Source organism: Stenella coeruleoalba (assembly GCF_951394435.1).
Source record: "Stenella coeruleoalba genome assembly, chromosome: 8".
NCBI lineage: Eukaryota > Metazoa > Chordata > Mammalia > Artiodactyla > Delphinidae > Stenella > Stenella coeruleoalba.
In genome coordinates, this window is record NC_137154.1 from 41,081,574 (window position 1) to 41,225,752 (window position 144,179).

General features: G+C 39.5%; 2 protein-coding genes across 3 annotated transcripts; both read left to right on the forward strand.

Moving 5' to 3' along the window:
- The first annotated feature begins 53,401 nt into the window (after window positions 1-53,401).
- Window positions 53,402-65,510, forward strand: PSMA1 (proteasome 20S subunit alpha 1). Its single transcript, XM_079929650.1, has 10 exons — window positions 53,402-53,532; window positions 54,840-54,884; window positions 55,334-55,435; window positions 55,556-55,659; window positions 57,529-57,617; window positions 58,239-58,309; window positions 58,428-58,557; window positions 59,772-59,851; window positions 63,892-64,002; window positions 65,303-65,510. Exons 1-10 carry the CDS (start codon window positions 53,530-53,532, stop codon window positions 65,357-65,359), a joined length of 792 nt encoding a protein of 263 aa, XP_079785776.1. The 5' UTR covers window positions 53,402-53,529; the 3' UTR covers window positions 65,360-65,510.
- Window positions 65,511-69,826: 4,316 nt separating this feature from the next.
- COPB1 (COPI coat complex subunit beta 1) lies at window positions 69,827-102,030 on the forward strand. Of its 2 annotated transcripts, none has more exons than XM_079930561.1 (22): window positions 69,827-70,009; window positions 70,708-70,859; window positions 73,813-74,042; window positions 74,465-74,634; window positions 76,020-76,134; window positions 77,321-77,413; window positions 79,425-79,562; window positions 81,894-82,013; window positions 83,636-83,743; window positions 83,827-83,973; window positions 84,692-84,837; window positions 86,238-86,334; window positions 87,446-87,606; window positions 88,473-88,593; window positions 92,457-92,684; window positions 92,849-93,028; window positions 95,199-95,343; window positions 96,352-96,471; window positions 99,255-99,400; window positions 100,013-100,102; window positions 101,062-101,217; window positions 101,691-102,030. In XM_079930561.1, the coding sequence occupies exons 2-22, from the start codon at window positions 70,769-70,771 to the stop codon at window positions 101,748-101,750; spliced, it is 2,862 nt and encodes a 953-aa protein (XP_079786687.1). In that variant the 5' UTR covers window positions 69,827-70,009; window positions 70,708-70,768; the 3' UTR covers window positions 101,751-102,030. The 2 variants fall into 2 exon arrangements, with proteins under 2 accessions (XP_079786687.1, XP_079786688.1); XM_079930562.1 differs by lacking the exon at window positions 69,827-70,009 and adding an exon at window positions 70,036-70,308.
- Window positions 102,031-144,179: the final 42,149 nt, after the last annotated feature.

Sequence of the window (144,179 nt, forward strand, 5' to 3'; positions counted from 1 at the left end):
TGGACAATATGGTCTAGACTAGCACTGTTCACTAGAACGTTAGGCAGTAATGGAAATGTTCTGTATCTGCACTGTCCGATATGGTAGGCACACGTGGCTATTGAGCCCTTGAAATGAGGCCAGTGTAATCAGTGTTATTAAACAATCACTGAGGAATTTTGTTAAGATGCAGAATCCCAGACCCTACCTTCATCTACTGAATTAGAATCTCTGCAGTTTGGTCCAGGACTATCTCCCAGAGATCCCCAGGTGACAGATTTAGGCCAGGTATACAGCCAGGTTTAGGCCATGCTGCATGATCTAAGGAGGCTGGAGAAAGTGGGTATCCATGTGGTTTAAATACAGGAAAAGCTATCATATAGGGTCTGTTTGGGAAGTTTTAAACTTATTTTATTCTGAGTGACTCTGATAGTTTTTATTTTGAAAGTGTTTGGCTTGGTTGCTCTAAGAAAATTTAAAACTTAAAGAATGTAAGAGTAGAGAAAATCGTATTATGTTAAAGGTTAATACTAGTGTTCCTATTACGGGAGAATTAACTGCTTGAGAAGAAATATTTTGATAAATGCTAGAATCCAAAAGTGAGAGTGGGACTTCCCTGGTGGTCCAGTGGCTAAGACTCTGTGCTCCCAATGCAGGGGCCCTGGGTCTGATCCCTGGTTAGGGAACTAAATCCCACAACTAAGAGTTCCTAATCCTGCAACTAAGAGTTCGCATGCCGCAACTAAAGATTCTGCATGTGGCAACGAAGATCCCGTTGTGCCGCAACTAAGACCCAGCGCAGCCAAATAAATAAATTAAATAAATAGTAAAAAAAAGAAAAGAAAAAAAGGGAGAGTGAAAATCCTTTCTGTGTAAAAGGGAAGATGAATCTGAGATTTGGATGGGCCTCTGGGATGGAAAAAGGGAAGAGAAAGGAAAGGGGAAAGAAGTTCTGCAAGATGGTGGTGGGCTGAGTATGTACAATGTAACAGCACCCACCCCCCCACCAAAAAATGTCAAATACAGTTCACCAAATTACAAATATTCATTGAGCAAGTTATTTAACCTCTCTGTGCCTCAATTTCCTCCTTTGTAAAACAGTGGTAATGTTACTTACCACTAAGTAAGACCTACAGGCTTTTTGGTTGGGGGGAACTGGTGAAAGAGCTGAGTTTTCTAGCTCTTGGGAAAACTTGGGCTGTCCTGGGGTAAATTAGAGCCAGTATGATTGAACACAGATGCCTGGAGGCAGAGAGAGTCAGGAGAGCATCAACTGCTGAAAATGCCCAAAACTCTGAGGAAAGTTTTGTGTTACATTGTGGAATCAAGTAGTTGAGGCAGTTTCATTGGGCTCTCACTGGTTAGGGAGACCTCAGCTTTCATCTGGGTTACAGCAAGAAAGAAAGCAAAACATAAAATGGCCTGTGGGTCCTGCTACTTGAATTCACTGACCCTTAGACTGGCTGCATGAGCCGCCGTCCACTCACGGGCCTCTCTGCTAGCCTATCTGGTCTCTTGGGGCTGGTCTGTTTATGTCCTGTCCTCTCATCCCCAGAGTGGCCTGGTCAGCTCTGGTCTCAGCTCTTATCATCCCTCCCAAGTGGTGTCACAAGGATGTGTGTGGATGATAAGTGCTCTAGTCCTAGAGTCTAAGGGTTTAGGGAAGGGGGACAGCAGCGGGGCCCTGGGTGATTGGGTATCTGATTTGCCCTTGAGGGAGGCCAGATTAGGCCAGGCAGGGCCTTAGGCAAAAGTGGGGTGCAGGAGGGAGGAATAGCTTTGGGGAGCAGGGGTACAGGGTTGCCTAGAGCAGTTGGAATATAATTGAGACAGAAGGAAAACGCAAATGTATTCCAGGAATATATGTCAGCAATTGAACCTTAGAAGCCAAATCCACATTAAGACTAAGAGAAAAGGAATGGTCAAAAATGGAAGAAGGGACCCAATTTCAGAAGCAACTAAATACAGGAACATAGCAGAAAACAGGGTGAAGGGAGGAATGGCCAAAAGGTACTGGATTTCTAGCCACAGTGCTAGGTTACACGTGGCTAAGTTATCCTCTCCTCAGTGAGAGGTAGAGGTTGTCCTGCACATGGAAACATACCTTTTTTATGTGTGTGTAGTAAGATGTACATAAGATTTACTATTTTTTAGTGTATAGTTCAGTGGCATTAAACTCATTCACATTGTAGTGCAACATCACCACTCTCCATCCCCAGAGCTTTTTCATCATCTCAATCTGAAACTCCAAACCCATTAAACAATTCCCCATTTCCCCCTCCCACCTGCCCCTCATAGCCACTGTTCTGCTTTCTGTTTCTACAAATTTGACTAATCTAGGTACCTCAAATAAGCGGAATGATGAAATAATTTTCCTTTTATGCCTGGTTAATGAAACATACCTTTTTAATATCCCCTCGAAGTTCCTAAGGAACATGTCAGATGTGCCCCAGGTCATGTCTCGACTAGTCCTGCAAGTAAACCAACGACTTGCTGCTTATCCATCACGGGTTCTGATTCTTCCCTTGAGGGAGATGAATGCAGGCAAGAGGAAGGGGTGCACCTTCTCCCTTTGCATTACTTTTGCTGCCAATTTGCCTCCTCTGTTCCCCAGTCTTTTTTTTTTAAACATTTTTATTGGAGTATAATTGCTTTACAATGGTGTGTTAGTTTCTGCTTTATAACGAAGTGAATCAGCTATACATATACATATATCTGTTCCCCAGCCTTGATCACCACTACCAATGTTAGCTCTACTTGATCACACCACAGCCCTCTTTAACCCCAAAATGGAATGAAATTGCTGCTCTAAAGAGTGAAACTGAGACTTCCCCGGTGGCACAGTGGTTAAGAATCCTCCTGCCAATGCAGGGGACACAGGTTCGAGCCCTGGTCCAGGAAGACCCCACATGCCGCGGAGCAACTAAGCCCGTGCGCCACAACTACTGAGCCTGTGCTCTAGAGCCCGCGATCCACAACTACTGAGCCCGCGTGCCACAACTACTGAAGCCCACACACTGAGAACCTGTGCTCTGCAACAAGAGAAGCCACTGCAATGAGAAGCCTGCGCACCTCAATGAAGAGCAGCCCCTGCTTGCCACAACTAGAAAAATCCCGCGCACAGCAACGAAGACCCAACGCAGCCAAAAATAAATAAATAAATATATATATATATATATATATATATATATATATATATATATTTTAAAAAAAGAGTGAAACCTTTTTCAACAAGCCTTAGGTAGTCTGGCATCTGAACAAGTGTGTTTGGATTCATACAGATGGCCATGAACCTCTTTTAATTAACTAACATTTGGACTGGGACTCATTCTGTGATACCGCTTACCTCAGCCTCCCTCACCTATCTGGTCTGTGCCCATGGTGAGATGGATATGTCCTTCCACTGCCCACCATCACCCCACTCTCACCCATATAGTCCTCTGCTTTTCCAGCACCAGGCTTCTGCCCTCCCCCTGGGATTAGGGCCTATTTCATCATTCCCTCTCTATTCAAAGGTATCATCCATCTGTCTAGGGCCCCAACCATTAGTTTCCATGGTCCTTTTTACCATTTCTCTTAGAAGGCCTAAGAGTCTTCATGCAAATCGACCCCTGGTGGTGGCTGTGATCTCCCAGAACTCTCAAGGTGACATGCAGTTGAGCCTCACCATGACCCATGTGACTCATGAATTTTATTTTTGAAAGAGAGGAAGGAGGGGCAAGTTGAAGACTATAGTTCCATGACCAGACACTGTCAGGGGGCTTTGCTGAAAGGCTCTTGCCTATCATAGAGGGTCAAGAGTCTCTCATCCTCAGGGTCTGAAAGTGAACACTGAAAAGGAGGAAAACACATTTTTGCTTTGGCAAAAATCAGGATTCAGATCCTGACTCCTTCATCTACTAGGTGGGTGACCTTGGAAAATGATTTAATCTGGCTAGCCCACAGTTTTCTTATTTGCAAAACTGGAATAATATAGTACATAGCATATAGGGTACATCGATTTGGAATCGTAGTGGCTGTAAGAAACAGAACTACAATATAAGGGGTTTCAAAATATTTTAAAAATTTTTCTCTCACCTCAAAGTCCTGAAGTAGAGGGCTTCCCTGGTGGCACAGTGGTAGAGGGTCTGCCTGCCGATGCAGGGGACATGGGTTAGTGCCCCGGTCTGGGAGGATCCCACATGCTGCAGAGCGGCTGGGCCCGTGAGCCATGGCCGCTGAGCCTGTGCGTCTGGAGCCTGGGCTCCGGAACGGGAGAGGCCACAACAGTGAGAGGCCCGCGTATCGCAAAAAAAAAAGAAAAGAAAAAAAAAAGTCCTGAAGTAGAAAATACAGAGCTGTTCCACAATGTCCTCAGGGACGCAGGGTCATCTCACTGCTCTCCATTCCTTCTGTGTGGCCCTCACCCTCATGGCCCAAGATGGTGACTAGATTGCATCTGTGTTCCAGATAGCAGGATGGACAAAGGGATGAAGAACAGGTAAAGGGCATGTACCAATTTTGAGGAAAATTGCCAGAAGCTGCCATACCACACTTTTGCTTACATCCCATAGACACAATCACACCTAGCTGCAAGAGAGACTGGGAAATTCCAGGCAGCCTTGTGCACAGCTAAAAATTGGGAATCCTGCTACTGCGAAAGGGATAAGGAATAATGGGGGGACATTTTGAGGCTCTGTTACATAAGTTACTTATTGTAAAGATTAAGATACTCCATCAATAAATGTTGGCTATTTTTTTTTTTTCTTTTTTCTGGTACGCGGGCCTCTCACTGTTGTGGCCTCTCCCGTTGTGGCGCATAGGCTCCGGATGCGCAGGCTCAGCGGCCATGGCTCACGGGCCCAGCCGCTCCGCGGCTTGTGGGATCTTCCCGCACCGGGGCACGAATCCGTGTCCCCTGCATCGGCAGGCGGACTCTCAACCACTGCGCCACCAGGGGAGCCCAATGTTGGCTATTTTTAATATTCTCCCTTGAGGGATTACTAAGGAGTAACTCAAGGAAGCAGAAATAAGAGTGTCCCCCAAATGAAGAGAAGATGTGGCTTTCATTTTATCCTTTGTTAAGATAATGACTCACCCAGACATTGTAGCCTATGAGGTGCTGACTTAAAATTATCCAAGTTATTATCTCCTTTACTTTCTAGGGCTCGGCTCACTTTGAAAGTATCTTATTGACTCACTCTGAGCCAATCAGTGTCCTGTCTAGGCAGACTCTCAGAAGGGAGCATACCAGCAACCTAACCAGATATAGTCCCTCAAAGGGAGGACTTTCAAAGATCTGTGTACCTCCTCATACCCACATCACCGCTGTGAGTGTTTCCTTTTCTGTAGAAACTTCCACTGTCTAGTGCCCAGTTAGCACCATCTCCAACATGAATCTGACTTCCCCTCTGCCAGCAGCTTACAGTCTGTCTGTGGTGCAGATAAGTTCCTGAAGATTCTTGCTTCTTCTCTGTCGCAATATTCTTGCATCACTCACTAACTGAGATGGTCTCTTTCATTCTAGAGAACACCATCCCTCCCAAAGCCCATGATCACATTGAGTGGATAACCAAGGCACTAGAAGAATTGATCAGTTAACTGAGCACAACTAGAGCAGACTTCCAGAACTGCAAGGACATGGAGGTCAGATTCCAGTCTAGTAGCCTTCAAGAGCAGAACCACTTCCCATTTTTTCCTATTGAAATATTACATTGTATCTCAATGTGTAAAACTGATAACAGCAGAGTTGATCTGATTGAATGTGGGGAGAGCCCAAAGCCCAGCCTACCCATCTTGCCTCTTACCAAGCACCTTCGCTCCTACATGAGAAGTCCCTGGGTATCTCCAAGGAACTCCAGGGCTCACTCTACTAACCTCAGTTTGAACATCCTTATTCTGGTAATTCTCTTGCTTTAAGAGCTGGTCGTGTGAAAAAAAAAAAAAAAAAAAAAAAGAGCTGGTCGTGTGAAGGGGAAAGAAAAAAGTTTTACAATCAGACAGTCCACGTGTCACATGTTGAGATCTTACTAGCTGTGTGACTCTTGGGCCTCAATTTTCCCATTTGTAAAATGGAGTTGATGAATGCTGCTTTCCTGCATTGTAATAAGACTTAAAGTGAGCTTATGAATATAAAGTTCCCAACACAGAGTATGTTCTCAATAAATGCTAGCTCCCTTTCTTCTTTTCTTTCCCCTTAAGGTAAGATGACATCTAGCACATCTTTAATGGATGTTTAACATCTTTTGCCCACCACACTGACCACTGTGTGTGTAGATGAGTGTGCCTTTATGCACGTGTCTAAAAAAGTACAGGCTACTGTTGGGTAGTTTTAGGTCCTGGAAGCTAATGATTACTGTAGTTTGTGAAAACTGTCCTCAGGCATTAACAGAGCTAATGAAAGTACTAACAGATAAGGCCGTGACATAGATTGAATGGATTGGCTTCTTACGTTTGTTTTTTTTTTTTCTTTTTTTTTGGTGGTGGCACGCAGCATGCAGGATCTTAGTTCCCCAACAAGGGATTGAACCCATCCCTCCTGCAGTGGAAGTGCAGTCTTAACCACTGGACCACCAGGGAAGTCCCTGTTTGAAAATATGAATCAAAGAAAAATTGAATCTATTAGCCTGGCTATCACAATAAAGAATAAAGAAGAAATAAAGAATAGTTTCTTGAATGTTGCTGAAGAAATAAAGAATAGTTTCTCCTACCCACCAGTAGGTGAGCAGGGGCTACTCTTTGTTATGTTGTGTAGGCTTCTCATTGTGGTGGCTTATCATTGTGGAGCACAGGCTCTAGGTACGTGGGCTTCAGTAGTTGCAGCACAAGGGCTCAGTAGTTGTGGCTCGCGGACTCTAGAGCACAGGCTCAGTAGCTGTGGCGCACAGGCTTAGTTGCTCCACGGCATGTGGGATCTTCCTGGATCAGGGCTCGAACCCGTGTCCCCTGCATTGGCAGGCGGGTTCTTAACCGCTGCGCCACCAGGGAAGTCTGTTTGGGCAGAGCAGCCAGAGTACCCTCATGCTCAGTATAAGGCACTTTGGGTCACTTTATATAAAGGTCAAGTGAGGGGGAGGGAGCCAGTCAGGCCAGAGACCAGCTCCTCAGCATGGGATTCATGAATCCCATCACTAAAAGGATGGCTCAGGCCTGGTATCTGAAGGAGTTTACTAGTTTCAGTCCTAATTCTAGAATCAGAGAGCAGGGCACAATGAATAATGGTTGTTGAAGAAGGCAGAACAATGGCCCCCAAAGACATCCACATCCTATCTCTGGAACCTATGAATATGTTATATTACATGGCAAGGGGGAATTCTGGAATTAAGGCAAGGTTGCAAATGGAATTAAGGTTGCTAATTGGCTGACCTTAAAATAAGGAGATTATTCTGCATTACTCAGGTGGGCCCAATGTAATCATAAGGGTCCTTAAATGTGGAACAGGGAAGCAGAAGAGTCAGAAGGACATGTGATGATGGAAGTAGAGGTTGGAATGTTTCAGTGTGAGGGCTCAACCTCCCATTGCTGGCTTTGAAGATAGAAGGGGGCCAGGAGCCAAAAACTGCAGGTGGCCTTTGGAAGCTGGAAGAGGTAAGGAAACACTGTCCCCTCCAGGGCCTCTAGAAAGGAACACAGCTCTGCTGATACCTTGATTTTAGCCGAAACCCATTTTGGTTTTCTGACCTACAGAACTCTAAGGTAATAAATTTGTGTTGTTTAAGCCACCAAGGTTGTAATAATTTGATACAGAACATTAGAAAACTAATACAATGGGTTATGGGCAAACACTGGGAGATTATACAAGGCAATGGGGAGGGGCATCCATGAGCCCAGCTGTGGGAAACTAAATAGCACAGAAGCTGGGGAGGTAAAGTCCAATGTGTCAAGGCTAACAATAGTGATCTCTCTGGCTCATTGGCTCACTTCCTGGGTAAGTTGGAGACGGCCACTCCTTACCCCTTCAAGCCTGCAGAAGGAGGGCAAAAGGCATTGTGGGCACACTTTCCCAAAGTAAGACTTTCGTGCTTTTCCTAATCAGTCACCAAATGATCCTGGGAACAAATGGCCTCCAGAGCCCCCACTATAGTCCCTGTTGGGGAATCCTGCAGGCCTCCTGACACTTACACTATCAGGATTGCTTCTCAGGCACAGACTCACATGTTCCTGTGAGTACCTGTCTTCCTCTTACAGATTCTTGGAAACTCAGTGTATTTTGCTTTCATCCTCAGAGCTGAGAATAAAAGGAAATATTTCACCAGGTGCAAGAAAATACCACAAGATGATAGCATTATTAATGATAACAATAGATAGCATTTGAGTTTCCTAAGCACACTTCACAAAAATGTTACAGACCTCACTTTTTTTAATCATCATGATCATCATAATCCCATAAGGTGCATACTGTTGTTATCTGCATCTTACATATAAAAGAACTAAAATCCAGAGAGATTAAGGAGTGTGCCCTAAACCACAGCCCTAGCAGGTGGTAACTCAGCTCAGTCTTACTCCAAAGCCATGCACTTAGGTATTTTATCACTGCCTTCCCGGGCCTTGAGTACCACACTGCTCCAGAACTAGCTGCAGAATGGGAAGCTCCACCTTCCTGTAGTTCTCCCAACACCAGGGCAGAGATTTTTGACTGAAAATCACTTCCAATAATAAAATAACAAACATGGTTCAGAAATCTAACAACATTCTTTCAACTCTAACTCTCACGCCACATTGGTGCACTAAGCGACATTCCCTTCTTAGGCTCCCAGTCAAATATATCCATCTCTTCCTGGTCTAACTTCCCATCCCCTCTTCCCTATTTCCTCTCAAACCCCATTTGCCATGACTAGCAGAGGAGAGAAAGAAAAAGGAGATAGGGTAGAGGAAGAGGAATTGGACTGAGCAGGTAGAAAGGTAAGAATCCTGAGCCCTATGTGAGGATGGACAGCACTGGTGCCCACAGGTCTAGCAGCTGAAGGCTGGGGTCCTTAGTTCAGAGTCAAGACTAGTTCCCAGCTTAAGCAGCATACCCCATGCCTTCTCTTCCTGTATGCCTCGACCCTATTCCTGCTTGGGTTTCCCGGATCTATCTTACCAGAGGTAAAGAGGTAAGCCATAGGAGAGAACATGAAGAAAAATGAAGAAAAGAGGCAGAGAGATTCGAGAGAATGCTGCTCCAGTTCAAATTTCTTGACTGCTTCCTCCAAAAATCTCCTCCTCTGCTGAAAAGCTCCATCCCTGCCATACTGGCCCCTGCTTTGTGCCCTTAAGGATTCCATTCTGTCACTGGCCTACATCAGAGCTCTTCTTTCTGGGAAAAAATAGATGTCAATCTAGGAGTCCAGGCATTCATTCAACAAAATCATTGAGCACCACTGAGTAGACAGTGTTCTAGGCACAGGCGGTAGAGAGATGAACAAGAAGGATGTTCTCACCAAAATGAATCTTTCAGGAGGAAAGTCTTATGTAAAGGAATCCAGAAAGCCTTTCTAAAGCAGAAACAGCTAGATACTCAGGCTAGGCTTTGAAACACTCACATAAACACTAAACACTCACATAAACTCTAAAGTTCCTTAAGCCTGGCAACCCAGATCCTCCAAGTGTATGCTTGATCTTATAAGGACCCAGGGCATCATGCAAGGAAGATATAGGTTTCATCTTAGATGCCAGCTCTGATTGACTGGTAGTGATTGCCCAGGGTCCTGTGTTAAGAAAGATCAGGAAACTCCATTTGGGCTCAAGCAGGAAAAGGCGCTATGATAGAGTAACCACGTCTGCCACATATATTTAAGGAATGAGTGATGGCAAATGTGCTACAATTACTATCCCAGCCTAAGGTGGATAATCGTACATTTTTCACAGTTGTTGCATACCTGTTCATTTCCCAGCTAGGCAACAAGCTCTAGGGAAGGCAGCATCATACCGTGGAAGGAGCACTGGAAGCTGAGCAGAAGAGCTTTTCTTTCTCTTCTGAAAGGTAGCTGATGGGATGGAATGAGGTGTCCAGAATCAGAGAGGCAAGGCTTCGGAGCCAGGCATTCCACTCCTCCACGAGTTGTCTGATCCTGCACCTGGCACAGTTGATTCTTGTTTTTCTTGGTAGTTATGTTCTATAAATCTCTGTAAACACTGAATTAGCAAATACTGAACTATTACTCATAGGGGAAATACAGGGTTAGGTTCCTGCAAGCCTCAGTCACAACATTTTTGCAACCAATCAATATATAACTACATAACTTTGTTTTATGTATGCTTCTGCTTAAAGATGCCTTATTTAATATATGTTGACTCATTAACATTGAACCCATAGCCAATAGCACTATAGCTGTTCACACCTGAACATAGCTCATCTAACACATGTTTTTCTCTGTAAGGCACATCACAGCTGCTTGCACTTAGGAAACACTAGGTAGCCCTTCAACATTATGATTCAAGGCCATTTTAAACAGCAAAATCACCATTAAACAGCACAAAAAGGTGACAAACGTGGCACTAAGTAAACTACAAAAGGGAAACTTGTTGCAAGAGGGAAAACATATGGGAACATATGTTTATGTATGACTGATTCACTTTGTTATAAAGCAGAAACTAACACACCATTGTAAAGCAATTATACCCCAATAAAGATGTTAAAAAAAAAAAGGGAAACTTGTTTACAGCGTCAGAGCTGAAACAAGAAGGGGGAGCGTTGCCTTGCTTGCCTCAGCTGGGAACAAGCACATTGGACAAATCAATTTTTTCACTGCTCTGCACTGTCTGTGAATGACTTAAGTGCCAAAAGCATAAATTTGGGGTTACAAATAAATTTTAGTGAGTAGGCAAATTTGCAAATACAGAACCCACAAATAATGAGGATGGACTGTACTTACCCTCTGTGAACCTCAGTGATGGTACCTCCCTCACACTACAGATTAAATGAGAGAAGGTGTGTAAAATGCTTCACATGATTCCAGTTAGTTCTTCTTTATTCAAAATATTTGCATTTTCACCTTCTGTACCTTGTCGGCCGTGCTCAATCCACAGAGATAAGTAGATACCAAGAGATTTCCTGTTGAATGTGCCATCCTTATCCCTGGAGCATAAATCAAAAACTACTCACACAAGCTCAAGTAGAAAGGGAGGTATTTTGATGGAAGCAACCTAAGTGCCCATCAACAAATGAATGATAAATCCAGTCAAATCTGTTTAGCCTCTTTATGCCTCATTTTGTTTCCTCAAAATGTTTACCAGTCTGTTTCCTCCTTTTGAAAATGGAGACCATAATAATACCTACCTCAACATTGTTTTGAAGGTTAAATGAAATGACTTCCCTGGTGGCGCAGTGGTTAAGAATCCACCTGCCAATGTAGGGGACACAGGTTCGAGCCCTTGTCCAGGAAGATCCCACATGCCGCAGAGCAACTAAGCCCGTGCGCCACAACTACTGAAGCCCATGCGCCTAGAGTCCATGTACCACAAGAAACAGTAGCCCTCACTCCCCGCTACTAGAGAAAGCCCACGATCAGCAAAGAAGACCCAATGAAGCCAAAAATAAATTAATTAATTAAATAAAAATTTTTAAAAATTGCTCAGGACAGTGCCTGGCACAGAGAAAGTTCTCAAAGCATGGTAGCTATCCTATTAATATGATCTTAGAAGAATCTTCTCAAGAGTGTCTGGAGATTCAGATAGATCAGAAGAATGACATTGGAAAAGGCTGGAAAACATCCACTGGACTGTGATTCAAGGATGTCTTTGGGAATCTTGATGAGTTTCAATGGTGCAGTGGAGGCAGAAGCCAGAATGGGTGCAGGGGAGGACTAGAGGGGATAAATTGGTTGTGAAGAGGTAGATGATGATGGGCATACAGGAGTTCATTGTACTGTTCCTCTACTTTTCTGGATATTTGAAGATCTCATAATAAAGATTTTTTAAAAGACAAAAAAAACACAAAACAAATGAAAGATAAAGAAGATGTGGTATATATATACAATGGAATATTAGTCATTAAAAAGAATGAAAAACTGCCATTTGCAATGATGTAGATGGACCTAGAGGGTATTATGCTTAGTGAAACAAGTCAGACAGATAAAGACACATACTCTATGTTGTCACTTATATGTGGAATCTAAAAAAATAAAACGAATGAATATAACAAAACAGAAAGACTCACAGATATAGAAAACAAACTAGTGGTTACAGGTGGGGACAGGGTGGTAGGGGATTAAGAGATACAAACTACTATGTATAAAATAGGTAAGCAATAAGGATATATTGTACAGCACAGGGAAATATAGCCATTATTTTCCAATAACTTTAAATGGAGTACAATGTATAAAAATACTGAATTGCTAAGCTGTACACATGAAACTAATATAATGTCGTAAATCAACTATATTCCAATTTTTAAAAAAGCAAAAAGAAAAGGAGGTATTTTGAACAAAAGGCACTCTCTGGGGGCACTAACGTGCAGGGGTCAGCACAGCCACAACACCCTGGGATGGGACTGAAACAGGAAGGTTAGATGTAGTCCCAGCTCTCACATGGTTGCGTCATCTGCCATCCCTGCTTCTCTCTCCGTGTCTGCTGTACTTCCCTGCTTCTCTCAGCAGACAGGTTTCCTCTCCTTTTTCTGGCTTCCTTACACCCTCATAATTTTAGCTCATGTGTGGTTCTGGCTTCCACAGAGCTGATTCCTGCCTGACTCCACATGGCTGGTGCATACCTGTAGTCTTTGCCTGTCTAGCACCATCCTCCCACTTCTGTTAACAGAGGAGCTCACTGTACACCAAGTTCCAGGATTGGCCTGTGACCCAGGCCTGGCCATTGACTCTCTCTCCTGAGAATTTGATGCTTTCTTAGGTATCTTCTATCACTTTTGTCATTACTCTGTATATCTTTTTGCTGCCTCGTGGTTTTTGTTTGCTCAGAGCTCTTGTTTATTCATGGTTTCCGCTTACCCATGAAGTCGGGATACTGCCTACTCTCCATGTCTTTCAGCTTCTGCTCTCACTGATGATGATGATGATGGTTTTTTCTCTCCAATTCTGATTCCTGAAAGGAAAAAAAAACATTGGAAGAGTTAATTGCCATTTATTCAGGCAAAACTTTCATGCCAGGATACTCTAAAGGCTAATGTCCAGCCTATTGATCAGCTGCTCCCAGGTAAGTGCCTGCCATTGTCCAACAAGCTGGGCAGAGTTGTAGGGGTAAGAGGGGAGCATATGGTATTAAATGTGGTCACCTATGTTTAAAAATTTATGTCAAGCTTGTTATCCAGATGCCTATCTTTTTCTGTCACCCCAAATCCAATCTATGAAGAAATCCTATTAGCTGTACTTTCAAAATATGTTTAGAATGTAATCACTTCTTACCATTCCCACTACTACCACTTTGCTCCAAACCACTCTGCCTCTCACTCGCATTACTTCAGTAGCCATTTGCTTCTATGCATAACCCATTCCCAACATAGTAGCCAGAGTGATTCTTTTTTTTTCTTTTTTACATCTTTATTGGAGTATAATTGCTTTACAATGGTGTGTTAGTTTCTGCTGTATAACAAAGTGAATCAACTATATATATAGCTATATCCCCATATTCCCTCTCTCTTGCGTCTCCCTCCCACCCTCCCTATCCCACCACTGTAGGTGGTCACAAAGCACAGAGCTGATCTCCCCGTGTGATGCAGCTTCTTCCCACTAACTATCTATTCTACATTTGGTAGTGTATATATGTTAACGCTACAGAGTGATTCTTTTAATACCTAAATCAGTTCATATCATTCCTTTGCTTCACACCCTGCAATGGCTCCCCATTTCACTCAGAGGAAGAGCTAAAGACCTAGCCTCCATTATACTTTGACCTCATCTCTCCCACTTTCCCCCTTGCTCACTCCACTTCAGCCACACCTGCCTTCTTGCTTTTCCTCTAATATTCCAGGCACGCTCCCACCATAGGGCCTTTGCTCCAGCTGCGCCATCTGTCTGAAGCACACTTCCTACAGTTACTCGCTTAACTAACTCCTTTAGATCTTTACTCAAATCTCACTTTCTCCACAAGCCCTGCCTGACCAATCTGTTCAATACAACTGTAGTACTAAATACATTACAGTAAGTTCTGCAGTAGTAAATACTACACTTCCCCACATATCCATTCCCTCTTACACTGCTGTACTTTTTGTTCCTGCACTTATCACTTTCTAACATACTATATAAATTACACTTATTTATTGCCTGTCTCCTCCTGCTAGAATGTAAGCTCCACAAAGACAGAGATCTTTGTCTATTTTGTCCCCTGATGTATATTAAGGATTTAGAATAGTGCCTGGCCCAAGCACTCCATAAATATTTGCTGAATTGAACTGAATTCCTCGATAGGGAGCTATAAACATGGTAGGTACACTAAAGCTTTTCTATGCAACATAAAATATCTCTTTCAGTGAAATTTATACATGTAAGTATACATATTAGAAAAGAGAAAAAGTCTGTGATCAATAATCTAAGCTCCCATTCAAGAATCTAGAAAAAGAGTAAAATAAACCCAAAGGCAAAGGAAGGAAATAACAAACGTAAGAGCAGAAATCAATGAATTTGAAAGGAATACTATGAACAGCTCTATATACATAAATTTGACAACGTAGATGAAATCGACCAATTTCTTGAAAAACACAAACTAACGCAACTCACCCAATATGAAATAGATCGTTTGAATAGCACTATTCAAGAAAATAGAACTATTAATGAAATTCACTACTTACCTATCAGAAGGGGTAAAATAAAAAGTAAGGACGAAACTAGAGAAACCAGACCACTCATACAATGTGGGTAGGACTACAAAATGGAACAGCCACTTTGGAAAACAGTTTGATAGCTTCTTTTAAAACTAAACATGCAATCACCATTTAACCCAGCAATTGCACTCCTGGGTGTATATACCAGAGAAATTTTATGTTCACACAAAAATCTGTACATTAATGTTTATAGCCGCTTTACCTGCAATAGCCAAAAGCTGGAAACCCAGGTGTACTTCAAGGGGTGAATAGGTAAACAGAGTATATCCATTCATGGAATATTCAATAACAACAACAAAAGAACACATTATTGATACATGCAAAATCTGGATCAATCTCCAGAGAATTATGCTGAGTGAGAAAAGCCAAAAATACATATCACCTGATTCCATTTGTAGAACATTCTTGAAATGATAAAATTACAGAAATGGAGGACAAATTGATGGCTGCCAGAGGTAGTAGCCTGGGCTGGGGTGAGGAGAATGACAGGAAGGTGAATATGGTTATAAAAGGGCAACATAGACCTCCTTGTAGTGAAGAAAATGGTCTGTATCAATACCAATATCCTAGTTGTGATACTGTACTATAGTTTTGCATGATGTTAACAGTAGGGGAAACTGGGTGTATTAGTCAGGGTTCCCTGAAAAACAGAACCAATAGGATATATAGATATTAGATTACAGATACAGATATAGATATAGACACAGACATAGAAATAGACATAGACACAGACAAAGATATATAGATATATAAGAAAAGATTTATTATAGGAACTGGCTCACACGGTTATGGAAACTGAAAGTCCCATGATCTGCTGTCTGCAAGCTAGAGAACCAGGAAACCCAGTGGTGTAATTCAATCCAAGTACTAAGGCCTGAGAACCAGGAAGGTCAGTAGGGTGAGTCCAAGTCCAACGGCCTGAGAATGAGGGGGCCAGTGGTTTAAGCCTCAGTGTTAGTCCAAAGGCCCGAGAGCCAGGAGCACCAAGGTCCAAGGGCAGGAGAAGATGGATGTCCCAGCTCAAGCAAAGTAAACAAATTCACCCTTCCTCTACCTTCTTGTTCTACTCAGGCTCTCAATGGATTAGATGATGCCCACCTGCATTGGTGAGGATGATCTTCTTTACTCAGTCAACTGATTCAAATGTTAATCTCTTCTGGAAACATCCTCACAGATGCACCCAGAAATAATATTTTACCAGCTATCTGGCATCCCTTAGCCCAGTCAAGTTGATACATAAAATTAACCACCACACTGGGTAAAAGGTACCAGGGATCTTTCTGTATTATTTCTTACAACTACATGCTAATTTATAATTATCTGAAAATAAAAGATTTAATTTAAAAATACCTTTCTATTTTAAGATACCATGGGCTACATTTAGTAATAGCTATTTGGGGGGTAGGGGGAGAAGAGAAATACTTTATTAAATTTAATCGATTGTAAAACTGCATCTCGTTTTAGAAATGTTAAAATGTGGAAAAAGTTATATCTTAGAAACTAACTCAGAAATATTAAGTGTGCATGTTTATTTGTATAATTATAAACATCAGACATAGGAAACCACATGAAAGTAAAGATACCAAAATAGTATCCTCTAAATGGTAGGATTTTAGGCATTCTCTCTCTTTTTGTTTTTAGCTTATCTGCATTTTCTCATTCTTCTGCAATGAACATGTATTACTTGTGTAATTTTCAAAGCACAGCATATTTTTAAGACATTATTTAGATCAACCCTTAATCCATTGCTCAAAATCCTGCAACCAATCCCCAAACGACTAGTTATTTCAGTCTATTCACATCATAGAAATCAATACCTCCCAAAGCAGCCCAGACAACTGTAATTATTGGAAATGAGAGTTATTGAAAGCAAGCCTGTGCCTTCAGAGGGCTTAAGGACATGGATTTTGTCCCAGTACAGATCAATTAACTTGGCTTATTCATAGAGGAAAATCGTAAATGTACACCACCCCCATGGTTCCCAAGGGCCAGGCACTACTCAAACATTATCCACAAGAGACACAAACATGTGAAAGCAAACAGCCGATGCAAATCTATCTCTGCTAAGCACGCCTTCTCACACTGGGCAATTCCTCATTTCCTCAAATGGTCAGAAGGAAACATAAACAGATTTTAAAATAGTTGTTACAATCAATAGCCAGATTGAAACTAAGGTGTGAAAAAGCAATCTCATTTGCAACCAAGACCCCAAATCCCCATTAAATACTTTAGTGTCAACCTTCCAAGAACTGTAAAGAAAACTACAAAACCTAATAACACATTGAAAGGAAATCAGACTATATGGAGAGCTATCCCTGCTCGTGACTGGAAAGACTAAACAAATGATACAGTAACACTTCCTATTTACAGATTTAATGCAATGCTAATTAATGGGGCATAAAGAATTTTACAAAAGAACTTGACAAAATAATTATAAAATGCACCTGAAGAGAAGCACACAAAAAGGTTAGTGCTCTGGGAGGAGACAAGATAATGCTGCAGAACATCACTTTCCTGGATTTAAAAACATTATGATATCGTACAGAAGCGACGATCAAAATTCTTGGGCAGTTCAACTCCCAACTGAAGGGGCTATTCTGAGTTAGCATGGTGAAGAGGTGAGGGAAGAGGCCAGCTCTAAAGACCAGTCAGAGGCAATAGGTGTCTTGGGAGGGCTTTTTTGTTTCTAGGACACAGGGACCTCCTTCAAGGTAGCTCAAGTAAAAGAGGGCTTATTTTAAGGCTGCAACAAGCAATTTCACCACATCTAGGATGGAAACAGAACAGCTGGACCTCACTGCACTAAAATTATGAACCAAGGCAACTCTCTCCATATCTCAAGAACCCTCCCTGAAGCCCCCCTAGTACTCACTAGGTCTGAGCAGTAGTTGGGTGACACCTCACCCCACCTCCTGTCTGCCCTGAGGTCTCATCTCCCCAAAGCAGTGGCAGCCCTGGAGGATGTTCAAAACACCTCTTCAATTTTATTCTCCCAGTCTTATACGTAGTAGCTGCTTCCTGAAATACAAATCTCTGGTTTTCCTAGCTTCCCCTTATTTGTATTTACAGCTTTCCAACAGCTGCCTAACAAACTCCCTGAATTTAATCCCTTCTGTTTGACATGTCCACAGTGGTTTCTATTTTCCTGACTAGACCCCAATTGCTACATTGCCAATTCCAAGGCTGACCTTAGTTTGGTGTTTTTTGTTTTTTGTTTTTTGCTTTTTTTGGAGTCAGGTGTGCAAATCACAAGCTGTTTCTCTTGTGAGCAGGTATCCACCTCTGGTCCAAAAAATCATGTCCAGGGCATGGCTATTTTCAGCAAATGGTCTGTCATCCCAAACTTTCTGGTGCAGCTGAGAATAGGACAACCCAGAAGCTGGTGGACCTGGGTGTGAGTGGGCAGTTTGGGGGTGGAGACGACTGACAATTGAGGAAGGACTACAAAGAGACTTGAGCAGAGTTAACCAAACACAGGAAGAGCAAAGTCTGAAATCAGAAATCCAGAAAGAAATCAGTGACAGGTAGTCACTGTGGGAAACGAATGGGGTTGAAAGCCAAAGGTAGGTACAGGTACAGTTGCAGTCACAGGGAGTAGATTCCAGGAACAGGACTTAGACAGACTGGAACAAAAGTGGGCATTTCAGAAATGTCAGGGACAGATATGCAGAGACGTGCTTGCACAGAGGGCCGAACAGTGTTAAATATAGTCACATAAAGGGATTTGAGAGCAATCGCCATTTATCTGAGTTTGCCCCTAAGGTGACATATTCCCTAACCTGCCCCTTCTTCTTCTTTATATTTTCTTAATAATTGCCTTTTATTTTACTATTAATATTTCTTCTTCATTCTATCTGCAGAGTTTTTCCTTTTTTAAGCATCGAAGTGGTATGTGTCCGTTGTAACATAACATATATTAAAATTTATAGATAAATGGCAAGAAAAATATAAAGTTCATCTGTAATTCAACCATCCAAGGTTAACCTTCCAGACCTCTTTTTATGCCTCTGTATTCATATGCATATACCTATGTTCATATACACATAGTTTAAAACCAAAATTACTTCACTTCTTTTTTTTTTTTTTTTTTACTTCACTTCTTAAGGGGATGTAAGAGGGAAGAATCTTATAATACTAGGTGTTTTTTTTTAAAGTAGACCTATTGACCAAATCAGAAATAAATTCAAAACTCACAATAAGTTAATACATGAAAAATTTGGTGAAATAAGCAACAAATAAATGAATCTCTGTTAAACAATATTGGAGAAACTAGATATCATTTAAAAGAATCTAAATACATGACCATATTTTATACTTGATCCTAGCCAAAAGGCCAAGAAGCAATATACATGACCATACTTTATAGTATATGCCACAATAGATTTGGAGGTATTAAAAACAGAAATCTATTGTCATTGGAAGATAAAAATTTCAAAGATTTATCATAAAATATATAATACAATATAATAACATATCTTTCCTAACAGAAAACAACATATCAATTTTGGAATATTGAAGAATTTAAAGAAATCATTAATGTCAAGGTCAGTGGGTTTTATGCTATAAAACACAAAGACAACTATTTAATTAAAAAGTGAATTCAAGATAAAAAGCAATGGAATGAGAAACCACTGAAAATAAATGTCAAAGTTTGTTCTCTATAATATATAAGGGACTGATAAAAATATGAAAGATCAGTTCCCCTTTCCAGAGAGATAAATAGCCAAAAGATGTAAATAACAAAAAATACAAAAAGTAAATAAACACTTGGGAAAATTCCTTGCCTCACTAATAATTAAGAAAAATGAATTTAAAACAATGATGAGGGGGCTTCCCTGGTGGCGCAGTGGTTGAGAGTCCGCCTGCCAATGCAGGGGACACGGGTTCGTGCCCCAGTCCGGGAAGATCCCACATGCCGTGAAGCGGCTGGGCCCGTGAGCCGTGGCCGCTGAGCCTGCGCATCCGGAGCCTGTGCTCCGCAACGGGAGAGGTCACAACAGTGAGAGGCCCGCGTACGGCAAAAAAAACCAAACCAAACCAAAACAAAACAAAACAAAACAATGATGAGGTAAAAATTCTCCCTACTATCAAAAGTAAAGTGAGAAAAATCCAAAAAATTGGTAAATAGACACTTGAACATTGCTATAGTACTGCAAATTAGGAAAATCTTTCTAAAAAGCAACCTGGGAATAGAGTTTTTAATCCCACTTTGGGGAAGAAAAAAGAGATCTTTTTAAACTATTTTTTATATCTGTACTACTTATTATTGTGAAAAAAACAGATACAAGTCAAATGTCCCAAAAAGAGAGATTAAGTCATCTTGGTAACATTAATACATTAATATGGTAGAATATTGAATTGCTTATAAAAATAATAAATCTATGAACAATGTGTGTTAATGGAAATCAAAAAAATAGAAATTTAAATGGTATGAAAATAACTTCTTGATATGAATATGTAAACATTATATCTGTACAATAATAAAGATTTTTAAAAGAAAGCAAGCAGAATCTTGTAAATGGTGGATATTTTACGATAAAGGCATTCTTTGTGCTTTTTGTTGACCTGTTTAGAAACTTTTTGCTTGGATTAACACACATAAAATTTGGTTTGGTTAAATACACATAAAACCACAATATATACAGTTTTCAATGAATTTTCCTGGATAATCAACTATGAAATTTGGCAGATGACATATCTCACAATTCTCTACCCTCCTCCAACCCATCCCCATTCTAGAACTCCTAGGAGCAGCTGAAATTTAGAATGGAAATTCCTACCATTTCGTTATTGTAGTGGATTCTGTAGTACACTGCCTACCTAGATCTCCCCTCCAGGACTGAGGCACTCATTCCCCTACCTGCTTTGAGAGTTGGTTGACAGCTCTCAAATGAATGTCTCTCCAAGAATTGCTCTTCCTCAACTGAAGAAAGCTGCCTTGCCCAAGGTCATGCTCCTTTCCATGGGGGCAGCAACTCCTAATGGCTGGCCAGTGATGGAGGGGAGGATAATACAGGCCAGACTTCCTTGCCTCAAGGATGGGTGCCCTATGGGAGCCTTTGTTGCAACTGCATCACTGTTTACTCCTCCCTCTGTTCAACCTACCACCAAGAGAGACCAACACTGAGCCCTCAATATGGCACCATTCTTCCAGGAGACCATCCAGCAACTTGTTGGCAAGTTGATTATACTGGAAGGGGCAGCGATTAATTTTGACTGGAATAAATATATATTTGGGGTATGGGTTTGCCTTTCCTGCCCTTAGGGCCTCAGCCAGCACGACTATCTGAGGGTATATGGAGTGTTTGATCCACCAACACAGAATCCTATAATATTTTTATTGGACCCAGGAACCCAATTCAAACAGAGAAGGTGCAACATGACACATGATCAAGGGATCCAAACTTTCTATTTTATATCATACTACACAGAAGCTGTCAACTTGACAGAGTGATAAAATAGCCTTTTAAAAGTGCAACTGTGGTACTGCTTTGGAGGTAATACCCTGCAAAGATGGAGTGACATCTTCCAAGATGCAGCATATACCATAAATCAACAATTATTATACGTGACTGTGTTCTCAGTCAGTATAATACATGATTCTGGAATCCAAGGGAAGGAAATAGGAGAGGCTCTGGGCTCTGCTTACCATCACTCACAGTGACCAATTGTAGTATTTACACTTCCTGTCCCAGCAACCCTGGACTCTGTGTTTAGAGGCCCTGGTGATTGAGTGGGTAATTCTTTGCCCAATTTTGATGGTAAATGGAGCAGCCTGAGAAGGGCATGGTAACCAGAGGCCCACCAGGTAAGACACATACACAACAGCACCAAGGGTGAGGGAAATAAAAATGGATTGTAGAGCAGGGAGACAATGAGTATCAACTGCAACCTTCAAAGCAGAAATAGTACCAGGGGCTGTAGTTTGTTCCACTAACCTTCCTCTTGTAGGTTTCCCCACAAAAATAGACCAAGCAGAATCCTGGAGGAGCTGTTGCCAGAACTTATTATAGTGAAACTGAGTGTATCCAGTGCAAATGGTTGGCTGTAATGGATGCTATGGTATGTCACTCAGCTCTTCCTTTCTGAATTGAGGCAATCATTCCCTCAGCTGCTAGGAATATCGTCAGCTGATGGCTCTCAGACAGGTCTCTCCTCTGATATTGTCCTCAGCTGAAGAGAGTCACCTCGCCCAAGCTCATAGGCAGCCCACATCTAATGACTGGTCCCTCCCCAAGTATGAAGGCCCAGTCCTCTTTGATACAAGGCAGGACAGAGTTCCCCACAGGATTGGCAGGCAGACCTTTGTTGTGACCACTCTGCAATTCAACTCATCCTTCTATGAAATCCTACTTCCTTCACTTCTTTGCTGGTATTGAATCCCTGGGCACTCTCCAGAAAACTTCCTGCATGCAAATATCCATCTCAGAGTCGGTTTCTGGGGGACTCAATACGCAACAGTTAGTTGTTTGGTTGTTTGTTTTTTAACAGAAAAGACTATGTCTATATAGACATTAAGAATCCCTGGGTGATCTATGTCTGGAAAGTACATTTACCTCCCCAGCAACACTGACACTATTTCCTCGCCTTTGGAGACTTTGTTTTCCTGGGGCTCCATTGCATGTGCAGAATACTAGAAGCAATCAAGAAATCTTTCAGTTCCACTTCTGTCTAAAGGTCATTTCCTTTCTTCTTCAGCTCTCTGTTTGTGTCAGACTCTGAGCTTCTCTATCCCATCCTTCCAGGAAGCCACTGGTCCCATTAGCTGGCATTTGTCTCCCTCCACCCACAGTCAAATAAGTTCTAGATGCTGACATAGTTGTGGGAATCTCTACAGTGTCACCAGGAGGAGGTGAATTTAAGTTCCTCTGGCTGGCAGTCATCATCTTGTTTCTCTGTTTCTTTCCTTTGCCCCCATGGCTTTTCTCTCTTGATCAGAGAGTTAAGTCACTTACTTACTCCACGTTATCTTCAAGTCCCTCTGCCTACTGTGATTCAACACCTTTTTATAGTAAATCTCCACATTATACTTTCCAATTTTATTATTATTATTGTATTATTACACTTTAAAAGTTCTGAATGACAAAGCTACAAATGAAAACTAAGCCTTTTCCTTCCTTCCTCCCTTCCTTCCTTCCTTCCTCCCTCCCTCCTTTCAGTAAATTTCTTGGGTACCAACAGTGAGTCATCTCTTAAGTGAAGCTAGGCTATACTTAACCTTATTTAAGGTTATAAATGTGATATTAGGGACACAACCATTCCTTCTTGAGATGGCCCTAGGGGCCAAACTTAGCAGTAGATTGCAGGTCTGTCTGAATCTTGCAGCACATCCCACTGGGACAACAACCCAGAGCTCATGACCTTGGATGGAAAGTATATTAACAGCATTCTCTTTGTGTAGGAAGACCTCCAAGTTTTGTAAAGGCCCACTATTTTTAGTTTAGTAAAGTGAAATGTCCCTAACCAGTAGATTTCTATTAACCAGCCAGTCCTCAAAGGCCAACTGGAGAGGGAGCCTGGAAATCATAACCCAGCCCCCTTCCAAGTGACTGCTTTAAGACATGAGGCCCTCCTGTATACTTTTAAATCAAGAGCCACATAAAATTGGACCTTCTCCATCCTCACATTGCTGTTGACCTTAGTCCTGAAGTCTGGACACACTTCTCAACTTTTCTACAACGTCCAGGTTTCTGACCTTGCAATCATTCTTCATATGTAGCCTTGACTCTCCCTCAGGGCAGAGTGTGGGGTCAGCAGAGGGAACTACTGCTCCTCTTCATCACATTATCTCAAAGTACTGTCTTTTCAAATGGAGAAATATATAGAAGGTAGCCAAAAATTGTGACTTTTGATATGCTTACTCCTCTGGTTACAGAATCTTTCTTGTTTTTTGTTCATCTTTGGCACCATTTCTTTGACTTTGACTTCACACTTTTGTTTTGCTCGTGAGTCAGGATTCAGGCTCCCTCGTACTGGGACAAATCAAAGAAAGCTGAAAGAAGGAAGGTAAATTGCACCATAGAACCCTGGAAATTTCTGAAATTAAAGGCACCAAGTGCCTCTGAAGATGGGAATATGGGGTGTTGGTGGAAAGAAAAGATTGCTTGAAAGTCTTTATAACTATCAGATCCCCAGATTCATCCCAAAGGCACAGCCAAGCGACTACCTAGAAGAAGGTAGGTGGTTTATTCTCTTGAGAGGCTGGGTCAAAGGCTCTTGGCTTGGTGCACTAGATGTAGTGAAAGATGGGGGATTAAACAGAAGTCTCTGTAAGGAATGATGACCTCCCCTTACCCCCACCCTCCAGTCTTTTTCCCCGATACTTTCCCAGAAGGCTAGAAGCCAGGTTCATAAACTCTCCTGCAAAAGGATTTCTTTGACTAACTGACTAGCCAGCTAAGAGAAAGTAACTACAAATAATGCCATTTGGAGGTCCTTCCCACTGTCCCACCTCCAAATGTGACACTACTGTGAAGGTCAACAGTCCAGTACGCTCTCCCATCCACAGAGGGGGCATTTAAGTGCCTCACTCTTAAATACGAATAGACAACCATTTATGAAAAATCAAAAATGTAAATACAAACAAAAAGAGTTCAGAGGGACATGATGATGCAGGAAATAAAAGAAAACATCAAGCACTAAAATGAATGCCCTTAGAGAAGTAAGAGAAAATGCTGCATCTATGAAATAAGAACAGGATGCCATTTAAAAACTAAGCAGAACAAAAACAGAGACAGGAGGGAAGGGACAATCAGGGAACCAGAAAGAGCTCTAGAAAATAAAAATATGATAGCAGATTTAAAAGTTCAATAGAAGAGTTAGAAGACAAAAAAAATTTCCCAGAAAAAAAAAGAAAGATAAGAAGAAAATTAAATCAGTTCAAGTGATCCAACAACTGAACCAAGGGTTCTAGAGTGAGCAGAGAAAATGGAGGGGAGGGAATTACTAAAATAAAAATATACATGATAATTTCTCAAAACTGAAGGAAATGTGTTTTCAGATTGAAAAGTCCCATGGTGTTGAGGTTCATTTTGCACAGTGGATGAGAAAAGACCCTAATCTAAGGTGCATCATCATGAAATTTCAGAATGTTAGGAAGAAAAGGAAGATCTCAAAACCCTCCAGAGAGGAGAAAAAAACCCTCAAGCCCCACAGGACATACCTAGTGTCAAAATTCTCAATAGCAATATGGAAAGCGAGAAGACAAAGAAGCAAAGTTTTTAAAATTCTGAGGGAAAATTATTTTCAACCTAGAATTCTATACCCAGACTATCATTTAATTTGCTGCTAAAATAAAGGCATTTCAAACATGCCAGTCCTAAAAAAAATTTACCTTTCATGAACTTTTTCTCAGGAAGCTATTGCAGGATGAGTTCCACCAAACCAAGTGAGCAAACCAAGAGGAAAATATGAGTTCTAGGAAACAGGAGACCGAACAAAAGAGAGATGTAGAAGGAATTCCCAAAATGATGAAAAAGGGAAGTGGCAGGATGACGGCTGGGCAGCTGGCCTAGAGAGCGACCAGTCCAGACCGGAGCTGGACAATGAAAAGCTCCAGGATGACATCCAGAAGAGACGTCTGTGAGAAAACAAACAGAACTGATAGAGTGAGAGATTTATAATTCTGTCAGAGGGCTTGGGCAGAAATTAGTGATTGCTCTATGGAAACAGAAGTTTAAAAAAGACAATTATTAACCTAAGGGAAAACAAAATGATTATATAAGATACAGAGTGAACAGCAAGCAGCTCACCTGTGAACAATATTTCCATAAGCATAATAATGTAAACACTGAAAATGGGTCGAAGCAAAATTGTGATATAATTACAATGGGAGGAGAGTTATAGGTGAAGTGTGTGTGGTAGAGGGTACTACAAGAAAACAAAATTCTACCGTCCATAATAGGGAAGCAGGAGATAATACGTAAACTGAAAAAGTATTATCTCCTGATTTCCTATTATGGAGGGTAGAAAAAGTCAAGGGGAAACAATTACAAATAAACACCAGAAGAAATAGCTAGAAGATGTGACTGTAGTTGGCCCCATAGAGTGGAAATCAGAGGTGGGGAGGAGTGAGCAAAAGGACTGTCATTTTGTTTTGCTGCTTTTGGTAAAAGCCTTGTGTTTGACTTCCTATACTCTGTGCTCATATATCTGATTTTTAAAAAGACTAAAGCAAAAAGAAGTGAGTTAGGGAGGAAATAAGAGAGAAGAGAAAATTATTGTAGAAAAATAAGATGAAGTCAGAAGTAATATTAGATCCAGTATACACCATTGCTAAAGATAGGCTGAAAATTGGGTTCTGAGCTTTTTAGCAGCCAACACAAAGTGGAGATGTAATCATTTATACAGTTTCACAATGTCCAAGAGATAAAAACAAACTACTTAGTCAGGAGAAATATATCTATTCCTGGTACTGAGATCTGAGAGACAATTTTCCCATCTGTCCTCCTAAAGAGGACACCATGTGACGTAGTGAACCACATCCTCATCAACTTGCCTAAAGCAGATGCAATAAGATTATAGAGCTCTCTCTTATCATATCTCTCAACATGGTTCGATGGCAAAATGCCAATGCAAAGTTCAGTAAAAGCAACTCTGCAAGAAGATAAAAATCTCTTCACTTCAGAGAGACAATAAAGCATAGTGGCTAGTGTGTGGGCCTGGCTTCTAAATCTGTTCTTAAAATACTAAACTACTCTGCACTCAGTTTTCTCATCTATAAAATGGGCCTAAATATGATCATCTCCTAGGATTTTGTGAGGATTAAATAAGTGTATGCATGTGAAGTACTTAAAGCAATGCCTGGCATATATAAGCACTCAAAAAAAAAGATAGCTATTATTCAGAGAGGTATTTTCTTTTTTTCATGGATCTTAAATGTTAAGACCACAGTAAACAAAGCAGTGTGGTATTGGTGAATAGATAGATAGATAGATCAATGGAGATGTACAGGGAAATAGATCCACACAAGCGTGGCCAACTGATCTTCGACAAAGCTGCAAAATAATTCAGTGGAGGAAAGAAAGTCTTTCCAACAAATGGTACTAGGGCAATTGGACGTCCACAGGCAAAGAAATGAACTTTAACTGAAACCTCACACCTTTTACAAAAATAGCTCAAAATGGATCATAGATTTAAATGTAAAATGTCAAACTATACAACTTTTAGATGAAAACAAAGGAGAAGATCTCTGGAATTTAGGGCTAGGTGAAGAGCTCTTAGATGTGACACTCAAAGCATAATCCATAAGAGAAAGTTTGATAAATTGGACTCATCAAACTTTAAAAGCTTCTGTTCTGCAAAACATCCTCGTAAGAGAATGAAAAAAAAGACACAAACTGGGAGAAAGTGTTTGCAAACCAAAAAGTACTACAAAAAGTATTGCAAACCAAACACCTGCAAAGGACCATAATGAACTCTCAAAAATCAGCAGTAAAAAACAAACAATCCAATTAGAAAATGGGCAAAAGACATGAAGAGACATTTCTGTAAAGATGATATACAGATGGCAAATAGAAATATGTTCAACATTATTAGCCATTATGTAAATGTAAATTAAGACCACAATTAGACATCATTATACATCTATAAGAATGGCTAAAATAAAAATAGTGACAAAACCAAATGCTGAGAGAGCAGTTGGTTCTATTATGTATTGCTGGTAGCAATATTAAATGGTACAGCTACTCTGCAAAATAGTTTGGCAATTTCTTAAAAAACTAAACATACACTTACCACTTGACCCAGTAATCACACCCCTAGGCATTTATCCAGAGGAATGAAAATTTAAGTCCACACAAAAACATATACAGGAATGTTTATTGTAGTTTTATTTGTAGTAGGCCAAAATTGGAAACAACACAAATATCCTTCAATGGGTGAATAGTTAAGCTATAATATGTCTATATCATGGAAAATTACTCAGCAATAAAAAGAAACAAACTACTGATACATGCAACAACTTGGATGGATCTCAAAAGAATTATGCTGAGTGAAAAGAAGCCAATCTCAAAAGGTTGCATACTGTATGATTCCATTTCCATAACATTCTCAAAATGGTAATATTACAGAGATGGAGGACAGATTAGTGGTTCTAGGGATTCGGGTTTGGGGATGGGAGGAGCATAGAGGGTGACAGTAAAGGGGTAGGACGAGGGATCTTTGTGGTGATAGAATAGTTCTATATCTTCATTGTGATTGTGGTTACATTAATCTACACATATGATGAAATTGCATAGAACTATACACAAACAAACACACACACTCTCTCTCTCTCACACACACACACATACAAGGGCATGTAGAACTGGTGAACTCTGAATCTGAATAAAGTCTATTGATTGTACCCAGGTCAGTTTCCTGGATTTGATATTATACTATAGTTATGTAAGATGTTACCACTGAGGGAAACTGGGTGAAGGGTACAATAGACCTCACTGTACTATGTTTGCAATTTCCTCTGCACTTATAATTATTTCAAAACAAAGTTTAAAAAAATAGATACTATGAAAATATTAGGTAAATCCTACTTCAAAATCTTTCTAATTTGAGGATTAAAGTTACCTTTATTCAGCAAAATCTTTCTTTATAGATTGTATAAAATGATAATTTAAACATCTGAAGAGTTGGTAGAAATTGTAGAAATTCATCTGAGTATAGGGCTTCTTTCAAAAAATAGTGGGGCTTCCCTGGTGGCGCAGTGGTTGAGAATCTGCCTGCCAATGCAGGGGACACGGGTTCGAGCCCTGGTCTGGGAAGATCCCACATGCCGCGGAGCAACTAGGCCTGTGAGCCACAACTACTGAGCCTGCGCATCTGGCGCCTGTGCTCCGCAACAAGAGAGGCCGCGATAGTGAGAGGCCCACGCACCGCGATGAAGAGTGGCCCCCGCTTGCTGCAACTAGAGAAAGTCCTCGCACAGAAACGAAGACCCAACACAGCCAAAAATAAAAATAAATAAATAAATAAATAAAATAGTGAAGGCAAGGAGCCGGGTGTGTGTGTGTGTGTGTGTGTAGAAAGAGAGGTGCTGAAGGCAAGTAGCACATTTCCAAATGTCCTTACAGAATGGCACTTATTTCATAGACCAGTGTCTAGCCTTCAGCTTTTTAGTTCAAAAACCAGATTTTCTTGCCCGACTGAGCATGGATTCTCATTAACTGAGCTCATAAGACTGGTATGCCATACATGACCATCTGAGCCACATGCAGATAAACAAGAAAAGCCAGGTTTCTTTCTGTTTTTTAAATAACTTACTTTGAACTCCAAACCCACATCCTACAACCTGGAGGAATACCAGCCTAACCAATTCTTTGCAAAGGCATCACTGGTCCGATTACTGTCCAGATACCAACTTCCATAGTCTGAAGGATACTCCTAGGAATAGTGACTGCAAGGTTTTTATGATGCTTGGCATTCAGAGAGTCTTTAGGGCCTAGGATCCAGCCTCCCAGGCACTCCATACAACTTTGTCTTCTGTCTTACATCTTCTCAGGCTCTGATATATCCTCCTTCCCAACCTCTGGGAAACTCCTAGAGAAGCCTCTTACTTCCCTAAGATCCCTTCTCCCCCTGTCCTCCAGATACCCAGCATCAAATGACCCATCAGCTTTGCTTTCCCAGAAGGTGGGAAAACCCACTAACTTGAAGCTGCTTCTACTTTTGGTCTTACCAAAATCCCTATGGTAAAGAATTATAAAGGCTTACTACCTTCAAAATGTGGGGGGAAATACAGGGAGAACAGAATAAAATTAATACTTCAACAAATCATTCTACTAAAACTACATCGAACTGGAAAAGCCACTTTATTAATTTGCAGTGAGCAATGAATGTCACAACAGGTCACATCCATGTGGCTAGCCATTTCTTCCCTCTTTAAAGTAGATATTCAAGATTCTAATTAGACTGTTTTTTGGTGAGCCTGGAAGCAGAACTAGAGGTATTAGAATAATTCAACATTTAAAGGGGACAGCCTGTCTTAGCCTGATGTATCAATCCCACAACAGGGATACTCAAGTCATACTAAGGGAGCTGGAAACACTGGAAGTTCGTTGACTATAATCCCCTGGATCCATGTTCACTTTGAGAATGTTCTTGCCAATGGAGTTGCAATAGTCAGAGGCATTTGGCTGGGACTTTGTCTCCCAGGAGAGCACTTGGATGAACACTACCAACATTTGTCCTAGAGACTGTCCTTTTTCTATGCTTCCACAACCTCTTCCATCAAATAACAGCCCAGTCCTTCTGGCCTATGACGCATGTCTCTTCTGGATGATTTTGCATAGATCTGTTCCAATCAATTGCATAGGAACTTCAAACTGAATTCTCAAAGAGCCATGTAATTTCTTTGTTCTTGGGTTAGCCTTCCTATACCCACCACATGCTGATACTGGTATATATAAAACTAATTATATTAGAAGATCTTCAATGTGGGATTCTAAATATCAGATGCACCTAAACAAAAGTATTATCTTAAATAATGTAAAAGTAATTATGCATTTAAAATGACATCATTGCTGTGCCCGACACAGCATGGTGGCCACGCACATCCAGTCTGCTGGCAAGGGCAGTGGAGAGCCGGGGGAAGTCATGGCCTTGGGAATGTCCTCTGATGAAAAAGAACCTGCAGGCTTATCAAATAATTTTCGTGTGGAACATTGGTGTGTTGAAAAGCAGTTCTGTGTGCTTTTCCCCCTCGGTGTGGATCAGCAGTGCTGAGGCAGCAGGCGTGGTACAGAAGTATGAGCAGAGACCGTTGGGAATCCCCAAACTCCAGGGAAACTAAAGGTGACAGCAAGCCTAGTGAAGAGGACAGGAGTTGGGGGCCTGTGGCGGTGGCGGCAGGAAGGCGCCCGAAGGCAGCAGCGTCCCATCTGCAGTGGCGGCAGCCCAGCAGGTGCCCCTCATCTCTCTAATTCTGGCTCCAGCTGAGTGGTCAGGGGAGCTGCAAGGTCTTCTGGGCGAGCAGAGCCCACATTCCTGAGCTGTTCTTTGCTGTATTTGGGTCATCTCCCCCCATCCAAGGGGAGAAATCTAGATGAGGTTTAAGAATTAGGGCTTTAAGAACGTGTATCTCATAGTTGAAACCTTGGAACACGTGTTTTCAGCACAAGGTGTTCAAGTGGATTTAACGCCTTTTCAAGGAGGATGTCTCCATGTGGGCAGAACTAGAGAATAAATGGATCTTGAATACACTAGAAAAAAAATGACATCATTCCAACCATTGAAGAATAGTTAATTGTTTCATACAGCAAGAATGATGATGGGTGAAATCTGCTGGATGCAAATGATCCAATAATAATGGATCACTGAAGTCAGATTTTTAAGGTTGAGTGTACACTGTTAAGTATGGAGTGGACTCACTGTAAAAGATCCTGAGTATTTACGTTTGGGTGGGTAATAATACCCTTCTGGATTATTGTATGTGTGCTATGTTGAGATATCTAATCCTCAGACATATCATAATCTAGTACAGTACAGGCAAGTCCATGGCATTTTCTCCCACTCTTTGCAGAGAAATAATGTCTTAGTGAAAGTATCGTACTCTGAATTCGCAAAGTGCTTAAAGGCAATCTTTTTGGTAATTCCTCACCTATATATCTATGTGTACCTCAAGAATTATTATCCTATTTTTTATTTTATAGGAGAATAAGAAAATATGGTTAATAATAATAGTAATAATAATAATAGATTTCACAGTCATTTTTCCTATAAAAAGTTTAACAAGTTACATCACCCATGGCAGCAAGAATAAAACTCAGACTGAGCCTGCTCCCTCAAACTCTGTTTAGTTACTTTGTATTCTCTAGTATCCTCTGCTTGTCTTATTTCTCTTTTCAATCATTTTTTTCTTCTCTAGTTTTCTTAAAATGGCACAAGCAGGGTACTCATCGTTACTAATAAGATCTTCCCAATCTTAATTCATTATGTCCAGTAAAGCCAGAGAAAACACTAGCCAAGTAGCCTCATGAATGATTTTGTAATAGCTTTCTCTATCAAGATAAAAGGATAGGGACTTCCCTGGTGGCGGAGTGGTTAAGAATCTGCCTGCTGGGCTTCCCTGGTGGCGCAGTGGTTAAGAATCTGTCTGCCAATGCAGGGTACACGGGTTCGAGCCCTGGTCTGGGAGGATACCACGTGCCGCGGAGCAACTAGGCCCGTGAGCCACAATTACTGAGCCTGCGCTTCTGGAGCCTGTGCTCCGCAACAAGAGAGGCTGCGATAGTGAGAGGCCCGCGCACCGCGATGAAGAGTGGCCCCCACTCGTCACAACTAGAGAAAGCCCTCACACAGAAACGAAGACCCAACACAGCCAAAACTAAATAAATAAATAAATTTAAAAAAAAGAATCTGCCTGCCAATGCAGGGGACACGGGTTTGAGCCCTGCTCCGGGAAGATCCCACATGCCGCGGAGCAACTAAGCCCGTGCACCACAACTACTGAGCCTGCGCTCTGGAGCCCGTGAGCCACAACTACTGAGCCCATGCACCTAGAGCCCATGCTCCACAAGAGAAGCCACCGCAATGTGAAGCCCACACACCACAACGAAGAGTAGCCCCCACTCGCCCCAACTAGAGAAAGCCCGCTGACAGCAAGGAAGACCCAACGCAGCCATAAATAAATAAATAAATTTATTATTTTTTTTTAAAAAAAGATAAATGGATATGCTATAGCATCTTAGGACTTCTGAAGTAATTCCAGTATAATTTTAGGATTCCAAAGCAGTATATGAGAAAACAAAGGTTTTTAAAGTTCATGTCAACTGGTTTGGGAGTAAAACTTAGCATAATGTTTCTATCAAGTTGTGTTGTTTTATTTTTATTTGATTCCTTGACTATTTATGAAGCACATGAATGTTTATGAAATACATGAATATATTTACTTTGAGATTTGCTTTCCTCCAGCTCATGCATAACAACGCTTTTTGTATTTATGTAAACTTGAAATAATAATAATAAGCTAGTTGTGTTCAGTTCTGTCCTTTGAGATGAAGAGATGCAGTCATAGCCCCAGAGGGCAGTCATATGGTGTCCACTGCCTCTCAGCATGATAACAAGTAAAGACTGTGCTCAGAATCTGTTCAGATGACCATTTCACCCAAGACACATTTTTGTTAAAGACAGAACACCAGGCATTAGAGGAACATGAGGCTTAGAATTAACATGTTTTGTTCTGCTAAGACAAAAAAAAAAAAAAAAAAAGACCCAGTCCCATGTCACCTACTGACTCCATCCTACTGCAATTGGAGCATCAGGACAGAACCTGTTCTCGTCCTCATGGCCAAACCTCCAGCATTGCACACACTCTGTGAAACTCATCTGGCAAGAAGGATCCAAGGGCGCAGGAGAGTGTGCCCTTGGATCCTGTTGCCTACGTGTTGTATGAGGTGGCAAGAACATCTCTTTTGGTTTGGTTTTCACTGCCTGAAATTATAAAATCAGATTACTGCACATAATGGGGCTTATTCCAAGAGGCTAGAGTGAGATTTAGAAGCCTTTCAGTCCACTTATCAAAATGCTTACGGTTCCCATTTCATTGTGGATGAAACAATAATAAATACTGAGCAAAAGAAGTTAATCCCCATCTGAAGGATGTTATCCAGTTAAACAACAAAAGTTATTCAGATCCCAGGCAATGAATTTCATATTAAAATTCACAGCAACCCATAGGCACATTTCATTAAAAGCCATAGACATTGTAATGTATCTTTTTCAGTACTGATTCTGTCATGAGTCTAATTGAAAAACAGTAATCACGAACATCAGGGTTGGGTTTTTTTTAAATCAGTATTTTTCTTTTAGCAACATAGCGGATCTAGGACTGACAGGGACCTATCACGTAACGTTGTCTACATAGTAGTACCAAAGCATTTTTCTATTCCAAAATTTAACATTGTATAGCAAGTATCTTCTTTTTTAAAACATTTTTTAAATTTATTTTTTGGCTGTGTTGGGTCTTCGTTGCAGTGAGCGGGCTTCTCATTGCGGTGGCTTCTCTTGTTGCGGAGCATGGGCTCTAGACACGTGGGCTTCAGTGTTGCAGCACACGGGTTTCAGTAGCTGTGGCTGGCAGGCTCTAGAGCACAGGCTCAGTAGTTGTGGAGCACAGGCTTAGTTGTTCTGCGGCATGCGGGCTCTTCCTGAACCAGGGATCAAACCCACGTCCCCTGCATTGGCAGGTGGAGTCTTAACCACTGTGCCACCAGGGCAGTCCTATAGCAAGTATCTTCTAAAGAAATCTTTTTATTTGATCTTTTAATCAATATAGGCTGGGTGTGAGGGAAAGTAAAGTTATTACACAGTCTTATACTTAGTATTTTTATACTTTGCTTGACATTTGACTATTTTTAACATATTTGTGGCTTATAATAGGAATTTATTTATGTTTTTGGTTACATATGTTATATATGCCTATCAATATGATATGGGTGTATCTATGTGATATGTATACCCTGTGATATGGTGGTAAGTCAGCCCTTCAAATAAATCCTGATTTATTGCCTTTGTGAATTTCCTTGCTGTACATACTCCTACCATGGCCAATTTCAAGCTACCAATATGATGATAATGAACGTGGAGTTTGGAAGAGGTGTGAACATTTGGCTCCAGCACACCACTGTATCTATACGTGTGCATGTGTGTGTGCATGTAAATATACACATAATGTGTACACACACACACACCTGTGTGTATAGGTATGTATACTCCACACAAACACATATACATCTACACACACAACTGAGAGGGCCATGGAGTAGTGAGGAAGACCGAAACCAGTGCAATTCCACTTCTACCACTCACTAGTTATTTGAACTTGGAGGAATCACTTAACTCTTCTGTGTCTGTTTTCTCTTTTGCATAAAGAACATAATAATAGTACTATTAGGGAACCATTTACTGAAATCACCCGCCTTGGCCAGGCACGATAATAACCGCTTGCATGAGTTGTCTCACAACAGGAGGTCCTGATAAGGAACATGGTGCTGCCACCAAAAACTAACCAGGATAATTTGGGAGGGGCCAAAAGGAGGGAGGAGACGCCAGCCCACAATATATCCTGCCAACGTTTTTGAAACACTCACACTGGAAACCATCCTGACTGAGGAAGGGCCTTGAACTCGAGCAAATATGGGCACAGGCAAGATGATTGGCCAGAGACAACCCAGAAAGCTAACCCCATTACCATAAAACCTGAGACTGTGAGCCCCATGGCAGAGCAGTTCTCCTGGGTTCCCTTACCCTGCTGCTCTCTGACTGCCCGGGTGCCCCTTCCCAGTAAAGTCTTTTGCTCTGTCAGCACGTGTCTCCTCAGACAATTCATTTCCAAGTGTTAGACGAGAGCCCACTCTCGGGCCCTGGAACAGGTCCCCCTTCCAGGAAGAGTACCACTTAATAGACATGTTGTAAAGGTTAAATAAATTAACATATGTCAAGTGCTAACAACAGTAACACTTAAGAGCTATATATCAGCTATAATAATTGTTGCTGCTATTAACATTATTATTTATAAATAACCATGTGTATATTTAGTAATTTGCCAAGATCTTGCCCACCAAAAGCAGCTGATGCTCCACCTTCCTCTCCTCTACTCCCCAACCTCTGCCCCATCTCTCCCCTCCTTCCATTTGCAGGTTCAGGTTAGCCTTGTAGGGACTAAGTTCTTTCCCAGTCAGAATCAGCAAATCTTTAGACCTGAGGCAGGAGCTGTTCTGTTACCACGTCTCAGGTTGTCTGTCTTACCTACTTATCCCTCTCTATCAGTGCCTGGAGAGCTCCCCTTACTGGGTCATTACCCTGGATACTTAGCTACCTACCTTCATTCCCCAGTCTTTGAGTTCAGCAGTTGCCTCTCTTCTATTGGCTTCTGACCAGTGGCTTGCCTGATCCTTGCTCTGAATGAGAACCTGGATCTCTGGACCTTGACTGCTGGGTTCTAATCTCATGACTTTGCTATGGTTTGGAATCCTGACTGATGATCTTGTTCTGGACCGTCCCCAATTCCTATCCATTTTGCACTTACAATTCACTTGATCTGGGATATCTGTAACTATGATGGCCATTCAACCTGGGTTTTCCAGATAGTGTCAATTTTAAATATTTTGTCCTTTAGACACTAGTGTTTTGGTATATGAAGTATATTTCCCAGAGAATTTTTGACACCAGAGAGAACTATAAAATCCCATAGGCAAAATATGTCCTTTTTATTTTTTTAATTCAGAAAATATAATCAGGGTTTATCTAACCTTTTAATAAGTTCCCATACTCAAGTGACCACCAGTCTTAATGCCCAGTTGCAAACCATGGTCCAGGTTCTATATATTACTCTATCAGGCAGTACTATATTACATGGTGGAGGTGATTTGGAAAGAAGGCACAGTTAAAAGGAGGACCCAAAAACCTCCTTGCCCCAGGTTTCAAATAATGGCCGGAATGTCACACATTCTATTCTCATTTTAAAAAATGATTTACTCCATCTGTGTGTACATATTGTAATCATCTGATATTTACAGTCATTTGAATAGAATGAAGACAAACAACTTGATTGTGTCTGTTTTCTTCCATTCCACTTCTTAGTGACCACGTGTGTATCAGCAGCTATCTCTTAAGATGGTCTGCCCTGGTAAGCTCCTCCCTAAATTGAAAAGTGAATAAATTTCTGCAAAATCTAAAATCAGTGATTTGAGCTCAGTTACCCCACTCTATTTCCAACAGATTCAATCTCTGTTGGCAGATTTTCTGCCTCACCAGGCATTCAAAAGTGAATTCTTAAAAATATTCCCTCTGAGAAAATGTCAAATTCCACTAGAGCTCTAAACAACAATTACTTTTCTAAATCGACGTCTACTATTGAAATATAGTAATTATATTATCATTTTGTAGTTGTGGTGTATATGGGTTGCATGGGTGGTGGTGGTTGTGTGTGGGGGGGCAGGAATGGAGTAGGAAGGGGAGGGTCAGAGTTCAAAACCTTTTTATTCTTTAGAAACTTCCACACAAGCAACACTTGGGTCCCTCTCGTTTTAGAACTGACTCACTCTAGCAGTTTAAATAAAATTCATTCTTTTCCACCTAATCCCCTTTATTAAGAGAGAGAAAAAAAAAGAGTAGGATTAGATAGAGAACTTAGCTAAGTCAGGAGGCATGGATTTTAAACCAGCTTTCTCACTAACTCTCTTGATGGATCCCCAGGAGGTCCATTCTGTCCATAGACAGAATTCAGGATGTCTGTGAATTTAAAAGGGGAAAAAAATTACATCATTATTTTCATCGATGTCTAATTGAAATTTAGCATTTCCTTCAAGAGCTCTCCCAATTCTGCCCTATCTTTCACTTCCTCCCATTTGTAGGCTTAAATTGCCCATGTAGTCCTTTGATTATTAATGTAGACAAGAAACCACAGAGAGTTAGCAGTACTTATGATTTTCCACCACGAGAAGTCAGACATTTTCTTATTGCTTTCACATTTGTTGCAGATATCTCAAGATATAATATCTATTCATCACTATTTCAAAATTATGGTACTTAATAGACTTGCTGCTACGTCTTATAATTTAACACGTTAAAAAAGAAGCACATATATTACTATATCATATATTTGTTTTTTAATATTCTGATAACTATATTTTGATGGAATTGGTTTCCTTTGGATTCGTATGTATTTTTAAAACATCTTTATTGAGATATAATACATATAACATAAAATTCACCCATTTAAAGTGCACATTTCAAAGGTTTTAATATAATCACAGAATTATGCAACCATCACTATAATCTAAGTTTAGAATATTTTCATCACCACAAGAAGAAACTTGTACTCAACAACAGTCACTGCTTACTCTTTTCCTCTCTATCCCTCAGCCCTTGGCAACCACTAATGTACTTTCTGTCTTTATAAATTTGCCTATTCTGGACCTTTCATATAAATGGGATCATACAATATGAGTCTTTTGTGACTGGTTTCTCTCACTTAGCATGTTTTTAAGGTTCACCCAAGTTGTATCATGTACCAGGACTTCATTTCTTTTTATTGCCATATAATATTTCATTGCATGGCTATACCATATTTTGTTTATTCATATTGATGGACATTTAGGTTGTTTCCACTTTTTAGCTATCATGAATAATAGCTGAAATGCTATGAGCATTCATGTGCAAATGTTTGTGTAGATATATGCTATGTTTTCATTTCTAATGGGTTTATACCTAGGAGTGGAATTGCTAGGTCATATGGTAACTCTGTGTTTAACCTTTTGAAGAATTGCCAGACTGTTTTCTAAAGTGGTTGCACCATTTTATATCATCTCCAGCAGTGTTTGAGGGTTCCGATTTCTCAATATCCTCTCCAACTCGTTATTGCATGGCTTTCTGATTACAGCCATCCTAGCGGGTATGAAGTGGTATCTCATTGTGGTTTTGCTTTGCATTTCCCTAATGGTTAATGATGCTGAGCACTTTTTCACATGGTTATGGGCCATGGGTCATGGTATGTCTTCTTTGGAGAAATGCCTATTCAAATCTTTTGCCCATTCTTTAATTGGATCGTTTGTCTTTAATTATTGAGCTGCAAGAGTTCTTTATTCTGGATACAAGTCCCTTATCAGATCTAATTTTTCTTCAGAAAAAAAAATGGCAGAAGAAAAGAACAGACATGCTTAGAAAAATCCAAACCTTGGTGTCATTGTTTGATTATCCCTGTACATGAACCAATAAATCCTCCTTATTGTTTAAAAAAAAAAGTTAGATTCTAAAATTAGATCATGGTGATGGTTGTACAACTCTGTAAATGTACTAAAACTGTACATACCTTAAATAGATGAATTTTATGGCATATGAATTATATTTCAATAAAGATGTTTTTAAAAAGACAAAAGAGGGGCTTCCCTGGTGGCACAGTGGTTAAGAATCCACCTGCCAATGCAGAGCACACGGGTTTGAGCCCTGGTCCAGGAAGATCCCACATGTTGCGGAGCAACTAAGCCCATATGCCACAACTACTGAGCCTACACTCTAGAGCCCACAAGCCACAACTACTGAGCCCGCGTGCCACAACTGCTGAAGCCCGTGCGCCTAGAGCCTGTGCTCTGCAACAAGAGAAGCCACCGCAATGAGAAGCCCGCACACTGCAACAAAGAGTAGCCCCCACTCACCGCAACTAGAGAAAGCCTGCACGCAGCAATGAAGACCCAACATAGCCAAAAATAAATATAAATAAAATAAATAAATTTAAAATAAAATAAAAAGATAAAAGAATCCATTGCCTAATCTACAGTCATAAGGTTTACTTTTATGTCTTCTTCTAAGAATTGTATTGTTTTGGCTCTTACGTTTAGGATTTTGATCCATTTTGAGTTTATTTTTGTACATGATATAAGGAAGGGGTCCATCTTCATGTACTGTACGTTATTTTATGTTGTTAAAAACATTATTCTGAGAGGGAATCCACAGGCTTCACCAGTTTGACAAGGTGATCCATGTTACAGAAAAAGGGAGGAATCTTTGATCTAGAAATTGGACTATACCCTTACTTCCCTGGGTCTCAGTTTCCTCCCCTGTAAAATTCATGGGTGGGATTGAATTGGGAAGCCCCTTCCAGTTCTGTGGTGCTCTTTACTATGTACACATTATGGGCGGAAGTCAATGATTCTTTTCTTAAGAAAATACCTACGTATGACACCAGCTGCTTTATTTAAAAGGAAACCATTGTTTGGCAATCCAGGGAGGGCTCAGCCAGAGCTCTGGAAAGTGTTTTAAGGGGTAGAGGTGACACGATAGGGGAAGGAAATGTTTTCTATTGAAAAGCAGTCAATTGCCTTCAACAAGTTGCCAACAAACTGGGAAAAGACTTTTTTTTTCCTCTGGTTTCAGCTGAATGCCAGCTTTTGGAAGGTAAATAGAGTGGGCTAGATGAAAGGGTTACAAACATCCCCAAATGAGGGAGGGAATTTTTTTGTACAAAGTCAGCAGGAGGAGAGATGCCATACATGCAGCTGAGGCATCAACAGTGAAGTCATCAAAGGGGAAGAAAAAAGGAACTTGCACAATTTTATGATTGTTCCTCTATATTCTTTACCTTTAAAAAAATTTTTAAACAGGTCTTCGTTGCTGCATGCAGGCTTTCTCTAGTTGCGACAAGCGGGGTCTACTCTTCATTATGGTGCATGGGCTTCTCATTGCAGTGGCTTCTCTTGTTGCGGAGCACAGGCTCTAGGCACGCTGGCTTCAGTAGTTGTGACACACAGGCTCAGTAGTTGTGGCTGGTGGGCTCTAGAGTGCAGGCTCAGTAGTTGTGGCACATGGGCTTAGTTGCTCTGTGGCATGTGGGATCTTCCCAGACCAAGGCTTGAACCCGTGTCCCCTGCATTGGCAGGTGGATTCTTAACTACTGCGCCACCAGGGAAGCCCCAGCATCAAATTCTTTAAGCTATTTGACCATTGTCTATATGCATTGTAATTTTTCCTGGAATCTATTTCTACACAGTGGAACTACAGATCATAATAATTATAAAAGGAAAGCAAAATGTTTGCAAAAAGTTGCATTAAATATGCCATTTTTAAAAGACTACAGGATGCTCAAGCTGTACAAGTTTGATAATATTAAATATTTAGCAGGGTGTATATTTATGTGCCTTATAGTAAGTCTGGGATTTTATCACCTGTGTATATAATAAAGTGTCTATTTAAAAAAAAAAGATCAAAATTTGCCTGTTGGTGAGTTTGTAATTAGATAACAGAGTGAAACCACCTAGCTTATGACCAGAAAGCATGTGGAATTGTATCTTTGCCACTGTATTAAGTAATATTATGGACTGAATTGTGTTCCAACAAAGTCCATGTGTTGCTTTGCTGTATACTTGAAACTAACACAACACTGTAAATCAACTATACTTCAATTTAAAAGAATCCATGTGTTGAAAAAAATAAATAAAATACTATGGGATATTTGCAGAAGGGCTAACATAGTCTCCTGAAATATGTAAGCTATCTACCCTGATGCATAGAACATGCTAAATTCTCTGTTTCTGCAAATTTTGCAATTTTTTTTAATTAATTTTTTTGGGGGGTATAGTTTTTTTTTAATTTTTTAAAAAAAATTTTAATTAATTTTTTATTGGGGTATAGTTGTTTTACAATGTTGTGTTAATTTTTGCTGTATGGCAAAGTGAATCAGCTATATGTACACATATATCCCCTCTTTTCTGGATTTCCTTCCAAATTTTGCAAGTCTTGTGTTGATATCCATTTAAATGAACAGTAAACCTTAATCAAGGAAGGGAAAATAATCCTTAGGGGCTTGAATGTCAGGACTTCCAATTTTCCTCTTCCCAGCACCTTTTCCTCAGGTTCTTCCCCCTTCCAAGAAGGACCGACTGACAATGTGGGGAAAAAGAGTGTGGGCAGAGAGGAAGCAGAGTCAGAGCTCAAGAGCCCTGCCAGTTAGTCAAAGGTCAGCACGGAAGGGACTGCCTGTGAGAGGACGAGGAAGCTGACTTCTCTTGAGCCAGCTGAACTAGATGGTGGCCAGTCTCTATCTCCTCGCTGGGCTGGAGTCGAGTCCCCACGGTTTTATGGGGCCCCATAAAGACAAAAATGCTCTGTAGAACAGGGTCTAGCTTCACCTTTTTAGGTGAACAGGCCAGGTTTCAGCCGGGGGTCAAGGGAGAGAGGACAGAGAGGACCAAACTGGCATGTGCTGCTTCAGAAACTTACAGGCTTATTTGGAAAGACTGAAACTAAATAAAGACTTCTTATTAGCATAGAACTAGAGTTGTGAAATCTAGTCAAAGGGTTGTATGCAAGGATGCTGGGTTTTTATACATATACTCTCTCGGTGATGGGGAAAAACAGTGAAAAACAACATTCTAATTAGGGGAGAAAACTATTGTTTTTCATAAATTCGTAACATTTCTCATGCCAACAATTTTCTTTTGACACTACAACACAGGAATGATGCTCCCAAGTTTTTGCCCCCCTCCTCAAATTGAAAAGGGAAGTAAAATTCTTTTCTCAGAAATAAAATGCACATTTTAAAAAAAAAGAGCATTAAACTAACATTAGATGACTTATTCTAAATGATGTTCCCCTTTAACTGGACTTTTCTTCAGATTTTCTAAGAAGAAAAGTTGACATCTAACTCCATGTGTCAGTTTCTTTTTTTCCTTTGTAAAAATTTTTCTCACATTTACTTTCTGGTGGGAGTAGTATTTTATTGTTCTGTGAAAATCCAATTCCAATCCATCAGTTATTATTATCAGTTATTAGACATTTATGGTCAGAACTGATGGACCTTTTTGCTCTTTCTGCATTTAGATGATCTCAGCTTATATTCTGGAAATGTGCATTGAACCAGAAGTGATATCCTATCACCCCTGAGGACAAATCTTTCCAAAATGCCTGTCTAGCTCACTGTGTTCTTCACAGAAGGGAGAATCCTGAGGACTGGGTCCAACGGGGAGGAATATTGCCCAAGATGGCCGGAGACAACATAGCTGGATGGCGAGTCCCAATTTTCATCATCTTAGTTGAAGAGAGACAAGGTCGTGGCACAGAAGACAACCTTCTGCATTTGAGAGCCAGGCAAATGCACAGAAGCAAGTAGTAAAGCTGAAACCAGGGGAGTGAAGGTCTGAACAGAGCTAGGCGGATGGAGAGGGTCAAGGGAAGGATTTTGGTTCTGAAGCAACAAACCGGAAGCAGGTGCCAGAGTGCCCTTTTTTTTTTTTCCCCCCCGGTACGCGGGCCTCTCACTGCTGTGGCCTCTCCCCCCGTGGAGCGCAGGCTCAGCGGCCATGGCTCAAGGGCGCAGCCGCTCCGCAGCATGCGGGATCCCCCCAGACCGGGGCACGAACCCGCGCCCCCTGAATCGGCAGGCGGGCTCCCAACCACTGCGCCACCAGGGAAGCCCCAGGGTGCCCTTTTATGTCAGCTGTCGAGGGCAGTTCTGCTGCTCGGAGGAGCCACCCAGCACTCCAGGCTAAACGCTGCAAAGCAACAGATATATCAGATCTATTTTTATTCTCTCTTTTATATACTTTATTTTCATCTCAGTACTCCATGGTTTTTTTATCCTTTCATTCTTCCTTCTGTGGGTTCCTGTTTTGTTTTTGTTTTTTTTTTAATTTTACAATTTTATTTATTTTTTTATACTGCAGGTTCTTATTAGTCATCAGTTTTATACACATCAGTGTATACATGTCAATCCCAATCTCCCAGTTCATCACACCCCACCCACACCCCTCCCGCCACTTCCCCCGCTTGGTGTCCATACGTTTGTTCTCTACATCTGTGTCTCTATTTCTGCCCTGCAAACCGGTTTGCGGGTTCCTGTTTTTAAACTCCATTCTCTACAGCTCTAGGCTCCTTTTCGGACTTTTTAATTTTGTTTTCTTTAAGAGTGTTGTAAAAACTAGCACTTTTGCTGTTTTTGTTTTTGTTTTTCTTTGTTCATGTAGTCTGATCTGGAAACCAGGACTTTATGTTGGCCTGGATTTCTCAGGTCTCTAATCAACTCTGTGGAAAGTGGAATAGCTTGGCAACAGACATAATAATAATAATTAAAAATAACAGTAAGCACAGAACTAAGAAATGAGATTCAAAAATAAGAAGGAAAGTGACATAGGCTTTCATCTGAAAATATCTATTCTGGCCAAGGGAGAAGCACCCTTACAAATCAGTTAATTACATCTCTCCATGTAGAGAAAAGCAAAACCATAGGGAAATTCTACCTTCAAGTGTAAAGTTTGCTTTGTGTATTACCTTCTGGTGAAATTCCCAAACCTTTGAAAACCCAAGATGAAAACAATGGCTGCCTCTAGAAAGACTTCCAAGGATACTTTTAAAACAGAGTAGGTTTGTTTTTCTGGTACAACGACTTCAGAGAAGTTCTCACTTAAATCCATGCATGGTCATTTTATATCTCCCATTTATGCACACTTGTTTGCTGAACTTAAGTCTAGTGAACGAGTTATTTTAAAAAATACTTTTTGAAATTACCCCCACCCTAAACAGCAGGACTGCTGTGTGTATACTAATGCTCTGGAAAGGCACAAGTCAGGTATTGGGTGTAGGCACAGGACAAACCGCATGGTCTGCCTTGGCAGCCCTGTCCTCACCTGCAGGCTGCCCACACACACACTGTCTTCCAAACGGTGCTCCTCTGATGCCAGATGGCTGACTGAGCTACTGTGGCAGGGAGCCTATGGGAGGGGAGGGAGGAGGGGATGTGGATAAAAATTTTATAAACTAAACTTCAAGCTGAAAACTTGATTTACCCTTTCAGCCCAATTCACATTGGAAGTCCCATCTTTTCTTAAAAATCTTGGACACTGAAGAGTTAAAAGGGTATGGAAGCTGGTGTAGCCTGGGGCTGTCATCCAAGGCCAGCAGCAGGAAGGGTTTGGCTCTGGCTAGGCTACAGACAGGCCATCTGGATGCAGGGAAGGCCTAGAATGCCAGAAGCAGCTTTTCTTTTTTGGTGTTCGGCTTCATTAAGTTCAGCCTGGGGAGAGTCTCTTTGGTTTAAGACCCAAACTGAGAGTCTTCTTTGAACAGGGATTTGATATTTTGAATTTTATATAAAACAAACACCCACTACATATACTCTTCCAGCAAAGAAGGTCATGAAAAGCAACGTCCTCGATTAAACATATTTTAAAAAGGATGTAGACCAGATTCACTAGACTTATAAATACATAGAAGCTATGTGTAGTCTTTAAATAACTTTGCTAGGAATAGATAAATCTGGGTAGGTTATCTGAGGAAAAAAAAATTCTATTTTTTATATAGTACCGCTCTGTGACTCTCATGAAGAATTCTTTCATTGTTTTTCCTATAGTTCACTTGGAAAAGCAGTTTCACCACACTGAAATTGCTTTTAGGTCTTTAAAATTATCTTCTTTCTTCATTTTTATTTTCTATTTAATTATATAACATTTGGCATAACGTTAACGTGGGCCAATTGTAATTCCTTTCACAGGAAATTTTTCTTTATTAAAATTGAGAAAAACAAAACTCTGCAGGGAAATTATAGCAACTTCCTACTCTATATCACTCATGAACATACACTCTGTTTGGAAACCACCCTCTTTAAGAGATATGATCTATTCTTCCCTAGCTATAGCAGTCTGTGGTGGATTTGTATGTGTTACTCTTAACAATGAAAGGAAAAGGTGAATGTAAATTCACTTGGACAAAACAAAGCAGGAAAGAGAATATTATCCTTAAGAGAATTCTTACCTTAAGGAAAAGAAAATGCACGTATCTTTCTGGGTGGGGAAGGTGAAGGGGGGAAGGGATGGGTGGGGATTTTTTCTCTCCAAGGCATTAATTGCCACCTAGCAGCAGAGGAGGGAATTGCGCACATAACTTTGGACTTCAACTCTAGAAAATATTGGTGTTAAAGGGCACATTACTTTTATTATGATCTAAGGAATTACTAGCCTACTGGTAGACTAGGGATTGACTTTTTTTCTCTCTTGTAGCGAGGAAAGAAAAAGAACTATAACAAGTGAAAAATTTTGCCTTATTTATAAGAATGCTCTTTCCACCCTAAAATGTCTCTATTCTTTTGTTTCTCAATGGTTACCCTTGCCACCTCAGCAACAGGCCAAAGGAAAAGAAATTCTGAAGCCACTCTGACACCAAAAAAAGGCTGGCTTTGGCCCATTAAAGGAAGAAATGCCTGTTTTTAATATAGAAAGTAGTTTTCCAAACAATCTCAGAGTTATTTCTATGAAAATGAGATCAGAATATATTTTATTTTGTTAGGGCAATAAGACGCCATCTATTTTGAAAATTAAAAGACTTTTTTAAATAAAGGATGAAATAATTTCCAGATCAAATGATTATTCAAATGTGTTAAAGAAGGGCGTCCTTATTTCAAACTTCACCAACCATGTTTTTATTTTTGTAGCAGTCAGCCATACTAAATGCCAAAACTTTAAAGGAGAGTCTCTATAATTGTGTTTCATAGATCTTGGCAGCTAAATAAAAGTACCTAAAAATTTTCAAAAAAGATTAATGCAAAATTAAACAGTTAAGAGGACTTCAAAAGCTAACAAGTTGAAAAACCTCTCGGCTTTACTCTTGGCTAAAAGTGTATCTTATTTAAGGTATTAGATATGGGGGGAGGGAGTGGTTCACTGTATACTTCCAATTTGTCACTTTTTATCCAAATAAATAGCAGGCATTGCCACTATATTGATTATATGAGCATATTATCACTAAGGAAGTCAGCAACATTTTGGAAGACAAATGCTGGTTTTAAAAGTAATAATAATAGTAGGTAATATTTACTGACTATTTACCATGTGCCAGGCAGTGTGCTAAGCACTTTAAATGAGAAATTCACTTATCACAATAATCATAAAAGATACTGGTCAATATGATCTCTATTTTACATGTTTAAGCAACGAGAACAAGAACAACAACAAAACAAAAGTTCAGAAAGGTGAAATAAGTCATTGAAAGTCTCAGAGCTTGTAAGTAGCTAGGCTTAAATACAAACCCAGTTCTGTCTTAAAAGTGGAATGCCCCAGCTTTCAGTTCTTGGAATTCTCTCCTATCTATTCTCACTCCAATCTCATGGCTCTGAATAAATCTTCTACGATGATGACCCCCAATTTTGGATCTCCATCCTGGACCTCTCCACTAAACTCCAACTCATATGCCAACTTACTACTCCGTATCTCCATTAGAATGTCTTAGAGACATCCCAAACTTGAAACATACAAAACCATATCCATCATCTTTTCCCCCAAACCTACTCCTCCCATCTCTCCTTTGTCACATTTCATTGCAACTTTTTTCTTCCATTTGCTCAGGCCAAAAACGTTAGCCATTTTGAAACTTCTCTTTCTCTTACATGTCACATCCAATCCATTAGCAAAGCACTGTTGGCTCTGTCTTCAAAATATACCCAGAATCCAACTACTTCCTACAATCTCACCATTACAACTCTGGTCCAAGCCATTGTCATCTCTCACTTAGATTACTGTAGGCTTGATCTTGTTAACCTTCTTGGCCCCCTATAGTTTGTTCTCAACACAGTGTCAGGATGATCTTTTATAAAGTCAGTCCTGAAATGTCTCTGTTCAAAACCCTCTAGTAGCTTTCTATCTCACTCAGAGTCAAAGCCCTTATTGTGGCCTAAAGGCCCTATATTGTCTGCAGCCCCCAAACCACTTCCTCTCTGATTTCATCCCATACCACTCTTCCTCAGGGATTTTTGTCTGTTTTGTTTACTGAGGTATTCTCAGCATCTTAGTAATAATGCTTGGCATATAGTAAGGTAATCGACAAATATTTGTTGAATTAAAGAGAAATATCTGACTCGAAAACCTTTCCTTTTCATCATTCCCTTCTATGAGTATATTGGTGGCTTTGTGAGTTGAAGGTGATTGGTTGGATTATTCACAGTGGCTCTTGTATCAGAGCCCCACTTGTAGACAAATAGAAGAAACATTTTGATCTCTTGGGGTTTTAATGGCTTTAGGCTCCTTTAAGCATGATTTAAAGATTTGGTTCAGGGTACATCCTGATTTTTAACCAGCAGTTGCAAAATTGATCAGTAAGGGTATTTTGCAGAAAGAATAGGCCAGAAAAGTGGCACTACTCTGTTTAAAGACCATTGTTAGTCACTTCAGGATTTTTTAGAATTAAATAAAAATAAATTCGAATAAGAGCCAAGTTGAAACTTTCCTATGCACATGTAACATTTATTGTTACTCAACTATCTAGATGACATTCTGTAATAATTTCTTAATTTCTGGAAAAAAAAAAGCATTTCTCAACAACTCAAGTATGCCAATGGCTTTTGTACAGGCCTGTCTTTTGGTCACACACACTGAGGAGGAAAATTATCTTATATACTTTAGATAGAATTCTAAAGTGTTAATCTTCCAAGTTATGTCTATTAATTTCAATTTGCTCTATCCCAAGCTTTAGCTCTTACCCAAAGAGAATCTTAGCTTCTATCTATTTTTTAAAAAAAAAAAAAGGTTGTAGTGGATACAGATAAGGCTACCTTTAGAGTGAGCTATCTAAAGGATATCAAATGTTGGTTAAATAAATTATGATACATTCTTATAATGGAATACCTTCCGGTTATACAGACATTTAAAAGCATGTGACATGAAGAAATGTTTGTGATGTAATGTTTAAATTAAAAAGCAGGTTAGGGGCTTCCCTGGTGGCACAGTGGTTGAGAGTCCGCCTGCCGATGCAGGGGACACGGGTTCGTGCCCCGGTTTGGGAAGATCCCACATGCCGCGGAGCGGCTGGGCCCGTGAGCCATGGCCGCTGAGCCTGCGCATCCGGAGCCTGTGCTCCACAACGGGAGAGGCCACAACAGTGAGAGGCCCGCGTACCGCAAAAAAAAAAAAAAAAGCAGGTTAAAAATAAGCATATATAATTGGATACAAATTTTTGTGGCAGTTTATTTTGTTGAGATATTAATTCTATGTTTTCTCCTATCTCCCTGCTTCTTGACCCCATTCAGGCAGGTATCCAGACCTCAGATTCCTCTAAGGCAAAAAGCAAAAGCTGCATGGAGACAAATATAGGCTCTCCCTATATTGTGAAATGAGAAGGGGAAAAAAAGAAAGGAATGCCTTTGAGGATGACGTGGAAGAGAGATTCCCCAGGATTTAGGAGATGGAAGCCCATAAGTTGAGTGAACATCTAAGACTCCTGTCTTGCTCTGTGACAAAACCTCGGAGAGGAAGGCTGCACCTGGGTGCAGGGGGTGCCAAATTCACTCACTTGATTCCGGATTCTTGAGTTCTCAGGGTGGTAAGAAATGTTGGAGTCCTCAGACCTGAAGGGAAGATGGCACAAAAGGGAATCTCAGCAGTAAATCAATGTGGACAGACAACCAAATAATTTGAGGTAATTCCAGGTATTTCCACAATGATTAAGGCCCTAGAAACTTTGTACAATCCTGGATGGAGAGGAAATGCTCAATAATAACTGAGATTGACTTTCTCACCAACATGGCAGGATGGGAACTCAGGGTTAGATTCATGTTGATCTAAAGATATGCAATATTTCTTTCTATGGAATGAGTCACACCCCACAATATGCATATGCACACAAAGACAATGTACTATATATTATAAATATTGGAAAATGTATTATCAGGATAATTTTCCTCCCTTCTTTGATAGATATTATTGTAGGGGGAAAATGACTAAATTTCTAATAGTAATTTTCTCTACCTAGTGGATTATATGGGATTATTTTTCATACTGTCTGCATTTGAAAAAAATTAAAATAAATGTATATTCCTCTTATAATTGGAAAAATATAAAACCAACTGTAAGCTGACTTCTTTCCTATATATTTGAACAGGTAGAAACAGGAAAGGGCATATATCATTTTAGGTTCTATTTTCCAGCTATTTCAGAGCCACCAATATTAACGTGCTTAGAAGTATAATATAAACTAAACTTCAAGAAAAGATAACAGATTTTTCTCACATTAAAAAAACTGGTGTATACCTCCTACACCCTGTAAAAACTGAAAATATTTTTGTATCTGTCAGGGTCCCAGCAAGAAACAGATGGCACACTCAAAAGGGGCAACTGAAGAGAATATAATCAGAATGTGAGGAGGGAAACAGCAAGAGATGATGATGCAGTGTATTTATTACCCCAACCTGGCCAACGTGGAGGGAGAGAGGGTAATAAATACACTAATCTCTGTCTCCTATTGCCTTTTGATCTCCTGCTAGTGCTCTCCATCAGCTGAGCTCAACCAGAAGCCAGAGGGGAAGGGAACTTGCTGATGTAACCTCTAAAGGGTGATGCAGATCTATAGGGGCAGCAGAGAATATCTGGCACAGTGACATTAAAGTACAAGTAAATCTGTCATTTTGCTATAAATATTTCCAAATTTAAAGATTTCTACTAGAAGAGTACTATAAACAGTTTTGTACTTTAATCTTTGAATTGGAATATCTGCAATATATTTGGAATTATCACTACTGCTAAAGTACTCTTACTCATCCACGAATTCTAAACTTTATTGAGTACCTAGCTTGTATGATACATTAGATATATATATTATACAAACAAATATAGCACAGTCCCTGTCCTCCAGGGGCTTGATTTACTAGATGGAGACAAACCGTAAATAAATAAGTACTATTGTTATATGTGTGTAGCAGGATGTTAAAATGGGACTTTCTGTCTCAGTTTTGGCTGAGGCTCTAAGGAAAGTAAAGTGCCAACTATTCCCACATTCCACAGTAAAGTGGAAGACCACCAAAATTAGAAATTAAAAAACAGAGGGGGGCTGCTTTTGCCACTTTTAACTGTCTACCCATTTCCTCACTTCATGCCTAGGGAGAGAGGCTTTAATGGAAATTAGATATAGGACCCCTAAGCTGGGCGTCACGGTGGTGGATTAGTGTCTGGCTTATATCTGAGGAACTCATTCATTCAATACTTATAGAGCACTTATTAAGTGTAGACACTATTCTAGGCACAGGTGACTACAGAGGTGAACTAAATAGACGAAAATCCTCTGCCTTCATAGAGCTAACATTCTAGTGGAATCTAGGCAGCAAGAAATTTTGGTTGGCTAACTGTGAAGATGAGTTTTCAATTTTGTCAAAGTCTATACTCCCATAGATGTGAGGCAAAGCCATTCCGTGGGTGTTTCTTTCGGTCAGATATGGGCTACCGGCGAGGATCAAGTGGAAGTGTGAGGAAACCTCCACAGTAAGAAGCTGGAGGTGTATACAACAGATGCTAGTAACTGACACTGAACTTTAGATGAGATGACATATATTTACCCAAGTGCAAGTGAGGGACTGTTTACATTTGCTCACTGGGGATGGAAGTGTTTCCAAAGAATGCATAAAGTAACGAGTCAAGTGTAAACACCTGCTGATCTCAGAGAGCATCAACAGAACTGTACTAGCCACGTTAAGAACTCTCTTGCCCTTTCCTCTATTTCATCTGGGGAGAAGTAAGGCCACCGAGTTGGTGGTGGTGGGAGGGGGCATGAAGAGAGATTTTAGGCTGGGACATAGAGAAGAAGTCAACCATTCGCCTTTCACCATGGCAGGCTCAAGCTGGTTAGAGGAGGGAAAGGGCTTTGCTATTATCTGCCAGTTATTATTATGCTGGACTTATTAACTACTTATCTGAGGCTATTGAATTGCCCAGTTAACTTTTTTTTTACTTGAATGTCAGAAGAGTCATGATATTTGTGCCATATTTCATTCACAGAGCAGGGAAGAAATAACTCCACAGGATGTGTTTTAACATGTGGTGGGAAAGTTTTGTGCAATTGTACCCTACATATCTCATTTGGCAGGGAGCTCCTACAAATCAATGAGAAAATGATTAACAAAATAATAAATTGAGAAAAGGAATTAAGTGGCAATTCACAAAAGTAACATAAACAGCCAAGAAATATATGAAAATATTTTCTTACTAGTAATCAAAAAATATAACTAAAATTACAGCAAGAGTTTTTTTGGGGTTTTTTTTCTGCCTATCAACTTGAGGAAGGTAAAAAGTTCATACACTATCCAGTATTGGTGAAGGTATAAAGAAAGTGGATTCTCAGGCACTCTAGAAAATATACTGATATAGCTTTTCTTTTTTTTTTTTTGCTATTTTGCCATATTTATCATGATTGAAAATGTGGGTTCCCTTTGGACCTGCAATTCTATTTCCATGAATTCATCATAAGGAGGTAATCAGGAAAGTACACAAAATGTGTGCATGTAGAAGAATATTCATTATAGTTTTGTTCTTTTTGGTTTTTTTTTTGCGGTACGCAGGCCTCTCACTGTTGTGGCCTCTCCCGTTGCGGAGCACAGGCTCCGGACGCGCAGGCTCGGCGGCCATGGCTCACGGGCCCAGCCGCTCCGCGGCATGTGGGATCTTCCCGGACCGGGGCACGAACCCGTGTCCCCTGCATCGGCAGGCGGACTCTCAACCAGTGTGCCACCAGGGAAGCCCTACAGTATTTTTATAATAGCAAAAACTTAGACATAATCTAATTGCCCACCCATAGTTAAGTAAATTATTGTATTTCCACACAACTGAATACTACACAACTATTTTAAATAATATCGATTATTACTTATGGACATGTAAAGATGGCCACAACTTTTTATGTCTAGTATAAAACAGTTTAATATGATTTTACTTTTAAAAAAGATATATTTATTATATATATATGTGTGAGGCACATGAATATATAGAGATATGTAGAAAAGAACTATCAAAATGTTTATGTGCTATATAATCATTTTAAATGATCATTTATTTAATCATTCATTTAACACTATTTATTAAGCTCTTAATATGTGCTAGGCATTATGCTAGGTGCTGTGAAAACAAAAGAAAACAATGTTAATTCAATCTGCTAAACTAATAGTGATTGTGAAAAATGACAACAAGCAGTACTGGTGAGTTTAAGAAGGGGAGCACTCTCCTATACTACTGTGGAGAATATATGTTGGTAAAACATTTCTGGAGAGCAATTTAGCACTTTTTATGAAAGACTTAGAAATACCCATTTCATTTGACCCTACAATTCCATTTTCAGGAATTTATTCTAAAGGAGTATAAATGTACACACAAAAAATATGTCAAGCAGCTCATAAATGAGTTGCTTGGGAGAGGGGTAACCTAAATATTAAACAATGGGGATTTGGATAAATAAAGTATCATATGTTCACAATGCAGAATACTAAGGAGTCACGTTTAACCTAGAAAATGTTTAACAGGAAAAAATGTCCAAAATATACAAGTGACAAGGTTTAAAAAGAAGAGTGTGGTACTAAACTGCTCGGAACTTGAGCAAATCACTTCAATGATCTGAGTCTCTTACTTCATCTGCAAAGCTTAGATACTTAAGGACCCTCTCAACTCTTACCTTTCCTGAGTCTAGGTACTCATCCTTTCTTCTTTATAAAGAAAATAAGTCATCATTGGGAGTCGGTAAATGTTAGGTTGGCAGCTTATTGCAGAGCTGTCCTAAACTATTTCATTTGGGGATTTACTAAAAGATTGCTCACAAAAGAGAAAATACGTGTCTTGTAAGAAAATGTCCGCCTTTTTCCTTAGTAGCCTAATCTTTCAGGCATCGTGCTTGATTCTGAGGGCACAGAAAGACATTAGTGCCCTCGAAGAGTTCAAAGTCTCTTGGGCGGAGGGAACCAGTAATGACGTTAAAGAGTGATAAACGACAACAAAGCCTTGAAAGATGAGTTCTCCAAGGAGTAGGGAAAAGGATTCCAAAGTAGAAAGAAAAACATGTCTACAAACAAGATACTCGAGGAAGAGTATGGTTCACACAGAGAAACGAACCATTATTTGTGGCCTTTCTTGCAGTCTCGTTCTTCTCACACTACACAACACCCCACATCTCTGTGGAAGCTGAAGGAGAGGTTGAGCCGCACACTCGCTCACCCGGAGTCTCAGGTGCATCTGGCCTGGTCGGTGAGAAACTGGCGGGAATCTGCAACACACAGGGAACTTCACTGAGGACCCAAGAAGGGCGACTTGGTAGTGGCCGCCTAGCAGCTCTTAGCTCCCGCGGGGACACCTGTCCCGGGGTTTCCCGCCTATCTCAGTTCCTCCTGCTTCCCAGGCCCCGCCCACTCCCAAGCTCGCTGAGAGCTTTGAGGGCGGGGGAGCGAGGGAAGCCTATCGACATCTCTGGAATAGACTGCTCTACCCTGCGCCACCGCCTTCAAAGTCCCGCAGACTTCTCTGTAGATCGCCTAGCGGAAGTTTAGGCAGCGCTGCTCGGTCCGCGGGTTTTCAGGAGGCCGAAGCCAGCCTCGCGCCGGAACCATGGTGAGTTGGATTCCGAGCTCAGGCTGGGTTTGGGCAGAGGTCCGCTGGCTGGGGTTGGCGAGCCGCCTCGCCTGTCATCCTTAGAGCGGCCCGAGGCCACGGGCCATGGGAACCTTAGCCGAGTGGAGGGTTCAGGCAGTGATTCAGCATCTCCGGCCTGGCCGGGAGAGGGGAGGTCGGTAGTTGGTGTGGCCTTTTCCCGGGGTTTGTTTCGCTTTCCACCGGGCCTTGAACAGTACCTCCTCGGACTACTAGCCGAGTTCGCCCCTCAGTTTCCTTCAGTCGAGTAGATTCCAAGCGGTCCAGAGAGGCCCCTAGTGCTCTGTGTGGGAGAAAGGGAAAATGGGGACTTGAGATCTGCCTGTACTGCCAAGTGCGGACTTGACCTCAGGGTTTGGGTTCCTGGACCGCGTTCATTTTCCAGGTGGGTCCCTCTGTAATCTCTCCCTCAGAGCTCGATCAGAAAAGGCCCTTTTCAATCACTTTGTCCAGTCACCTAGTTTTACAAATGAGTGAACCGAAGCTGATAGAAGTGATGGAATCAGGGTTACAATATAGGGCTCAGGGCTTGCAGACCGATGTCTGCCATTCCAGCCTTCAGCTTGCTCACCACCATGATTAGTCTCCCAAGTACTGTGCTGGTGGACTTGTTTTAATACCGTCCTTAAAGCAGTAATGGGTCTGTCGCTGTGGCTATTTGTGTCCGCTTCTAACTTCCTGGTGACATTGTGTTCATTCATTCAGTACGAATGTTTCAGAGGCACTGTTTTAAGCACAGTGAAGGTTCAAAGATAAATCAGACATGTCCCTAATCGTAATATAAAGTAGAAAGGGACGTGTAGATAAAGAACTGGTGGGAGTATGTTTTGGGATTTGGGGAGGAAAGATGGAGAAGACTTTAGGAGGTAGACATTTGAGCTAGTTTAGGGAAAAGTAATGCTTTTGACCATTTAAGGTCTGGTATAAGGGAAGAGCATAAGCAAAGATAGGAAGGAAAGTGGACACATAGGAACTTTAGTAATTGACTGAACCTAAAGCGGGTGCTATGGACAGTGTTAGAATTGTAAGATGGGTTGGGAGCATAAGTCCCATCTAGATTTGCTCTCCCCTACCCAACTAGCTCTTTGTAAATGTAAAACTGGTTTGCAGCTGAGTACAGTAGTAATCTTCCAATGAGGTTGCAATAACAGTCTTTTGTTAATGTTAGATGAAAACAGATGGAAGAACATTTTTTAATGATAGATCTTGTTAAGATTTGGGATTTGTAATGTTCTCGTGTTAATAAGTCGTTTTTCATTTACTTTCAGTTTCGCAACCAGTATGACAATGATGTCACTGTTTGGAGCCCTCAGGTAAAATGTTTTATACTATTTCTATGAAGTGGTTTTTGGTGGCTGCAATGTGTTTAGAAACTTATGGGATTGTGGGCAGTGAGAAAATGGAATATAATCACTTTAGACTTTTCTGAAACCTAAATGTATCATAAAAGTAAGTTTCCTAGTTTTTTTGTTTGTTATTTATTTATTTATTTTGGCTGAGCTGGGTCCTAGTTGCGGCATGCAGGATCTTTTTAGTCGTGGCATGCAGACTCTTAGTTGCAGCACGCATGAAGGATCTAGTTCCCCGACCAGGGATCGAACCCGGGCCCCCTGCATTGGAGTTTTACCCACTGGACCATCAGGGAAGTCCCAAGTTTCCTAGTTTAACTATGTTCACCTGATTTTGGGGATCTCTAATTTTAAATATATAAGAGGGTCTTGTAAGATGACTCTAAGGTATGTTGGATTTTTTTTTGTTTTAGGGCAGGATTCATCAAATTGAATACGCAATGGAGGCTGTCAAACAAGGTTCAGCCACAGTTGGTCTTAAATCAAAAACCCATGCAGTGTTGGTTGCGTTGAAGGTAAGTAAAGCAGTAAATATATCTTCTTCCTTTAGAAAACAACTGTCAAATGTAACTTTCACTATATAGATAATAAAATTGTAAACTTGTTTTTCTGTCTTAAATAATGTCTCTATTTAGAGAGCACAGTCAGAACTTGCAGCTCATCAGAAAAAAATTCTCCATGTTGATAACCATATTGGTATCTCAATTGCGGGACTTACTGCTGATGCTAGATTGTTATGGTGAGTATGATCGTGGAAAACAAAAGAAACATCCCTTTGATTCATAATTGATTACATTTCTAGAAAAGATGCAGATATTTTAAGAAGTTGTCTGCCAGAGTGCTTATAAGTTAAGATCATGAATACCTTAATGGATTTGGAGTCAGTTACTAAGTATTCCATTTCTTGATCACTGCAGTATTAATAGAATTAATCATATTAATATTAACGCTTTTGAGAAGTCATTGAATAATGTGTTACTTGATAACTCAGTATATATTGTTTGATATCAGGTCTGAGAAGAGCTTGACACTTTTTTCAGGTTTTAAGGATCAGCTGAACTACCCTTGCTTTCTTTAACACATCAGTATTCATTTGACATTTATTTTTTGCAAAGCTCAATACTGGGTACTGCAGGGTATACAAAAGTGAATCAGACATAGATCTCATCTTCTAGGAACTTAAAATCTAGTAGAATATCTGTAAGGTAGAAAGTGGAGAGTAACTGGTATATTTCTGTGAGAGACCAGAGGAGATAAAGATTATTTCTAGTTGAGGGGCATTGTGTAAATGAAGAGGTGGGGCTTTGGAATCACACAGTCTTTAGTCCCCACTTTTAGCACTTAGTCTGATATTGATCTAGTCACTTAAACTCTCAATTTTTTTAGTGTTTTTTCTAAGGTTACTGATAAATAGCCTAACATGTAGAACACTTAACACAGTGACTTTTGTTGTGTGTGTTGGGAGGTAGTTAGCCAAAAGTAATCTCTTAAGTCTGTGATTTAATTAGGAAAGAAGGAATATAAACACTAAGGGAAATAATAATGTTTAAAATTTTTAAGTTATCTGGCAAGCCCCCCTGCTCTCTTAGGTCAGCAGTATAGTGACGGCATTATTAGTGACGGTTTCTTTTAGCTGTTGAAAATGTAATATATGTTGTGCCGTCAAACATTTTATTTAACCCAATCTGTCCAAAATATTGTCGTGTTACAGGTAATCAGTATAAAAACTTTATTAATGAGATGTTTTACGTTGTTTTTTTGTACTAAGTCTTTGAAATTTCATGTATATTTTGTACTTACGGTACATCTCAATTCAGACTAGCCACTTTTTCAGTGCTCACTAGTCACATGTGATTAGTACCTGCCATATTGGGCAATGCAGTTTTAGACAACCCTGGGAAATGGACTTAAATGAAAGTAGAGAACAAGTAGCTTGGTTCCTGCAGCCAACATTTGATCGTCAGATGTGACATACACATAAACTAGACAAAGCAGCATGAAAGAAAAGTACATATCCATTTCTTGTTTATTCTCTTGGCTTTAATAGTTAGGCATGAATTTCCTTTTCCCCTGTGTTATACTTGCTTGAATCTTGTCAGGTTTAAGAGTGAGACTCAACAGTCTAGTGTCTGGTATCTCCTCTAGAGTGCTGCTTATGGATAGAAGTAACGTTGGCAGGACATGTTAACAGTGCCGTACTATGGATTCTATTTCTTGTATTTGTTCTATTGGGGAAATTTTCATCAGCTTTCAAGAAAAAAAGCACTGTCTTGTTGACAGTGGGAAGGGTAAGAGAAGAGACATTGCTCTTTTTCTCTTGCTCAGCCTTTTCTTCTCTGTTCTATAAAGTGCTCTGAGACAAAGGTTATCTAGAACTAAGGAACATTTTAGTCATAAACATAGTAAGATTGTGAAAACTTTAAGGTTAGTCATTTAAAATTTAGAAGGAAGAGTTGGTATAAAAATGCATCCTTGTGGCCATGTCTTTGTGGTTCACTTGTATGGATGTAATTCATGTAAATGTCTGGAAGAAAGCAAAAAGAAATGAAATTATTTAGAATAACTCTCTGTGATTTGAAATTACTAATTTTTCTTGTTTCTTTTTTAGTAATTTTATGCGCCAGGAGTGTTTGGATTCCAGATTTGTATTTGACAGACCTCTTCCTGTGTCTCGTCTTGTATCTCTAATTGGAAGCAGTATCCTTTTTATTTATGCATTTATTTTAGCATTTATGGATGTGGACTTTAAAGGGTTTTGATACTTTATCCTTATGTTACTTATTAGGAATATGATAATATATAACATGGGTACGATTGTGAAAACTTTAAGGTTAGTCACTTTTCAATAGCGGAATGTTTAAAATTTTTAGAAGGAGAGTTGTAGGAAGTTTTACCATGGAAGAATGGGTCTAAATAAGAAATTGGGCTGCTCTTTTATCAGCCCTTATAAATAAGCAATTAATATTTTCCAGATACAGATAAGCCAAATTTCAGAAAAACTAAGCATCATTTTTAGAGGAGATTTAAAATTTTTTATTGGTAGTTCTAGATGTTACCAAAAAATCCTTGCCCCTTATATCCAAAATGAATGAGATTCTTTACATCAGAGAAAGTCATTTTGGTAGCACTCACTTTGGATTTGGTGGATAGCCAAACATTTTTTTATAATAAGCCAAATAAATATTTCTTTTATTTTCTTCTTCTTGTGGTGGATTATGCAGCAGTTGAGAAACCAGAGTTCTTTGTTAATAATGTTTAATTTGAAAATAAAGATAGTACTTTATACCTTGTTAGAACAGGCTCTTTAACTAGTTTAAGAAACTCAGATACCAACACAAAGATATGGCCGGAGACCATATGGTGTTGGGCTGCTTATTGCTGGTTATGATGTAAGTTCATAGAGTATTGTTATATTTTAATGATTTTTTAAAAACTGACTAGAAGTTTTCTAATTTTTAGTTCAATCAAAGTGAAGAATTATGTAGTGTATTTTTCTTCTCGTTGTAGGATATGGGCCCTCACATTTTCCAAACTTGTCCATCTGCTAACTATTTTGACTGCAGAGCTATGTCCATTGGAGCCCGTTCTCAGTCAGCTCGTACTTACTTGGAGAGACATATGTCAGAGTTTATGGAATGTAAGTGATTTTTTTTTCTTGTCCCCTCCAGTCTTTATGTAGTGAATAAATATAGTATTCTAAATGAAGAAAAATATCTGCTTTACAGAAAGAATTTTTAAAAAGATTAAACCCATGAAGTGTATATTATTTCTGTCACACATACTAGCTTTTACTTTCTCTGGCTACCACAGTAATTTGAATCATCAGTAGAACTTTTTCAAAATATAAATATGTGTCCCTGACCTTGAAGATTCTTGATTCAGTTGGTCTGAAGAAAGTGTGCCCCAGCCAGAGTTGAGAGCTACTGTACTAGCTACCAGTTGTAAGTTCTGTTTACAACTTTTAGTTTTCTGAGATTCTTATTTTTAGCCACACAGACATTCTGCATTAAGTAGTCCATAAATAAATAAGAAGTCAGTGTAGCTGTGGGAAAGAAAGGTAAAAGATGTAAGGTGTGGTGATAGGGCAGGTTTTTGAGTAGTTTGCTTACGCAAGGCTCTTGGATTTTAACACATGCTTTTTATGCATCTATTGGGGTAATCATGTTTTTTTTCCCCCTGTATTCTATGGTGGTGTATTGCATTGCTTTTGAACATTAAACCAGCTTTGCATTCCTGGGATAAATCCCTCTTGGTCATGGTGTATAATATAAATTTTTTTTATATATATATATATGTGTGTGTGTGTGTGTGTGTGTGTGTGTGTATAATGTTTATATAAACATAAATGTTGCTGGATTCAGTTTGCTGGTATTTTGTTGAGGTTTTTTGTGTATATGTTCATAAGGGATATTAATCTGTAGTTTTACTTTCTTGTGGTATCCTTGTGTAATTTTGGCATCAGAGCCAAAACTAGCCAAAACTAGCCACATACAAGGAGTTGGAGGCTCCTTTTATAAAGAGCAAATACAGTGGTGAGCATTCCACAGAATACATTACATGAAACTTTGAGCTGTATCATTTGTGAATTAGTATTTTGATTTAACTTATAGCATAAGAAAAGGGTAAATTCAGTAACAAAAATCAATTATCCTCTCATTAAATAAAATAATAGCAATCTAATAATAGATTATTAAAAGATTATATGGCCAAACTTTAGACTTTTGGGTTTTTGTATTATGATGTATTTAGTATGTGACAAAAACCATGATTTCAGACTATAGGGATGACAAATAAAAGAAGCCTAGCATGAAAATGGAATTAAGAAATAATTATTAATCTATTATATTTTAGGCAATTTGAATGAACTGGTTAAGCATGGTCTGCGTGCCTTACGGGAGACACTTCCTGCAGAACAGGACCTAACTACAAAGGTAAATATCACATTTCCCAATTGTAGATACTAACATTACGGTTTAATCATTTATCACATAAATGTAAGTAATAGAGAAGTTTGTGTACTTACAGTTCTTCAATTTGTGAGTTGGTTGCCTTGGCTCATACTCTCACTTTAAGATGTTCACTAAAAGGGACTGATTTTGAAATGATTTTTAAACATTTCTTTTTGGTATAAAGCAATAAAAGCAGTATGTCTGAGGTACAATATTCTTCATTTCTTCAAGAGGTAGGAATATCGTCATATTTTTAATTCAGTGAACAAATATGTACATTGAGCACTTACCACATGTAGGCAGTAGGCGTTGAGAATATATAGTGAACATAACAAACATCTTGGCATTTTTGGGACATACATCCAAGTGGGGGAAGAGAGACAGTGTACCCACAAGTAAATTATATAGGATATTAGAAGGTGATAAATGCTATAGAAAAAATAAAACAGGTTAAGAGGAGTAAGAGTGACCAATAGGGTGTAAGAAGGAGGTGTGGTGGGTATAATTTAAAATAGAGTGGTCAGGGATGGCCTCACTGAGAAAGTGAAATTTGAGGGAAAGATCTAAAGGAGGTGAGTGAGTGAGCTATGCAGATGTCTAGATCAGTATTCTTCCAGGGAGTATAATTGCAAAGGCCTTGAGTCCAGAATGTACCTAGTGTTTGAAGCAAGGAGGCCAGTAGTGTCAGAGTCAGTGATCAAGAGGAAGAGAAGGAATGAAGTCAGAGAGGTAATGGAGGCCAGATTGCGTATGTCCTATAAACCATTGTAGATGCTTTGGATTTTACTCCCAGTGGGCTGTTACAGTTTGAACAGAGGAATACCATGGCTTGATTTAGGTTTTAAAAGAGTCACTCTGGTTGCCGTTCTGAGAACAGATTGTAGTGGGGACATGGGTGGAAATAGTTTCAAGGTTGTTATAGTAATTCAGGTGAGAGATTGTGGTGGATTAGAGCAGAGTCATAAGAGTTGGAGATGATGAGAAGTAGTTCAGTTTTGCTTATGTTTTGAAATTAGAACCAAAAAGGTTTGCTAACAAATTGGTTGTGGGGTGTGAGCTTAAAAAAATAAATCAGGGGCTTCCCTGGTGGCGCAGTGGTTGAGAGTCCGCCTGCCAATGTAGGGGATGTGGGTTCTTGCCCCGGTCCGGGAAGATCCCACATGCCGCGGAGCGGCTGGGCCCGTGAGCCATGGCTGCTGAGCCTGCGCATCTGGAGCCTGTGCTCTGCAATGGGAGGGGCCACAACAGTGAGAGGCCTGCGTACCGCAAAAAAAAAATAAATAAATAAAAAATCAGGTTTTTGACCCGATGAGAGGAAGGAGAGATTTATGATTTACTGAGATGGATAAGACAGTTAGAGAACAGGTTTTGGGGTAAGGTTGTGGAGGAAGATCAGGCGGTTAGTTTAGGACTTAACAGGATTTGAAATGCCTCTTGTTTGTCCATTTGGTGATAAAGAATAAACAGATATCAGATGTTCACCCCCTAGAGTTTGGTGGAGAATGGTCTATCCTAGAGTTACAAATGTTGGAGTCTTTGTGTAGAAATGGCATTTAGAGACTGGCCTGGATTAGATTTCTAAAAGAATCGAATAGTTAGACAAGAGGTTTGAAGACTTGGTTAAGGGCACTCTACCCTTTAGAGGTTGGGAAGTGAGTAGGAATCAGCAAAAAGGACTGAGAAAGGTGACGAGGAAGGTCGGAGGAAAACTTGGAAAATGAGGCATCCTTAAAAGCAAATGAAGAAACTGCAGTCATCCCTTGGAATCTGGGGAGGGATTTGTTCCAGTGCTCCCCCCCTTGGATACAAAATCTGCAGATGCTCAAGTCCCTTATATAAAACAGCATAGTATTTGCATCTTAACCAACGCACATCCTCCTGTATACTTGAAATCATCTGTAGATTACTTATAATACCTAATACAATGTAAATGGCATGTAAATAGTTGTAATTGCAATGTAAACGCTATGTAAACAGTTGCCAGTGCGTAGCAAATTCAAGTTTTGCTTTTTGGAACTTTCTGGAATTTTTTTTTTCCCCGAATAATTTTTGTTTTGCTTTTTTTTTTTTGCGGTACACGGGCCTCTCACTGTTGTGGCCTCTCCCGTTGCGGAGCACAGGCTCCAGATGCGCAGGCTCAGCGGACATGGCTCACAGCGGCCTAGCCGCTCCGCGGCATGTGGGATCTTCCCGGACCCCTGCATCAGCAGGCAGACTCTCAACCACTGTGCCACCAGGGAAGCCCCCGAATATTTTTGATCCATGGTTGGTTGAATCTGAGGATGCAGAACCCACAGATAGAGGGGCCGACTGTCTTTCAAAGAGAAGAGAATGAAAAATTGCCAATAGACCGTGGAAGATGTGGACTGAGAATTAACCATTAGATTAGCAGTGATGTCTCTGGGACTTGACTAGACGATCTTAATGGAATGGTGGGGTAGAAGCCTGATAGGAAAGGAGTCAGGAGAAAATAAGAGAGAAATTGGAGACAGCTCTTTGGAAGAGATTTTCTGTTGTGGGTCCAGAGAAATAGGGTGGTGGCTGGAAGGGAATGTAGTGAAAAAGTGGTTTTTTATTGTTTTGGTTTTTTAAGATGGGAGAGATTACAGCAGGTTTGCTGCATGGATATAAGAATAATCCAGTATCAAGAAAAACATTTATATAAGATAAAAATGAGAAAAACTGCTAGACCAATTACCTTGAACATCACACAGGTGGAAAGGTAGGCCTTAGAGAGGAAATTGAGCTATTCATTCCCAGTAACAGGAAGGGAGAGAATCTAGGGACATAGATACAGGAAAGAGTGGATACTGTGGGAGCTTGTGAACATTCTCTTCTGATTGCTTCTATTTTCTCAGTGAAATAGGAGCAAGGTTTTAAGCTGGAAGGAGAATGGAGAATATTAGAAAGAGTTGTCCAGGGAAGGGGAGATTGAATGATCTAGGGACCCGTATAATACAACAACCACTAAAGGCCTCCTTGAGGTTAATGATCATTAACTAAAGTGAGATCAGTCAGCATATTATAAAATCCATTTTGTTATAATGAATGGATAATTAATATTTAATAGGTCTATGAAGACTTTATAGCCTGCATAATCTTTTTAAACACTTTTTTCTATTATGAAAATAATATTCTTTAAAAAAAATTAGGAAAGTACATTAAATTTTTTTAATTTGTTTAAAATACCTATAATGCCATCACTCCAAGATGACTGTCTTTTAAAATTTGGGTATACAGTTGACTGTTGACATTTACAACTTGGAAAAGGTTGCTCAGGTATCTGGCTTCCTGATTTCACATTTTTACTGAATCATAGAGAATGCCCTATATATCCTTAATGCCTCAAGTTTTTGCTGAAATTTTAATCTTACAGGAGCTCTTTTGCACTGGTTAGCATTCACTGAACACTTTAAGAATTGCTTTTTAATTTTTCCGTGTAGAACATAGTTCCAATCCCCTAAATTCAACACTTTAGAACCCAAAATTTATTTCCCTAAGAACTATCATGTCTTAACTTACACATGAAACAAATTAGATTATTTCTTAGAAGTTATGGTTACTTCCTAGCAAAGCGGTTTGTTCCCTCACACTGGTCTTTGCATTCCCATTATGAACAAAGTTGCAAATTTCTAGGTGACATAGACCTTTGGAATTATTCATGATTATCAAAAGTGAATATTAGGAACTTCCCTGATGGTTCAGCAGTTAAAACTCCGTGCTCCCAATGCAGGGGGCCTGGGTTCGATCCCTGGTCAGGGAACTAAATCCCACATGTCGCAACTGAGACCTGGCGCAGCCAAATAAATAAATAATTTTTAAAAAAAGTGAATATTAAATCTGCAAATTACAAAAGTTTACTAGTTTTCTTCTTCCTTTTTTCCCCAAGTATTTTTTAAGTCTCATTCAAGTGCTATATAAATTTTTACTCTGCTTTTTTCCATGCAACATTTTATCATAAGTGTTTTTCCAACCTAAATTCTCTTGAGTTTTAATTTTTACCTTTTTTTTTTTCCCCTCAGAATGTTTCCATTGGAATTGTTGGTAAAGACTTGGAGTTTACGATTTATGATGATGATGATGTGTCTCCATTCCTGGAAGGTCTTGAAGAAAGACCACAGAGAAAGACACAGGTATATTACTAATTATAAGCAAGAGACTTCAGTTCTATTGTTCCTACCATGACTGTGTAAATCTACCACTTTTGTCTTTAATTATTGAGATAGGCTCATAATTCATGTGGCAGTGGGAAAACTAAGAACTGACTAAAGTAAAATACTGAGGGGTCAGTGATCTCCATAAAACACCAAAAGGGTGATTTGGTTACCTATTGCAGTTTCTCACTTCTGTGGGTTGATGGGCTCAGCTAGATTGTTCTTCTGCTCATCTCATTTGGGGTCTCTCAAACGTTCCAGTCAGTTGAAGGAGTGGGGCTGGAACATCCAAGATGGCTTTACTCACGTGTCTTCTTTACTCATACTTGCTAGATATCTTAGAGGGACAGCTAGATGGCTGGGACCTCTGCTAGGATCGCTGGGCCTCTGTCCACGTAGTCTCAGGGCCTCTCCTTCACCAGAGTATCTCTAGCAGGGTAGCAGCTCAGAGGTTGCAAAAGTTCAAAAACTGAGAAGTGCAAGCTGCCAGGCATTCTTAAGGCTGAGGCCCAGGGCTGGCACAGCATCACTTCTGTACATTCTGTTGGTTAAAACAAGTCATAGGGCCAGCCAAGATCCTACCAGAGTGGGGACTGAGAGAAAATTCATTGGGGACCAGCTTGGGAAACTAAGTTGGCTCTTCACAAATATTGAGAAAAGAATCAAGAAGTATTGGTGAATCTCAGATTAAATACTAGCCTTTTTTTGTTGAATGTTTAGAGTACACATTTGCTTTTGTAGATGCTTTTTTGATAGCTGTGTAATTGAAAAAAAAAAGGTCATGAATTTCTTCTACAGCATGAATTTTTTTTTAACATGTTGGTATTTGGAGGAGCAAGATTTGCATTATTTAACTGCTATTGGTAAGAACCAGCACTGTTGGGAAGAGTGCAGTGGAGTACCATACAACTGCTTTGTTTGAAAATATTTTTGCTGTGTTCATTAGTGCTAAAGAGGAAAAGAATGTCTAAAATGTGCCAGTATTTTAAGGCTAGTAGTGATAATAAAAGGAAAGCCTTTATTCTTGATCAAGACAAATTACGATGAAACGCTGGAATTGTTCAGTGATGCTTAGGTTTTCAGAACTGTAAAATTGTATCTATTTTTTTAAAACCCTTTGTTCGAAATTTTAATAGTGCAGTGAACCAAAATTGAGTATCCAAAATGTCTCCTAACTCCTTTTCTCATAAATTTTTTTTTATAACGCAATGTTTATGATTAAAAGTATATATTGGTCAAGTGTTCTTTTTAATATTTTCTTTTTTCTTCCTCTCTTAAGCCTACTCAACCTGCTGATGAACCTGCAGAAAAGGCTGATGAACCAATGGAACATTAAATGATAAACCAGTCTATATATGTATTATCATACATGTAAGAATGCAGGAACACGTATTGATGACAATAACCTATACTTTGAACCAAAAGATGCAGAATGGTGGAATGGTATGTTTTAGGAATCAGTCCAGATGTGAGTTTTTTCCAAGCAACTTCACCAAAACCATATAATGGGGTGCATTTTCTTTAAGAGCGTCTCTATAATCATTTTCTAGAAAGTATAGTTATCTGAACTAACGTTTTTATATGAAGAACATATTGTCTTTGTGGTTTTAAAGACAACTGTGAAATAAAATTGTTTCACCTGCTGATGTATTGGTGTTTTGCTTTTTAAGCAGCTTCAACTCTAAATAGTAATCTGAGATTACAGCTCTGTCATCATCATGTGTGGTCACCATGTTTGCCAAATTAAATTGCCTTATTTTTAGTGACAGGAAAAATATTACCTCTTATCTATAACAGCCTTATACTAATGCCCCAGTGTATGGACTGGCTGCATGAGAATCCATGGAGATTTGGTCCAGAATACAAATTTTAGGGTTCAACCCTGGAGATTCTGATTAAAACCTAAGAAACTACCACTTTCTAACAATAGTAGTAGGAAGTTTAACATAGGAACGATTTTTCTTTCCAACCAGCAGGTGGCAGTAGTGATATCTCTGGTCTGGTCTCAGTGTAGGGAATTTTTGCAAAAATAGCAAAAGGGAAATTTAATCCCAAGCTATCATTTCCTCTTATCCTGCCCAGCCCTACTTCAGCATAATCTTTAGGCTGCCTTCCATTATTCCTGTGAACTGTGTATGTAAATATTGCAGTACAATTTTTATCTTAGATCATGCAAAATGAAATTAGAGGAAATCTGTTTTAAAAAACAAAGCCAGTAATCAAGAATTTGGCTGCTAAGAAGCCTAGAAGAATTATTTTCTTTTCTGAGATTCATATCTTTCTAGAGAAGAGCAGTTTGTTTATAGATAGGGAACTTGGATTTTTGACCTAATTCTACTAATTAGCCGCTATTGGCTTTGAGCAATTTACTTAGCCTTCCCTTAGGGAAATCCTTTGGAGAATTATTGTGAAGGTTAAGTGGGAAAGTTTATGTGAAACTTAGTAGGTTTAAATCTCTGTGTGACTTCTTGAAAGGAGAGTGGTAAGAGAAATTGGCAACCTTGTTGAAGGAATGACCTCTGACTAAATACAGGAATGTGGAGATGTTGGTCTCCACTCTGGAATCAGCCTCAAGAGTCTGCCATTTGAGCTTGCCATGAGGCCACCAGTACCATTTGACCTACAATGTAGTCGCATCAAGGATATGTAACTCACAAACACAAAACAGTGAAAGAGGGAGTCGTCCTACCTGCCTTCAGACTCAGCGTACAGTCTGGGCAAAGGGGCATAAGTGAGAAATTTCATAATCTGCTCTTTCCTCAAGCAGGTCTCCCTTCCCATGTGCCTTTCACTGTGTGAGCCTCGTCTTTGTTGAGTAATTCTGTTGTTTAAATATGTGTGTGTGTGTGTGTATGTGTGTGTGTGTGTGTGAGAGAGAGAGAGATTTTTGTGTCTGTTACCTGAATGTAAACCAATTACTTTGCTGACACTCAGCCAAAAAAAAAAAAAGAAACTGATCTGTATTGTACTTTGGGGGAAATTTTAATAATTTTTTTTTCAATATGTAATTTTAGTCTGACACACTGACTTTAGAACTTAAAATCCTCCCCACCCCGATAAGATTCAATTCCATTATCTGTAGAGAGTTCATTTTGATGCCTTTTCATGTTTTATCTAGTGTATTATACTCAGGCATTCCATTTAGTCTGTATTAAATAAACAGTAAAATTCCTAATAATGTCCTCATGAAACCTATCACTTTAATATAAAGAAAACATGTAATTCACTTGGAATTATTAGGCATCTATATGCGCATCTTTGAAGAACTGGTATAGTTAAGAATAAGAGACAGGGCTTCCCTGGTGGCGCAGTGGTTGAGAGTCCGCCTGCTGATGCAGGGGACATGGGTTCGTGCCCCGGTCCGGGAAGATCCCACATGACACGGAGTGGCTGGGCCCGTGAGCCATGGCCGCTGAGCCTGCGCGTCCGGAGCCTGTGCTCCGCAGGGAGAGAGGCCACAACAGTGAGAGGCCCACGTACTGCAAAAATAATAATAATAATAAGAGACAGTAAAGTAGGTGACAGGATTCAGGTTCTCATCCCAGTTTTTTCAGTGTTTAACCATTTTATGATGCGGGCAAGTCCCTTTTCTCTAGGCCTTGATTTTCTAAACATTTAAAATTTTCAATTCTTAGTATATGACAGGTCCTTGCTCTCAATTTATAATTTAAAAAGTGTTCAAACACAACATTGTAAAACTGTACCCCAATAAAAAAAATAAAGTGTTCAAAATGATATAATTACATGCTAGAGTAAAAAGTCCCCCAAAAAAGTTCATGTTATAACAAGTGAGGAAGAATTAGGCTGTATAAGAGCCTGATATCCGTTCAACAAGCTCTGTATTTCAGAATATACAATAATATAGATACACTGCCAGTGACAATTTTCAGTGCAGACCCAAACTGCCGAGCTTTCTTATTGCTAAGTCTAGTTTTTATGCCTTTTGGGTCCTCTTTTCATGCTGATAGATTGTCACTTCTTGATAAGTGGGCTTGGGAACCAGATAACTGCATTTGTGAAAATTCCATATTAAAAATGAAGATAGACATGGAAGAACTTCTTGTACACATACCTTGGGTTGATCTCAAGGGAACTGCACTGAGTGAAAAAAGAAAAAAGTCAAACTCAAAAGGTTATATTCTAGGGCTTCCCTGGTGGCACAGTGGTTTAGAGTCCGCCTGCCGATGCAGGGGACAGGGGTTCGTGCCCCGGTCCTGGAAGATCCCACATGCCAGGAAGCGGCTGGGCCCGTGAGCCATAGCCGGTGAGCCTGCGCGTCCAAAGCCTGTGCTCCGCAACGGGACAGACCACAACAGTGAGAGGCCCGCGTACCGCAAAAACAAACAAACAAAAAAAGGTTATATTCTATAATTCATTTATATTACATCCTTGAAGTGACAAAATTATAATGATGGGGAGCAGGGTAGTAGTAGCCAGGGGTTAAAGAGGGAAGTGGCTGTGACTATAAAAGAATAGCAGGGAAGGAAATCTAAAAAAAGTAGATATATGTATGACTGATTCACTTTGCTATACAGCAAGAAACTAACACAACATTGTAAAGCAACTATACTCCAATAAAAATTAAAAGGATAGCAGGAGGGAGCTTTGTAATGGAATTATTCTATATCTTGACCAGTGGTGATCATACAAATCTAAACATGGTAAAATTGCATGTGAAACTGGTAAAATCTGAATGAGGAGGAGTGAATTGTATCAATGTCAGTTTCCTGGATTTGATATTGTACTATAATTATGGAAGATTTTTTTTTACCATTGGAAGAAACTAGGTGAAGATGGAATATCTGTATTAACGTCATTTTTACAATTATCTCACGAAAAATAGTTTTAATAAAATGAATGTACAGGATTTGAGGAGCACATGGACTTTGCGATATATTTTGCGTTCTCAAAGAATTTATTTTTTGCTTGATGGTTCCAGAAAGAAGAAATCTCAAAATAACTGGATTCTAGATAGATGAAGCACTATTTGTGTTCTATCTCCCTAATTGAGATGAGCCTGTTAATAAGGTCGGGTTTTGTCAGAGCTCTTTGTATTCACAGTATTTTGCTTAAGGTTTCTAAAAAAACTTTATTACTAATTGGCCAGAAAACCGTCTTTGGGGGAGGGGGGTACGTGGAACCTTAAATGGACAAAACCGCAGGTACTATGACTGATCGTAGCTGTAACAATTAGGTCTTTGGAGACAGGTGAAATCCTTTTAAAACAGTGACTGTTAGTCTCCCTTTAAGGATTAAAAAAATTTAATCTAGGTGCTTGTAAAGGATCCTGAAAGGGACCGATACTAAATAAGGACCAGAAATCATACCAGTGCGACTGTGATGTTCAAGCAACTCCAGCGTAACTGCAGAGGCTGAGATTCAGACTACAGCGTTAAGAACTGAAATGGATCTTCATATAATGCAGTGTCTCTTATTAGAAGAACTGAAATTACTTTCTCAAATTGTCTTTAGCTACTTTCCCAGTTTATTAGTGGGTATGCTAGAAAAGGGATTCCAGCTCCCAGTCTAGCGTTCTTTGCCAGTGGGCCACAGAGCCCTGTAAAATGTTTTTACTTTCTGTCCAAACACTTCTTCTCCTTGGTTGTTTCCGTTTCTGGAAGAAAATACAATTTCTAAGTAGCGTTTAAATAACCTCAACTCTTAACCCAAGCTTGCAGGGAGAACTTAAGTATGTGTTTCCCAGTTCCCTCTTTGGCCTAAAACGGCCGAGGGCTTGAGAAGTGGAAGAGACTTGAAGTTCTTTTAGAATTAGAAATGCTTACGACGTACTCGCAGCGCGCAGACGCAGGGCGGAGATGCGTGTCCTCTCTGAGTTGCCGTAGGGGCTAAGGTGGCTGCGGCTTGGGTCGGTTCCCCACCCCCTTCCACGTCAGCCTAGGACTTTGCTGGTCAGCCGCCGCTGTTTCGGGTTAGAGCCGGAGGACACGGTCCCGCGATTTCCCCAGCCGCTGCGCCTTGGAGTCAGGTAGCGGGCCGCAAGCCCCTAATCTCGGAGAGTCGTCCTGGACTGGGCAGAGGCGGAGGAACGCGCTCTAGCGGGAAGCTTCGGAAGGGGAGCGACTAGGCCGCTAGCGTCCGGGCCTGGCGAAGTGGAACGCGGGACTGGAAGGCTCTGGGCGGGACGCCTCATCTCGGCCTGCGTACTGGCCGGGGGTCTTCTCCGACCCAGGGCCCCGGGGCTCGCCATTTCGGGCCGGGGCTTGCTTTGCAGGAGGGAAGGGACGGGGAAGTGTCCCACGGATGAACGCATTAAAGCTCTTTAAGGTTTCAGCAGAGTATTCGTGCACGGGCTCTTTTAACTTCAGAATTTCAGATTGTGTATTATGTTTAAAAATCACTTTTATATCGCGATGGGCTGGGGGGCTGGGGGACTGTCACTGTATTGTGGGCTTTAGTTCTGCAGTACAGCATTCTGAACCCGGGACGGGATCGTGCGGTGGGAGATAATATACCTTAGGCCAAGGCTGACAAGTGTGTGTTTTTTAATATATCAAGATTTATTTTTATGAAACATAACGTAGATTGATCCTCCTCTTCTAATACTTTAAAATTCATAAGCCAAACTGAACTAAAGACAAGAAAGATCACGATAGTTACTGGTTCTTTTTTTGCTTTTGTTTTGTCTTTTCGCTTGTGATGATATCCTTGTATTTATTTTTCTAGGTTTTTTTTGGCATCCGTTATCTTTAAATCTTGTATCGAGAGTAGGCTATAACCGGAAACCATGACGGCTGCTGAGAACGTATGCTATACGTTAATTAACGTGCCAATGGATTCAGAACCACCTTCTGAAATTAGCTTAAAAAATGATCTAGGTAAACTTTGATAATACTTTGAAAATGAAATGAAAATAAAAAGCTCATTTGCTTTGCAAGTTCCTTTATAATTAGAAATGCTTAATTTTTGTCTTAATTTTTTCTTAGGATCTCTTCAATAGAACTTTGTCTTATTAAAAATGAAAATGTGTTACCTTTAGTCCTGCAATATTGGTTTTTACAAATAAAACATCTCAGTTTAGCTTATAACATGGTGGGGTGGGGCTAAAGAAATGTAATGGTTTAGTTTTTAACTATTCTTCAAAATAATGTAATGTCGTGTTTAAATGTAGCTGACAGTTCTCTGTAGATAACAGGTTGAGAATGTGTATTTGAATGTTTTAATTCCTTTGTGCACTTAACTTCATATTACTTAGCTTGTAAAACCAAAAGAACTTTGTTCTTTGGGTTCACTCCCTGTTGAACAAGTAAGTCAACACTGGGATATATGTATATTTTTCAGAAAGATTTAAGCTTTTCATTTTTAAAGCATTTATACAAAGAAGAAAACAAAAACTATATTTCTGAATTTTAGAAGTGTATACTGTATCTCCTTTTTGTGAATGATTCTGTCAAAAATTTTTTTTAGGTAATGCATATTCCAAGATAATGATTCTTGTTTGACTGAACTGCTAAAAATAAGTTTAACTTAAACTGATAACTACTGTTTAAAACAGATTAGAGAGAAAATAATGCTTCAAACCTTGAGAGTATCTTTTAAAAGATAGTTGGCAGTTTGAAAGGAGATGATGTTTTACTTGCATATTCCCACCTCTTAATCAGCAGTAATGGAATACCTCCTGATTTAGGTTACTCAGTACTATGTTTCTATTGAGGTCTGTTTTTAGAGAAGGAAAAAGAAATGTTTTTTTATGGCATTTAAACTGATATCCTTAGTTTACAAAAGCCACCTGTACTGTATTTTCTTTTTTTTTTCATGTTCATGTTAGATAGTAGAATGGAATGCAAATTAATGAATAAACTTTCAGTACTATTTTTTTCTCATAATTTAAAAGTTTTAATTTTTAAACCCCCAGAATACTTAAGTTTACTGCTGGTAAACTTTATTGCTGTTTATTGCTGGAACAAAACTTGTCCTTAACTGTAAAAGTACTCTTAACTACCTGCCACCTACCAAATAAATAAATAAGTAGTCTTGAATTTTTTGTATATTTTTTACTTTATCGCAAAAAAGTTGAGATGAGAAAAAGTTTAGGAGTAGTTTCCAACTTGAGTAACAAATACTTTTGTTTGGTGAAATAGTGAGTTGCTTTAACTACCCTTTACCTTTAATCACTGGATGTGAGCCCTGATGACTATACATTCCTTGGAGTATATTTTGGTGAATTGAATTGATATTTGAAAATTTCTATGTTTTTGATAGTGTTCACACAGGAAAAGAAGTTCTGAAAATTTTGAGTACGTGGAAAGAAGCATTCTTCACCTCAGTTTGAATTGTTAGAATAAATGGAAATTGGGGTTAGGGGAACTTGAAATAAATGGTGTTGATTTTTTACAAAATAAAAGCTTAATAAACTTTTAAAACTTTTTAACCTTTAGTTACAAGTGGATTTTTATCCTGCTAAACTTTTTAGATTTGCTAATTCATGAAAAGTAGCCCAAAACTGGAACAAAAGAAGCCATCAGCATTATAGTGATAGGGTATTGTCTTGTGGACTTTGTGTCCTTTACACGATCAAACAGATTAGGTAAAAAAAAAAATTTTTTTTATATTCACAAAGGAAGCTTTGGGACAAAGAGAGGAAAACCTGTTTAGACTCAGTGAATACAACTTTAGCCACTTAGAACTTTGCCTAATCTGTCTTATTTTGTAGTTTTGTAGTACTGTCCTCTCCTGATGCTTTGTTTTTGTCATCCTCATGACTTAAAAACTGAAGGTTTGCCCAGATTGGTACTTATTCATCCTTTTACATTAGTTCATTTCTTGATTTGATATGGCACACAATTTTTTCATGTGTGGCAGGAGTTGTAATACTCTGAAGCATGGAAAGATGCTTGAGAAGTTAGTCTGTTTTAAACAAAAATACTGACCCTTACGGGATAAATTTGGCAATAACCCTCACTGTGTTCTCAGTCCAAATACCTGAGGATATTCTCTATTTAACATGTTAAGATATCATACCAAGTTGGTAATAGATATATAGCTTTTGGGGGCTAGAAAGAGCTTTTGATTTACCTAGTACGATTCTTCTGAGCCTTAAATCCTTCCTATAACTCTACCAGTTAGTCATTCACAGTCTCTTTTCTCTTTGGCGACAACAGGAACTATTCTTATAGCCACGTATGTTCTAACTGTTGAAAATTTACTTCTAGTTCTCTTCTTTTCCTCTTGATTATTAAAGACTTTTATCACCCCTCTTCATCCTTCCCTCTCCCAGATTTTGTTTATTTTTATGATCTAAACAATTGTAGTAGAGTGTGCTTGTCTCATATTTCTGTCTTCGAATTTTGGATCCAAAAGATTTTTACCATAAATTCTTTAGTATGCAGTAATAACGATGTGAAATTATAGATTGTTTTGCATAACATATAGCAAATATTTTCAGGTTAAGTAACAGTAAACTAGCATTTTATCTTAAATGCATCATCCTTTATTGTAAATAATGGTTACTAATCCAGTACATTATTTGGTGCACCTGTAGATTCACGGCTTCTGCATTAACTCCATTGGTTTGGGACCAAAGATCTAATCCAGTGCCTTTATATTATGTGTAAAGAACCATGAGGTTCAGAGATGAATGACTTGTATAAAGTGGTACAGCTTGTTTTTGTCAAAGCCAGGTGGAAAACCCTTGTCACTTGGGTTAGTACCTTTGTTACCATTGCCACTGATAATGTGAGAAAATGTTTTATTTTGTAATTGCTTTTAAAATTATCTGAGAAATTTTCTTTTGAAATAATTGTGCTTTTATTTTTGGAATTTTTGAATCAGAAAAAGGAGATGTGAAGTCAAAGACTGAAGCTTTGAAGAAAGTAATCATTATGATTCTAAATGGTGAAAAGCTTCCTGGACTTCTGATGACTATCATTCGCTTTGTGCTGCCTCTTCAGGATCACACCATCAAAAAATTACTTCTGGTATTTTGGGAAATTGTTCCTAAAACAACTCCAGATGGGAGACTTTTACACGAAATGATCCTTGTATGTGATGCATATAGAAAGGTAAACCAAACCATGATTATTTCCAAATACTGCTTTGATTTTTAAATAATTGTAAAATTGGTGGAATGGGCTTTGTTTTAATTTTTAAAATTAAATCTTGGGTAAGATGTAGGTTGTAGATATTTGGAACTGAAGTTGTAAAAAGTTACTGTGAAAAGTTTTATTGTTACTTTTTTCAGACACTTTCCATGCATTTTATATGTTATTAATAAAAAACAATGACACATAGAATATAAAACATTGATGTGATAAGTAAAACTTGCTTTAATCAACAGGAATGTGATAGAAATTGTGTAATAATCTAGGTCTTTTTCCTCAAACCTACTTTCTGACTTTTTTATTGGAAAATTTTGTATTTAAAAATTGTGGGTTTTTTGTAAAATGTTGGGACTCAACATTTCATATTTAAAATTTTATATCAGGACCTTCAACATCCTAATGAATTTATTCGAGGATCTACTCTTCGTTTTCTTTGCAAATTGAAAGAGGCAGAATTGCTGGAACCTTTAATGCCAGCTATCCGTGCTTGTTTGGAGCATCGACACAGCTATGTTAGAAGAAATGCTGTTTTGGCCATCTATACTATCTATAGGTAAATAAAGGTCTTCCTTTGGCTTAGTTCTGTGAGGACTGTTCAGACTGGAAGTTCCAAAGTGGTTCCTTGCAGATTGTATGTAGCTTGCAGATATGTTTTGATTAGGCTGAACATTTTTTCTTTATTATCATTAAGTTGTTAACGTTGAAAAGTTGAAAGAGCTGGCAACACTGGGTCCTGGTTTCTGCATAATGACAATCTGCTGGAAGTGAATATGGCCCCCTTTAAACAGGTTGTACACTTTCCAGTTTATGACACTACCTGTCATTCTCAATTTTAGTACTCCAGCCCAATTAATTAATTTATTAACTTGCTTAGCCCATAGCTTTGAGATTTTGACCTTATTTTAGAATTCTCTTTTTGTGGAATGTGGGTCTTTTTACACCTAGAAGCCTTAAGGAGGGAACTTTTTTTAATAGGAAGGGTTGCAATTCTCAGCTGATTCCTGTCCTTAGAAAGCTGAAGATTTTGGACTTTAAAAGCCATTCTAAAAAGGCAGTTTTAAAGTTTGGACTTTAAAAGAATGAGTTAGATGAGGCTGGAATGCTTGGTTTTTACAGTCACTGGTGTCAATTTATTTAGAATTAGAATGTAATTTATATAAATATCTTTGTGCTTTAATAGTTGATTGTTAAGTAATTTCACAGTTCTTTTACTGTTACATTAGATTTTGTTGTCTGTTAGGAAAAGTGGTATTCTGGTTAATAATGTAGAGTTCTTTGAAAGTTACCATACAGACTGCACAAATTTCAGAATTTAAACTACAGTATACACACAAAAATTAGGACATAAGACAGTTAGAAATTTGAACACTTTCTATATGATGATAGTAAGGAATTGTTACAGTTTTTAAGATATGATAATGATATTAATATTAGTTTAAAAAAGAAAGAGTCCTTAATTTTAGAGAAGCATACTGATATATTTACAGAAGAAGTGTTAACGAGGTGTGGGATTTGCTTAAGAATAATATGGGAGGAGAGGAAGCAAGTAGAGATGTAGGTGAAACAAAAATGACTATGGGGCTTCCCTGGTGGTGCAGTGGTTGAGAGTCCGCCTGCCGATGCTGATGAGCATCAGCATTATATCCCTAAAGTATATGAAAGAGAATTGTTAGAGCTATTCAGTTGATAGGTAGCATGTTGGATAAATCAGCTTTTTCTGTATTAACTTAGAAAACATATAATTTGATAACTTAATAGATGAAGATGTAAGCTTCTGATTCATACCCAAAATTTTCTAATTGATTTAAAGTTTTGAAAAGCAAAAAAATGGATAGTGTTATAAGGTTTGATAAAGGTTAATTTTGGTAGTGTCCAGAGAGTTACTAAAATAACAAAGTAGCTTTTATTAAATATGGATATTACCTGTTTTATTTCAAGAAATTTTGAACATCTTATACCTGATGCTCCTGAACTGATACATGATTTTCTGGTGAATGAGAAGGATGCAAGTTGCAAAAGAAATGCATTTATGATGCTTATTCATGCCGATCAGGTGAAGTACTTTTTAAAAAATACTTTTATCACTGTATTTAAATGAGAATTAAAGATATTTCAGAGACCTAATCAAGTTTTTAGTCAATAATTTTGTTTATAGTACATGTGATTTGTATATTTTGACTTTTTTAGATTTTTTAACTTAATTTATATAAAAATAGAATTTAAAAAAATTCCTTCTGTGGAATATTGCTTAAGTATATACTCTTTAAACATCAGAGAAGCATTTAATAGCAGCCACTTTACAGTTCTTCCAGACTGAAATTATTATGGCCATGTGCTGTGGCACTCTGCTTTGGGGCTTTATTTTTCCTTCTTTCAGTATAGATCTAAAATTGTTTAATGGAGAAAAATAGTATGGGGTCTATCCTGAGCCATAGCTTCAAAAGAGGGTGGACTTCAATGTAGATATGTCTTTGTTAGGCTTTTCAAACTTCATAAGTAAATGTCAGCTGTACATCCAGATCCGCTGGTAATTAAAGTTTATTCTTCTGCTGGTTAGCAGTGACTCTGCATACCTTGGTGGGATCTAATCTCGGAATTTTTACCATCCAGTATTTATTATCAAAATATGCATGAAGACTGGAAAGCATGGAATCTATCCATTCCTCTGAAATCTAGATGCTATCATTTTATCTTTGTAAACAAGATTATAAGAAAGCTGCTTATTTGGGCCACAGTGTTTGTCGTTCTCTAGAGTTGGTTTTATTGACCTATGTTATTGCTGTTTACCTGCATGAAGGGACATAATCAGAAATAGTTCAATAAAATTTGTCGATACTTTTACTGTAGAGCTGTTGTTGAGGCCATAGTTCTCTCTATCACAGTGTTCAGTGTGTGAGAATCAATGAGATTTTTCTTTTGGGTCTCAGAAATAGGAGTAACTGTGCTCATAAGCAGTTGGTTTGTTTTGATTGTGTGGATACCCAGAATCATGTAATACATAATGTCTTTCTACTTGGTTTAGCTGCTAGAAAATTCAGACCCTAGATTTGTGGCCCATTTCTAGAAAATATATTTGACTTTTACATTATGTGTTAACCTTCATTTTTGTCCTTCAGTTAATTTTCCTTTGCCCTCATTTCCTCATTTGTTTTAGATTTATTTGTATATATTTTTTGAAGTTCATTAAGTCCTTTTATTGAATGAGGTTGAGTTTGATAAATATATTGTTATTTTTTCAGGATCGAGCTTTGGATTACCTAAGTACTTGTATTGATCAAGTTCAGACATTTGGAGACATTCTTCAGTTGGTTATTGTTGAACTAATTTATAAGGTAAGACTAATCTATAATGGGCAAAATTAAGAGTTTGAGATAAGGTTAAGTAGTCTCTGGGATGCTGCTTAATTGCTAGGATAATATGTTTTAACAGTAGAAATATTTCATATCATGGCCTATTAAAGTCTTCCCCACCCCCTTTGTTTTATCATATTTTCCAAATATTTCCGTTCTTTCTAAACCTCCATAAAGAATTCTATGAAAACTCGTGGTTTGACCCAATACAGCTGCAAAGAAATTGTTGTGTACTGCTAAGTCACTGAATAGATTATGAATTAGGCTTTGAAATAAAAGTCAAGATCTTTTCTTGAATACACACCAGACTACTTTTTTTTTTTGGCTGCACCAGGTCTTAGTTGCAGCATGTGGGATCTTTAGTTGCGGCACACGGACTTCTTAGTTGCGGCACACGGACTTCTTAGTTGTGACATGGACTTCTTAGTTGCAGCATGTGGACTCTCTTAGTTGCGACATGTGGACTCTTAGCTGTGACATGGGGACTTCTTAGTTGCTGCATGCAGACTCTTAGTTGCGGCATGTGAACTCTTAGTTGCGGCATGCATGTGGAATCTAGTTCCCCGACCAGGGATCGAACCCTGGCCCCCTGAACTGAGAACATGGAGTCTTACCCACTGGACCACCAGGGCAGTCCCTACACAAGACTACTTTGGAAATCTAAAAACAAACCAAAAAAAAGTCTTAAGTATTTTTTTGTTCCTGTTTGTAAAAGAGAATAGAAAGACTTTAAATATGTTAATATGACATTGTAAGCCATTGACTCACAGAAAGTTTAAAACTAGATTAGAGATTTGGATTTTAAAATGAAGTACTCTATTGGCAACATTTTAATTTGATACATCCTTTGAAAGAATTGATTGCATCTTAAACGATCTGAGAAAATAAAAGATGCAATAACATCCAGTTTTGCTATTGATACCATTGGAGGCCAAGAAAAATATTTGTTAGGAATGACTTTTATTGAATAGGGTGGCATGGACAGAATACCCCTAGCATACACTCTCACTCATTACAGCCTCTTTGCTTCTGCAGGAAAGAGGCCCCTTTCAACACAGGGTACGCAGTCATTTGGAATTGGCATTTAAGATGAAACCAGAACTATAAATATATAAATATAATATGTGTAATATATATAAATATAATTCATGTGTATGGTTTAGGGATACCACTGAGAGTCTCAAAAATAGGGATTCTCTGCTATCCAGTGACTTCTTTGTCTGGTAGGATCCAGGTTATAAGAGGGAAGAAGTTTTGAGTCATGTTGGAGTAATGGAGATTTGACTATATATTTTAGGAAAATCTAACATAAATACTGACTTCAAAAGAGAAAAAGTAAGGAATATTTGCTTCACAGGTAAAGGTATTGAGATGCATTTAGAATGGGATAGAAAATTATAGTTGTCTTCCCAACATTGAATATGGCTCCAAATAATAAGTAGCAGTACTTGAAAAAGAGGTTATCTTTCTTGCTTTATTTAAGAATTGGTATTTTTCTTTTATCAGCTGTTGAGATTTATATAATCCATCATGTTTCCCTTTTTGACGTGACATCCAGAATAAAAATGTAGTACCAAATTTAATACCTATTACAGTACCCATATTAGTGTACTTAGTTAATGTGTTGTCCTTTCTTTGTTACTTTACATTTTCTCTTTCTATTTCACTTGTGTATAGTACGCATATCTTTAATTATGAGCCATCTAAAAATCTTTGTAGAAAGAGTGGAAACATAAAGTATTATTGAATGAATAAATGGATTGAGTAGCTATAACAATTATTTGAAGTAAAACCTATTACTTTCTGAAATTACCAGTGTTGTGTCACAGCGTCTCATCTGACATTGGCCGACATCTTCAGGTGTCCTTATAAGACTATTCTTAGCTTTCAGATTAAGAAAACTAGCATCCCATAAGCTGATATATATTTTAAAAATCTGTTTGAAAGCAAGTGTTCCTGCAGTCAACTGAAACCTAAATGTTTTCTTCTCCAGGTCTGTCATGCTAATCCATCAGAAAGGGCTCGTTTCATTCGCTGCATCTATAACTTACTACAGTCATCTAGCCCTGCTGTAAAATATGAAGCCGCTGGAACATTAGTGACACTCTCTAGTGCACCTACTGCAATCAAGGTACTACTTTTTTTGGGGGGGGGGGGTGCCAATTAGATGATAGATATGCTATCTTATCACTTATGATTTAGTGACATTGCAGTTTACTGTGTGGTTACACAGCATTACATGGCATAGAAATAACTACAAATATTAGAAAATTATTTGATTTCCTATGTAGTCTGACCTTCCTTCTTTTCTTTCTTTCTGCTTTCATATGTATATAGGGAGAGAGCAAGAGAGACAGAGAGAATAGCAGTATTTCTGGTTTCTGGAGAATGACACTCGTATTTTAAGATCTCCACCCATACTTTAGTTACATTAAAAACTAGATCTAGGGCTTCGCTGGTGGCGCAGTGTTTGAGAGTCCGCCTGCCGATGCAGGGGACACGGGTTCGTGCCCCGGTCCGGGAAGATACCACATGCCGCGGAGCAGCTGGGCCCGTGAGCCATGGCTGCTGAGCCTGCGCGTCCAGAGCCTGTGCTCCGCAACGGGAGAGGCCACCACAGTGAGAGGCCCACATACCCGCTAAAAAAAAACCGAATCTAGGAAAATGGATACTGGATCCTAAAGGATGGACCCTAAAAATGTTCCAGTGAATATTTTCAATAATGAAATATTTCTCTTTTTTAGTTTACTCTATCAAGACTATGTGAAAAACCCCTACTATATTCATAGAATGAACTGTTCTAGAAAACCAGATTGTATAAATAGGAGAATTTACTGCTTTTGCCACCAATACTTAAAAAATTCTTTTCACTTTTTATTTTGAAATAATTTTAGACGTAGAGAAAAGTTGCAAAACTAGGACGAAGTTCCCATTACCCTTCACCCAGCTTCCCATAATATTCATGTCTTGTATAACAATTGTATAGTTGTCAAAACTAAGAAATTACCATTGGAACAATATTGTTAGCTAAACTATAGACTTTATTCAGATTTCACCAGTTTCTCCACTAAAGATCATTTTCTGTCCCAGGATCCAGTTTAGGATCCCATGTAGCATCTAGTTATCATGTGTTAGCGTCCTCCAGTCTGTGACAGTTCCTCAGCCCTTCCCTGTTTTTCATGACATTGACACTTTTGAAGAGTACTGGGTCAGTTTGTTTGTAAAATATCCCTTAATTTTGGTTTGTCTGGTGTTTTTTCCTAATCAGATTAAGGTTATGCCTTTGGGCGAGGGGGAAATACCACAGAAGTGATGCACCATTCTCAGTGTATCATATCTAGGAGTATATGATGCTGATACATCGTCTTACTGGTGATGTTAACCTTGATCGTTTGGTTAGGGTGGTGTCTGCCAGATTTCTCCACTGTTGAGTTGTGATTTTTCCTTTTGTAATCAATCAATATCTTGAGAAGATACTTTTAAACTGTACAAATATCCTATTTCTCCTCTGACTTACACCAACTAGTTTTAGCACCTATCAGTGAATCTTTTCTACAACAGTTACTACTATGATATTCTAATGGTGATTTTCTGTTACCCTTATTCTACATGTATTATTTGGAGTTCTTCCGCAAGGAGGAGCTGTCCCTTCTCCTTCATCCTTTCTTCCCTCCCTCCCTCTCTCCTTTCCTTCTTTCTTGCTTTATATCAATATGGATATTTTATTCTGTGGATTATAATCCAATATTATTATTTATTTTGTTGATCAAATTGTTCTAGCTTTGGTCATTGGGAGCTCTTTCAGGTTTGCTTCTTTGTCCTTTGCTTTTAATGAGTCAGGGCCATCGTTATATACTTGAGTTTTCGGTACCGTAATGCAGGTGTGTTAGAGTTTGCACCTAAACTAAAAGATGCTCAATAGCTAAACTATTTAGGACTCTCTGTCAGCTTTTTTCTCCCTTGTTCCTTAGGTTCAGCCCTTAATTTTTGGGGGGCCTCTTACTGCTGTGGCCTCTCCCGTTGCGGAGCACAGGCTCCGGACGTGCAGGCTCAGTGGCCATGGCTCATGGGCCCAGCCGCTCCACGGCATGTGGGATCTTCCCGGACCGAGGCACGAAACCGTGTCCCCTGCATCGGCAGGCGGACTCCCAACCACTGCGCCACCAGGGAGGCCCAGCCCTTAATTTTTGCCTGTTAACAAGTGTTTCTGCCTGTAACAGCCCCTTTTCATCCTTTTAATTTGTGATGCTTCTGATTTTTTGTAACCTTGAAAAAAATAATGAAATTTGTTAGAACTTAGGAAATAGAGGGACACATTGCTCTGGGAAAAATGCATAAACTTTTAGTGCAGTAGTGATAAATATATCTTGGTTTCTTGGAGGCTTTATTTGTTTCTTATTTTCAGATTCTGTGTTTAAGGTAGGTGAATGTGTTCTTAAAATATATTTCTCTTTTCATATAGGCTGCTGCTCAGTGTTACATTGATTTAATTATTAAGGAGAGTGACAACAATGTAAAGCTCATAGTTCTGGATCGATTGATAGAATTGAAAGAACATCCTGCTCATGAACGAGTACTACAGGTAGGTGTTTTCTAAAAGAGAGAAATCCTCAATAAAATCTTTTTTCAAATTGAGATAATTCCTAAGACTTACTGTCTTGGTTAGCTTACATGCTTGGAGACTGGGCAGTTTAAATTTTGGTCAACTAAGGTGTAACTCTTGAAGCACCATAGCCTTTTGGGATATTGTCTTTGTTATAAAAAATCATTTCTAACATGAATTAATATGTTACCTTTTATCTTTTCTATTTGTACTACACTTGGTGTTCTTAGCAGTAGAGATATATTTGTTTTAATTTTAATATAATTTACATTTCTTGGAAAATAATTATACCAACTGAGAATAAAGATGATTAGATTCTAGAAAATTATCAGCATACCTATTTAATCTGTGAGAATGATTGTTATAAAAATAAAGCCCCATGGTACAAATAGAGCTAAATTCAATGATGATCCTGGATCAGAATAACAACAAAAAATTTGCTATAAAGGACATTATTGGGACAGTTGGAGAAATGTGAATATAGACTCTATTATTTAATAGTATTGTGATCAATGTTAAGTTCTCTGAATTTGAGAATTTTACGGTGGTTATATAAGAAATTTTTCTTGAGTATACACTAAAACATTTAGGAGTAGAGAGAGTATGACAAAGCAAGTGTAATAAGATATTAACAACTGGCAGATGTAAGTGAAGGTTATACAGTTAATTCATTCTTAAAATTTATAGAACATTTTTATCAGAAATTTTTAAAAATAGTTTTAAAGAAGTAAAATATTTTGTTTTGCTATATTTAAAAATACTTACTTGCTATAGATTTTTAAGTATGCTTCTTTAAAATATTACAGTTTCCTGCAGAGCCAAAATAACATTATCACACTTAACAAAATTGTTAATAATTTCTTAATATTATCCAGTTTTCCCAGATGTCCCTAAAACGCCCTTTAGTTTTGTTTTTCCAGTTCATGACCAAACATCACATCTGGTTGTGATGTATGTGGTTGTGATGTATGGTTCCTTAAGTCTCTTAATTTGAGCAGTATCGTTTTTTCATGACACTGCCTTGTTCAAGAGACCAGACCAAACGTCTGGTCTCCTTCAGGATGTGTCTGGTTACTTTCTTTGTGTCATTTAGCTTGTTCCTCTTGACTTTTGTATTTCCTATAAACTGTAAGTTTGAGCTAAAGCTTGATAGGTCTTCCCTGGTGGCACAGTGGTTGAGAGTCCGCCTGCCGATGCAGGGGACACGGGTTCATGCCCCGGTCTGGGAAGATCCCACATGCTGCGGAGCGGCTAGGCCCGTGAGCCATGGCCACTGAGTGTGCGCGTCCAGAGCCTGTGCTCCGCAACGGGAGAGGCCACAACAGTGAGAGGCCCGCGTACCGCAAAAAAAAAAAAAAAAAAAGCTTCATAGAGTCATGAGTAAACATTTTCAATGTGAATGCATCATATGTGATATTATATACTTCATATTGCCTTATATCAGGTGACTCAAATTATCTGGTTTTTCCACCAGTAGTGATTTTATTATAGATCAAAGAATTAAGGTCATGAGGGACAGAATCCTTTATTCTACAGTTAGGATTTTCTTCTTGTGACTAGAAATACTGGTGTTAATTCTGGATATTTTTGTTCTTTTTCAGGATCTGGTTATGGACATCCTAAGAGTACTGAGCACACCAGACTTAGAAGTACGCAAGAAAACTCTGCAGTTAGCACTGGATCTTGTCTCCTCTAGGAATGTCGAAGAGGTAAAACAAAACTTTGACAGCACTTTGTAAGCTGTCAAGCCAAACATGATGTCATTCTCACTTATTTTTACTTTGTTCTGTAGCTGGTTATTGTCCTTAAGAAGGAAGTGATTAAAACAAATAATGTGTCAGAGCATGAAGATACTGACAAATACAGACAACTCCTTGTGCGAACATTGCATTCCTGTTCTGTCCGATTTCCAGATATGGCTGCAAATGTTATTCCTGTGGTATGTAATTCCAATGATCTTAACTTTGAAATTCTCTAAAAATAAAAGTTAAATTCTAGTTATTTAACAGTTAAACTCTGGAAATCTCAACTGTCTGTACTCACTAAATCTCATGGTCAGAAGGGATCTTTATGTTTACTATTAAGCTCAAAAGGATAAGGACTCTGACTTCTTTCTCTTACATCTTCACCAAAAAAATAAACAAACAAAAAAAAAATAGTGACAAAAATACTTCCACATATTATTGCAATTAATGTTTGTTACAGTTCCCTAAAGTAAAATTATTCTTTGTGTATAGATTATTCAGTGGGATTTTACCTCTTAAAGTTGAAGGATTTAATTAGAGGAAAAATTAACATACCCAGAATATTTTGTTTTCTGTCATTGTCAGATAAATTAGGTATGTTATTGGAATTCGGAATTTTGACTTTGAGCTCTGAATTTTCTCTAAAATGATTTTACTTTTAGTTACAACTTAGATGTGTCCAGTTCTTTTGACTTGTGGATTTCCAGCTTCTGTTTTATCATGTGTTTTGTAATAAACTGAAAAGCCATCATGACTTTGTTTACATAATGGTGCTTGTCTCTCAACTTACGTTTTGTTGTGTATTTGAAAAGTATTATTTATATTCTTTGTAAACTTGTTTAATTTACTTATTAAACCTTAGATAATTTTCTTTCTGAAAACATGTAATCGTTATCCATTTTTTTCTTTTAGTTAATGGAATTTCTCAGTGACAGTAATGAAGCAGCAGCTGCTGATGTCTTGGAGTTTGTTCGTGAAGCCATTCAGCGCTTTGATAACCTGAGAATGCTTATTGTTGAGAAGATGCTTGAAGTCTTTCATGCTATCAAATCTGTCAAGTAGGTTTAAAATCTGTTTAAATGTAAAGTCAAATAAGCATTTTACCAATTTCTGTTTTTTGGGGTTTTTTTGCGGTACGCGGGTCTCTCACTGTTGTGGCCTCTCCCGGAGCACAGGCTCCAGACGCGCAGGCCCAGCGGCCATGGCTCACGGGCCCAGCCGCTCCGCGGCATGTGGGATCTTCCCGGACCGGGGCATGAACCCGCGTCCCCTGCATCAGCAGGTGGACTCTCAACCACTGCGCCACCAGGGAAGCCCCCAATTTCTGTTTTTAAGGGTCAGTTGATAGACAATATAGGGGAAGAGAGGTGTCTCAACACAGTCAAGACAAAATAAATGTCAGAAACATGTCACCCCTACTCTCACCCTTAGTTAACCCAAAATCTATGTACAAAATAAAATTTTTGGTCCATGTGATGTAGGTAGGTTTCTCTATTCTCATTTCCTCTAAAACATTGTAAATCCTGAAGTGACTAAGGAACATATTCTTAAAAGGTATTTTGGGGATACCATTATTTATATTTCCCCTTTAGCATTTACTGAAGTGAAGGATTGAAAATACAACCTAAGTCTGAATTGTTTCCTTTCAGATAGCATTTGCTAATGAGAAAGGACATTGCATCCAAGTTTTGCTTCATGTAAATCATCTCATAGACTGTAGTAGACTTGCATTATATCTGCCTGTATAGAAAAGAAGGGACTACAAAATTGGTTTTATGATATGAAGATGTATTGATATTTATGGAAGTGAGAAAGATTTGCTTCCTTTCTGGGGGGAAAAAAAAACATATCAGAGTTTAGCTTTTGGCAGCCATAATCTCTTACAGCTTCAGTTTCTAGAATTTTTTTGAATAAATTTAATGAAAATCTTAGGGAAAAGATGACTGAAGACTTTATTCAGTTTAACATTTTTTAATTAGAAAATTGTTGCTTTCTTTATGTTTTTGGTCTTCTTGTTATGATCCTCTGCATTCCTTCCTTTTTCATTGTTCTTTTCAGCCTCCTGCCTCTTCAGTGAATTACTTTTTATATTAAAATAATACATTTTTTGTAGTGATAAGTTATAAAATCAAATTTACCTTAAATTTGGTCCTAAATGGAAGATAACACCTTTCTGGGAAACATTTTGGTATTTTATTTTTACTACTAGGTTTACCAGTTGTAGAATGTTCCTAAAAATGATGGATAAGATGCTTACTTTCCTTTTAATCCTTGTGATTTCAAGAGAGAATCAAAGAAACGTAGTGTCTTTGTTATATTCTTCCTTAATATTTCATCCATAGTCCCTCACAACTGCAGAATATTGTTTTCTTGCTTAAGCTTAAATTCACAAAGAAAGATCACTGCTTCAAGATTTGTTGGCAGAATCAGTGTTTCAGAACTTGTATTCTTGCTATAGGATTTACCGAGGAGCATTATGGATCCTGGGAGAATACTGTAGTACCAAGGAAGACATTCAGAGTGTGATGACTGAGGTCCGCAGGTCCCTTGGGGAGGTATGTTTTACTTTTAGTAAATTCTACTTTATATGGTGATTTTTTACTTTAGTAAACTGACTTTTATGTGGTGATTTGCTTTTGTGTTTGTATTTGGTAGTGCTTGGGCTAAAGAACACTGAAAAAATTTTAATTACACAGATAATTAAGCCTTTGGGCAATGGGAAATTAGGAGAGTTGCCCTCCCCTACATTGAGCCATAACACCTGTTCTTTTATCTGTATTATTTACCCTTCTGGGTAAGATTTTATTTGAACAAAAGGTTCTGTGTTTTAAAAAAAGAAAAAGACCTGTAAAACTCTGCTAAATCCTCTGTGTTATGGAAAAAGAATGCATATATTATAAGAATGGGGCTGACTTGAGAATATGTATTTATGTACTAAAACTGGCAGTATTTCCTCATCCAAACAACCATATGGTAGAATAGAAAGAACAGTGCTTTTTAGGAGCCTGGATTCCAGTCTTTCTTCTGCCAGTAATTAGCTCTGGGTCTTTGGATATAAGTTCCTAAACCTGACTGGACATCAGGTTTTTCATCTATATAATAAAGGAGTCGATAGATAATGATTGAAGACTCTTAGAGCTCTTAAGTTAGATGATAGACTGGTGTTGAGAAATAAATACAAAGTATCCATTTGGTTTAAAGAGGAAGTTGATGAAGTTATTATGTACAAATAAGTTAGATTTATTTCATTTTATGGAAGGATGGGTGCTGGTTTTGGTTAGTATTTCAAGGAAAGGGATGGAGAAGAAGAATAAGGCTTAGTGAGTATCTCCTTTGTCTTATAGTCAGTGTCCTAAGCATTTTCCTATTAAGTAACTTGTGTGGAAAGAATTAAGATTTCCATTTAACAGATTAGGAAACTGAGACTCAAAGTGGTTTAATTAATTTTCCCAGAACCATACAACTAAAAGTGGCATCCAACTCCAAAGCCCCTGTTCTCACTACATTACCCTGGGAAGGAATGAAAATTGAAAGCAGAGTCCCAAGTTCCAAAAATCCCATTGTGGGAATAGTTCTGTAGAGAACTATAGAAATGATTGAATATTTAAATATGTTTTGCTTGCTACTGATATTATTACTAAATTGATGTTTCCAATTGATTTTTAGATCCCAATTGTAGAGTCAGAAATTAAAAAAGAAGCTGGTGAATTAAAACCTGAAGAAGAAATAACTGTGGGGCCAGTTCAGAAGTTGGTAACTGAAATGGGCACCTATGCAACACAGAGTGCCCTTAGCAGTTCCAGACCCACCAAGAAAGAGGAAGAAAGGTAATTTGTGGCACCTGTGCCCTGCCAGCTACACCTCTATGATTACTCCTGTGTCTAAAACAGTCAAAGGATTTCTTTTTCTTATAATTGATAGTTTCCTCTTTTGACCCAAATGGAAATTTTTGCCATATAAGATACTTGAAAGGAGAATGATGTTTTAAGTTCTTTCCCCCAGAAATTGTGTTAATAGTTTTAATCCTCTGCTCCTTATAACTGTTCTCATTGAAATAACTGTGTTCTGTTTAAACTAAAATTATTTTACTCATGTAGAAAATGCTAAGTGGAGGTAACTGATGATATTTGAGTTTTGTTGCCTTTTTGCATTTGGAAAACATATTTTGAAGATTTTCCACTTCTAATTGATGGAATAAAATTTTGATGTTTTCCTCCTTATTTTGTTCTCAATTTTATAGTGAAGTTGATGAAAATTTGCCTAAAATTTTAATGGTTACTATGTAGTAGGCATTGGGCTAAATAAAGAGTTTGTGTCATATAGTCTTTGACAGTATCCTGTTGATTAACCACATTTTATAGAGGAACTTGAGGCTTAGAGAGGTTTGCAACTTACCCAGAGGGACATAATAAATAAGTAGATAAGCTGGGGTTTTAATGGAGCTCATTGGTTTCAGTATACGCACCTTTAACCATTTTCTCTTTCCCTATTCATTTAGCTCTTTTATCATTTGAAGATAAGTGTTAAAGCCATGTGATTTTTTCTTTTTCCTTTTTCATTCTGAGAGCTAAAGAGGGAACCATAATTGAGATCCCTATCACTGAAGGGTGGCACTGAGAGTATTCAGTAGGCTTCCTTGAGTCGTTGATGGCTGAGAAGTTGGTGGCTTTCACTTTCCCTGATTGCTTTGCAGACCTCCCCTGCGAGGATTCCTTCTGGATGGAGATTTCTTTGTGGCTGCCTCGCTTGCCACAACTCTGACCAAGGTTGCCTTGCGCTATGTAGCTTTGGTTCAGGAGAAGAAAAAGCAAAATGTAAGTTCATTTATCCTACATTTACCCAACAAATGAATCTTGAGAGCTTATGCTCTAGTTGGGGAAATGGACAAAGTGATATAGCATAACATATATACAACCTAATGATTGTAAAATTGACAAAGTAATGTAATAACAATAGCACGTGATTAGTCCAGTGGAAGTGATACAAGGGTTTATGAGGTTATTTCTGCTTGCTGGGATTAGTCAGGGCCCAGTGAAGGAAATGTCTCTCCCTCCAGCATCTTCATCCTGTCAGTTACTGTCTGTTTTATCCTAGAAATGCCTCTTAAATGTATTCCCGTTTCTACAGTTCATACCTTCATCATAGCGTCTGACCATTCTGACTGTATGTTAATTTACAATAATGTACTTTCATTCCACCCAACCCCAACTACCATCCTTTGTGTTATTGTCCTATATTTTATTTCTACATGTCATGTTATCCACCCTATGATGTATTGTTGTTATTTTTGCTTTAAATAGTCAGTTGTCCTTTTAGTATATATTCACCATTTCTTTCCCATTTCTTATTTATCTAGTGTCCAGACTGAGGTAGGGAAGGGGGACATACTTAGCAAGTTGTAAGAAGTTGAGAGTTGAGAACAGGTCAAAGTTCACGTACCTTCCTGGGTGGGTTTTTTTTTTGTTTTTTCATATTTTTCTTCATGGTAAAATGTACATAACATAAAATTTACCAGTTTAACTGTTTATAAATGTACAATTCAATGTCGTTAAGTATATTCAAATTGTTGTGCAGCCATTACCACTATCCCTCTCCAGAACTTTTTCATCATCCCAAACTGAAACTACCCAGCAAACAGTAACTCCCCATACTCCCTCCCCTAGCCCCTGGCAACCACCATCCTACTCCTCTCCCTCTATAAATTTGCCTATTCTACATACCTAATATAAATGGAATCATACAATATTTGTCCTTCTGTGACAGGCTTATTTCATTTAGCATGTCTTCAAGGTTCATTTGTATGGAAGCATTGTCAGAATTTCTTTCCTTTTTAAGGCTATATAATATTTTGCTGTTTCTGTATATCCATTCATCCATTATAAATGGTCAGTTTCCTTCCAAGTATTTTTTTTAATGAGAAAAAAGTTATATTTGCCCACATATTTACCACTTACGGTGCTTTTCATTCCTTTGTATAAATGCAGATTTCTATCTGATATTTTCTTTCTGCCTAAAGAACTTGTTTATTTTTATAATGTAGGTCTGCTGCTGATGAATTCTCTCAGCTTACATTTGCCTGAAAAAAATCTTTGCTTTCATTAAAAAAAAAAAATCTCTGTGGTAGAATTGTGAACGTTTTTATTTTATTTTTGTTCATATCTTTTTTCACATTGCTAAAATAATGAGTGATGTATTAAAAACTAATGAGAAAAAAAATCACTCATGGTTAAAGCACCGAAGTACAAATCTTATTAATATTGTGCTGGCAATAGATAGAAACATCAAAAGATGGAATTACATTACCAGATATAGTAACAAAAATCTTTCCTTCCTCAGAAAGAGTTCATTATGGCTTTTAATAATGATCACTTTTTCCCCTAGTAGTGATCATTTTGTGTTTTACAATACTGCAGTTTCACTTAACTTTATCCCATGTTATTCTAAACCCTTCCTAATCATAATATTTAATAGCTGCATAATAGTCGTCCATTAGATTCTTTCCTTTACTGAAACCTCCATATAATTAGACATTTTCTTTTTAGATTAGGGACTTGCAAAGGATTTTTTTTTAAATTTCCATCTTATAGATTTCCTTATAAATCCATAAATGAGGTTTAGAGGGTCGGGTAAAATTACAAGATGTTATCTCTTTTTTATTGACTAATTTTACTTATGGGCAGTAATTTACTTCATAACTCTCTGTGGGCCATTATTTATTTATTCAGGTCTTGTCTGTTCTTTAAATTATGCTTTTTAAAAATCTCCAGCATTTTATATCTCAGTTCTGCAAGTTGGGAGACCATTTGCTGATACCTGCTTAAGAGAACTGGATTTCTGGTAACATACCTGGTTCAGCAAGTTTGTGACCTTTGGTACGTGGCAGAAGGAAGTTTGGTTGTTTATCACCATACTGGCTCTCCTTCGTTTATGCCCTTTCCGACAGTCTTCATTTTTTCATGTAGATCTGACTTTCTCTCTGGTATCATATACCTTCTGCCTAAAGATTTTGCTTTAACTTTTCTTGTAGTGCAGGTCTGTTGGCAGTTAATTCTTTTGGTTTTTGTTTGTCTGAAAAAGTCCTTCTCCTTCATTTTTGAAAGATATCTTTGCAGATGTAGCATTCTAGGTTGACAGTTTTTTTCTTTTAGTACTGTAGAGGTGTTGCTTCATTGTCTTCTGGCTTTTGGTACTATCAAGATGTAGCTCCTGTGTCTCTGTGTGGAATGTGTCCCGTTTTCTTCTGGCTTGTTTTGGATTTTCTCCTCATCACTATAATTTCAAGTTTCAGTAATTTGATTAGGATATGCTTTGGTGTGGTTTTCTTGTTTGCTTTTGGTTCATTGAGCTTCTTGGATATGTGGTTTTGTAGTTTTCATCAAATTCAGGCATTTTTTGGCCATTATTTCTTTAGCTACTTTTTTCTGTCCCCCTCCTCTTTCCCCTCCTTCTGGAGACAATATCTAGGCTCAAAGGATTATCACACTTACTCTTCTGAGGTTCTTTCCCAGGCTTCTGGTAGTTTTTTCACGTATGTATGCTGATCAATACTTAGCCAAAGACATTTTGACAAAGATATAAAGCATGTGTCAGGATAATGCTACATAAGACTAAAAAAGTAAGTCGAATTCACTGGTGGAAGACGTTGAATAGCAGGCTGAGTGATAGGGGCTTCAACATGAAGGCTGTAGGAAATCATTGAAGGTATTTGCATGTGGAGTGAAATGATTGAATAGCAGGCTGAGTGATAGGGACGTCAACATGAAGGCTGTAGGAAATCATTGAAGGTATTTGCATGTGGAGTGAAATGATTGGTGCCCAATAAAGATTAAGATAGTAGGTAATCACACTTAGCATCACCAGTAACAGGACAACCTGCCATTATGTGCCTCCTAATGCAATACAATAAGATATGCAAAACATTACCTATCTTGTATTCTAACTAAAAGTGGAGAACATTCTGTAGAACAGCTAGCTTGGGCTCTTTAAAAGAAATCATTGTGATGGAAAACAACACAGAAAACCAGGGGACTGGTCTAGGTTAAAAGGGGCTAAGGAGAGTAATAGTCAAATAAAATGCATGAAACTGGTCCTGGGTTAAAAAAAAAAAACATTTTGTGACAATTAGGAAGATTTAGTTCAATTTGGAGTGTAGTAGATATATTTTGGAACTGTTACATTTCTTAAGTGAGATGATGATATTATGATTATAAAGGAAACTGTCCTGATTCTTAAGAGATGTATGCTAAACGTTTATGAATTAAAGATTCTTACTTTCATATGTTAAGCCAAAAAAATAAGTGTACCTATATAGGTAGAGTAAGAAAGCAATTATAGCAGAATGTTAACAATCCGTGAAGTGTATCATTCTTTTAACTTTCCGTAGTTGGAAAGATAAAAGATAGCATTGGCCTGTGAGGGGTTAGAGTAAGAGAAAATAGTTTAAAAACGATTTCTGTCTATCAGTTAAGGGTTAATGAAGATTTTAGAGGGTGGCAGTTAGAATAGAAAGGAGGGAAAAGGGTGCAAAAAAACAGGGAGATAAAATCTAAAATATTTGAAATCTTATTCAGGTGAAGTGAAAATTAGGTTTATTTCTTGGATTGTGAGTTATAATAAAGTGACATTATTGCATTTGGAGAAGCCTGACAATAAATAAGCCATTTCTTTCCTTATCTAGTCTTTCGTTGCTGAGGCCATGTTGCTCATGGCCACTATCCTGCATTTGGGAAAATCCTCTCTTCCTAAGAAGCCAATTACAGATGATGATGTAGATCGAATTTCCCTGTGCCTCAAGGTCTTATCTGAATGCTCACCTTTAATGAATGACATTTTCAATAAGGAATGCAGACAGTCCCTTTCTCACATGTTATCTGCTAAACTTGAAGAAGAGAAATTATCCCAAAAGGTAAGGTATATATGATAAAGCCATAATAGTGCTTTTTGGTTTTATTGTTGTTGCTGTTGGTTTTTCAGTCCTCATGTGTGAGGGCTTGTCCCTGTTGAAGGCCTACAAAAAGCTATCTTTTTTTCCATATTAAAGAGAGATGGTATATTGTATTTTCAACACAGAAAGAATCTGAAAAGAGGAATGTGACAGTACAGCCTGATGACCCCATTTCCTTCATGCAACTAACTGCTAAGAATGAAATGAACTGCAAGGAAGATCAGTTTCAGCTGAGTTTGCTGGCAGCAATGGGTAACACACAGAGGAAAGAGGCAGCAGATCCCCTAGCATCTAAACTTAACAAGGTAACAAAATGTCAAATACACTGGCGAGTTATTTAAATTGGCTACTTAAGAAAGTAGTAATCAGGAAGTTGTTGGTCTTGCTGTTTTTTAAAGGAAAAATAACTAGTACAGCATCAGTTTTTGTCAAGTTACTCTGATTGATGGGTTCATTAAACATGAATTGAAACTCGATGCAGCCTGATACTTTACTATATGATGGCACTGTAAGTCGCAGAGATGAGTTTTAACTTGTTCCAGTTGTGTGTCAAATTACCACAAAGTGAAACATAGCGCTGAGGGATCCTTAGTGGTTGACTAAAACTTTTAAAAGGCAGGGCACTAGCCTCTTCCCCAACACCCTGCCCTCAAGTTTCTCCTGTCCCCTGCTACTTTAAACAGGACAATTACACTTTTATAGTCTTAACATACTGAGTTCCGAATAGGATTTCATTAGGAAAATTGTTCTAATCTCTACTCAGATGTTAAATTTACAAATCTGGTTTAATCCTTCCTCCATTAGATGAGTAACATTCTCAAATTGGTTTTGTTGACCAAGATAAGATCAGTGGCAGAATAGGAACTACTGAAACACTTTTCTCCCTTAGAATTGGGAATTGATATTGACAATATTACAGTGATAAAATTTTTCAATTTATTTTTTAAAATTGTGGTAAAGTTTACATAACATCAAATTTACCCTCTTAACTATATTTAAGTGTACAGTTCAGTGGCATTAAGTATAGTCACATTATTATGCAACCATCACCACCATCTATATCCCCTGAACTTTTTTCATCTTACAAAGCTGAAACTCTATACCCATTAAACAATAATTCCCCATTCCCTTCTTCCCTCAACCCTTGGCAACCACATTCTACTTTTTATCCCAATGAATTTGACTATTCTAGGTACCTTATGTGGAACCATACAGTATTATCCTTTTGTGATTGGTTTAGTTCACTTAGCCTAATGTCTTCAAGGTTCATCCATTTTGTAGCATGTGTCAGAATTTCTTTCCCATTTAAGGCTGGGTATACTTCACTGTGAATATATACCACGTTTTGTTTATCCATTCATCTGTTGATGGACATTTCAGTTGCTTCCACCTTTGGCTGTTGTGAATAATTCTGCCATGAATGTGGACGTTCAGATATCTCTTCGAGGTTCTGCTTTCATTTCTTTTGGGTTAAACCCAGAAGTGGAATTGGTGGATCATAGTGATTCTGCTTTAATTTTTTGAGGACCACTATACTGTTTTACATAGCAGCTGCACTGTTTTACATTCCAACCTTCAATGCAGAAGGATTCTGATTTCTCCATATCCTTGCCAACACTTCCTTTTTATTTCTTTTGTAGTAACCATCCTAGTGGATGTGAAGTGATATCTTGTTGTGGTTTTGATTTGCATTTCCCTAATGATTAGTGATGTTGGGCATCTTTTTGTGTGCTTATTGGTCATTTATATATCTTCTTTGGAGAAACGTCTATTCAAGTCCTTTGCATATTTTTTAATCTGGCTGGTTGTTTTCTTTGTGTTGAGTTGTAAGATTTCTTTATATATTCTGGATACAAGTCCCTTATCAGATGTATGATTTGCAGATATTTTCTCCCATTCTGTGGGTTGTCTTTTCACTCTGCTAATAGTGTCCTTTGATGTACAAAAGTTTGTAATTTTGATGTAGTCCAATTTACCCATGTTTTTCTCTTGTTGCTTATGTCTTTGGTGACAATATTACATTTTTAAAGTGTTATATATACTCTGGATGTTTTTTTAAAAAATTTTTTTGTTGGGGGAACATCTAAAAATTTATCTTTGTGGAATTACAGGTGTTTCTTGCTTGTAATTATTTTTCCTGAGTTTGGGTAACAGCTAGTGAGTTTAGGTGCTTAGGGATTTAACTGAAAATGTATGCAAATCTATTCAGTTCCTAAGTTAGGATAATGTTTAATGCATTTGCTGAACATATTTAACGTCTTTCTACTACTGAGCTGTAAAGTGTAGGACCTGTTATTTTTAATGTCTAAGTTTCAGTTACCATGTCTACATTACAAAACAATTTTATTATACATTTCAAATGACTGGTCTAATCTAAGCACATCTGTTAATTACCTAACAGACTTAGTCATTTGGCTAGGATATGTTTGGTTAAATTGTCTCAGTCATTTGATTATCTTTATTTTTGTTTGACAGGTCACCCAATTGACAGGTTTCTCAGACCCTGTATATGCAGAAGCTTATGTTCATGTCAACCAGTATGATATCGTCCTGGACGTACTTGTTGTGAACCAAACCAGTGATACCTTGCAGAACTGCACGTTAGAGTTAGCTACTCTGGGTGAGGAAATTTACCATAACAGAAAAATATCGTTACATAGTAAATCTTTATGACAGATTGTTAAGAGAAGTGCACAAGTCTTAGTATAAGAATTCTCTTGAGCCCTTTGTGACATTTTGAATCAAGTCTTAGTTTTACATTTTATATTTAGTCTCCTTCTACTCCAATTTTCTGAACCTTTGTGATACTGACTTTCTTATGCTTATGTTTTTGGTATTCAGTGAGCTTAATCTAGCATATGTCAGTTTTTCTAGATTAAATAAGAGCTGTTTAAGTTACAGATTTACCAAGTAGTTTTAAGTTTTAATTGCCTTAGTACAGAACTAGGTATTTTCTGAGCCCATTACTAATACATACCATGTGTGGCCAAAGTAATACATCATTATCACATTTAGCAATGTGAGATTTTTTTTTTCTTTTTCTTTATATAGACACATGAATCAGACTTTCTCTGGTCATTTATACATATGGCTTTGAAGTTGGAAAGTATAAATTGTATACAGGAACAGTGCACTGCCCCTAGGAAATTCCATATGGCTTAAACAAGAGTTAAGGGACTTTAAGAAATCAAGGGAGAACAGTTCTGCCCTGTCTTCCTCAGCATAGCTTGAGGCCTATATAAAGAACTGTTTCTAAGAATTTGCAGTCCTTTCTTCAGATTGTTTTATCTTTGTAATGGAGTGTATGGTTTAGGACTTAAGCTTTTGAGACGTCTGTATCCATTCACTGAAATAAAGCAGCATGCCCAGAGTACCCCCGCCCCGCCCCCCCACACATGAATTAAATATAGAATTATTCTGAGAAGCCTATTACCTTTTAAAAGAAAATGTGCATTTTGATGTGAATAATAGTGTTAAATGATTTCTTTATTTTGTCCTTATATTTGAACATAACCCTTCTCTTGTTCCTTGTTTTGCTAGAAACTATTGAGCTATATACATTTTAAGGTTTTACGATTGGAGAGGTTAATATTTATGTCCTTTTAGCCATGTCTAAATTATTTTTCAGGGGACCTGAAACTTGTGGAAAAGCCATCTCCTTTGACTCTTGCTCCACATGACTTTGCAAATATTAAAGCTAATGTGAAAGTAGCGTCAACAGAAAATGGAATAATTTTTGGCAATATAGGTAAGGAATTGTTTTATAGCATGTGATGTTTGGATACTTTATTACAGAATTTCTGTAATGAGTAGCTGTGTGACATTTCTTGAGGACAGGACTTGAATCCATTCATGCATTCATTCATTTATGGGGCATCTGCTATGCTATTCAGTGTTGTACCGTGTTCTGGATATACAGAAATGAATCAGATAGAGTCACCGTCCTCAAACTGTCAAGCAAAAGGAGGAGACAGATAAATAATAGATTAGAATACAATGTGATAATGGCTAGTTTATATACTCTGTGCTTTGGGATCATAGAGGGAAAATGCTAACAGTATAGAAGGCTTTATAAAGGAGGAAGGTATGTTATCAAAGGATAACATTTGAACTGAGTCTCAAACTGTGTATAGGCATTTGTTGCCGGGCCACCTAGGGATTAGCTTGTACAGAGGTATTAAGTCAATAAGCTTTCTTTTTTAAAAAAGCAATTTCTGGGGCTTCCTTGGTGGCGCAGTGGTTGAGAGCCCGCCTGCCGAGGCAGGGGACACGGGTTCGTGTCCCGGTCCGGGAAGACCCCACATGCCGCGGAGCGGCTGGGCCCGTGAGCCATGGCCGCTGAGCCTGCGCGTCCGGAGCCTGTGCTCCACAACAGGAGAGGCCACAGCAGTGAGAGGCCCACGTACCAAAAGAAAAAGAAGAAAAGCAATTTCTGTGGTAGGAACAAAAAAATCTCTGTCCTCAGATAGCTTCTAGTTGAGTAAGGGAAAATAGATATGTGAAGTAGATATGTATAGTACATAACAGTAAGTGCTATGAAAGAAGGCTGTGCTGGGTGAAGTGGAAGTCTATTAAGAGATTGGGTCGGTTCTCTCAGAGTGGTGGGGGGTTGGGAGGAAAGGTAAAGGAAAGACTTTGTGGAGGAGCTGAAGCTCAAGTGGGGTTTTAAAAGATCAGTAAATGGTCTACAGATAGAGATTCAGTTAGAACAAATGCAAGTAGTTTGATATACCTGGAGTTTAGAGTGCGCTAGAGGGTGGTGGTAGAAGAGAACGAGATTGGGAAGGTTAGTGGCAGCTATATTATACTTGTCATGCTAAGAATTTCGGACTTTATCCTGGATATAGAGGGGAGCCATTGAGGAATTATTAGTGAATGAGTTACATGATTAAATATTTCTGTGGCAGCACTAAAGAAGACTGATTGGAAGAGGCAAGAAGATTAACTAGTAGACTTGCAGTAGCACAGGTGAGAGATGATGGAGAGTTTGAACCAACACAGTAGTGGCTGGGATGGAGAGAAGGACTGAATATAATAGATACTTAAGGAGATAGAATGTCCAGGACATGGTTACTGATTGAAGAGAAAGTGGCTAGAGCAACGCTCAGATTTCCTGCTTGGGTATGTTGGGTTGGTGTTTATGTTAATCACCAAAACGGAACATAGGAGAGAAGGACAGATTTGAGAGAAATGATAAGTTAAACTTGAGGTTAAGTAATGAAGTGTCTTAAGTTATTGAAGGGCAGTTTGAGATGAGTCTGGAACTTGAACGAGAGGTCTGAAGTAGAGATGAATATTTGTTTTAAAACCATAGAAATGGAAGAAATCACCCAAAGAAGGCATAAAGAGTGAGAAGGGAGATTTGAAAACCGAATCTGAGAGAACAGCAATATTAAGAGCTGTTTGGAGTTTTTATTCAGGGTAGTATGAAAGCTGGTCAGAGAAGGAGAAGCCTGCAAAGGAAGTGTGGTTAGAGAAGCAAGGAAAAATTCTGAAGAAGTATCGGCAGCTGCAGAAGATCCCTAAGAGAAGGGCCCTTTGGATTTGACAATCAGTGATAATAAAACGTTTCTTATGACCTGTCTTGGGCAGTGGTGGTGGGTTGAAGACTGCATAGGACGTGGAGAAATAAAGATAGTGAGTGTAGGCCACTCTGAGTGTACGACCTTGGTTTTGATAAGAATGAGAGAGGGCAGTAGCCAGAAGAGGAATAAAGGATGAGGGAAGATTTTTTTTTTGACGATGAGAGGACCTTGACTATGTTTATAAACTATAAGGGAAGAAAGTCAGTAAAGAATATGAAGGTAAAGACGAAAGAGGTAATGATTGATGGAATGAGGTCCTGAACCAAAGCAGGCATCACAGCTGGCAGCAAGTATGAACCTTGAAGAGCAGAGGCAGTACTTGTCTGATAGGAAAGGTAAGTAGGTGAAAGTTGATTCAGAGAAAGATACATTTATTTTTAGAGGTGGGGTTGAAAATTAAAGGAACTTATTCTTGGTAACCTTAGTTTTCTCCAAAAGTAGGGTGGGGGAATGTCAAGAAAACAGGCTAAAAAAAAGGTAGGCTCCAGTCAGATTATGACTTTCTACCATGGAAGAAACAGTTACAGAAGAAAAGGTCTTGTATCATTACGTACTATGGCTCAGCAGTATTCATCCAGAAATATTAGTTAAGCATGTGCATGAGAACACTACTACCTGTGTATCCTTCTACAGTGTCTAACACTGCAACTGCTATGTAAGCACTCACTGAGTTTGAATCCTGGCCTCCACCACTTAACCAGTTCTGTGACCTTGAGCCACTTAATTAAGTTCTCTTTGTTTTTATTTCTCTATAAGATGGAAAATAATAATACTATAACATAGGATTGATGGTCATATTAAATAGGTAATAATTTGTAAAACATAGAGCCTACTATATAATCAAAACTATTTGCTAATGTCATAGTTGTTGTTTGGAAATATGAAAAATTTTTAATTAAAATTTGCCTTTGGTGATTGGGGATCTTTTTATATGTGTATATTGCAGTTTATGATGTCTCTGGAGCAGCAAGTGACAGAAATTGTGTGGTCCTCAGTGATATTCACATTGACATCATGGACTATATCCAACCTGCAACTTGCACTGATGCTGAATTCCGTCAGATGTGGGCCGAATTTGAATGGGAGAACAAAGTTAGTCCTTGGGAGATTTCCTTGAACTCCTTATGTTTCTTTTTGGCTAGTGTTGAAGGATTCTCTGATAAAATTAATCCCTCTAATAAGTGTCAGATGTGAAAAGCAAAGTCTTTCAATATCTGTGCTTACAAATTAGCTTTAACTGGAAAGCATGCAAGTGGTTTGGTTAAGTTATGGTTTTAAATTGGTGAAAGTAACAGTTCTATAATTAATCTGATTGTTCAAGACATTATAAACAATGTTCCATCCCTTGTTTGTGTGAATAGTAACTTGCCATTGAATCCAGTGTCCAGTAGAAGCTTTGCAAAGTCAGTGCCTGCTAGGGAACTTTGTTCCTGTAAGCCTTGATTTTTATTAGAAATATTTTATATACAGCATGTTGATTGTCTGTGAAGTTATCTGTATCTGAAAGTTCTGATACCAGCCTACAGTTTGTTGGATTTTGTAGATGTCATTCACTTTTTGTTGCCCACCCTTTCCACCTAAATACTTGGAAGGAGATTCTAATATGACATACGAATGATTGTCTTTTCAACCCCAAGATAAGAAATTCACAACTTTCTTAAAGTAAGAGCTATAACCTCGACTTTTTTCTCTCCCTCTGTACAGGTGACGGTTAACACAAATATAGTTGATTTAAATGACTATTTACAGCACATATTAAAGTCAACCAACATGAAATGCCTCACTCCAGAGAAGGTAAAATTTGCCCTTGTACTTCTTAAATCTGTTAGAGAGTAAGATGGTAGATTCTTGGCTTTCTTGTATTTCCTCTAGTGTATTTTGGTATTATTTAGCCTGAGAAAAGCAGTGTCATTTTGGACTAGCTAAAAGGAGTTATCCCATAGAATGTATGAATCTGCTTACTGCTTTCTACTGGAATAGGAACAATATCTGCTTGTTCCTAGTGCAGTGACCCAACTGAATAGTCACGTTGGTTTTTCTTTTCAGTCTTCTCCCTTTTGGCTAAAGGCTTATTCCACAATAGTTCACAATACTGGATTAGAAAATGTCCATAATCTTCTGTTGGCTCTGATTGTGGGTCATAATATATCTGCTCAAGTATGGAATTGTTAATGTACTTTGATTTTCTGCTATGTTTGTGTATGTATGAAAAAAGACTAGAAAGAAAGACCAAAAAGTGAAGACTGCCAGGGAATTCCCAGGAATTTGTTTTTCTTTATACAATTTCTGCTAACTTTGTAATATTGATTTAATCATAAAAGAATGCTGCCATACAAGTAGGTTTTAATTCATATATTAGTCTATTGAACAAATACTCCAACAAACATTATATGCCCAATACTCTGTGAGCTGCTGGATGTACAGTAAAGAACAAAATAAAAACAGTCTCTTCCTTCATGGAGCTCAGGGTCTGGTATGGGAGGCAGGCAGACAGCTCTAAACAAAGAACATATAAATACAAATGAGAATAGGTGCTATTTCTTTAAAATCAGTTTTTTTTGAGGTATAATATAGACGCAGTAAAGCTCACACTCTTTACATTTATAGTTCTATGAGGTCAACAAATTCACACAGTCATGTAACTACTACCACATGATAAGTCCTGTTTTAAGTGGTAATTTTCCTATGCTATTTGGTCTTACTTATGTGTAGTTCTCTAGTAGAATATTGAATTCATCACAAATTTCTTCCAGGCACTTTCTGGTTACTGTGGCTTTATGGCAGCCAACCTCTATGCTCGTTCCATATTTGGAGAAGACGCACTTGCAAATGTCAGCATTGAGAAGCCGATTCAACAGGGACCAGAGGCCCCTGTTACTGGCCACATAAGAATTCGTGCAAAGAGTCAGGTAACAGTTGGTTTTTTTTTGAGATGGTCTCTGAACTAAATAAAAAGAGAAATAATTTATGTCTCTTTATTTCTATATGTAGCATCCTCTGTCGTACCAATGTTTCATGCATTAGATGCATGTATATTCATAATAGTAGTATCCTTGAATAGAAATATGACTTTACTTCATTAAAATAGCCCACCTTTTGGGCCACTCATTCTGTTTGTTTGCTTAAAATCAGATTAATTCCCATGGGGTGTTTGTGAAATGGGTTCTTCAGAGGTTTTTGAAATCCAAGCTACCAATCTGGTGACTATTTGTAAATCTAGCACTAAAAGTACTTAACCAAGTAAAGTTTTGGTGAGTCTCTTTTGTACATCCTTGGTTTCATTGTTGATGTGGTATCATTGCATGGAGGCTGGTTAAGATAGAATAACCTACTGATTGTACATAGTTTCAATAATTATAAACATCTTCATTCTTTCTTATAGGGAATGGCCTTAAGTCTTGGAGATAAAATCAACTTGTCTCAGAAGAAAACTAGTATATAAGAATAAACAAAAAAGTCCTCGCAGCTTTACAGTTAAAATTTAGGTATGGGCTTACTGGACTCCAACATATTTTGTACTCTTTTGTGCTTTATGTTATATAGAATCTGAGTTCATGCTGAATGCATTCCAGCCAATAATTTATCGCCTTTCCCTTAAATCAAGATTGATTTTAAAATTATAGTTTGTCTTTTGTCTTAACAGTTCTGAATGTTGTCCTCAAAGTATATAATGTTTCTCACATGTATCAAGACCATTTTCACAGTACAATAAACAGATCTATTCCTAAATCTTTTGTTTTATAAATAAATGTGTTATTACATAGTTTTAGTTATGAATTAGTTATAAATTTAATTTAGTTATGAATTAGTTATAAATTTAAATTGCTGTTTGAGTTGTGAATATATGAACTTTATTAAGAGAATTTACAAATGCGGTGATATGAAATGAGATAGGCCTTGATTTACTTGACTGATTTTTACTAATTTAATATTTTATTTTTACTAATTTAATATTCTAACATCAGCATCTGTAAGAATACCTTATCATGTTCTAAAGGGCTTTTCTCTGAAATTAGGTCCAGGAAGATGGTATCAAATACTTTGAGAAAACAGGTCCATCTTCATTTTAAAAGAGTACTATGAACTCTGACTAAAATAAACACACTATTAATTATCCTGAATCATAATGAAAAGTAGATAATCTGAAATAGATTTTTTAATCATTCACCTTTAGCTTTGGGTATTCTTTTATGTTTGTTAGGAATTAAATTGATTCCAACCAGTTACTTGAGCTGCACTGGGAGGATTCAAAAAGCTGTCCTGTTTCCATGTTGCCTCTATGCCTCACTCCCTCCTCCCCTTTTCCTCACTTTACACTAGGGCTGGGCACCATCCCAATATGATTCCAAATGCCTTTCTGAGCTGAGTTCCCTAGGGTCAGATTGTGCTGTTCTTTTGGCCCTTGCTTTCCTTGGGGATGACTGAGGTAGTCTGCTCTTTTAGCTAAGTCTGAACACTAAACTATTATACTTTGTCTTCCAGCTAGGATTCAGGCTGCATTCAGGATGAGTCCGTAGATAAGGTCTGTGAAGGAGTGAAAGCAGCTTCTCCTATTTCAGCACTTAAGTGAGAATGGAATGATTTGTTTGGCGTGTGAAGGAGATTGATACCTTGTATGATGTCAGAAACTTTGAAGCCACTTGCTTTTCTAATCAGAGAGAACCAGAGGACTATAGGGCATTTGAGATTCCAGAGCACTGAGATCTGAAAGGAAAGTCAGTGGCTACCAAATGGGCAAGATACTAGGAATGCTGGAAGGGGATCAGTTTGATGCAAAGTCAAGGGTTGGAGATTTGTGATGAGAGCAGAGGAACTGATGCAACTTTGGATTAGATCATTTCCCAAGTTCTGTTCCACTGAGCATAGCTTCCTTGATGTCATTAGATATTATGAGAGAAAAGGGATTCCATAGTTAAGTAACTTTGGGAAAAGCTTTATACCATCCTGTACCAGAGATTCACTGTGCACATTAGCATACTAAAAATTTTGAGAGGCACTTGAGTAAAGAGAGCAGATTAGTTTGGTTTAACCCAGCATATCTGAATCTTACATAACCGGGGAATCCTTTTTCCATAGAACACCTGTTGACAATACGTAAGGCAGGAAAAGCAGCTTAGCACATTAAACATTTTGGTTTTGTATTCACAATCAACCATTACTGCATTTTAAATCCCAAGGATGTATGCCTCTGTATGTCCTAGAATATATCTCTTTTTATACTCTCAGAAAATTCCCTGCTTAACATTCTGGCCATTTTTGTTCGGATCAGATTGGCTCACATTGCCATTTTCTTAAATTCGTAAATAAGGAGAACAAAGAGAAAAAAGTTAAAACAGTTGTTTCATTAGCATTTTATTAGCTTTGTACACTTGCTAAATGTAAACTGAGTGAGATAGCAGCACTGTTTAGAAAAGCTGTTTACACTGCTCCTTTAATAGGGATCTAAAATACATTTTATGTGCTCACATTACAAAATATCATATAATTAGGACCATGATGTCTAGTAAGAGAATAAACACAGTATCTGGCACCAAGTAAGGGCTAAATATGCAAATGTATTGAATGAAAAACTAAATCTTACAAGAAAATTAAATGGCCCTTATGTTTTGCTGTCTTGACACTAGAGGGAGCCATATGCAGTTACTTTCATTTTGGGATTAGAAGTGATTGGAGTTTATAGAGGTATTTTTATAAGGAGAAAAAACAATATAATTTTTTATTAGCAAGGAGATTGATATTAGTGATATTTTGCTAGCTGTGAGAAACTTTTCCACATGATTTATAAATAATACAGGAGACAGAGGAATTTACTTTAGGATATCTAAAAAGACAAGAAAACCAAAATATTTTTTAAAATTCAAATATTATCAAGTGTGAAATATCTGTGCTATGTATTGGATAAAGTAAGTGATTCTACTGGTGACCTTTTCCTTCCACACTGGTAAATGTCCTTAGTCAGCTAATTATTTATAGCCTTTCCCTTAAACCAAGATTGGGTTTAAAATTATAGTTATTTTGCCCTAACAGTTCTGAGTGCTGTCCTCAAAGTAGGGTCAGGCATATCAGCTCCCTGCCTTACTGCCCTCTCAATGTTATCTGTTCCCACCCCCCGCCCCGAGCTCTACTCTCCACCCCCAGGAATCTCAGGAGCCTGAAGAGGTAGCCGGGTATAGTGCAGAAGTTCAGTTTAGAATCAGAAAAGTGTACGGTCCTGTCTGAACTTACTTGCTGTGTGGTCTAAGACAATGGTAAGTAGCTGATTTATTGAGTGCTTACATGTGCCAGGCATAACCCTGAGTGCTTTTTCCATGGCATATATAATCCTCCCAATGACTCTCACCAGGCAAATACTATTAATATCATCATTTACAGATGATGACTACAGTCATAAGAGAGCGTGTTACTTCTTATCAATTAAGGCTTAATATTAAGAGTTGAACTCAGATATAAAGCCAGGGTTTTATATCCGACATGAAAGCCTTGCAATTAGTAATTCATTGACACTACTGCCTCATCTCTTTGTGCCTCAGTGTCCTCATTTGTGAGGTGCTTAGAATGTCTGCTTCATTGAATTGATGTGAGGGATGAAATGATATAATGTATTTATGATGAATGTTTGGCACATGATAGATGCTAATCAGTAAGTGTTCATTCTATTTCTTTCCCCATTCTCCTTCCTTACGCTGCAGAGAAGACGGAAACCTATTGACATGATCTTCATACCTCCCTCAGAATTTAGGTCCTAATTTTACACTACTTGAATACTTTGTTTGTTTGTTTTTTTGCGGTATGCGGGCCTCTCACTGTTGTGGCCTCTCCCGTTGCGGAGCACAGGCTCCGGACGCGCAGGCTCAGTGGCCATGGCTCACGGGCCCAGCCGCTCCGCCGCATGTGGGATCCTCCCGGACCGGGGCACGAACCCGCATCCCCTGCATTGGCAGGCGGACTCTCAACCACTGCGCCACCAGGGAAGCCCTGTTTTTGTTTTTAACACCAGAAACTTACTTAAAAGAAGCTTTATTTCTCAAGAATTCTTTATAACAGTATCATGTCAGGTTTTAACTAATTTTAACACTTTTGCTTATAAACTGTTGTTGTCACAGCTAAGTGTAACTGTCACAACCCATATACCTCATATCATGGGTGGTCTGTGATGAACATACTGTTTTTATTTGCTTTCAGGATGACAATCGAATGACTGATTCTTTAACAACTGAGTATAGAAATATGTGCAGCCAGATTACAGTAACAATGTAATATTTAGAATTGCTCACTTAGATCAAAAGTCACTTCTAGTAATTGACCACTTTCTCTTTATTTTCTCTGTCTCTGGCATGGCAGAATCTTTTTGATTAAGAAGTTAGTTAGGGCTTCCCTGGTGGCGCAGTGGTTGAGAGTCCACCTGCCAATGCAGGGGATGCGGGTTCGTGCCCCGGTCTGGGAGGATCCCACATGCCATGGAGCGGCTGGGCCCGTGACCCATGGCTTCTAAGCCTGTGCGTCCGGAGCCTGTGCTCCGCAACGGGAGAGGCCACAGCAGTGAGAGGCCCACGTACCACAAAAAAAAAAAAAAGAAGTTAGTTATGCAGTGACAAAAGAAGGCAAGTGGGATTTGTGCCTTTTATCTGGGTTCTGTGTATAATTGTGGGATTCTGAGAAAACTATGTATTTTTTTATTGATTGTAAAACCAACAAGACAGACAAATGAAATGCAGCATGGTGGGCTGAAACAGCCCTGAATGAGATTCTCCTAAATTGAATCTCAGTTCTCTGAGTAGCTTTCTGAGAACAGATGTATCTGTCTGGGTCTATCTCCTTATAAAATAATACAGTTAACTGACCTCCAGGGTTTCTAGTTTAAAAAATTCATACTAAAAATCCTTGTGGGGCTTCCCTGGTGGCGCAGTCGTTAAGAATCCACCTGCCAGGGCTTCCCTGGTGGCACAGTGGTTGGGAGTCCGCCTGCCGATGCAGGGGACACGGGTTCGTGCCCAGTCCGGGAAGATCCCACATGCCGCGGAGCAGCTAGGCCCGTGAGCCGTGGCCGCTGAGCCTGTGCGTCCAGAGCCTGTGCTCCGCAACAGTAGAGGCCACAACAGTGAGAGCCCTGCGTACCGCAAAAAAAAAGAATCCGCCTGCCAATGCAGGGGACACGGGTTCAAGCCCTGGTCCGGGAAGATCCCACATGCCACGGAGCAACTAAGCCTGTGCGCCCCAACTACTGAGCCTGGGCTCTAGAGCCCGCGAGCCACAGCTGCTGAAGCCCATGTGCCCAGAGCCTGTGCTCCACAAGAGAAGCCACTGCAATGAGAAGCCCATGCACCGCAACGAAGAGAGCCCCTGCTCACCACAACTAGAGGAAGCCTGCACACAGCAACGAAGACCCAACACAGCCAAAAATAAATTTAAAAATAATAATAAAAAAAATAAAAACAAAAAAAAGCCTTGTGTTTTTACATATACCTCTTCAACGAACTTTATAAATCAACTGGGACATCTCCACCTGGCTATTACCCACAGACACCTCAAAGTCAACGTTATGAGATGGAACTTATCTCACTCCTCTCACTCTTTGTTCCACTGCTGTGTTCCCTGTCTGGTTAGTTATGCTAGAAACCCACTAGTCACCCTTAACTCTACAGTCACCCCCTATATCTCATCAGATACCAAGCCCAATGTTCTCCCTTCCTCAGTATTTTTCTAATCTTTTTTTCCCACTCCTACTACCATTGGTCTGGTTTAGACTTTTGTCATCTTTATTGTAGTCTATTACAGTGGCCTAACCATAAACTTTACATGTGATTCTAAATTTAAAACCTGCACTTTAATCCTGACCACACACAAGAGTAGCTATATGATTCCTTGAACTGGTCAGACCTTTCCCTAGTAATACCATTTTGAGAGGCATAACTAAAAAAAGTCCAAAAATTTTAATATTATAAATAATGACAATTAAAAATGATTGAGACACCCCAAAATGGGTATTGATAAGCAAATAATGTTAAGTATATATGATGTGTGCCAGAGTACTCAGTAGATAGATAAATATTTATTGAGTGACCAAATGAATGTAGCTATAGTGATAACAGGGAATGGACACATGCCTATGAAATGTTAGGTGAGGGGGGAAGGGATAAATTAGGTTGGCATTAACATATACATACTACTATGTGGTATAAAATATATATATATAAAATAGATATATAAAATAGATAACCAACGGGGACCTACCATACAGCACAGGGAACTACACTCAATATTTTGTAATAAACTATAAGGGAAGAGAATCTGAAAAAGAATTCTCATATATTCATATATATATGTATAACTGAATCACTGTGCTGTACACCTGAAACTAACAAAATATTGTAAATCAACTATATTTCAATTTAAAAAAATGTTAGATGAGAAGACTGTAAGAATGTCTCCTACATTAAGATGAATCAGGATACGTTATAGATACACTGCCTGTCTCTTCAGGTGAATCAAAAATCAAAAATCACATCAGTCATATCACTAGAACATCTTGAAAATAAATGTTGTTTATACCTCAGGTCACTGGGTGTGGCTAAGATATTTCATTAGCTAGAGTCCCTGATTCTAGCTCTTGTGATTTTTAGATCTGTAATCTTTTTTTTTTTTTTTTTTTCCCTCGGTACGCAGGCCTCACTGTTGTGGCCTCTCCCGTTGCAGAACACAGGCTCCAGACGCGCAGGCTCAGCGGCCATGGGTCACGGGCCCAGCCGCTCCGCTGCATGTGGGATCCTCCTGGACCGGGGCACAAACCCACGTCCCCTGCATCGGCAGGCGGACTCTCAACCACTGCGCCACCAGGGAAGCCCTAGATCTGTAATCTTGATGTCTTGGGCCACCCAGAGAGCTAGCATCTCCTTGTAAGTAAGCACTGCCTTCTCCTATAAAGAGGGTGGAGGCTGAATCTTAACCCATAGGATTGCACCAGCCAGAACGTGGGGAAAATGCTATGTGGCTCAAGGAGTCTGTCCAGGAAAATTTCTGAACTCTACTAAGCTATGCAAAGAGTTTCTTAAAGCCCAACAACATAAAAAAGTGAATTTAATTAGTCGTAATCAAAATGTTCTCTCTCTATGAAGTTGTTTAAGGTCATACTTTTTTTTTTTAATGACCCCGTGCTTTCAGTAAATGTATGACTATCACTCATGCTTTGAGTAAAGGTATGACTGTTAAGAGTGTGGTTTTCAAACTTTCTCTGCTAGTACACTAGGATTCCACAAGCTGGACCAATGTGTTACCACAGCTAAAATCAAATAATGGTGGTCTTTTTTCCCAGGTCCAGGAAAATTTGGTAGAAAGAATTTTGTCAATTTTATGTTTCTTCTCCATAAATGTTAACACATTAAAACCTGCTCCCAAATTTTAAAAGTAATAAGGAAGCATTATGGGAATATTTGGCTAGCTGAATGTTCTTGGTCTAATAGCTCATCTTTGTGACCATATGTGCTCCTGGTGGTTTTATATTTTCTGTTAGTAACTTGTTCCTTGTTCATCAAATTGAATTAAATGTGTCACTATCATGGTGGCAACAAAGGACAACTTGATTCCTAGGTGCTCCATCACTGGCCTAGGTGTCTGTGTGAAATGTAACATAAAATCCAGGTGTTCTTATGTAATTCATACAGATTGTATACTCATAGACACTATTTAATGAAAATAAGCCTTGGTAATGGAAGTATAAATCCAAGTTCAGGTAGTCCCTTGCTTATGCCTTTACTGTAGAAAACTCTGGAAAAGCCATGGAAGAGTGTGCCCTGGTTTGGGGCACTCAACCTGTAAGTAAGATTTTCCCCGTATTCCCCAACCTAAGGCACAAGGCAGGGACTTTCTAGGACCCCTGGGTTCTGACTGATAATACCAGCTATATGTCTAGTGCTGTGCGTTGTCCTGAAGTTACTGAGGGTAAGATACAATTTGGTGCGTATTTTAAGGACACATAAACACCCGATCAGAGGACTGTTTAATAATTCTTATAACATAAAAATATACCAGCTGCTGTAAGAGCACAGAAAACTGGTGACTGTCAGAAGAAAGTCAAAACAGTTTTCACAAAGAGATGACATTTGAACTAAGCCTTGAAAAGCATAAATTTGCATGCTGAATGTCAGATAAGGGATGGGGAAGAAGGAAGGCCATTACAGCCACAGAACAATTGGATAAGTCACAGAAGTGCATAGCACAGAGGCGGGTTCTTCTCAACATAGGGTGTGTTGGGGGCAGACGGTGAGACTGGAGATAGTAGACAAGGGTCAGATCATGAAGGCCAGGCTGAGGCATTTGAACGTCATCTTGTAGAGAGTGAAGTACTAAGGGTTTTAAGAAGGCAAGTGAAACGATCAGATTTGCATTTAGAGAAACCTCTGGCTACGGTTTGGAGAATAGATTGGGATCATGGGAGACCAGTTAGGAGCCTGTCATAGGAGTCAAATCAAAAATTATTTTGACAGAATAAGATGTGGAGGGTGGGACAGCGTGGGGGCAGGTAGAAGCCTTAAAAAAAAAAAGTGACAGGTTTGCCTAAGGGCAAATGCTGCTCCAGTAAGGCAGGCTGGGTTACCAAATCTGCTTTTCCTCATATATAAAATGGGAGTGATTATCCTTACCCTACCCATCTGAAAGGGTTACTGAAATTGCAATAAAATGTAGTATGTAAAGTTGTGTACAAATGAGTGACAGAGTGGTTATAATAGTATTTTCATTGTGATCTTCATCCACAGCACGTATACCATGGGACTGAACCATGTAAAATTGCCTCTTTTATGAGCTTTAAAAAAAACCCAAATAATAGCAATGTCATTTGATTCAGCCTAATAGTTTGTGGGTTACTTAGTTTTTCCTGTTACTTCTGGCCTCCTTTTAGGCCATATTATTGCCTTCTCTCTCTTTTCTTATTTTTAAAGATGAGCAATACATTTCATCAAGGGGATTTCCAGGAATGCTAGGGAGGCAAGTATGGTAGAAAATGTGCAGGCTTTGGAGTCAAGTAAACCTGGAATCAGATTTTCCTCTGTAATTTATTAACTGTGATCTTGGGCAAGTCAACCTGCTTCAGCCTAATTTTTTTCATCTGAAAGTGGAAATAAATAATGCCTACCTTGCAGGGTTATTAAATGAGAAACTTCATGCCGTTAGTATGTGGCATGTAAAAGGTGTCAAATAAGTCTCAACTCTTCCATACACAGCCCCTCCTCATTTGTCCTACTTGTTCACAGAGGGTGTGGCATAGAACTCTAGCTACCTGCTTCTTTGCATCCCAGAAAAGCTGAGTTACAGCTATATACCAGGAATTTTGGTGTGTGTGAAAATTTTTCAGTTGTCATAACTTCAGGCCAAAACCTTTTAAATGAAGTGACCATTTAAACTATCAAACATCATTCCATGGAATTGCTTTAGTGCACAATTTGTGTCAAATTTTTCCAGAATGCCACAAGCCTCATCACTTTTCATATCATTCAGGAAGTTACTCATTTAGCCCAGACTTCCAATAAACTCATACATACAGACTGTGTCATATTCCCCTTGAAGTGTCATCACCCTTTTATTTTTTCTTTTAATATGATAACTGCTTTTTGCAAAGGAAATAGTATTTATTTCTTTACATTCCTGACTCTGAATCGAGCCCCAATTATATTCCTGACTCTGAATCCAGCCCCAAAAGGTGAACTCACAATTGCTGAACCCCCACATTCCTGGATCCCAGTAGCACAATTGGATTTCTGCCTCAGTTTCCCTACTTAATATTTTTGTTCCCTGATGAGTTTTGATTTTGATGAGCTCCTACTTTGTGCAAGTCTATTCTTGTCACAGCTTGTATATGGTGAACAAGCCAGACAAATCTTTGCATTCACGAGCTTACATTTTTGTGACAACAATCAAATAAGGTGTTTTCAGAGTGGATAAGTGCTATGAAGGAAATAAATAGACTAATGGGATAGCTAGTGGCTGGTAGATGGAGAGTAACTTAGAAGGGTTTTCAGAGGAGTAAGGAGGTAAAAAGACCCTGAGGTGGAAATGAGTTTGGCATATCTGAGGAACCGAATGGCTATTTTTTCTTCTTTTTTTGCAACAGAGGGATAAAATGGTGGAGATGCAGTAGGAGAGATAGACAGGGGCGAGACAAAAATTGTTCTCTGAACTCGGGCCTCGAGCTCCCCTAAAGGGTTGGATTCTGCATCTAGGCATGCCCAAGACATTCCTTTCAACCAGAAGTGTGCCACCCAGAAGTATGCTGTGACTGCCAATCTGAATCCGTATCTATTTCATGAAAACTGGCTGCCTTGCCCTACCCCCTTGAATTTTCCCCTGGCTGAAATCAAGCCAGAGTCCTTGATTCTCCCCTAAGTGGTGGCCTTTTTTAACTTAAAAATTAATTACTGCTAAATAATATCTGCTCACTGAAGGTAGAAAATGAAGAAAGGCAAAATTTTTTTTTAATTGTCCACAGTCTCACCATCCAGAGATAAATACTGGTTAGCATTTTGGGATATAGCGTTTCAGATATGTATTCATTTATATTTTTACTTTATTCAAAAAATGATCATAATGTGACCTTTTCATATAAATGATATAAATTTCTAAATCAACAAGTCAACGTCTGCATCTACACTACTTTAGTTTCGGTCACGCTGATGATATACCACAATTGATTCAACTTATTCACGGTTTTGAGAACTAATAAAGTTATAATTATGGCAATCATAGTAGGTAATACAGGTTAGGGATGCTGATAAATTTTACACACATTATTTCTGAGGTAAAGATTGTTAAGTGACTTGCCTGACACCTCACAGATAATAAGTAACAGACAGCTGAGGAAGAAATGACATCTGCTGAGCAGGTACCGTTGGCTAGGTGTGGTGCTCGTCTCAGCAGGACGATAACTTCTGCTATTTCCCTTCAAGAACTCTGTAGCCCTTCAGTGACTGTGGTGGAGATAGGCATCTGGATGTCCACTCCCACCAAGACTGCATATAGTGTGTACAGAAATCAAGGTGCTGTTAGGAGGAAATGGATGCTGGACAGCCAAAATTTGGCTGTCATTATTCTCATGCCTTAGGCTGCAGTCCAGGTCCCATGTTCCGGTGTCCTTCCAACAGGGTTCCCCCACCCTGAGGCCCTCACCTCTTACATTCTCTGAGGCTCAGTTTTGTCATCTATAAAATAGATAGGCCATGGTGTTTATTACTGTTGGCTATTAAGCACAACAAGGGCCCAAGTTTCCGGGAATGAGGTTGGTCCTCACCAATGCCCTTTGAAAAAGTGAGAAGGGCACCATCAGAGTTTGGGAAATAAGGAATTGAGGAGGAAGGGAACCAGACAGGATCTGGTTTTTCCTCAAGGTTATTGAAGGAAGCAGTGAGGGGAGATGGGGTGTACGACAAGTCATGATTCGTTTAAAGCACTGCTGGTTTCCTGGGAGAACTGCTCACAAGTTGACCTGCTGGCCACTCATTGGTTCCCATATAAGGCAGGGCAGTCAGCCAGTAACAGGCATCATCAGACAATTGGGAAGAGGCTGGGAGGCGGAAACAAGCATGATGCCTTATATCTGGGGGATCTGAGCTGTGCCATTGCACCCGGACAGTAAGCTGTTGACAGCAAACTGCAAAGGGACTAAGCAAAAATGGTGTTGTTCCCACGGCAGCCAGACCCTTAGCAAAGCAGAGAATAAGCTCCTCTGTGGGGCCAAAGAGGCCTTTTTTCCCTTTCCAAGAGCACTGGGGAGGTGGCATGTAACTACCTGTCTGTGGCCCTGGGTTCTATGTGGGTTTCCACCACTAACTTACTGGGCGTGGCATATCCTCTTCTCTGGCTTAATCTTCAATGCCAGCTCACATGCCATTTCTACTGCAGAGTTCTCTCAGGCTCTCCCTAGTTGTTCTTTCTTCTGTGCTCACAGAACACTCTCTGTTCCAATATTACACCACATAGCACAGCTCGGCATGTTACCGCTCTGTCTCCTGCATTAGTCTATGAACTCCAGCGGTGTAGATTGTGCCTGATTCATCTTACTATCCCTTTCCAGCTCAGTAACTAACATGGGATTAGCACTCAGTGAGGTCTCCTGAATAGATGAACCTGTAAAATGGAGAGAGCCTTTGCCCTACCTTCCTCCCACACTGTTCTAAGGTGAGAGTCAAGAGGTAAAGAACTTTCGTCCACAGGCTACCATTAACTCACTGTACCATAATGATAATAACAACTCACATGTGGGCAACACTTTACAGGTTGCAGTGCAGCTTTGCATCTGATTCTGTATTCGATCCTCATAGTAAGCCGGTTATGACTTTTATCAGTTCGCAAATGCGAAAACTGAGCTCAAAGAGGTGAAGAAATTGACTAAGGATGCTCAACAAGTCAGCGATGGGGCAAGAAATGGAACTCTGATCTCTGACCCAGAGCCTGCCCTCTCTTTATTACATGTTGTTACTTTTACTTTCACTGCTGGAACCACCCTCGATCTGTTGGAAAACAAGTAAACAGACAAAAGCCTCTCCTATAAACTGTAAGTTCATGGCAGATTACTCTCTTCATCTAAAGAAAACTTGCTAAGTGGTAACTTGGCTCTCCCTCAAGGTCACACCTCCTCTATGTTCTCTTCCAGTCTCTCTCTCTCTCTCTCTTTTTAAATTTCACTGTAGTTTTTCACATATGCATTTATTTATTTATTTTATATAAATTATTTTGTTTCTTTACTTTTGGCTGTGTTGGGTCTTCGTTGCAGTGCGCGGGCTTTCTCTAGTTGCGGCGAGTGGGGCTACTCTTCATTGTAGTGCGCGGGCTTCTCTGCGGTGGCTTCTCTTGTTGTGGAGCACGGGCTCTAGGTGCGCGGGCTTCAGTAGTTGTGGCGCACGGGCTTAGCTGCTCCACAGCATGTGGGATCTTCCCGGACCAGGGCTTGAACCTGTGTCCCCTGCATTGGCAGGAGGATTCTTAACCACTGCGCCACCAGGGAAGCCCCGCTTCCAGTCTCTTGATTAGAAGCTACCTCACATATTCCACTGGAGCCTCCACTGGCAGCCTCGTCATTCCCCATTGACACTAACCTACCACCACGTTTCTATCACATGCGAAATTCACTTCTCCTTCGAGGCTTATGCCATCCAGCTCAGCCCATCAGACATTCTGTCCTGGGGCCTCGACTCTTGAATGAGTGATCCAAGGATGGAAGGAGCAAGCGGAGGGCCTGTCTTTGAGGCTCATGCCATTTATGCTACCTTCTGACCACCTCTGTCCCTAAATTCTCTACTTCAAGTCCTGCCATCACCCAGGTGACTGTACCACGTGAAGCCACTTAACATCCTAGCCTCTTTCTTCCTTAGTGTTGCCAACAATAAACACCACTTCACACCACGGTTATACCCTGGGCCTTCTCTAGACCTGGAGCCACTCCACTTTAGGGATCTTAAGATCTAGTATACTAACCCTCTGACTGTCATCTCCTGGCTCCCTAGCTCTCTCACTCTTACCCCACTGCACCTGCCCCTTGGCATCCAGGATACCACCAGGCTTCTGTCCTCCCAAGTCCATCACTTCCCTTAATACTTCCCTTCCTTCCCTACCCTGCCTAGATTTTAGAGCACAGCATGAAAGCCAGCATTATCCTCCTTCTTCCATCATACCTCTTTTGAAAACTCTAAACTTTATATCAGTGCAACCTTCTGCTTTCTCCACCTCTATACCTGTGGTGCTGAGTTCAATCACACAGATTGGGTCTAAAGCAATTCTGTGGTCTTCATCCTTGACAAGACTCTCAGAGGTATCGCAACCTTGGTCATCTCGTCACAATAGATATGAATTCATTAATTAACAAAACTGGTTTATTTATCATCTGTTATACACCAGGCAATGTGCCACATGTTAAACATATAACAGTAGACAGAAACAGCAGACGCAGTGCCTGCCTTCATAGAATTATAGTCTAGAGGAAGAGAGAGACCTTGTCCACTATATACAAACATATAATTATGGTTGTGAAGAGTGCTGCAAAGGAAAAAACTCCAAGTACAAGAGCATACTATAGGAAGAGGTACCCTAGTCTGAAGGGTCAGGGAAGGTCTCCCTGAGAAAGTGACATTTAATTTCCGGCCTAAAGGGAGAGTTCAAATTAGCTCACTGAAAGGAGCAGAAGCAGAATGGAAGGGCTTTCCAAGTAGTGGGAAGGGTATCTGTGAAGGGCCTGAGACAAGAGGACGAAGTGAATGAAAGGGGACCTTGTGAGAGTGTACGAAGGGGATGGAGGGCAAGGTTGGAAAAGTCAATGTGAGCCACATCTTTGGGCCATTTTAAGGATTTTTGAACCACTGTAGTGTTTTATGCAGAAGATGGCATCCTCTGATTTGTCGTGTCTTTTAAAAAATGTCAACCCACTAGTAGTATGTTAACAGGGTTGAGTGCAGGTAAGTAAACCAGATAAGAAGCTATTGTAATTGTCCACTCAAGGGCTGATGGAGATAGATTTAAGAGCCTCCAAACTCCAAAATGCTGATAACCTGCTTCTGATTCCTCCCACCAGTATCACCACTAGCACCACTTTTAGCAATTGACTTGCTTCCTACTTCTTAGGAAACTAAAAATATCAGGTGTGAACTTCCTCAGTTTCCTGCTCATGCACCCACATATAAGCTAATTATACTTCCTTCCCTTCCTTCCTGCCAATCTCAAAGAAAGAGGGCCAGGTCTTCTTTCTGAAGCCCATCATTCCCCCTTCCACCTTCTCCAGGACCAGTAGCAGGCTCCATTGCTTATCTACTCCTGTCCTGTCAACAAACTCAATTCTCTTGCAATCAGAAAAACAAAAAACAAAATCCACTCACCTCCTGCCACCCTAGCTACTACCTTATCTCTCTCCTTCCCTTTTATAACAAATTTTATATAGTCTACACTGCCTGTATCAGGGATAGTGGTGCTCACCCCATATTCCAGGTACTCCCCACATTCCCCAGCTCCTTTGACTAGGACTGGTATCTCATTCTGGACCAAAGCATAGAGTAGCTGGCATGTGACCTTCCAGTGAGCTCTTCAATGGCTGAGGCAATTGTGGAGGGGGTTCTGTCTTCCAAAAGTTACAACTGCAAGGTGATGGAGCCTTCATCACTCTGAGCTCCTAAGTGACAGTGTAGAGCAATCCGTCCAATATATAGGGTGTAAGAAAGAAACACCGTAAGGTGCTGGAATTTAAGGGTGGTTTGTCACTACGTCATAGCCTAGCCTAACTAATACATTTACTGCCTCTACCTCCTCACCTCCTGTGTGCTTTTTTTTAAAAGAATTACTTTTAGCTCTCAGACTTCTCCTCTCTATCCACATTTTAAAAATATATTTATCTGACATGCTTTTAGCTCTCAGACTTCTCCTCTCTATCCACATTTTAAAAATATATTTATCTATTTGTTTATTTATTTTGGCTGTGCTGGGTCTTAATTGCAGCATGTGGGATCTTTTAGTTGCGACATGCGGACTTCTTAGTGGCAGCATGTGGACTCAGTTGTGGCATGTGGACTTCCTAGTTGCGGTACGCTTGAGGGATCTAGTTCCCCGACCAGGGATCGAACCCGGGGCCCCTGCATTGGGAGGGCAGAGTCTTACCCACTGGACCACTAGGGAAGTCCCTCCACTGACAGTTTACTCAGACAAATGGCACAATTCTTTTATTGCTAAATCATGTAATTTGATTTCTCTGTATCATATGACCTAGTTGGCTACTCCCTTCTTGAAGCTTCTTCCCTTCTGGCTGCTATGATACTAGCATCTCTTGGTTTTCCTCCAGTTTCTCTAGAACATAGGTTTTGGAGGTCAGCTTTTTTCTCACACTATCAAAGTGAAATCGAACGGCTCTTATCAAGTCAAAACCCCACTTAAAAGGCTTCTATGGCTTTCCAAATCTAAGCTTAACAAACTGACATTTGAGACCGTCAGCGATTTAGCTGCAATCTATCTTTCCAGATTTACCTTCAAGTTTTCTTCTTTACACAGCTTACACTTTACTCAATACAAGATTGATGAGCTCTCCTCCTCTTTGACCTTCATCACGCGTCTGTCACGTGCCTCAGTCTTGGTTTCACCCATCAAGTAATTTAGGCGTGTATGCAAAGATGCTTGTACAAGGATTGCTTATAATAGCAAAATATTGGAAATGACCTAAATGTCTATCTCTAGGCAACCGCTTAAACAGACTGTGGTAAATTCATGCAATGTATACTATGAAGCAATAATGATGTACAGTCATGGAAATTGTTCACAATTTATTAAGTACATAAAGCAACGAAGTATACATCATCTCATACTTGTTCAAATACATAGAAAATATCTGGAAGAGTACATGTTGAAATGTTATTTATTACAAGTGACAAAAAAATAGACAAATTAGGCTTCTTCAAAACTTAAAACTTTTGTACCTCCAAGGTCACCATGAAGGAAGTGAAAGGCAACCCATGGAATGTGAGAAAATGTTTACAAATCATATATCTGATAGGGGACTTGTAACCCGAATATATAAAGAACTCTTACAACACAATAATGAAAAGGCAACCCAATTAAAAAATGGGCAAAGGATCTAAATAGACATTTCTCCAAAAAAGATACACAAATGGCCGATAAGCACATGAAAAGATGATCAACATCATTAGACATCAAGGAAATGCAAAACAAAACTACATTGAGACACCACTTCATACCCACTAAGATAACTGTAATCAAAAGGACAGATATAATAAGTGTTAACAAGGAATTAGAGAAACTGGAATCCTCATACACTGCTGGTAGGAATGTAAAATGGTGCTGCTGCTTTGGAAAAGTCTGGCAGTTCCCCAGAAAGTTAAACATCAAGTTACTATATGACCCAGTGATTCCATTCCTAGGTATAAATTCAAGAGAAATGAAAATACATTCACACAAACACTTGTACATGGATGTTCACAGCAACATTATTCATAATAGCCAAAAAGTAGAAAGAACCTAAGCATCCATCAACACAGATAAGCAAGGGACTTCCCTGGTGCCGCAGTCGTTAAGAATCCACCTGCCAATGCAGGGGACACAGGTTGGATCCCTGGTCCAGGAAGATCCCACAGGCCTTGGAGCAGCTGAGCCCATGCACCACAACTACTGAGCCTGCGCTCTAGAGTCCGAGAGCCACAGCTACTGAGCCCGCATGCCACAACTACTGAAGCCTGCACACCTAGAGCCCATGCGCCGCAACAAAGAGTAGCCCCGCCTCACTGCAACTAGGGAAAATGCACTCGCAGCAACGCTGCCAAAAATAAATAAATAAATAAAAACATAGATAAGCAAAATATGGTATATCCATACAATAGAATATTATTTGGCAATAAAAAGAAATGAAATCCTGACACAGAGTGCAGCTTGGCTGAACCTCGAAAACATTATGCAAAATGAAAGAAGCCAGTCACAAAATACCACTTATTGTATGATTCCATTTATATGAAAGGTCCAGAATAGGCAAATCTATAGAAACAGCAAGTAGATTCATGGTTACCTGGGGCTAAGTGTGGAGGGGCATTCAGGGGAAATAGGAAATGACTGCTAATGGGTACAAAGTTTCTTTTGGGGTGATGAAAATGTTCTACAATTGATTGTGATGATGGTTGCATCTCATTAAAACTGTTTTAATTAGAAGGTGTTAATGGTATTGCTTTTATAAAGCTTGGAAAGGGTGGTGGCATCAGTAGGGAAAAGGGGAGAAGGGTTTATAAGAAATGAGCATGCAACTCTGGCTTAAGCAAAAGAAAAAGAAATTTATTGGAAGGGGCTGTTCATTCATAGAAACTAATGAATTACTGAATAACCAAACCTTGTAGGGAAGGAATGAGGGCAGCTCTGGTAATTTTGATGGTCCAACTTTCAAATTCCCAGGAGAGTATTTGATTGTCTCAGGTTGGGTTAGGTGCCTATCCCTGGATCAGTCAACTCTGGGTGAAGGGGAAAAAGGCTCAAGTAGCAAGGACCTGATTGCAGGAGGCCTTCACTTGTGTATCTGATTCATTTGCATAGTAAGAGGACAACAGCTGTAAGTGGGGCAGATAAACAGACAGTAAGCGGTACTTACTAAAATTAAGTGAAAATGCAAGATTCAGAACAGTTTGTCTAGTAAGACTCATCTTTTTTTTTTACTACAAATTTATAAAATGTGCAAATTAAAACAGGACCCAGGCAGGTAACATATATGAGTACAACAGTAAAGCCTAAGATGTGCTGGGACTGTAGCAAACTAGAGAGAGGGTCCCACATTTAAAGGGAGCAGATGCAACTCCATTCCATCTGATTTTGTCCTGCTGGAATGCAATCCACTGTTGCCAGATCTTTGGGTTTTTCTTTTTCCTTTCTTTTTTAAATTAAGTTATTTTATTCATTTATTTTTGGCTGCATTGGGTCTTTGTTGCTGCGCACAGGCTTTCTCTAGTTGTGGTGAGCGGGGCCTACTCTTCATTGAGGCACATGGGCTTCTCATTGCGGTGGCTTCTCTTGTTGTGGAGCATGGGCTCTAGGCGCGCGGGCTTCAGTAGTTGTGGCACGCGGGCTCAGTAGTTGTGGCTCAGGGGCTCTAGAGTGCAGACTCAGTAGTTGTGGCACACGGGCTTAGTTGTTCCATGGCATGTGGGATCTTCCTGCACCAGGGCTCGAACTCATGTCCCCTGCATTGGCAGGTGGATTCTTAACCACTGTGCCACAAGGAAAGTCCCGATCTTTGGGTTTTTCAAGCAAAGCCAAACACTTGATTTTTTTGCGAAATTTCCTGGGTTTAAAAATCCTCTGGGGGCCAAACAAAGATCTCTATAGGCTTTGTCTGTCTGCAGGTTTCCAGGTTGCAACTTCTGTTCTATATACTTGTATATATTTTATTTTATTCATTTTTTTTTTTTGCGGTATGCGGGCCGCTCACTGTTGTGGCCTCTCCCGTTGTGGAGCACAGGCTCCGGATGCGCAGGCTCAGCGGCCATGGCTCACGGGGCCAGCCGCTCCGTGGCATGTGGGATCCTCCCGGACCGGGGCACGAACCCATGTCCCCTGCATCGGCAGGCGAACTCTCAACCACTGCGCCACCAGGGAAGCCCTATATACTTGTATATAAATAGAAAATGTTTAAGACAGACCCGAGTCTGTACCTGCTGTGTGATCTTGGATAAGTTATTTCTCTCTAACATGTAAAATGGGGACAATAATTCCAGCCTTCAGAGTTGCATCCATGAGTTAACATAAAGTGTTTAAGAACTTTCAGTTAAAGATGGTGGATTGACTGCACACATATAATTTTACTCCCTCCTGAAAACCCATTAAAACCACAGTAAAGGAATTTATAATAACAGAGATTCACAAGGTTAGGGGGAAAGGAGACAGCAGGAATAAAAATTTGGAATCTGGAACGCAGATGGACAAGTAGTAAACTGACTTGGCAAATCTAAGAAACGAAATCCTACACATAGAGAGGGAAAAGCAAACAACTAACCTCGTCTATACCACAGAATCTTCAAAAAATTCAGGAACTGAGGACAAAGGAAGTGAGAGATAAATTTAAGAAAATTGATTGAACACTGCCTAAGAAATGGATTCTTACAGTCTCCTTCATGTTTTATCCCCCCTGAGTAACTGCCTTTACTCCACCCTAGAGGAAGACTGCTGGGTTATTTCAGTCTAGAAAGGATTTTTTTAAAGAGAAGAAGAATGAGACTTCCCTGGTGGTTAGTAGTAAAGAATCTGCCTTCCAATGCAGGGGACATGGGTTCAATTCCTGGTTGGGGAACTAAGATCCCGCATGCTGCAGGGCAACTAAGCCCGCGCGCACCACAGCTACTGAGCTCTTGTGCCTCAGTGAGAGAGCCCACATGCCACAAACTACAGAAGCCCATGCTTCCTGGAGCCCATGTACCACAACTAGAGAAAACCCGCACGCCGCAGCTAGAGAGAAAACTGCATGCCTCAGCGAAGATCCTGTGTGCCTCAGCTAGGACCCGACGCAGACAAAAAAAAAAAGAAAAATTAAGAAAATAAAAAAAGAAGACTCCCTGTATTAAGGGCTGCATGGTACAGTTGTGGCCTAATAAATATATGTCTAGTGAAGCTGAATGCTGAGACCTCCTAGCTCTCTTTCCCTTCCTGGCTCCCAGAAGACAAGCAGCCAGGTATCTACCCTCTGAACAGATGATTAAAACGTTTTTTCTGAAGGATCTGATCAGCCAAAGGGGAAACAAATAGAGCATGCTGGCACTGGGGGGCTGCCCGACAAATGGCCTAGTCAGATCATCCCACAGTGTAACTCCAGCAAGCCTCACCCATGTGCTCAAAGCTTTGAATCTATCTTGTGTCCCTTCTTCAACCAGAGCAGACAGTCAAAAATTAACAAACATCTGAATGAAACCTCTAACAGGAAAGATAAAGACCAAAACGAACAAGCAGATAAAAGTAACTTAAAGGAAAGAAAGATAACACAGGAAAAGGAAAACTTCTAAATCACTATCATTAATATGCTCAAAGAGATAAGAGAAGAATTGCTATTTTTCAATAAAGGAACATTCAGAGAACAAAACAGGACCTGTGGAAACTGAAACCATGATAGCAGAAATGAAAAATTCAATAGGAAGGCAGGAAGTTAAAACTGAAAAATCCTCCCAGAAAGTAAGGGGAAAATTCAGAGATGGATGGTGGGAGAGAAAAGATAAGAAAATTAAAGGACAAGTCCACAATTCTGACATTCAAATAATAGGCACTCAAAGAACAGGAGTAACTGAGGGAAAGAAATCATAAAAGAAATAATTCAAGAAATTTTCCCATAACTGAAGGTCTCATTTTTCCAGAATGAAAGGACTCACAGAGTATCTAGCACATTGACTGAAAATATATCCATATGTGGAAACTGGAAACTGGAAATTCAGAACATCATTGTGTACTTTCAGATTCTAAAAGCTTCCAGTAAGAAACAACAGGTTACATACACTCAGGAATCAGAATGGCTTCAGGATTCTTAACAGCAACATTGGAAGCCAGAACAGAATAGAGCAACGCCTTAAAAATTCTATAGGCAAATAGTTTCTGACTGAGAATTCTATACCCTGTGAAACTATAATCAAGTGTGAGGACAGAATGAAGACATTTTCAGGCATGCCATGTCTGAAATCACCCTTTCTCATTAAAATAAGAAAATACTAGCCAAGAAAACAGAAGTTCCAACAAAGAAGAAGATTAAGAGCACCTGAGAGGTGACAGTGAAGAGAAGTCCTAGGATCACAGCTTTGCACTAGGTGTAGAGGACAACCAGTCCTGATGAGAGCAAGGTGATTCAAAAGAGCAACATTGTGGGCTCTCACTGGGCTAAAATTTGTGAAGCCATTGGTACCTGTGAGCTCCCAAATAGGGGTGTAACCCAAGAAAGAGGAAGATACCAATTCTAGGCAACAGGGACTCCAACTCAGGAAAAGTTAAAAAAAAAAAAAAAAGAATTCCCAGGATGACAGGGAAGGAAGGTCCCAGGAAGAGATCTGAGCATGAGGGCTAGAGTGCAAACAGTTCCCCTAGGAAAATGAAGGTCTCCAAGAGGGCTGTCTTCAGGAGAAAAATTTGAACTGATAGACTACTTGATGACATTGACCACGAAGAATACTGTAGTGAAAGATTATTGGAATTTATCAGAAGAGTTAGCTATAGGTAATAATTACAAAGAAAATTAAGCATTTGAAAAAAACAAGGCAATTGTTAACTTAGGAAAAGCAAAAGTAGGAAGAAGTATATAATTTTGGTATACTTCAACAGTCAATTGTAAATAGCATTTGCATAGGCACAATGACAACTGATTTAACCAAAAATTGTAATAAAATTCTATTGGAAGGATGGGGGAGAAGAAACAGAAGGGATGGAGGTGAAGAGAGCTAAATCCTGTTAAAAAGGAGTCACTACCCTATGTCTAAAACTGATTAATCAAAAGGTAGCAATAAGAACATATTATTTAGGAAAAACAGAGATTTATAAATGCCAGAAGAAACAGCTAAGGTCTAAAATTGTTACCTCTGGGAAAGGAGACTTAGGGGAATGGGGAGGGGAGAGGCAGGGCAAGGGATTATTGTTTTATATTAGGTGTCTCTCAAGAGTGGGATTGGCAGGGAAAGGGTTTTATTTACAACTTTATATTCTCTATTATTCAAAATTTTTATAATAAGCACACATTAGTTTTATAATTATAATAAAAAATAATAAAACCAACAAGTTCACCTTATTTTCTGCCTTCTTGGAAATTTCATTTCCAAGCTGTTGGGACACCCAAGGATGTTCTCACCATCACTGGTGTCAAGACCTGTCTGTGGGTTTGTTTCCTTTAAGCTTGAATGACAGTAGGGCAATGGCTCTGTGGGTGCCACACTATGGTTTCTCTTGTCACACAAGGACCCATGGCAGCTTTTAGCATAATCCTATCTTCAGGTCATCTCCAAGGGACAGGAAGCTCTGGTTCCCTCAGCTAAGTTAGCCACAGTCTTGCACACCAAAGAGCCTTTATCAGACCATGTCCTGCTATGCAGTGTATTTCTCTACTTTGAAGTTCTCTCCTCCAACATTTACCCTTGCTCCCACTAGACAGTCTTTTCCATTTTTGTACCCCCCAGCTCCTGGGATAGGTATTTCTTGGAGCATAATAACATAATAGTAACTATTTAAGTTTGTGTTTAGAGCGCACAAGAAAAAACATCCTGAAATCAACTTTGACATTCATAGTGTATGGTTAAAAGCTGGAGGCTGCCAGCAAACCAGCTCAACCTTTGCCCAAGACAAAGACATTTTCTTATTAGATGGAACAAGAAAAAAATCTGCCCTCTGCCATGGAGGAAGACACCTTCTCCATCTTCCTAGGCTCTTTACTATACAAACATCCTTAAAAAGATAGTATGGAACAAAGTTGATACAAGATGTGCAGATATGCAATGGAGAATTGTCTCCCAAGACTGACCCATAGAGACAGTGAGATAAATGTTTGTTGTTTTAAGCCATTAAGGTTTGGAGTAATTTGTTACACAGCAATAGATAACTAATACACTCATATATTTTTATTTCTACTACTCTTTATTCCTTTATGTAGATCCAGATTTCCACCTGGTATGATTTTTCTTTTGCTGGAGTAGTTCCTTTAACCTTTTTTCTAGTGCTGGTTTGCTGATAATGACTTTTTTCCACTTTTTTATGTCCAAAAGTCTTTATTTCTTCTTTGTTTCTTTGAAACAGGTTTATTGAGGTGTAGTTTAAGTACCACAAAATTCACCCATTGGAAATGTAAAATTTCAGTGATTTGGTAAATTAGGGGAATAATCACCGTAATCCAATTTTAGAACATTTCCCATCACTTTAAAAACTTCCCCAATGCCCATTTAATAATTAATCTATACTTCTACCTCAGACCTAGGCAACCATTTAATTTACTTTCTATCTCTTTAAGTTTGCTCTTTCTAGGTATTTCATATATATAGAATCATATAGGTAGTTTTTACTTCTGGCTTCTTTCACTTAGCATGTTTTTGAGGTTCATCCATGTTGTAGTATGTATTAATAGTTCATTCCTTTTAAATAATAATATTCCATTACATGGATATGCCACATTTTGTTTATTCACCAATTGATGAACATTTAGATTGTTTCCATTTCGGGCCTTATGAATAATACTGCTATGAAAATTTGCATACATGTCTTTGCGTGGACATAAGTTTTCATTTATCTTGGGTAGATTTATAGAAATAGAATTTCTGTGTTGTGTGGTAAGTTTGTGATTAACCTTTTTTTTTTTTTTTTTTGTGGTATGCGGGCCTCTCACTGTTGTGGCCTCTCCCCTTGCGGAGCACAGGCTCCGGACACATAGGCCCAGTGGCCATGGCTCACGGGCCCAGCCGTTCTGTGGCATGTGGGATCTTCCCGGACCAGGGCACGAACCCGCGTCCCCTGCATCGGCAGGCGGACCCTCAACCACTGCGCCACCAGGGAAGCCCTGTGATTAACTTTTTGAGAAACAGAAAAACTGTTTTCCAAAGTGGTTGTACCATTTTATTGTACATTCCCACCAGCAATGCAGGGGGTTCCAATTTCTGCACATCTTCCCCAACACTTGGTGTTGCATATCTTTTTTATTATTGCCCTTTTGGTGAGTACATCATTGGCTTCTCATTGTGGTTTTAAGTTTTACACGATTGACAAATGATATAGAGCATCTTTTCATGTGCTCATCAGCCATTTGTTTATCTTCTTTGGTAAAATGTCTCTCAGAATTTTTTGCCAATTTCAAAATTGGTTTGTTTCTATTATTGAGTTCTAAGAGTTCTTTATATATATATATATATTTTAAATTTATTTATCTATTTATTTATTTTTGGTTGCCTTGGGTCTTCATTGCTGCATGCGGGCTTTCTTTTTAGTGGTAGCGAGCGGAGGAGGCTACTCTTCGTTGCGGTGTGCAGGCCTGTCATTAAGGTCACTTCTCTTGTTGCAGAGCACAGGCTCTAGGCACACAGGCTTCAGTAGTTGTGGCACATGGGCTCAGTAGTTGTGGCTCACGGGTTCTAGAGCGGAAGCTCAGTAGTTGTGGCACACTGGCTTAGTTGCTCCGCGGCATGTGGGATCTTCCCGGACCAGGGCTTGAACCCATGTCCCCTGCATTGGCAGGCGGATTCTTAACCACTGCACCACCAGGGAAGCCCCGTTATATATTTTAGATACAAGTCCTTTATCAGATGTATTATTTGCAAGTATTTTATCCCAACCTATGGCTTGTCTTTTCATTTTCTTGATGGTGTCTTTGAGGCACAAAAGTTTTTTATTTTGATGGAGTCCAATTTATCAGTTTTTCGTTTAGGTTCATGATTTTAGTGTCGTTTCTAAAAACTCTTTACCCAACCCAAGGCCATGAAGATTTTCTCCTACATTTTCTCTTAGAAGTCTTATAATGTTAGCTCTTACATCTAGGTATACGATCCATTTGAATAAATTTTGTGTATAGTGTAAAGTAAGTGCCTGAGTTAATTTTTTTGCATGTGGATATTCAATTGTCTCAGCACCATTTGCTGAAAAGACTATCCTTTCCCCCACTGAATTGTTCTTGACCATAAATGTAAGGTTTTACTTCTGGACTATTATTTCAGTTCCATTGATCTAAATGTGTATCTTCGTGCCAATACCATCATCTCTTTTTTTTTTTTAATTTATTTTATTCAAGTATAGTTGATTTACAACTAAATGTTTTATTAATTACTGTTGTGTTCATTTCTGCTGTACAGCAAAGTGATTCAGTTACACACACACACACACACACACACACACACACATATATATATATATATTCTTTTTCATATTCTTTTCGATTATGGTTTACCACAGGATATTGAATATAGTTCCCTGGGCTATACAGTAGGACCTTATGTTTATCCATTCTATATATAATAGTTTGCATCTGCTAATCCCAAATTCCCAATCCATCTCTCTCCCACCCCCTACCCCCTTGGCAACCACAAGTCTGTTCTCTATGTCTGTGAGTCCGTTTCATAGATAAGTTCATTTGTGTCATATTTTAGATTCCACATATAAGTGACATCATATGGCCAATACCACCATCTCTTGATAACTGTGGCTTCATAGTAAATGTTGATTTCCTTTATTTTTGAGAGATATTTTTTCTAGGTGTGGAAGTCTAGGTTGACACTTTTTTTTTAGCACATTAAAAATGTAATGTTACTCTCCTGTGGCTTGCATCATTTCACATGGGACAACTGTTGTCATTATCTTTATACCTCTGTATGCAACATTTTTTTTCTCTAGCCATTTGAAGACTTTTTTCTTTATCAGTGGTGTAACTATTATGCTGTACCTTAGCGTGTTTTCTTTTTTTCTCCAGATTTATTATGGTATAATTGACAAATGAAAATTGTAAATATTTAAGGTGTACAATGTGATGTTCTGATATGCATATATATTGTGAAATAATTACTACAATCAAGCTAATTAACAACTCCATCACCTCACATAGTTACCTTTTGTGTGTGTGTGTGTGAGAGTGATGACAACACTTTTAAGATCTACTCTCTTAGGAAATTTCAAATACACAATATAGTGTTATTAACTATAGTCACCATGCTGTACATTACATCCCAAAAACTTATTCATCCTGGTACACCTGAAACTTTGACCCACATCTCTTTTTTTTTTTTCCAATTTTATTTATTTTATTTTTGACTGCGCTGGGTCTTTATCGCAGCACGCGGGCTTTCTCTAGTTGCGCAGAGCAGGGGCTACTCTTTGTTGCAGTGTGCCAGCTTCTCATTGCGGTGGCTTCTCTTGTTGCAGACCATGGGCTCTATGCGTACAGGCTTCAGTAGCTGTGGCACATGGGCTTAGTAGTCGTGGCTTGCGGGCTCTAGAGCGCAGGCTCAGTAGTTGTGGCCCACGGGCTTAGCTGCTCTGTGGCATGTGGGATCTTCCCCGACCAGGGATCAAACTGGTGTCCCCTGCATTGGCAGGCGGATTCTTAACCACTGTGCCACCAGGGAAGCCCCTGACCAACATCTCTTTATTTCCCCCTCTCTACTCTGCTTCTATGAGTTCAACTTTTTTAGATTCCACATGTAAGTGATATTATGCAGTATTTGTCTTTCTGTGTCTGGCTTATTTCACTTAGACTAATGTCCTCCAAGTTCATCCATATTGTCACAAATAGCAGAATTTCCTTCTTTTTTAAGGCCGAATAATATCCCATTAATGAACATTTTGGTTATTCCCATATCTTGGCTATTGTGAATAAAGCTGCAATGAATGTAAGAGTGCTGATATCATTTTTGAGATACTGATCCTTAGTGTGTTTTCTACATATTTCTTCTGCTTTGGGGTTCATGAAGCTTCTTGGATCTGTGTGTGGGTTTACAGCTTTCATCAAATGTGTAAAATTTGGGGCATTCATTCTTTAAATATTTCTTCTGTCCTCTTCTCATCCTTTTTCAGGATTTCAAATTATACATATATTTGGCCCCTGGAAGTTTTCTAGTAGCTCAACGATGCTCCATATTTTTTTCAGTGATTTTTCCTGTGTTTAATTTCTATTGTTATGTTTTCAAATTCACTCATACGTCATTTTATTGTGCTTCACTTTATTGTGCTTCACAGATATTGTGCATTTTACAAATTGAAGTTTTGTGGCAACCTTGCATGAAGAAATTCTATTGATGACATTTTTCCAACAGTATTTGCTCACTTCATGTCTGTGTGTCACATTTTGGTAATTATCACAATATTTCAAAGTTTTTCATAATTATGTTTGTTACGGTGATCTGTGATCAGTGATCTTTGATGTAACCAATATGACTTGCCAAAGGCTTGGATGATGGTTAACATTTTTTTAGCAATAAAGCGATTTTTAATTAAGGTATGTACATTGTTTTTTTAGACATAATGCTATTGCACACTTAGTAGACTGCAGTAGAGTGTAAACATAACTTTTATATGCACTGGGAAACCAAAAAATGCATGTGACTCGCTTTATTGAGATACTCGCTTTATTGTGGTGGTCTGGAACTGAACCTACAGTGTCTCTGAGGTATGTCTGTATTTTCTTCCTCAGTGTCTAATCTGTTAGTCCTATCTAGTATATATTTCTAGTATTAGGACTCCTTTTTTTCCTTCCACTTTCAGGAATCAGTGCCCTCCATTGCTTGTTGTCCAATATCTAAAAACAGTCATTTCATATACTTTGTCTTGTTTTATAATTATTTTAGGCAAGAGGTTAAATCCAGTGCCTGTTATGCCATCTTGGCTGGAAGTGGAAGTCATCTATTCCAATAGCCTCCAGAATTTCCCCCAGGTATTCTCTCTTATTGTGCAAATTTGGTACACACTCATTGGATTGGTCTGGGAATACTTAGATAACACATGTGAAAAAGAATATAAAAACTCCCATAATTCCCCTATAGTAATAACTCTGGTTAGTGTTTTGTGTATTTCATATTTCCTTATAGTTTTCTTTCTATCTTTTGATTTTGCATGATTTTAAATCAATCTTCCCCTTACTTGACTTGTTTCTAGCCCTTGACACTAATGATCACTTCCTCATTTAAAAAATTTTATTCACTGTTAGCCTCCAGGGAATCTCTCTCTCCTGGTTCTATTTCAACCCTTCCAGACCCTAAGCATTCTCCCTCCCAGAGAGGTCCACAATAGGCTTTGGAGGGCCCCTTGAGCTCTCTATATTATATGTGAAATTATATGTTTTGAGGATATTTTCCTTAAAAGGAGATCCATTCTAGTTAACAGATATTCAGAGGGGGCCGGATTCACAAGAATTTAAGTACCTCTACCTTCGAGAGAAACCGTAGCCAGGAAGTTGTTTTCAGAAACCTGAAGCTCAGTTCAGAGCTTAAACTTCACCTTGGGAATGGGATGACTTCCCACTGCAACTCATGTCACTCAGTTCTGGGATGAGGAGAGAGCTGGAGGGGGCTGTGTGCAGGAGCTCTCCACTGAAAGCAGGGACGTTCAAAAGGCTGACTTCTCAAGGCATAGGACTGTCCTCTCTCTCTTTCTCTCCATCCCTCTCAACATTTCACGTTCTTGAGCACACATACCAGAATGAATGCAAACTCAAAATTCAAATGCACACGCACACCTCTGCATACACACCCAGAAACATGCAGCCAGGCACACACATACCCATTCATCTGCATGCACACAGATACACATGCCCACACAAACCGGCCACATACAAATATGCAGCCTAGGTGGCACACAGCCTGGCCCACGCATGCTCCATATGTAACCACAGGCGCGCACACCAGCCACGCATGTGAGAATCACAGGACCTGGCGCCCACCCTCCCCCCTGCAGAGAGCGAGCGCTGCCCCTGGCATCGGGCCCGGGGAGACAGCCGAGTGGAGCCATCTGTCAGGCTGAGGTTCCTGCGCCGCCCATTCTGCCTGAGCTCAGACGATGGGTATGCCAAGCATGCAGGCTCGCTATTCTCTCTGGCTGAATCATGCTGAGTGAGCTGGCCCGGCCAGAGTTTATCAAATCAGAACAGAATTTTGGCAAAACAGATGACTTGTGAGCTTGGCATTTGTGGGCTGGGGAGGTGGAGACCTGTAGGGGGAGGAAGGAGGAGTGGAAGTGAGGAGAGAGGAAAATTACTTGTCAACACACGGAGAGATGGTGGAGAGTGTAGTTCAAGAGGCAGTATAGCAGGGGGACTTCGGGACTGGCTGTAAAGTCAAAAAACCTAATTCAAATTCCAGCTCTGGCTTGTAATAGCCATGTGGCTTTGAACACATTAAAGCACCTCTTTGAGCTTTGGTTTCTTCTATAAAATTGACCTAATAAAATTATCTCATAGAGTTGACAACAGGATTTTATGAGATAGGACTTATCAACTAGCACAGTGCCTGGCAGCACTGTGGCACTTAATAAATGATGGCTATTATAGTTAGAGAACATGAGAGTTCAAAGAAATCAAGTAGAGCAGCAGCCCAGCCTGACCAGCCCTTTTAACTCACCATCCCATCCCCACTGGGCCTGGGTACCCCAGCGTTGTTTCCAGTCTTCATCTGAAAACCAAATGCCCTGATCCACCTTGCACCCCATTGGCTTCTTGTGTGGCTTCCTACTGCTCCTCACACTCCCCTCCTGAATCTGAGAATTGACACTGCCCCTCTGATACTTACCTTCACTTCTGCACACCCCCTCGGGCTGCTTCTGCCTCTGGCACCTCAGCCCATGTGGCTCCTACCACCCCTATTATCTCATTTGGGTAATAGTCATAAAGGTAGTAACAATACATGGAATTTATTAAGCCCTCACTATGTGCCAGAAATTTGCAGAATAAATCTAATTTACCCCTCCTGACAACCTTGTAAATACTATTGTTATCCCCATTTTACAACTGAAAAAACTGAAGTACCGAAAGATTGTTATCTGCCCAATGTAAGATGTTGATTTTAAGTCTCACTATTGTCTCTTGTGCTGCTAAGAGACATTGGCAATTAAACCATGTTACAGTGCTAAGATGCTTTGATGCAGAGATGTTTAAAATAAGGGGGTGGGGGTGGGGAGCATACATTACAGAATTAATGAAATACAATAGTTGTACTGGAGCCAGGATTTGACCTCTGGAAGTCTGTCTGACTCTAGGGCCTACATCACATTGTACCACCCTCAAACTCACATTTATGGAACGCTCTCTAGAATAGACGTTGTGCTAAATTCTTTAATAAATTTATTTATTTATTTTTGGCTCTGTTGGGTCTTTGTTGCTGTGCACAAGCTTTCTTTAGTTGTGGTGAGTGGGGGTTACTCTTTGTTGCGGTGCGCGGGCTTCTCATTGTCATGGCTTCTCGTTGTGGAGCACGGGCTCTAGGCACGCAGGCTTCAGTAGTTGTGGCACGTGGGCTCAGCAGTTGTGGCTTGCGGGCTCTAGAGCGCAGGCTCAGTAATGGTAGCACACGGGCTTAGTTGCTCCACGGCATGTGGGATCTTCCCAGGCCAGGGCTCAAACCCATGTCCCTTGCATTGACAGGCAGATTCTTAACCACTGCACCACCAGGGAAGCCCTGTGCTAAATTCTTAATATGTATTACATGACCTCATTCAGACCTCATTAACCATCCTGTGAGGTAGGTACTGTTCTCCAGTTTGTTTTACAGATGAGGAAACTAAAGCTCTGAGAAGTTATTTAATTTGTCTAAGGTATCATCCGAGGTCATGAAACAGATTCAAAACCAGGCCTGTCTGACTCCAGAGTCTTTGCTCTTAGCCATCATGCAAGTCAGATACCTTCTCTCAGCCTGGATGGTTGTTCCCAGAGTTCCCTCCAAAGGTTTCCTTGGGGGCCGGCTATGCGGCTGAGTCACAGCTGTTGTCCTGGTGATTTCTAACCGTAGACTTGGTTTTGCTGTGGGTGGTTGCTCAGTCCGTGGGGGGCACAGTCCTTGGCAGAACACTGAGCGTTTTGTGCTGCTCTGTCTCTGGGTGGGATGACCCCTCTGCAGGTCCTTCTTGCACTGGACCTGGGTTACCCCACTGGTAACGTGGGGAGAATAATCCTACGCCTGGACCTATCAAAATTAGTATTCTCTTCTTTGAGTTCAAAAATGGAAAAAATCTGAGTAAAGGATTAGTGCTTCAGCAGACTGTCATCTATGGATCTAGCCCCCAGCTAAATTCCAGATTTAGTTCCCAAAAGTTCCCACCAAACGAGGAAAATCTCCAAAGGACCCTCATGTCCCTTCTTTTGTTCACCCCTTTCCATGTATTGGAAAGGCCTTCTTCTCCTCACCTAACATAATCACACCCATGCATCAAGGCCTAGTTCATAGGCTTCCTTCCAGGAGATGTTTCTGGACAGATGTCCTTGAAGTGATTCATTTCTCCCACCTAGTCGTTGACTATAAGCTCTTAAGACATGCATCACTCATAGCCTTGTCATGTAGTTATTAATGTGTAGTACATTTCCTCCATGGAGGACTTGTGTTGGTTTTTGCCTCTCCCCCTTTTGTTAGCAGCAACTTGATTTTCCCCTGCCTCTTCCTCTGGCTTCTTCACATAACCCTTCCTCTTTTTATTTCTCTGCCTTGCATATTGATTGAACTATCATAGTGATTATGAGTGCAGGCACTGAGCTGTGAAAAATTTTGCTTCTGCCACTTACTAACCATATGATCTTGGGGAAAGTCACATCTTACAAATAAGGACATAGTTTTATTTGCTTCATAAGATTGCTGAGAACATTAACTGAAACTACAGATTGAAGGACTGGGCCTGGCACAAGGTAATGCTCAAGAAATGCTAGCTGCTATTATTTTTATTGTCACAGTTAAGAAACCTTTAAGTACCAGGGAACAGAAAACTTAACTCAAACTGGCATAAACAGTAAGGAGATTCTTCATCTTCTATAATAGGAAGGCTTGAAGTAGAGCAGCCTCCAGGCATGGGATAATCAGGGCTCTGACTCTGGTTTCTCTGCAGTTCTAGCTCTGCTCTCTCCTTTGTATTGGCTTTGTCTGTAGCCTGGCTTCCCTCATTGTCTAGAGATGGCCGTGTCACCATGTCCTGAGCAACTGTGACAACATGCTTCCTTGTTCACATTCATCACAACAGAGAACAAACCTCCTTCCCCCCGCCCCCAACAGAAATATAAATCCCTTCTTTCAATCTGTTTAGGCCAGCTTAGGTTATGTGCCTGCCTCTGGACCAATGACAGTGACCAGGGGGATTCCCTGTGTTAACTGGCTTAAGCCTGGTTTCTTGAACCGGTCACTGGTAAGTGAGGTTGAGTTGCCAGGATTGGCTTAGACTAACTGGGATCCACCTCTGGATTTAGAGATGGAGTCCAGCTTTCTCCCGATCATGAGGTTGCATCCTGGCAAGTGGGGAGGGGTTCTGTTAGAGAGAAGGGAGGAATATCTGGATGTTGGCTGGACAACCAACAGCATCCTCTGCAATGATAACTGTTTCATTGTTTGCATGCTAGCTCACAAGGGTCTCTTCAGGCCTTTGCTCAAAAGGCTCCTTACCAGTGAGGTCCTTCTTGACCATGAGACCAGTTACGTAAAAAAACACACACATTCCCACCTTACATAAAATAATACTCTTCCACTCCTCTCCTCTGCACTTCCTACCTCCCTCACCCTGCATTAGTTTTAGCTAAAGCACTTCTCACCACCTGATACATCCTATACTTCTGGCTTCATTTTTTTCTTGTGTCTCCTTCTTCTAGAAAATAGAGATCTTGGTTTGTTCAATGCTGTATTTCTAGTGCCTAGAAGAATCCTGGCCTGTAGTAGACACACAATAACAATTTGTTAAATGAATAAATCATTCTGGCCAGCCCAGATTTCTCTGCTCTTCCTCGGAGACTATCACCTGTTGGGGGTCCTAGGAATGGTTGCATCCTTCACAGATCCTCCTTTCTTTCTCCCCCTGTTCTTTCTCTCCTTCTATTCCGTCCTCATCTGACCCCCTGTCCCTCCAGTACCCATCCGCAGAGCAGGCTGGCATTTGTAATTTTGCTTTCCTTCTACACAGTGTTGATTGTAAATCTTTTCCTTCTCCCTTTCATGCTAAGGATTACCTCTTATTCACTACATGCAAAATTTTAAATAATTTGTGTTCAAACAAAATTAGAAAATCTGAGTGGTCTTTCCATCTGGCAAAGAATTAAGACATGGCATCTCAGTTTTTTGAGAACTACCTTTATGTTTTTACACATGTTGTAAATACACTGTGTATTTATAGAAATGCATATGGAGTGTTTCCCTATAGGTCTTTATGAGTGTACCACTCCATAGCTTCCTAAATTTGTATCCTCTCTAAAGTTTCTTTTGGTACAAATATTAAACAAATTTTTAAACCCCATTTGAATTTATTGATGATAGTCTTTAATGTACAAGGTTGAAGTGCTTGAATGCTTTAACTGAGTTACGACCTTACAAGTAAAACGCACATGGTGAAACACTGAAATAGGGAAAACTGTAATGAAATGAGAAAAGGAGAGCAGCTACCAACAAACTTGCCTGGTCTTTGGGAAAAAAAAATTTTTCCACTATTCAAAGAACATTAGAAACATCTTGCACTGAATTATAGTAACAGTTTGGAGAACACTCTCTCCTCCATGATTGAATCTGCAGATCAAAGCATGTACTGAAAGCCATTTGCAAAATATTTTCCATTTTAGCTTCCTTGGGAGGTGTTTCCTACTATGCCTTGTCTTCAAAAGTTTAAAAGACTTAGGCTCTCAGGTTAACAGGTAAGACCTGCTATGTTGCATTCAAAATGATTCTTCTGTTTCCATCAAGCTCATCACACTTCCCCCAGGAGCGTCCATCAGCACTCCAGGACAGTGCTGCCGTAGTTCAGAGGGTCCAAATTATACCAAAGAAGTTTTAAAAAGTAATGCTTTCTAACACCAAAACAGGGCGTCAATGTCTGGGGTTAGGTGTAAAAGTCCTTTATTTTTTCTTTTCTTTTTGGAAGTGTGCTCTACAATATAGGTGTGTTCTATCTACATCTATGCCGAGCACATATGCCAATTATTTATCAATGAGACATTTTCTGAAGAGTTTGGCTATAAGCAATCTTACGTTACTCAGAAACATCTCTAAATGCTGCCCCCAGTGTATATCAGGAATGGATGTCACACAGTAGGATCTCTCTACGTTTTCCTTTTTAATGTGAGGATCTGGTAAGAAATTCAGTTATCGCAGAAAAGGTGGGGTATTTCTCGTTAGCCAAGAGATAGTTCAGGTTGCAAAAAATTCCACGTGGGTCTGGACTCAGATTTGGGTTTGGATTCTGCTAACTTCATGACAGTGAGCAAGTCACCTAACTTTAGAAAGAAGTTTTTTCCTAATTGAATTATAGTTAATTTACAATGTTGTGTTACTTTCTGGTGTACAGCAAGGTGATTCAGTTTGATGTATCTCTATCTATCTATCTATCTATGATATGGAGTATAGTTCCCTGTGCTATACAATAGGTTAAACACATTTTTAAGGGAAAAAAACCTCTGATCTCCCCCATGCCACCCCTACCCTAACACCTGTCTGCCTCTAATGAAGGACATGTAAGAGGGGCCTTCTTTCCTTGTGTGGTATTTTCTGACTCTAGGACTGGACAAGAGAACAATAATAAATGTAACAACACATAACATGTATTTGCTCAGAAATTTCCAATGAACCTGCCCATCATCCTTTTCTTAATTATATAATTAATATGTGTTCATAAAATATTACTTGTTTAAAGTAAAAAGTGAAAGACTCTCCATCTTTTCTAATCTCCCTCCCCAGAGGTAATCGCTCTTAATAGGTTAGTGTATATTCCCCGAACTTTTTCTTTGCATACTTGGCGTTCCCTCCAGAATTTCAGTTCCTTCTCCTCGATACACATTGTCGCCAGGAGCAGCTACCTGGGCAGGGATTACATTTTCCAGCCATCCTTGCGCCCAGGTGTGACCATGCATATCATTCTTTGCCAGTGGAATGTAAGCAGAAAGGACGTGTGTCATTTCTGGGCCAGAGCTTTCAGGAAGGGAGCGTGACTCTTCCACACACCCTGTCCTCCTGCCTGCTGAAGCTCTGGGGGACCACAGAACCACAAAATGAAAGGAACGGGTCTTTGAATCACTGAGGGGAAAAGGGCCACCTGCCAAACAACCATGAATTTAACGTGAGTGAGAAATGAAATTCTATTATGTTTGGGTCTTTATACATTTGCGGATTTATTTGTTGCCACAGCTAGCGGTACGATAATTAATAGAGCATATACAAACACAAGTTTTTTAGGTTACATTATATTCACGTATACAAAAGTTTAAAAAATGGGATCACACATTCGAGCATGATATCATTTGGCTTTCACAGCTGAGAGAAGTCATCTGAGAAGTAGGGCCAGGAGGTGAAAGAGCCAGAGCTGGAACCTGGGCCTTGTAGCCCCAAAGTCTGTATTCTTTTCAGCACCCTCAAGCCAGCTATAAACTGGCCTTCACCGACCTCTTTGATGGTGTTAACATGCAAGAAGGTGTTATTTTTTAGGCTTCTTTGATGACTCAGAACAGCTGCGCTCCCCTCTGAGGTAGGGGGTGAGTAACCCAGGTAGGCTCTGCCCACCCAGAAGCCTGTGGCTTCCTGCCTTCCTCAGTTCAAGGGTTTCTCAGAGAAGGAGCCCTCAAGATGATCATATTTCTCAGAAGACGCAGTTTGATTTGACAAGCACAGGTTGCAAAGACTGCCCAGGGCGCAGGGGTGTGGGGTTGTAATGACCAGCAGTGAGAGAGGAAGAGCTGCAGCTGAAAGCCTCCTTCTCCAGCCCAGCACGAACACCCCCAGGGCCTCAGCATTTACAACTAGACAGGTTATGTCCCCAGAGGGGCCTCCCTCCTCCAGGTTCCAAAACACCACCAAAAAGCAAGCTGTAGAACGCCAGATGGCCTCAGCTCTCATAGGCTTCCAGGAAACCTCGACGGTTCTAAGAAGCCCCTGTTTCCTGCCTCCCAGGAGTCAGGGAGGCCCTCACTGGCTGCCCCCTCCACCCCCAGAAACATTCCCTGGGGGATACATCCATGTGCACAGCTGCTCATAGAAGCAATGTGGGCAGCAGGATGGGGCAGGGAGGGAGGCCCCTCAGCTTATCCAGACTCTGGGTCCCCCACACCCTCCATACGCACGTCTCCCAGCTCAGCATCCATCTATCGCCTCCTGAGCTAAAGACAGGTCCAGAGGTGAGCCAAAGCAACAGATAACTAAAAAGGTACTTCACTGTGGTTGTGAAATTTTAAAAATTCAGTGTTTCCTAGTATGGTAGCCAGATAGCCTTGGTGGGACATAAAATGATTTAATGATTCCACATAAACACCAGTATTAAATAATATTTATTCCTCTTTTCACCCCTTTTCAACACTCTTGATTACACCAAAAAAGAATGTCTGTTGGGTGCTAGTAGGTCTTTAACACCTTTCTAACACCAGTAAGGCTCATCAGGAAAAAGAAAAAAAGAGAGAGAAGGCACAAATAAATGTTAAACATAAAAATGGGGTCATAACAATTGACACAACAGATATTAAAATGATATACCAGAAATAAACATTTTCTAATGTAATGTAATTTTTTTAAAAAAAGATACCCTTTACAAAAGCAACATAATTTTATGCATCTAGAAACAAATCTAACAAAAGCTGTGTTCCTGGACTTTATCAAGAAAATTGTAAAACTTTAATGAAAAAAATAAAATAAAACCTAAACAAATGAAGAGATATAGCATGATAGGAAGAAGACTCAATATTATAAAGGTGTCAGTTCTCCCAGATTACTCTAGAAATGTATGCAATCCCAAACAATATATGGACAGGGTTTTGTTTGCTTATTTGTTTGTGTGTATGTGTGTGAAATTTTTCTGACTGATTCTAAAATGTATTTGTAAGAGCAAAGAAGGCTGCAATTTTATAAATTTATTTATTTATTTATTTTTGGCTGCATTGGGTCTTCGTTGCTGCACACGGGTTTTCTCTAGCTGCGGTGAGCGGGGGCTACTCTTCATTGCGGTGCGTGTCTTCTCACTGCGGTGGCTTCTCGTTGAGAAGCACTGGCTCTAGGTGCGTGGGCTTCAGTAGTTGTGGCTCGTGAGCTCTAGAGGGCAGGTTCAGTAGTTGTGGCGCACAGGCTTAGTTGCTTCATGGCATGTGGGATCTTCCTGGGCCAGGGCTCGAACCCGGGTCTCCTGCATTGGCAGGCTGCTATTTTATATAAAGTGGTCAAGAAAGGCATTTCTGGGAGATGAGTGTGAGGAGTGAGGCTTCCTGGGGAGGTTGAGCAAAGGCTCTGAGGCAGCAGCTGGCTTGGAATGTTTGAGGAATAGGCGGGGGTCAATGTGGCTAGAGTGGACTGAATGAGTGACAGAAATGAGGTCAGAGAAGGATCCAGGAGCGGGACTGCACGGTTCTTGTAGGCTGTGGTAAGAGCTCTAGAATTAACTCTGAGATGGGAAGTCACTGGAGTTTTTGAGCAAGGAGTGACCCAACCTAATTTAAACATGTTAAAGATTTTTTTAAATTTATTTTTACTTTAATTAATTAAAATTTTTTATTTTATATTATAGTTGATTAACAATGTTGTGTTAGTTTTAGGTGTACAGCAAAGTGATTCAGTTATGCAAAAACATGTAAGAGATTTTGAAAGGGTTGGAAATATTCAGTAAACATGTTTTCAGGTGGTATGTAAATGCAGTAAAAACTGCGAAGGAGGCACATGATTGAATGACTGAAATTTTGGAAAATTCTGCTTTGAGTAATCCCTTGGGTCACAGATTTAGTCTTTCTACTTCACTCAGTCCAAACAGAATGGGAAAGGATCTAAGTTGTTGGAGCCAACACTGACAAATGTACAGTAGGGCCAGACCAGGCCCAAGTCCTCTTCCTGCTCCTTTGGTTCGTGGCTGATGCCCCAGGGAATCTCCCCCATGGCTGGGCCTCTGATTACAGCCTTCCAGGGAGTGAGTCCAAAAAACGCTAACTCTTCCGGCTCCTGAAAAATATCACTGACTTCCAGACTAATGAGGCTTAAAGAAGGCTAAAGGTGAAAGGGACTCCAAAGAGAATAACAAAAATAAATTATAGTACAACTAGCATGTCCCTAAGGGAATTCATTATCTTCTCTAAAAAATTGTTCCTTCTCTGGTGTTCCCTAGTCCAGTAAAGGGCAATACATTATCCATTCATTCAGTCAACAAATATTAATTAAGCATGTGTTGTCAGTATGGAATTCACTGTGATGAGCAAAATAGACACAGTCTCTGCGCTTACCTCATGGAGTTTATAGTCTAATGTGGGGAGAAAGACAATTCAAAGCTAAAGTAATTCTTACAAAATGCTTAGTGCTGTGAAGCAAGCAAATAGGGTGACGTGGTAGATAGAACAAGGGTACTACAGGCAATGGGAGGGCCAAATGTGGCCCACTGCCTTTTCTTTGTAAATAAAGTTTCATTGGAACACAGCCATGGTCATTTGCTTACATTTTGTCTGGCTGCTTTCATGCTAAAGTGGCAGAGTTGAGTAGCTGCGACAGAGACCATATAGATTTCAAAGCTTAGAATGTTAACTATCTGACCCTTTATGGAAAAAGTTACCTACTCCTATGATAGAGGATAATGGACATCTCATACCAATGTCTTATGGAACTTTCTGCAATGATGGAAGTGTCCTCTGTTTGTGCTAACATTGTAGCCACTAACCATGTGTAGCTATTGAGCACTTGAAATGTGGCTAGTAACTGAGGTACTTAAAGTTTACCTCATTTACTTAATTTAGATTTAAATTTAAGTAGCCACATGTGGCTAGAACAACATAGTTCTATATAATGACACAGGTCAGAAATGTAGAGGTCTTCCCTGAATCCTCATTTCTTCCTGATGCTTCTCCTAAATACCTCCTAAAGTCCCAATAAGCCAATAAAAGTCAAAATAAAAATGTATGTTCACCATAATTGCAGTTGTGTCCAAATGTGTACAAGGATATGCCGAAGTATGTGTCTAATACTTGAAAACTCCTACTATTAGTAGTAGTTACTTTATTAAGTGGAGAAGCATGGCAAGTGGTCTTATTTTGCTCCTTCAACATTGCCCTTCATTCTGTTGAATCATTCTATCTATTAAAAATCTGAGATCAGGCTGTGCTTCATTCTTTTGGTTGTTGGGAATAAAGAAACATTCAATTCATCTCAAGTAGTGTGTCTGACGTGAGTGTGAGAGACAGAAATGAAAAAGGAGACAGATTTCTTATTGACTCTAAGGAGAGGACCCCTGTTATGTCATTGGGCCATAAAGTCTGGAAAGTTGCTCTGGATCTAAAGAGGCTCAAGGGAACCTTAACAATAGGGTTTCCATGGCCCTTCATGGCTCTGGTCTGTGAATGTGACTCAGGTAGTCTGTACACCTACATGTCTGTTCCATTTTCTCAATACTATCGCCACTCATAGCTTCTTATTTAAAATTATCATTTATTTATTTTTGGCTGCATCAGGTCTTAGTTGTGGCACGTGGGATCTTTCATTGCGGTGCATGGGCTTCTCTCTAGTTATGGTGCACGGGCTCTCTAGTTGTGGCGCTCAGACTTAGTTTCCCAGTGGCATGTGGGATCTTAGTTCCCCAACCAGGGATCAAACCCACATCCCCTGCATCGGAAGGAGGATTCTTAACCACTGGACCACCAGGGAAGTCCCCACCACTCACAGCTTCTTATTCTTCATAATTTCTGTTTTCTTACAACTTTTGCCTGCTCATCATAGTTGCCCCTGGTTCTCTCTAAATCAGAACCCCTGAACATCTGCTCCTGCTGCTAAATATCTCATTCTCTCAGCGTTTCTCTGTTTAAATTCCTAACTGGGGAAATGTAGTTATCCCAACTCCTCTTTTTGTGCCATCACATTCTGTAAGTCATTGGCCAGCCTGTGGATTTGTTATACTTGAGTTCAGCTTTCCGCTTCCCAGTCAGTTGTAGCCAAAGGGGGGGGGTAGGATCAAGTGGTAAAAGTAGGGCTACCCTTGGCTGCAGCTACAATGAGCAGAGGGACTGTGGGTATAACAGTTAAGTGACACGTTGAATACCGTCCTATAAAGCCTGCACTAGCTGGGACCACCTCCAGGGGCCTGAATCTGTGGTACTATGATTCTCCCATGAGGTTTTGGGCCCTGGGGAGCTCGTTCTGTGACCTGAATTGACTCTTTTTACAGCCAGAAGTCCCAGATGGTTGCTTGGTTGAGGCAAACCCGTTCCTCTCTCTCCTCCCGTGCCCCTAACTCAGACTTCCCCTATCTGCTCCCCAATTTAGAAATGCTTCAGCAAGGGAGGGAAGGACAACACTTCCCCCGTGTGGGGCTCAGAGTCACAGAAAAAAACTGCTGTCCCTTGGGAGGAAGCCTGCTACGGAGGCTGCTGAAGAATTTCTGATTTTCTGCTTTGGGCCTTAGTAATTCAGGGATGATGTGGTTGGAGCCTGAGGGGAGAAGTTTGCAATTTCACCCCTAACAGCATTGGCTTGGGCTCTGAAGCTTGCTTGGGCCACCTCTGACTCAGGGCTGAGTTAAGGAATTAAATCTGCTGCCTCCCAAATTTGGCAGGGATGGTAATGGGCGGTGGCTGCATAGGCCCTGGGAATCTCCTAGGCAGGCAGAGTGGGCTTTACTGGGCCATATGTGGGTGGGAGTTAGAGGGGTCTAGAAACTTTTCATTCCCAGCACGCCTTCCCCAGCTGCTCTAAATGCCTAAAATAAGCCAGCAGATCTTTCCTTTACCTTTGGAGGCTTTGACGCCAATTAAAATGCAACTTTAATGCTCAAGACTATCCTCAAAGCTGACCTCAGTCCCATGAGCTTTATGGAAGACTGAGTTTCACATCCTTCCTTCTTATCTGGTTTGGAGAGGGAGACAGCGGGAGCAGTGGGAGCCTGAGGGAGGGAGCGTGTGTGTGTGTGTGTGTGTGTGTGTGTGTGTGTGTGTGTGTGTTTTGGAGGTAGATGTGGGAGGTGGAATTCACAAAGAAACATGCTCAGAATTGGGGCTGGAGCCCTCCTGAATGCAGATGTACCTCTATTAAAGACCTAGGTCTATCCCTGGCTGTGCCACTAATTCTCTGTATCCTTCAGCAAATTGCTTAACCTCTCTGGACCTCAGTTTCCTCATGTGTAAAATGAAGAGGTTGGGTAAGGAAGTCTCTAAGGGCGTTCCCGTTCTGAATCATTGGACCTGAAGCAAATGCCTTCTGGAGGAGAAAGCCAGTGAGAGGAGGAAGTTTCCACTGGAATCTCTCCTTTTAGGCTTTGAAATAGTAAGAGCAGCAGCAGTGGCTCATGCCCAGAAAGTTGGAAAATGGGGATGGTCTTACAGCTAAGCTCAGACTGCTCCAGCTTCCAACCTGAAATTCCAGAACCTGCCAGTTTCACCTCCAATCCAATTGGAAAAAAAATGTGTCCCTTCTTCAAGGTACTTGACTACTGTCTTCCAGGAAATTGTCTTAATAACTCTACAAATCTAGAATGTCTACAATGTGAAGGGCACTCTCTGGAGCTGTGCAAAACACATCCTGCATAGTCTTAAGCAGCAGGCTTCCACACCATCACGCGTTCTGCCAGGAGCAGGGTGCAGGCTCTGGAGGCACTGGGTACCATAGAGACCAGACTATAGAACAGTGGTTCACAGACTGCTAGGCACCACCCCGGAGCTTCTGATTCAATGGGTCTGGGGTGGACCTTGAACATTTGCATTTATAACAAGTTCCCTGCTGCTTGACTGGGAACTAAACATTGAGAACCCCCACTATCAAGTATTAGAGCAGAAAGGGGTCTTAGAGGGGAAGCCCCCTCCCATTCTACATCCTTCTTTACAGATTAGGAAACTGAGGGAAAGTGATTTGTCAACATGATGGATCTATAACCAGATTTCCCATCCAGTTTTCATTCTACTGCATCATCTTGCTGTTCCCTGGATAGTGATATTGATGGAAAACCCACCAACCTCCTTAGCCTTCCTGGAGATTTTTGAGGAATGGTGAGGTTGAGTTGGGGCTTCCTGGAGGCTAGGGAAAAACCTACATGCAGCTGGCAGGCCCTGGGAAATTCTTTCTTAAACTCAGGCTGCACCAGCAGTGGTGAAGCCTGGGCTCATTAAGGGATGCTGATGGGGCACGTGGCAGCAGTTCTGGCCTCAGCCCAGAAGAGGGGAAGGTCTTAGCAAGGACAGCCAGTTCAGAATTAACTGTGTGAAGCTGCTGTTTCCTGCTCCACCTCTGCCACCCCTTGCTGACCTTGAGTGTATTGTTTGGCATTGAGGCCCCAAACCTTGGGTTCTATCCCTGAATTCCAAATCTAATTTCTCTATAAGGCAAAAACCCTGCTTCTGCTTGAACACCCTCAGTGAGCAGAAACTCATGCCTTCCCAGTTAAGTCCCCAGCCTTCACTGGAGAATTTCCCTTTTCCAAGGATTATGTACATTGATGCCTAAGGTTTTCCTAAGACCTAAGCACTTTGTCTTCCCAAGACCAGAAGGACTCCCTCATGCCTATCAGCTAATTAGGTGATTAATAAATACCTGTTAAGTGAATAAAATGGGATGAGGATGTGCGGGCAGAGTCAATCTGACCAGAAGACTGGCTTTATCAGCAGCTACTTTTTGGTGCAGACCACTCAGCCTTACCATGGCCCATAAGGCCTTGCATGGTCTGGCCACTGACTTCCTCTCCAATCTCCTCTAACATTACTTTCCCTCATACTCATTACTTTTGTAACTTTATATTTATTTGTGTGACTGTTTAAATAATGTGTCTCTTCCACCAGATTGGAAAGTCCAAT

What these genes read in the sequence shown, in the direction of transcription:
- PSMA1 (XM_079929650.1), top strand. An exon ending in CAGTGTTGGTTGCGTTGAAG is followed by an intron (nt 55,436 to 55,555) that starts GTAAGTAAAGCA and finishes GTCTCTATTTAG; the next exon opens with AGAGCACAGTCAGAACTTGC. An exon ending in TGTATCTCTAATTGGAAGCA is followed by an intron (nt 57,618 to 58,238) that starts GTATCCTTTTTA and finishes AACTAGTTTAAG; the next exon opens with AAACTCAGATACCAACACAA.
- COPB1 (XM_079930561.1), top strand. Translation starts at nt 70,769, where the DNA reads ATGACGGCTGCTGAGAACGTATGCTATACGTTAATTAACGTGCCAATG. An exon ending in TGCTTATTCATGCCGATCAG is followed by an intron (nt 76,135 to 77,320) that starts GTGAAGTACTTT and finishes TTATTTTTTCAG; the next exon opens with GATCGAGCTTTGGATTACCT. An exon ending in CATGCTATCAAATCTGTCAA is followed by an intron (nt 84,838 to 86,237) that starts GTAGGTTTAAAA and finishes TTCTTGCTATAG; the next exon opens with GATTTACCGAGGAGCATTAT.